Source organism: Pelobates fuscus, chromosome 3 (genome assembly GCF_036172605.1).
Source record: "Pelobates fuscus isolate aPelFus1 chromosome 3, aPelFus1.pri, whole genome shotgun sequence".
NCBI lineage: Eukaryota > Metazoa > Chordata > Amphibia > Anura > Pelobatidae > Pelobates > Pelobates fuscus.
In genome coordinates, this window is record NC_086319.1 from 180,202,258 (window position 1) to 180,346,436 (window position 144,179).

The 144,179-nt window shown below is 42.8% G+C and overlaps 1 protein-coding gene across 3 annotated transcripts; it reads right to left on the reverse strand.

The window, feature by feature from the left end:
- Positions 1-19,543: 19,543 nt before the first annotated feature.
- LOC134600973 (dihydrofolate reductase-like) lies at positions 19,544-89,774 on the reverse strand. Of its 3 annotated transcripts, none has more exons than XM_063445373.1 (7): positions 89,722-89,774; positions 66,628-66,730; positions 47,751-47,800; positions 29,710-29,815; positions 28,505-28,631; positions 24,360-24,475; positions 19,544-19,830 (listed from the first exon to the last, which is right to left on the reverse strand). In XM_063445373.1, exons 2-7 carry the CDS (start codon positions 66,720-66,722, stop codon positions 19,755-19,757), a joined length of 570 nt encoding a protein of 189 aa, XP_063301443.1. In that variant the 5' UTR covers positions 66,723-66,730; positions 89,722-89,774; the 3' UTR covers positions 19,544-19,754. The 3 variants fall into 3 exon arrangements, with proteins under 3 accessions (XP_063301443.1, XP_063301442.1, XP_063301441.1); XM_063445372.1 differs by having other exon boundaries at positions 89,662-89,728; XM_063445371.1 differs by lacking the exon at positions 89,722-89,774 and adding an exon at positions 68,310-68,387.
- Between the last annotated feature and the right edge of the window lie 54,405 nt (positions 89,775-144,179).

The following is a 144,179-nucleotide window of genomic DNA, read 5'->3' on the forward strand; positions in this document are numbered from 1 at the left end:
TAGAGAGTGTGTCACAGATGTGTGGTTAAGAAACATGGAGGGACTGGAGGAGAGAATGAGACATGTGGAGGGGCTGGCAGAGGGAGATGAGACAATGGAGGGGCAGGGAATGAGAGTGGCTGGCAGGGGGATCAAACATATGGGGGGGGGGGGGCAGTGCAGTTTTTGCACCAGGTGTTACAGTTACACCCCTGGTACTCACTTGTCTCTTCTGATACCTGTCACAGCTCTCACAGATGTGGTCGCCCCAGAAGTGCACAACAGGGGATTTGAACTTTGGACTATTTCTGCCTTAGTCCTGCTGTCTTGCCTCTGGGCCACACTTCAGCTTTTGTGTCTGCCTATGTTTATCCTGCCTTGTTTGCTGCACTAGGGGGCTGGACTTTACCTGTGGCTGCTCCCGTCTCTCTATGTCCACCTAAGGCAGATAGCTCATTAGCAAGGTTTTTAAACCTGCCTCTCCATGAGAACAGTGCCAGTTCTTTGATACTAATAATCATCAGTTGTTCCTGTTTTGTCTTCTGATACTTGTTCTCCAGCTTGACCCCGGCTCCTGACCTTGGCTTTCCTCCTTGTTTATCCTGACGTCTGCCATACTCTGACTTTGGCTTATCCTCGACGATCCTTCTGCTTGTGTCCTTGTCTGTACTGCGAATTGGGGCACCTTTAATGCACAGCCCCTGTGCACAGATTCAAAGTCCTGCTGGTTTCTAACCTTATCACCTTGGACTGTGTATATCTGCAAGGGTGAGCACAAATCTCTGCCTACTGGACTCCCACCACAGATAAGACCCTGACATCACCACGTACCTACCAGGACCCTGTTTCCACCTCCAGGTCTCCCCTGAGGGTCATGATCATAAGGGTGTGATGTTCTGTTGTGCCTGAGGTCCTTACTACCCCTGGTGGCTCATACAATTTTCACTGACAGTACTGACATAAATTAAATTTGTAATAGCAGCATGATCAAAGGGCATTGACATATACAACATATTTGCTAGTTGTATAATGAACAAGTTATTACATACCCTTATTGAGTGAGGGTATGGTTAGATAGAGGACTTAGTAAGTTTAGAGGAGGGTTATGGTTAATGAGTCCGTAACCCTCAGCACTGACTGCCTAGAGAGGACCATTAGTCCCAGGTCTGACAGGACAGTCCTGATTGGGGCAAGCGTCCTGCTGTGCACAAAATATACAGCTTGACTGTTTAATTAAATGCTCTTGTAGGTGTGCAGGACGATTGCAGGCAATTCTACACATGCAGCACCCTTTTGACAGTACTGTGTGCATAGGTGGCTCTGGTTAGTAGGCTGACAAGCCTGTGAGTCTACACATGTCACAAATGTACACGGTTGATTATGGGGTTATTCAACATTGTAAAAGGGGGCTAAGCTTGACGGCAATGCTAGATGGTCACACAGCAAGGGAGCTGCTCAGGGATTATCAGAAATTAACAGGAAATCTTTATATATCTTTGACTACTAGCCACACAAATCTACTGTGACAACGTCTGGATTTTTGGAGTTAGGCAGTGCTGGTTTTCCTTAAGATTGCAGTTTCGGACAGTGGGAGCCTATTGCGGCCTTGGAAAACTTGGTGAGGTAAGTGGCCAATCCCTTGTATCGTAATTGACCTACCTAGCTGTGACGTTATTTTTGAGTCTCCAGTCCCCCCATACCCCGGAGCAGTGGAGGTCCTCATTATGAAGGCTGCCGCTAAATTAAGTTACAGACTCTTCCATCACACAGATGCACAAGTTTGTACCTCACAATTGAAGGATATTTTGACTAAATACCACAGGCTGTGTAAGAGATTTTGGGGTCTGTTGCACCAGTGTGCACGGGGACCTCATGCCAAAAAAATGTACCATTTCCTACAACGCCTCTCAGCAGTTGTGCCTTTCTAGGCCGAAAGTCATTAGGGGATTATACCTGTCAACCTGACCATACCTGTGGCGGACAGATTTAACTTCACTCTCCAGGGAAAAAGACTTGGACATTTTTTATGGCATGGACAATTGTGTTTTGGTGAAGACTCCTTTTCAGGCCTAGGGCTGGTATGGTGCAGTCCTGGGGTTCCATTACTGATGTCACTGTGCGATATTACACTTTTCATAGCCTTACCCAACCTTTGCAGAGGATGAACGCATAGTTGAATTGCCTTCATGTGGCTTAAACATCTGTCTATATAATTCACTTTGTTTTGAGTTACATTTGTTTTATTTTCTTAATATTTATATGCTTCAGTCAATCAACTGTAATCTGCTATTACCTGGTGTAATGATATTTCTGCATACTTGCCTGTGTACATGCTTTATACCACTTTATAAAATCAAATTGTGGAAAAAAAGAACATGGTAAATGCACATTTGAAGTTGAAGATAACTACTAAAAGACCTAAAGATTCCATTGCTTCTCACTACGTTAACAGTGTTGTGTCAGTGAAAAATAACTATCAGTAGGGAAATAAGAGAACACATAATATGGTATATTAATGGGGGGGGAGGGGAAACTGATATATCTATATTAATTTATTTGTTTAAGAAACATCTTGATATGCTATGTATTTTAAAGGATTATGCAGTAAAGTACGCACAGGTTTATGGTAAACAGTTTGTATCAAAGTATATACAATGGGTTGATTGTATGCCAATGACATCCTTTCTGAGCAGCTTTAGCCATTCTGCAAATAGCACAATTAGGGACAATATTGCAAAGTCTCTGCTCAGTTATTTTGTGCCTTATAGCATTAGTTTAGTTGGCTTTCAGAATTAATAGTATAATTAGGGATTTGAAAAAGGTTTGGAGAATAGATTGAGTCATTCTTCCATATAATAACCTAAAGAAATTAAAAGTACTGGTTAGTTAAATTAAGGCTAAATAAATCTCATGAAATGCGTTGGTTCCAAATATTGAGCATGTTGTAGAATTACACTTTGAAATATATGGATGTGCAATCTATTACAATTAGAATTATGTCCTAAATGTACTCCTAAATGTGTAAAAAGGTTGACTGTGAGTGATGTTTAAATGAGAAATGAAAATTAGATGTGATGTTCAAGGTTAATTTATTTTTATTAGCAGATGAATATGGACAAAGCTAGCTAGAGAACAGCTATGGTAGGTTTTAAGGGGAAGGATACACACTCACAAAACATAAATAACGGTCTTATGAGAAACAGAGTGAACATCTTGTAGTGTTCCACCTTCAGTTGTGCTCTCTTTATATAATGGCTCTAATGTTGTGTAAAGAAATAAAGAGTCGCAGTGTGGAATCATTTCAATGTAAACACAGCAGCTCAGGAATTCAGAGCCTTACAGGAAGGAACGTCATTTTAATACATCAGTCCCCGCAGTATCAGGAGTTTTTAACCCCAAGGTGACCTCACAGGGAAAGCCACTGTAACAAATAAAATTGTTTAGATTCAATAGTTTTCCTTTATCTATGGTATTGATATTCAAACAAATGTATTAAATTGTACATTAAAATTGTATTACTAAAATGAATACAGTTTTTTTTTAGTATTGTTTCATTTAAAATAATATAATTTATAATAGGACTGTACTTGTTTTTATTTTATTTTTTACTATTGTAAATGTTTTTAGTATTTCAAAATCTTTTTTTTTTTTTTATGGGAATGGATTTATTAAAATCACACACGGGAAGCAGCATGATGGGGCTCCAGCTGAAGATAGGCAAGACCCCAATTCCAACGTTGTCCTTTTTTTCCACAATTCTAATCATAGGTTTTAGTGCAAGGTTTAAAAAAAAACAAAGGAGACTTTATTAGATGTAAGACACCATCACAGGGCCCAGGCTAGAACTTACAATAAATTATCACTTCGACGATTTAAAGATAATAGCCAACTTCTGCCCTGAATAAAGATCTGTCATTATTTAGATTTACTTCTTATAAAAGGCTAGCAGCGTGGTATCTGTGGTAAAACTGATTTCTGACAGGATATTGGCGTTAATGGGGCAGTCTGGCATATGGTAGGATGGTTCCGCCACACTCCTCACCTGTCTTTCAATAGCCTGGACTAGAGCGCTTCCTCCTCCATCAAAGCACACATCCTACTCTTTGAGATAATGTCACAATGAGCACAGTGACCCTAACCACACAAAGGAGGGGAAAGGGAGAAAAAGTTCATATAGTCAGAGGAAGAACAGTCCGTCTCTGGTCACACTGTGCTCTACTTCTGCTTCCAGATAATGATCATGCTCTTAGCATCACTGGAGGCCAGGAGGCTTTCATTACAGTTGAAGCTGACACCCAATACAGCCATTTGTTAACAATGGCTTTTGTTGTACGTTCCACATCAAAGAAGTAAACACATAAATCTTCACTCCCAGTCACGACACAGGCACCCTGTCTGAGGACATGAGTGGACAGAACATACTGTGTACTAGGTGAGCCGTTATTTACATTTTATTATACTTGCTAGTAGACCTGAGCACAGCCAGAAAATTTGACTTGACCAAACCATGTTTCCCAAAAACAGAACAATTTTTTAAAGACGCCCAAATTTCAGCCAAATATCAGTTTCTGCTTGTAAGAATTTCGATACAAGAAACCCAATTCGAAAACCAAATAGGACGAGAATTTAAGTCAGAATCAAGAAACATGAACCAAAATGAACATGCTCTGCAATTGTGCCTTTATGTTGGTTCTTGATTCAGGTACATTTGGGCTCAGTGTTCAGGAAATTAACTGATGACATAATGATTCCAAATTCAGAGGAATTGCAGTTCAGACCATAACAAATCTCCAAGTCTACTTGCTTAGCTTATTTCATAATGAATGATGTTTCGCATGGTACAACATTCTCAAAATGAAATTATGACCATTATAAAACACATGAAGGAGTGCGTCGGCTGCCCCTGTAAGCCAACGACCTGCATTTCATGGCTTAACTCAGGAGAGCTTATGGAGATTATAGTGGCGGTGGAGCGCAGCACCTGGCGGATCACAGGTAAGTAGTAAAACCGTTCAAAAATGGTTTGACTACTTACAATGGGGAAAGCAGTGCCAAGGCACACCTGGCACCATAACTACTACAAATATCTATTTTTGTTATGGTACTTGGAGGGTTCCCTTAAGTTTCCAAAGATAGCCATAACAAATAGAAGAAAGGTCCAGGCACTCCAAGGTACAAGCAAGGCAATTTTGCAAATGCAAAAAATGCAAGCGCACCTGGTCTGATCATGCAAAAAAACAAATGTAACTCAAATTGCTGAAACACTTCTGCAAAACCTTGGGTGCTGTCATTCATGTGGATATTACTTTGACATGTACCACTTACGTAAAGATTGTTTCAGACCATGTACATCCCTTCATAGCAATGGTGTTCTGTGTTGGCAATGGCCTCTTTCAGCAGGATAATGTTCTCTGCCTCACTGCAGAACTTGTTCAGGAATGGTTTGAGGAACATGACAAAGAGTTCAAGGTATTGCCTTGGTGTCCAAATTCCCTAGTTTGAGCATCTGTGGAATGTGCTGGAACAACAAATCCGATCCATGGAGGCCCAACCTCGCAACTTGCAGAACTTAATGGATTTACTGCTAATGTCTTAGTGCCATACATGTTCAAACATCTTGTGGAGTCCATGCCTCGACACGTGAGAACAGATTTGGCAGTACGAAGGGGACCTAATTGGGACCTAATTGATAAAGGGCAGGTTATTTTACTGGTGTGGTTAATCAGAGTACATACAAATTGCAGATATAGTGGAGATATATATGCATGTATACTGAAGACAATAGGATATACAAATACATATTGCAGGTAAATGGTTAAAATTCTTGTCTCTGTTCCATTTAGACTGCCACCTTGGGTGGGAGAAGGTTAAATACCTCTTTCCAGTGAAGAGTTGCATTACCTGATGCCATGCCTTCAAACAGACATCTGATAACTGTCTGCATAAAGCAAATAAGCAGTTTCACAACTATGAACACTGGGTAATTCTATGCAGCCTGGCCAGTATGCAGCTATGCACAATGGGTAATTCTATGCAGCCTGGCCAGTATGCAGCTATGCACAATGGGTAATTCTATGCAGCCTGGCCAGTATGCAGCAAGTCTTCCCCTCACCTCAATTGTTAACAGTTGCTACCTAGTGAATAGATATTGCATACTAAAATCACAGCGTGATGGCTTGTCTGAAGAATAGAATATATTATAGCTGCAGCATCATCCCTTATCTAACTGCCACCCATTGCTCTAAACTGTCCCGACGTGCGTTTTGCCGAATAATGGTTCTTCCAGGGGAAACAAGTCTAAGTTTAACGGTAGTTTAAATATCCCGCCCTCAGTTCCGATTGGATGTTGATTCCACCAACCAGACTGAAGGTCAAAGATTACATGAGTGATGTTTATTAAAGAGCACTATAGGGTCAGGAACACAAACATGTATTCCTGACCCTATCGGGTCAAAACCACCATCTAGCCACCCTGGTCCCCTCTTGCCTCCCTAAATATAGTAAAATCTTACTTGTATTCAAGTCTGGAGCTGCTAACTTTGTCCCTGTTTCCTTTTGACCTGCCCACTACCTGCTGACATCATCAGAAGTTGTAGCCTGATCCAATCACGGTGCTTTCCCATAGGATTGGCTGAGACTGACAAAGAGGCAGATCACGGGTAGAGCCAGCACAATTCAAAAACAGTCCTGGCCAATCAGCATCTCCTCATAAAGATGAATTGAATCAATGCATCTCTATGAAGAAAGTTCAGAGTGAGGATACACTGAATGTTTGGATGCATTTTAGGCAGACCCAGAAAGGATCTCTAACAGCTATCTGAGGAGTGGCCAGTGAAGTTATCACTAGGATGTAATATAAACACTGCATTTTCTCTGAAAAGACAGTGTTTACAGCAAAAAGCCTGAAGGTAATGATTCTACGCACCATAACAAATTCAATAAGCTGTAGTTGTTCTGGTGACTATAGTGTCCCTTTAACCCTTTGTGATAAGGGTAATATTTAAAATTGTAAAATTGTGTAATTAAATGAATTGCCAATCACTTAAAAGAAGGAAAGAAAAGGAGAAAGTAGGCTAGATAATCATACCCGGAGACAAAATGTATATCTATCTATCTATCAATCCCTTGGTGAATATCAGTGTAAAACAGGCACCATTAAATTAAACCAAAAAACATACAATAAAGTAGAAATCTAATACAGGATCTGTGTTAGAACAGAGCCACGAAAGAGCCACTAACAGCAAATGTTACTAAGTAGCTACATATACAGAACAATTACAACCGCCTCTAGCCAACTGTATGTGCTGAAACAGAATAACTGTTTGTTTGGTATATCTGTACAATCTTAGTGTCAGTGGTGAACCTACATCTCAAATGGGAAAAATATACACATGGCTTAAAACAGCCAATGTCAGAAATGTGTGATCCAGTTTAATGTATTAATGGGGAACAATTGTGTACTGATACTTGTTACAGCATCTTGAGGAATCCTTTAAGATGAATGTACTTATCGGTCTAGTTGTTGAAATCAACAAATTATTTTTTTTTTAAAAAAGTATATATTTATTTTGTTAGATGCTGCCTTCATGGAAAAACCACAGATATATTAAAGTTACTGAACATAAATATACTGAAAATAAACCAGCTGTTGTCGGACTAAATAGTCATACCCATACAGTGGCAAGGTATTGCAATGACAGAAAGACAATCTTTATACAATTCTAGTACAGTCCTCAATAAAACTAAAAGACAGACCCCATAATGTCTCATAGAATGACATCTTCAAAAATACTGGTGATAAGTCAGAGGGTAAAAAAGCCCCACTTAAACCGTTGTAAAGAAGGATGAATGAATAGAGTAAAATTAAACTCCTCATTTAGTCCTTTGGGATATAGGGTTCTAAACTGATAGGTCCAACGAGATTCAGCCTTAAGTAACGCTATTTTAATATCTGAAATTTGAGTACACCAGGTGTGGCTGCATGATTTAGTCGTACATGTCTAACCACTGGAGTGTCAATCTGTAAATTGGTTATTGAGTTGATATGGCGTAATTGCTGGTAGGTTTTGCCGATAGTGAACCGCACACGAATGTTATAAGGTAAATTACATTGGTGGAGCTGCAGTTGATAAAAGCATTAATGGTAACCTCCTTAGAGGTTTGTTTGCTCACAACCGATTTAGTTGGTAAAATTAGATCACAGGCTTTGCAGTGTCCAGACTTGTAGAGGCCTTTTGGAGGTTGAAGCCATGTGGGCGCTGTTTGTGATGGTTCCAAGTGGCTATGTGTTAGATGATCTGCAAGATTTCTTGCCCTTCTAAAAGTCATTGAAGGATGGCTGGAAATAGTGTTTTTTTTTTGTTTTTTTTAGAGACGATATATTGACGGATATAATACCGGATAGTTTCTACGGAAAGCCTGTTGGGCCATGTCTCAATGGTTATCATAAGTGCCTATAATAATAATAATACCTGGAGATATAGAGATATTTCTAGGCGGTCTTTGTAGACTTTCAGACCTATCTACTGCTTTGGTTCGCTAGTAGGCTCTTTTAAGAATCTTGTTTTAAAAATCCAAGACTTTTGAATCTGTTTCTTCTGTCTCATTAGAGATATCTTTGCCAGAAGCTGAAGGAAGCAGGGTGAAAGGTTAGAGTAGGAAACACTTGAGAGATTTGCCTTGACATGGCAGATGGACTAAAGTCTCTCATGGCCATTGGAGAAATGAAATAACCTCCATTTGTTTAAATATGCATGGGGATTTGGGAAGAGCGCAGGTAACTTTTTTTTCTTTGGTTTTTACTGTATGTATTGGGGCTGATGTGTACTATGGTCATTGCTGCTGCCCAGGAGTGATGGGAGTTTGAGGACTTGTTTTTTTGTGTTTATATGGTAGGTGCACCCGAAAATAAAGAGGTTGTCAGAAGGGTCTGTAGAATATTACTATGTTCCTATTTATATTCATAGTAGGCATGGATGTCTAGTGGGTTAAAAAGAACAGATGGTACTTTGCTATGCTGTACCATGAGAACTCTGGAATGTGGTAATTGGCTAGGGTTATATGTAAAAGGTCTGACATCATAAAGGTCATAACTATATAGAAAAGGGGACAAAGACCACAAGGTCTTGCTGTTGTTCGCTGCACGAGGTTGTTCTTCTTGTCTGGCTGTCTTACTATGTAGACTAACTCTCCTTTCAGGAGTCCAGCAATTGCTATCTGCTGTTGAACATCCATTATCCTGTAACATCCTTTGTTCTTTTATTATGTAACAGTAACTGTAAGAATAAACCCGAAGAAACCGTAAGTCAGATTGTGTGTTAGTATTTTTTGTTAATATAGATGTAAATTAAACAGGGCAAGCCTTTTGCCCAAGAAGATATTTACATAAAAAAATTATTTTAATCAACTGGAAAAACACACAGAAGAAACAAAGGTTTTACAGGGTCCCAGCAAGAAACCAATACTTGATTCTGCCACTAATAGTAATTAAGTTGAATGAGTCTTAACCAGTAGATTGGAGGTTAGGACAAACCCCAATACCTGATCAAAGTTAAATGATGCCTGTGCGGAAACCTAATATGAAATATGTAATTAGAAACTCAACTAGAGTTGCAATGTAGTATGTTATTGGTGGCACCCATGTGGTGGACCTAGTTTGTGGCATAGCTTAATTTGAAGTGTAAAAATAACAATTAGATGAGGGCTGTAAATATGTCCATATAACCAGTGGCGTACACACAATCCACGGGGCCCCGGTGCGAAACTGATCCATGGGCCCCTCCCCTCTCCCTTCTCCCCCCTTCCCTTCCCTCCCCTCCTCCGACAGACACACACACACACAGACAGACACATACACACATACAGACAAACACACACACACATATATACAGACACAAAAACATACACACAGACACATAAATACATAGAGACACACACACAGACAGACAGACATACACACACATACAAACAGACACATACAGACACACACAGACTGACAGACACATATACACATACATACACATACAGACAGACACACAGTCAGGCACACATACATACACACTAAAATGCACACAGACACATACACACAGACAGACAGACACATACATAAAGACATATACACAGACACACAAACGCATACATACAGGGACGTATCTTACACGAGGCAAGCAAGGCAAGCAAGGCAAAAAAAGCTTCCCCAAAACGCCCAGGCAGATCCCTTGCTTGCCTCGTGTCCTGGAAGGCTCAAGAACTGGCCGGCTGGCCACTTTTGAGCCCCCCTGAGGCTGGCAACAGGCAGCGAGGGAGCATACTCACCTGAGATCTTCCTGCTCAGCTCCCTCCGGGCCACTTAATGAAGCCGGGAGCCGGAATGTGATGTAAGACCAGCTCGCGGCATCACTAAACGGCGCGCGAGGGAGCTGAACAGGAAAATCAGAGCTCCCTCGCCGCATACTCTGCCTGCCCGTCTAGCAGCCCCACTGGGCCACAGGTAAGGAAGACTGGGTGACTGGGTGGATTTAAAATAAAATTAAAAAAATTATATTTTTGTGAGTGTTGGTGGTAATGGCTGTGTATGTGTCTGTGAGTAAATGTGCGTGTCTATGAGTGTGTGTATGTATGTGTGTGTCTGTAAGTGTGCATCTAAGTGAATGTGTGTGTGTGTCTGAGTGAATGTGTGTGTATGTGTTGGTCAGTGAGTGTGTGCGTCTGTCAGTGAGAGTGTGCGTCTGTCAGTGTGTGTCCGAGTAATAGTGTGTCTGTCTATCAGTGTGTCAAATCAGTGAGTGTGTGTGTTTGTTATTGTTTGTCAGTGTATATGAGAGTGTTTGTTTGTCTGTCAATGAGTGTGTTTCTGTCAGTCAAAGTGTGGCCTTGACTGGAAGGGGTGGGGAAAATTTAAATTAAGGGGGGGCAGCCACCGTCCTGCCTAGGGCAGCACAAATCCTAAATACACCACTACATGCATACAAACAAACACGCACACATATACAAAATGTTCAAGTCACCCTCCTGTTTCCTACCTTTTAGATGCAGGAGGGTGACTTTCCCTGGGGTCCAGTGATGGCTCAGGTTGATGGGAGCCAGAGTTCCCACTCTGACTCCCTCTCCTTCCTCCCGTGTGGCTTTCTGACAGCTGGGAGGAATGACCGGGGCAGTCACTTCCTCCCAGCAGTAATCTCATCACAGGGGGTCGTGCTATTAAAGCGCCGTAGCGCTGACCGGGCCCCTTGGAAATCCATACCCATCGGGTGGCCCTAACAGCATGGGCCACTCGATGGGCCCCTTGAACGTGCGGCCCTGATCGGTTTGCCTTGCGGGCTGGGGCCGCAAAACATGGCGGCTGGTACCCTTAAGTGACGGGCCTGGTCGCAGCTGCGACCCCTATATTTACGCCACTGCATATAACTATAGAACAGACATAATTATGACCAACATTATGTTAAAGTGCACTTAACCAGGCCTGTGAGGTAAGTAGTGATGTAAGTAGTGATGGACTGTGAAATACAATTATTAACAGGCAGCACCATAAATGTTAACCACATGTATAGGCCCAAGTGTGGGCCTGACATAAATGTAGACAGTCAGTAGCAACACCTAGCCATAAAATTATTAAACAATGTAGGCCCAATGAGTGCGTGAATACCTTGAGGTCAGACTTATAGAATACATATAGGTACTGAAGCTGAAAGATGCCTGGTGAACAGAAGTAACACTGATTTGTACTGATCTGTACAAAGCGGACAAGTATAACCAAGGCCGCATGGGCCGACAATAACAATCTCCAAATATGAAAAACAAAATATATTGTGGTGGAAGCTCGGTAGAAATTAAATTTAGTAGGCCGAGATTTCCACGTGGCATATGTGTATGTTGGTGTATCAGTTAGTCAGTTACACGTAGCTAAGATACAATCAACAGTGTACTGAGCAAGTGCAGGAATGCAGGAACTGAAAACACTTCCCCTCCTCCATTGTTCTGGGTGAGCCATGTGGTCTAACAGGTAAGGGAAGTTAGGCTTTGTTCAGCTGATTGGGTAAAGAGTATATGTTGGTAGAGTTAACTATAGGAGGAGCTATAGGTCTATATCATGCATTTACACAGTCAGTTCTGGGCTCAGGCTGTTTGTTGTGGTGACGCTAGTCCATCTGAGCCCCGGTCGGTGAATCGAATAAAGATTCCTGTGTCCACTTCTCTGTGCTTGGCTTCCGTCAGTTTCTCCGATATCATTTGGTGCAATTGGCCGGGAAGCTCATCGTTCAACGGTAGCTGAGAAGCAGAGGCGTGAGACGGTCTATCTTTACCTACGCTCCCTACGGCTGCACCCCTGAACTTCTGCGTGGACCTCCTTTCATCTCGGCGCCACTGGTCTGTTGTCCAGGAGATCATCGGCCTCTACGTAGTAAGTGCTGGGGTGCCCCCGTCGATGAGTGTGAACCCAGGTTCAGGAACGAGGAGGTAAGACGACCACTGTTTTAGACGGTGGACCCACTAGGGGTATTGGATACCGATTGTGCGGTAGGCCCATAAGGGGTTATTTGTGTATGGAATCTGCACCCTCCAGTAGAGGGAAGGAGCGAAGGCGCACCGCTTGTAATTAAACACCCTGTAGTCAGCCCGTTTAATTTTGGTTTGGAGTCAGGCTGGGTTCTGTGTAAATAGCCCAAGCCGGACACCGGTGTCTTGTCTAGACTAGCGTTCTAGGGTGTATATTACGTTCGCTAGGTCGGAGGGACCGGGAGACTAAGCGGCGTCTGTGTAAATTCGGTCCGCTAGATCTCAACCTATCTTGGCTAAGTGGGAAGGCGTGTAAATTTGGAACCCACTAGATTTTTGATAGAGTATATAGACTAAGAGGGTGCTGTTGTAAATTCCGCCGTCTAGTTCGCTATATGTGGTGCTTGAGCAGCGTGGCTAACCAAAACGGATGTAAATAGTTTTAGGTAGTCCATCGAGGTACTGGCCAATAGATTAGTTGGGAATTGTAAATGTGTTAAAGATTGTTGTAGTAGCGTGTATATCTTGCTAGATAGCGTGAGCTCTGCCGTCTAGCGAGAGTGTGAATAGTGTGTAACTGTATTATAGCGCACGGTACCATAACCATGTTTAATTACTGATACTGTAAATAACTACTAATAACTGTCGTCTATGTTGTATGTTTAACACCATAACCACTACTAATTGAACTGTGACTTTAAATTGTACTCTAACCAATGCTAACCGTACTATAACTACTGTTTGTAAAGACGATGTTACTGGGGTATGTTATAGACGGGTAATTCAGATATAGGGAATTATAGCGTGGGTGACTGTATAGTTTCGCCAAGAGGCACAGTAATAGTTATTTAGTGACTGGTGTAACAGCTGTGTGTGTACGGGAATTCCCTGAGGGTTTTGTTGTGTGCGTTTCGCTTAGTAACTGTACCACGTGGTGCTGTTGCCAAGGGGAACGGGTGTGACCGTTGGAAGTGTGTTTGTTTTGCTTCTGTTGGAGACGACGCTCCGTTGTTAAGTATGGGTGCGTCAGATTCAAAGATTAATAATCCCTTAGAATGTATGCTAAATAATTTTAAAAAGGGATATAATGTGTGTGATTTGGGGGTTAAATTGGCTCCAAATCACCTGACTACCTTATGTAATAGAGAATGGACTCTGTGGTAATCTGTCTTGATTTAAATCTAGTGCAGCGTGTACATGTGGCTGTATCTATTATACTTGAATTCTATGACCAGTTTCCATATTTTGACTGTTAAACGGTTTGTGTTACTAGATGGTTACCAAAACTGGTTTGTCCATCCCCAATGGAATCTGACCCATCTGACCATCCCTCAACTAAATTCTTTAGCAAGAACTGGTGCAGCTGGTATGTCCACCTGTGCTCTCAGATGCCTGTCCCCTTGCTTTAAGCCCTCCTATTTATGTGCCTACCTACCCCCCAACTGGTTCTTTGTACCCTGAGGCCCTTTTTGGTGGAAGGGTATTTTAGTGTTTTTTTATTATTGTTCAGTTTTATTATTAGCAGTCAAAATTGTGAGGAGAATTCTTAATAACAGTAACTGAGTCCACTGAATCAGAGAATTCTCAGCAATTACACAATACCATAACCATTGACTATACCATAACCACTGACAATACCATAATCACTGAAAACACCATAACCACTGATAATACCATAACCACTGAAAACACCATAACCACTGATAATACCATAACCACTGAAAACACCATAACCACTGATAATACCATAACCACTGAAAACACCATAACCACTGATAATACCATAACCACTGAAAACACCATAACCACTGACAATACCATAATCACTGAAAACACCATAACCACTGACATAACACTATAATTACTGAGCCTTGTGTGCCTTTAGTAACAGTAAATTAGTTTTGAAATACAACTGGATGAAATGGTCAATGGTATAGGACGCTGGAATACACTTTTACCATTTTTGGTTACTGGTCAGGCTCCTCCTAGCCCTGTCCAAAACATTTTGTTAACCGAGTTACTGACCAGTAAAATTAATTTATCCATTTCCACCTACCTCACCACTCCCCGACCGGAACCTATGACTAAACAACCCTATCTAAGTCCCACCCTAACCTGACAAATGACCGGTGCCCTCCAACTTTGACATTTACAAATGCCACTGCAGCTTACCCCTGGTCCACCACACATTGATATTAATGGTCAATTACAGTTGGCAGACCCTGTATTTGTTTATGTCCCTTTCACCATGACTGATCTGTTTAATTGGAAGACCCATAATTCCTTTACGAAAGCCGACGAGTCACCTAGTGCTTTCTATGAGAGATTGCTGGAGTCATATAGATTATATACTCCTTTTAATCCAGAGGCCCCTGAGAACTCTCGAATGAACAACTCAGCATTTGTCAGCCAGACCCAAGGTGATATCAAAAGAAAATTGCTAAAGTTAAAGGGATTTGTAGGAATGTCCATATCACAGTTAATGGAAATTGCAAGTCAGGTGTATATGAACAGGGAGATTGAAACAAAGCAGGAGGAAGAACGTAAAATGAGGATGAAGGCAGATATGCTAGCTGTAGCTATCATAAGTGTAGAGAAACAGGGAAGGGAGGTGAATAGAGGAGTTGAGAATAGGCTGAGTAAGGGAGGAAGTAGGAATCACTGTGCATATTGTAGAGAGGAAGGATATTGGAAAAGTGACTGCCCACAGAGGGAATATAAAGCAAGTTATAGATAAGACAAGACAGAAGGTTACGAGATGGTTACAGAGGTGGCTATAGAGAAAGTCTTGGAGGGAATGACAGTAGTAACAGAGGAGGTGTTCAGGGAAGTAGATACTATTCCCCTACCCAGAGATTAACGGATAGAGAAGATAGAGATTTTGTCGGTCTGGCTGACACTGTCATGGAAGACCATTGATACCGACTGGGCTCTATCCCCCTTTAGCCGAGTGCAGCCTATGGTCGATGTATCAATAGAGGGAAAGAGGAGCTCTTTCATGATTGACACTGGTGCTGAGTACTCTGTGGTAACTAACCTAGTTGCTCCTCCTTCAGGAAGACTATAACTATGATAGGAGCTACTGGGAAAAGCGCTGCTAGACCAATTCTCAGGAGTCATACTTGTATTCTAGGAGGCCATTTTGTTAAGCACCAGTTCCTATATATGCTGGAGTGTCCAGTTCAGCTTCTAGGACGAGATCTATCATCAAAGCTTCAAGCCCAGATAACTTTTAAACCCAACGGATCAACGTCTCTGAAGTTTAATAGATCACCAGGCATAATATCAGTATCGGTGCAAAGGGAAGAAGAATGGCACTTCTACTCTATAATAACAAATACAGACCCTAAGAGTGATGAATCCTTATTTGACATTTCAAGAATATGGACAGAGAATAATCCTCCAGGACTTGCTCGCAATATTCCACCAATACACATTGAATTAAAGCCTGGAGCGTATCCTGTTAGCCTTCGTTAGTACCATATATTATAGAGGGCTAAGGAAAATATACAAACCTATGTGGATAAGTGTGTAAAGTATGACATCCTAAAATTCTGTACCTCCCCTTGGAACACTCCATTATTACCTGTTCAGAAGCCGGGATCAGATGAGTATCATCCTGTACAAGATCTAAAAGCAGTTAATAATGCAGTAGTCAATATACAGGGAATGCAGAATTATTAGGCAAGTTGTATTTTTGAGGATTAATTTTATTATTGAACAACAACCATGTTCTCAATGAACCCAAAAAAACTCATTAATATCAAAGCTGAATATTTTTGGAAGTAGTTTTTAGTTTGTTTTAGTTATAGCTATTGTAGGGGTATATCTGTGAGTGCAGGTGACTATTACTGTGCATAATTATTAGGCAACTTGACAAAAAACCAAATATATACCCATTTCAATTTTTTATTTTTACCAGTGAAACCAATATAACATCTCAACATTCACAAATATACATTTCTGACATTCAAAAACATAACAAAAACAAATCAGTGACCAATATAGCCACCTTTCTTTGCAAGGACACTCAAAAGCCTGCCATCCATGGATTCTGTCAGTGTTTTGATCTGTTCACCATCAACATTGCGTGCAGCAGCAACCACAGCCTCCCAGACACTGTTCAGAGAGGTGTACTGTTTTCCCTCCTTGTAAATCTCACATTTGATGATGGACCACAGGGGGTTCAGATCAGAACAAGGAGGCCATGTCATTAGATTTTCTTCTTTTATACCCTTTCTTGCCAGCCACGCTGTGGAGTACTTGGACGCGTGTGATGGAGCATTGTCCTGCATGAAAATCATGTTTTTCTTGAAGGATGCAGACTTCTTCCTGTACCACTGCTTGAAGAAGGTGTCTTCCAGAAACTGGCAGTAGGACTGGGAGTTGAGCTTGACTCCATCCTCAACCCGAAAAGGCCCCACAAGCTCATCTTTGATGATACCAGCCCAAACCAGTACTCCACCTCGCTGGCGTCTGAGTCGGACTGGAGCTCTCTGCCCTTTACCAATCCAGCCACGGGCCCATCCATCTGGCCCATCAAGACTCACTCTCATTTCATCAGTCCATAAAACCTTAGAAAAATCAGTCTTGAGATATTTCTTGGCCCAGTCTTGTTCAGTGGTGGTCGTCTTTCAGCCTTTCTTACCTTGGCCATGTCTCTGAGTATTGCACACCTTGTGCTTTTGGGCACTCCAGTGATGTTGCAGCTCTGAAATATGGCCAAACTGGTGGCAAGTGGCATCTTGGCAGCTGCACGCTTGACTTTTCTCAGTTCATGGGCAGTTATTTTGCGCCTTGGTTTCTCCACACGCTTCTTGCGACCCTGTTGACTATTTTGAATGAAACGCTTGATTGTTCGATGATCACGCTTCAGAAGCTTTGCAATTTTAAGAGTGCTGCATCCGTCTGCAAGATATCTCACTATTTTTGACTTTTCTGAGCCTGTCAAGTCCTTCTTTTGACCCATTTTGCCAAAGGAAAGGAAGTTGCCTAATAATTATGCACACCTGATATAGGGTGTTGATGTCATTAGACCACACCCCTTCTCATTACAGAGATGCACATCACCTATTATGCTTAATTGGTAGTAGGCTTTCGAGCCTATACAGCTTGGAGTAAGACAACATGCATAAAGAGGATGATGTGGTCAAAATACTCATTTGCCTAATAATTCTGCACTCCCTTTACACCCAGTGGTACCCATCCCCTATAATCTGCTTGTTTTAATACCAGGTGGGGCAACCTACTATACCTTCCTAGACCTCAAAGATGCTTTCTTTTGTTTCTGGGTTACTGCTGAAAAATTATGTATGGGCATCTACCTTCCATACTCAGTAATTTAGGAGGAGATTTATGTCAGTTTGATGATGGAATTACTCGGCTGTAGGTGGCTGAGTTGAGTAAAACTATGATGAAGGTACAGAAATAGGTGCAAGATAAGTTACCTGTGAACATATATCCACCTGTTCATTCTTACCATCCAGGGGATCAAGTGTGGATAAAAGAATGGAACACTGTTCCAAGTGGAGAGGTCCCTATGTTGTTCTTTTATCTACCCCAACAGTTGTAAAGGTTGTAGAAGTGACTCCGTGGATTCATTACTCTAGGGTAAAAACCAGCGGCAGATTCCTGACAAGCTACCATAGATCCAGAGAATCCTTGCAAAATCCGGTTAAAGCGTGTGACCCAGTTGGATTAAAAGTGGGTTTTGCGAAGAGAATATTGTTAAAAGGGAACATCAACAAAGATCTACAAGTAGGTGTTTTGACGGCCACAATAAAGCCTGACCTCCTACCAACGTTAAGCCAGAGGAAAAACCTCTGTGAAGAAAAATGAGGATCAGGAAGGACTCCATTCCCTGCAGCCCTCACATCCTGGAAGCTGAGGTGCCATCGCACGGTCGAAGAGTCAGGACAAAGATGTCAGGAGTGATGTGTTTGATAATGTGTATATTTGTGTTTTTAATTATTCAGGAAGGTAGAGGTACCGACACACCAGGCTGTGAGGTTTGAGCTACGAAGAAGGCAGTTGTTTTTTACTAGAGTGAGGAAAAATGAATACTTGCGTGGGCCACACTAGGCCAAGACCAGCTTGTTTGGAGTTTAGGCAGTTTGTGTTGATGACATTTTTGAACCGGAAATAGATGGTTCTGTACTGAACCAGACAGTCTCAGCACAGAAGAAGGCCGGTTAACTCCTTCCAAACTTCTCATATATCTATACATACATATATACACACACCATTTTTAAATTTAAACTTTCAAGTATTTTTGTTGTTTTCTTTTTTGGAAGCAGGAGTTGGAGGATACTTTATAAACACTGTACGCTAGCCTTGGGATATTCAGATGATAAATCCACATACTTAGGAGAAAATAATTTAACAACTTGCGTTATTTGATTAAGTGAAACTGTCAGTTTACATTTTTATGCAAATTTTATTTGTCCTTATCGCTAAATAAGATTTGGCATATTTAACATGAACTCAGCAAGATAAGAGAGTATCACTGTTGTGTCTCTGAATACGACATTGCATTTATTTTTAGCTGATTTACATTTCCCACAATTTCTAATATTCAAAATTACATTTTCAACATTTCTATATGAGGGACATGCAATCATTCTCCCTTTCATGCATGCATAAAATAATTTAAACCCAAAAAAGTGGAAATAGGAAAAATGGAGATATGATCCAATTTTTTTTATTATATTCTTTGGGAACTATGTATGAAAATAGACACAAAGTGTTTTATTTCCTATGTTCTACAATATAATTCTCTGTCTTTTTAAATGTGGCGTTAATTTTATAGTATGCAATGATACAATATGAAAATGAAATATTGCAGTGAGAATATAATGCGATTTTTCCAGAAAAGACAATAATATGAACAGATGGATCACAAGCAATTTTACACATAGTATCATTAGTTGTACAAGTCCCATGTAAAATCACAAGAGATGAATCACCATGGAGTCAATGGGGCCTCATAACCTACACAGGATACAGTTTAAATGAATGAAGTGCCCAATGCACAAGCACAGAGAAAATATTAAACAATCAAAATGGCCGCTCATATAAATTGGTTCTTTATTTCCAAAGAAAGATTTTATAACATATCCATTAGTTATTTAAAAATAGAGTGTGTCCACTGGGACAGATACTAAATGAAATGTAAAAGTAAATCTGTGACAGTTCCTTCTTCATATATTGGATCCATATTTGCTCTTGTAACAGCTTGATAAATCTAGACCTTGATCCAAATAGTATTAAGATTTGATATTTTAAATTCTTTTATAAACCTGAAATATGTAAGTTAATCCTTTTTCTTCTTGAACTTCTGAAGGAACTCCAGGATACCTGCAAAGTTAAAAAAACAAAACACATCACTCATCATATTTATTTAGATATTGTAAAATACAAAATCCTTTGTACTTCTGTGTAAATATGTTGATAATCATGCAAAATTATCACACAACTCCCGAAATCTAGTAAATTCACTTACTTAACATAGCAACATGTTAGATATAAAAAAACAACAACACAACTCTCCTTTATCGTTGTTTTAGTAACTTTGATATATATATATGGGAATTGAACTCAGCAATGCAATATTCTGGTTTGTGTACACTAATATACAGTGTAAAGGGAATTTAGCAAACTTCAGGAAGTAAGCAGAAGTAGAAAAAAATAATAATTAAATTCAATATGTCAGGTCAGATTTATTCCATTCTCATTAATCATAACAACCAAACATATCCTCAGCCAAATTAAAATGGGTAAAGATCCAACATATAAACCTCACCTAGTAAGCATTCGAGATGGTTATTACTTATTGATCTGAACTGTTTACAAAATTAATGTGCTGCTGTAACACTCATAAAAAAATCACTGACGCTATAAAAACTGAACCTTAATTGGATTTTTTTTTCATAAAATGAGAAGTGTAACTGTAATGGGATAGAGCAAGAATAGTTTTGTCATGGTTTCAATAAAATGTTTGTTTAAAAAAACATTTTACAGGGTTATTCACTAAAATGTGAAATTCTCATTGATTTATTTTGAATTTTCACTATGGTGAATAACCCTGTTAGTTTTAAATTCAAGTTTACTGCTGTGTTAATGTATGAGTGTTGCCATCATGGGCTTTACTTCCTCGTAGCTTTGTATCATAATCAAAGAATATGGTTTGACTAATCTATTTGGGGTCATGTCAACAAGAGCAAAAACAGCAAATAATTACAGAACTATTCACTAAAGTGAGAATCGCCAGGACTTCAAAAAGAATTAGAAATTGTAGACCAAAATAGCCAAGCTGGAAGCATAGCTGGTTTGGCTATTCATCTTTTTTGCTCTTAAATTTGAAAATCACTTTAATTCACAACAATTCTCACTTTAGTACATTACCCTGTATCTGTTCACTGGTTTAAAAATTGTTCATCAAATGTTCAGATATAATAAGTAGCACCAAGGGTTGGAAGTAATTTCTATTTTCTAATGCATGATATGAAAAAATAAAAAATAAATAATATAAATATAATATATATATATATATATATATATATATATATATATATAAATATTATTATTTTTTTATATCATGCATTAGAAAAAATAAATTACTTCCAAGCCTTGGTGCTACTTATTATATCTGAACATTTGATGAACAATACATATATATATATACTCACTTTTTACCTTTCCAGCTTTATATTCAAAAGTATCTCACCCTGGTCTACAAAGCTTGAATTGTAAGGCATGTATTACAGACCACTGCCAGGGTTAATCTGTAGATTAGGCACATCTGTTAAAAGGAACACTATATGCACCAATACAACTTCAGCTTAATGATGCAATTTTGGTGTATATATCATGTCTCTGCAGTCTAACCGCTGTGTTATTTAGGTGTTTAATCTCTTAAGTTCATGCAGATCTAGGCACATCTCACTGTATGTGACTTACACAGCCTTCCTAAACATTTCCTGTAATGAGTCACCTAATGTTTACACTTCCTTTATTGCACATTCTGTTTAATTTAGAATTAACAGCTTAATGTAGTTGTTCTGGTGAATACAGTCAGTCCCTGCAGGAATTTTCAGGTAAACACTGCCTTTTCAGAGAAATATACATTGCCTCCTGAGGCAGTGCTGTACAGTGGGCAGCACCGCCGTTCAGTGTCTCCAAGCTTTGATTCAATACATCTCTATAAGGTGCTGATTGGCCAAACCTGCATTTGGCTTCGTCCCCATCTGGCCTTTTTGCCAATTCATCATATTCTGAGGATGTCAGCAGGGAGGCAGGGCGGGGCCAGTGCCCACGGACCTGCACGGCACTGGAAATAAGATACATTTTCCTACCTTTTAAGGGTGCTAAGGGAGGGGGCAAGCCACCTAAATTATGGTTTTAACACTATAGGGTCAGGAATACATGTTTGTGCTAACAATTTATTGAAAATGAAACCTTTTTTTTTTCATGCAGGCTGTGAGAGTCATAGCCAAGGGAGATGCGGAGAAGGCTGCATAAACAGAACAAAAGTGATTTAATTCATAAAATACAGAGAATTGAGCAATGAGACTGAAGGGGCATGATCTGTACTAAAGCTGCTCCATTAAACTAAAGTTATTTTGATGCCTATAGTATCCCTTTAAAAATCTGTTAAACCCTGCCTGCAGAAAATACAAATGTGATAGTTTCTAGCCCAAATTTATGCCAAAGCAACTGAACTAAAAAAAACAACAAAAAAACATCTGGGTTGGAGACCCAGGCTTTCTTTACCTAAAATGTGAATTCTGCAGTTTTTCCTGTTTAGCGAATAAATCCATATATTTTCCCCCCCTATCTCTAGACAGGGCCGAACTGGGAATGAAAAGCAGCCCTGGAAAAAAATGCTGTACCAGCCCCATAATGCATCGCACCAGCATAGTGTGCAGATATGAAAGCGGGGAAAAAACTGAAAACTGAAAACTATCATTCAAACATGAAAGAAAGCACTCATAGGGCTTCAAAATAAACAAAAGAGCAGATTTGTTGTAAGCAGACGTGCATTTGCATATAATCAATGTTTCAGTACAACTACCTTGACATATTAAGGAAAGTTTCATAATTGGACTAAAATAGTGAATGTATGACGTTATCTTGCTTCAAAATGCTTGCTTGTAAATATGACGTTATCTTGCTTATTTTGAAGTAACAAGAGTGGGCTCTTTGGCTGACAACTGGATGATCTCAGTCAACACCAATTTAATACCCATAGGAAAGCATTGGAGGCTATAGTCTGAGTGACTGTTTCTAGAGATGTTCCAAGGCAGCAATGTAAACACTGCCTTTTCTTTGAAAAGGTAGCATTTACAGTGCTCGACATACAGGGACAGGCTATAGACACCAAAACCGCTACATTAAACTTTAGAAGTACTGGTGACTATAGTGTCCCTTTAATACGAAGTCTTTCCCTCACTGGTCGACTCTAAATTACAGGGAGAGAAGGAGACACAAGTTTGTGTCTTTCTCCCCCAGCCCCGTTGTCTCTTTCTCCCGTTCCCCAGCCCTCCTGTTAGTCTCTTTCCCAGGCCACAGCATCTCTGTGTGTCTCTTTCCCCACAGCTACTGTGTGTCTCTTTCCCCACAGCTACTCTGTGTGTCTCTTTCCCCACAGCTACTCTGTGTGTCTCTTTCCCCACAGCTACTCTGTGTGTCTCTTTCCCCACAGCTACTCTGTGTGTCTCATTCTCCACTTCCCCAGCCCTTCTGTGAGTCTCTTTCCCAGGCCCCAGCATCTCTGTGTGTCACTTGCAGCTCAATGAGAAGTCTTTACAAGGCTATGCTCTGAGCAATTACTGCCTCTTGACTTTAGCTAAACTGAGCTAAACAACCAAGAAGTAACAGGGCCAGTTGTCTGATTGAGAGTCAGGTTATGTGGTCAATTTCTATTAAAATCTGCAATCTTTGTAATATGAAAAAGGAGTACACACTCTTTACTTCACTTCAGCAAGCTAAAATGATTTAGGGGTCTGGAGTGTCCCTTTAAGCTTTCTAGGATTGCCTGAGAAATAGGTTTATATCCAGGATACTATTTTTAGTCAATGGATATTAAGGGACAAAACCTAGAGTAATAGGAGACACAGTATAGAATATCTTGAAGGCAGGTAATTCTCTAAATTTAAGTTCCTGTTAACCCTAAACCCTTTTCGTACATCACTCCTAACCATAAGCACCCCACTAAGCCTTCTTAAAAGAACACTATATAGGGTCAGGAACACAAACATGTATTCCTGATCCTATAGTGCAAAACCCACCATTAAGGTGGTTTTCTCTTAGTCCCCCTTAAAAGTCAATAAAACTCACCTTATTTCCAGTGCCGCACGGGTCTGCCGGTGATGGCCCTGTCCCGTTGGTGACATCATCATAATTGCCAATTTTTAGCCAATCCAATGCTTTCCCCTGGGGAAAGCATTGAATTGGATAAAATCAGCAAGGGGCAGGGCCAAACACGGTTTTGGCCAATCAGCACCTCCTCATAGAGATGCATTGATTCAGCATGGAGACGCAATGAGCCAGGAAGCACCTCCCGTGGCCATCTGAGGAGTGGCCACTTGGAGGTGTCCTTCGGGGCAATGTAAACACTGCCTTTTCTCTGAAAAGACAGTGTTTCATGAAAAGACCTGCATATAATGATTATACTCACCAGACCAACTACATTAACTACATTAATACTATATTTAAACTTAATTTCCCTAAACTCACTGCTGTACTCTGCGTCACTAAAGCACATCACCCTACTTTTTTTCTGCAACGCTCTTTGCCCTATGAAACTGTACTAGAATTCAAATCAGCAAAATTACCTATTTTAGTGTTGACATTTATAGTTACACTTGTAGCTGTAAACAACTTACTTGTCCATCAATGAAAAAAACTCCTGGTTTATCTTAGGGAAAAATGTGTCACATTCAAAGTCAGCCTCAATCCTTGTTAAATAGATTTCATCACACCATGGATGCTTCATCATAGTCTGAAAAATGATATTGAAGTAACAATACTTTAGTTTAAACAAACAAATGTTCAATGATTACTATGTATAAAGCCTACATTTCTTTCTGATACTCATTCTAGGAGCAATATTGTTATTTATTGTCTATGGGCAAAATACTGATCAATACAAGGAACTTACATTTTAATATTATGGTTTTGCCATTATGGAGGAACAAAAACCATCTGGCCTATAAAAGGATGCCAAAGGGTGGACAATCCAACTGTACAAAATGTTGCCACAACTCCAGCTGAACAGTACCAAGGGTGCCTATAACCTCTTAACATAGAGTGGCAATTATGTGTCCAAACCTCCAGCACCAATAGTGGCCATAACACCCAGAGGTGTAGTGTATGTAGGTTTCCTAGCCTCTTGCATTGGTAAATACTCGTAACCTCTTAATGTACATACCAGATGTGTATTCACACAACCCCAATAAAAATGTTGATGAGTACAGACAGGGCCGGCGCTACCGTAAGGCGGCCCAGGCGGCCGCCTTAGGGCGCACCGGCCCTGGGGGCGCAAAATCAGGCTGACCGGAAGGAGGGAAGCGCACTGCGCTCCCCTCCAACCGACGACCTATTGTAGCGTGGCCGAGCGCCCGGTTCTGCGGGCGCGCGAGGGAGCACTCTCCCATGTGTGCTTCCTCTTCAGCTCCCTCGCGCGCTGCATACTGATACGCGGTGCGCGAGGGAGCTGAAGAGGAAGCACACATAGGAGAGTGCTCCCTCGCGCGTGTGCCCGCCTGCCAGCCTGCCTACCCGCCCGCCCAGGAGCCCAGCAGCACCACTGGACCCCAGGGAATCCCTTCAGCACTCCAACAAGGTAAGGAGGCTGGGGGATTAAATTAAAAAAACAAACGTGTTAGTGTGAGTGTTTTTTTTTTTTAATGTATATAAAATGTAATTTATTTAGGTACTGTGAGTTGGATTTATGTATATACTGAACATGGATTTATTTTGCATTAAATAGCAAAGAAACAACATAACAGAAAAGAAAAGTGTTAGTGTGAGTGTTAGTGTCTGCTAGTGAGTGTCAGTGTGTGTCTGTGAGTGTTAGTGTCTGCTAGTGAGTGTCAGTGTGTGTCTGTGAGTGTTAGTGTCTGCTAGTGAGTGTCAGTGAGTGTGTCTACTAGTGAGTGTGTCTGCTAGTGAGTGTCAGTGAGTGTGTCTACTAGTGAGTGTGTCTGCTAGTGAGTGTGTCTGCTAGTGAGTGTCAGTGAGTGTGTCTACTAGTGAGTGTGTCTGCTAGTGAGTGTCAGTGAGTGTGTCTACTAGTGAGTGTGTCTGCTAGTGAGTGTCAGTGAGTGTGTCTACTAGTGAGTGTGTCTGCTAGTGAGTGTCAGTGAGTGTGTCTGCTAGTGAATGCTAGTGAGTGCCAGTGAGTGTGTCTGCTAGTGAGTGTCAGTGTGTGTGTCTGCTAGTGTCAGTGAGTGTGTCTGCTAGTGTCAGTGAGTGTGTCTGCTAGTGTCGGTGAGTGTGTCTGCTAGTGTCGGTGAGTGTGTCTGCTAGTGTCGGTGAGTGTGTCTGCTAGTGTCGGTGAGTGTGTCTGCTAGTGTCGGTGAGTGTCTGCTAGTGAGTGTCAGTGTGTGTCTGTGAGTGTGTCTGCTAGTGAGTGTCAGTGAGTGTGTTACTGTGTGTCTCTTACTGAGTGTGTTTGTGTGTGTATTAGTGAGTCTGTTTGATGTCTGTTAGTGAGTGTGTGTTTGTCAGTGAGAGTGTATGTTTTGTAAGTGAGTGTGTATGTATGTCTGTCGCTGAGTGTGTCTGTCAGTAAATGTGTGTCTGTTAGCTGGTGTGTATGCATCTGTTCGTGAGAGTGTGTGTGTGTCTTCAGCACTTACCTTTCTCTAGCGCCGGACTCCCTTGGCGCTGGGGATCCCTCCGCCTCTCAGCTCCGAATGCTCTTGCCGTGCACGCATTCAAACCGCCCATAGGAAAGCATTACTCAATGCTTTCCTATGGACATTCAGTGTTTTAGAATAGAGGAAGATCCTCTAGCGACTGTCAGTGAGACAACCACTAGACGCTAGATTATCCCTCAGTGAAACATAGCAGTTTCTCTGAAACTTCTATGTTTTCAGCTGCAGGGTTAAAACTAGAGGGACCTGACACCCAGACCACTTCATTGAGCTGATGTGATCTGGGTGTCTGTAGTGGTCCTTTAAGTGTGTGTGCATCTGCATGCACTGGCGTACATACCGCGGTCGCAGGGGTCACAGCCCTGCAACCCCTGAGACCAGGTGCCCGCCGCCATGTGTTGCGGCCCCGGCCCGCGCAGAGTAAGCGTGAGAGGGGGGGGGGGTGTACGCCACTACACCTACCTTGGTGTCTGCCGCAGGCTGTGTGGAGGGGGCGAGGATATGAATGACATCATATCCCTGCTCCCTGTGTACCACACAGCGCGGCTGGCGCCCAGTGATGGGGCTGGGCTGCAGGACAGGACTCCAAGGAGCCAGACAGCATGCATCCAGGGGACAAGATTGAACTGATGTAAGTATGTAATTGTGTATGTCTCTGTATGTATGTATGTATGTATGTATGTCTTCTTTATGTATGTATGTATGTCTTCTTTATGTATGTATGTATGTATGTAGGTCTCTGTATGCCTGTATGTCTTTGTCTGTATGTTTCTGTATGCCTGTATGTCTCTGTATGTACAAATGTATGTGTCCGTATGCCTGTATGTCTCTGTATGTACAAATCTATGTGTCTGTATGCCTGTATGTCTTTGTACGTATGTGTCTGTATGCCTGTATGTCTCTGTATACCTGTATATATGTATGTGTCTGTATGACGGTATGTCTGTGTATGTGTCTGTATGCCTGGATGTCTCTGTATGTCTATGTATGTATGTATGTGTCTGTATGACGGTATGCCTCTGTATGTATGTCTTTATACGCCTGCATGTCTCTGTATGCATGTATGTCTCTGTCTGTGTCTGTATGTCTCTGTATGATTATTTCTGTGTTTGTATGAACCTTATTTTAAACGAGGGTAGGGGGGCACCAAAATGCATCTTCGCCTGTGTAACTAAAAATCCTAGCACCGGTCCGGAGTACAGAACCTTTAAGTATTCTAAATAAAACTGTTGTAATATTTGTTCATAGCCCATATGGTTCGTTCCTTGTTTATTATTTGTTCTTACTATGTGCATTCCATAACTATTTTTTGCCACCAAGGTATGTTGCTTGGTTAGGTTATTTGTTAGAGTATTCTAATCACATGGAAACCCAAGGGCAGAGGGAGAGACAGAAGAAGATAAGTGAAGAAGTGAATGATGAATTCCCCCAAACAAGTACTTACTTTGATTTAATCATACAGATTTCTAAAAATATAAAAATAATAATAAAATAGCACACTGAGAAAGGGGACACTGTTACTACAGTTTTTCATAAAAATAGATTTTATTTCAATGAAAGCTGGATATATTATCCATTAGGATTTCACTTAGAGTCCAACACAATTCATATACAATTCAAAGTAGAAACTATCTCTGTATCACTAAGGTATGCAATTGTATCTATACTGTCTGGAATGCTCCATTCATGTACCTATGTATAACATTTGTCAAATTGCCTTCACGTGTTTCTTTAATAAAGAATGAAAAAAAAAAAATCTAAATGTGCAATGTTTAGATATGCCATACAATTGTTTTCATATGTTGACTAATACACTGGCAATAGCTATTGTGGCATTGCCTAGTTTGTATTTTATCCTTGCACGAAAAATAAAGAATAAAAAAAAACAAAAAAACGTATAGTGATTCTGCTTCAGGCACATCAGTTCAGCAGTAGCTCAAGACTAGGACTATGAGAAACATTGTGGAACTGATGAGAGTAATTATAAGCAATTATAATAATGTAGGTAATTATATCTATCTTCCCCATCTTCCATTGTGCGCCACCATGTAAGGAGAGATGTATGAAACCTTTATGAAAAAAAGAATTTCCCTTCAAGTATTTTATAACTGAATATATCGGTCATCGGAATTTTATTGATATGTACTTACTCTGTAGGTCTCCACACCTCCTAAAATCCATATGGTTTCAACCTCGTCACATAGTGGTGGTGTTACTGCCATTTTTAGAACTTCTTCTTCATTCCGGCAGATATAATGTGCATGTTCTGGCAAATTGCTTAAATAGTATCATAGTAAGTAATTTAGTTTCAAATTAAGAATTAGAAATATGACAGCCTAATTAAGGCCTCAATTAAACCACCTTTCCAAATAATTAAATATTGTTAGAAAAACTTTCCAAATGATTTATCTACAGAAGTTTCCATTAAAGTCTATTAGACTTGTTGTAGATAAACAATTTGACCATTTTCTAACAGTATTGGATCATTTGGAAAGTTTATTAAATCGAAGCATACTTCAGTACTTCAGTATAATAATGCATCACATTAAAAGAGATGTGCAGCATAAACAGTCTTATTCACTAAACACTAGATTTTTTCTGAATGGACACAATCTGGTGAAATTAACCGAATTACGACCACATGGGCGATTCACGGATTTACTAAAGTCAAATGCGAGCAGGATTTAGCCTGTCTGACCGATTCTGTAACATTTGTTCAGAAGCATTGGGTAAATCACTAATATCTGCATCCAATCCAGTTTAACAGCAAGGAATTGGAGATTTATCAATGACTGCATAGCGGCTCAAAATAAACCAAATGCACCTGGCAGGATTTTTTGCAAGTGAATGATAATTTGAAGAATTATTTTTCCACCTGGCAGTACTAGCAGACAGTGGGCAAATCGTTTAAAAAAAACCTGGGTAACAAAAGTGTTCAATATGTGGCAGCTGGACAAATGCTTACTAGCCAGCCACCATATTACAAAAGTAATAAATAACAAAAAATACTACGAGGGTCATGATATCACCATATTACTGGAATGGAGGTTTTGCCACCCAGAGCCAGATATTTGTGTGTTTTTCTTACCAAAACAACAGTGAGAATGCTACGTCTGTTCATTCTGTCACAGAACTCTTCTCCTCTTCTACCGACAAATGTTAACAACAAATTGTTGCACTGTCTGCACATCTACACGCTGTGTTAATAAATATTTATGTTGCACACCCGTATATGTTTTTCATCATTATTGGTTAATAGTTCTTAGCTTTTAGTGGCTATGATAGTGAAATGTAACAAATGTCATATCCATTTTAAATTCATGACTAAGTACAAGTCCATTTACATATTGATTACCTTTCCTTTTTGCTCAGGAGTGCAATAACACAGTTTGGCAGAGGTAAGTACTTCTCATCAAATGTCCCAAATGATATCCGACCCAACATGAGTAAATTTTTCTTTCCTGCAAGCAAAATATATATGCATTAAGAGCTGAATAGTGCAGGAAACACATTACCTTTACAAAGGAAGGAAAGGTCTGCCCGTATTTTATAAAGCATAAAACGTACAAAGGAAAGGTTAAACGATATTAACATGTATAGTTTTGGCTATATATTTAAATACATAAAGGGAATCAACACAGTAAAAGAGGAGACTATATTTAACCCCTTAAGGACAGAGCTTCAGAAGCTTGACTTACGCTTAATGACACAAGCAATTTTTGCATTTTCTTGCTCTTTGCGTTCAACTGCAATTTGCATCTCTCTCATTTATTGCACCGACACATATTATATACTGTTTTTTTTTTAAATTCTTTATTTTGTTTGTGCATATGTTACATATGGTTTTGCACTGCCACAACAGCTGGTGCAACCAGGTTCGTATTCACATTTAATCACATGGCAGTTTTGGAGAACATTGCACTTTTTTTTAAAACATGAAAATAAACAGGATTGGGTCTTCAAGTTTCAGAGAAACAGAGGGAAACAATAGCTTGGCTAGTAGATAGGCTTTACCTAGTGGTCACAATGAGAGTAGCTGTCAGGCTAGGACAATACAACATGGAATTGAACTATTCATTTCTATCCTAGAGTATGACTACACATGGGTTGTAGTTAATATAGCCGTAAATGTGCCACACTAGGTGAGAGTAAACTAAACTGAAAATTAATAACGAGTTGTAGCAAGCTAGGTCCACATGTCTAAGCTGGAATATACGTTTGTCTTGAGTCAAAAAGGCTAGCTAGGCATGTGGGTGAAGGCATAGTAAAATGTCGCTAGACGTAGCAGTGTTACATGAGGAGCCACTGATCTGGTTTACCATCTTATTTCTACATTATGAAGGAGGTTAACTAAATGCTAAACATTTAAATGAAAGTTAAAGAAAATCATTGCTCATATTGTGGTGCTTAACGTGGACAGAGTCACCTCTCCGCTCAGTCCCAGCTTCTTGTTCAGCCTATTCCCTCAATGGGTAATGCACAGTCCTGTAACACCGAGGCAGGCTGTATGCGAGGTGTCCAGGGTTGTTGGTGCCGGGCTCGAGCTCCCATCCAGCTTGGGGTTCCCCTCAAGATCTTCAATTTGCGCGGTCTGCTTCTGCTCCCCCGCTTGGATTTGCGTGTCTGAGCTGTAGCTGTCTTGTGCGTGAGGGGCGCCTGTTGTTTGATTCTCCGCCAGGTTGAAGTTATTGCCGCTATTGCAGCCGAGGGTTGTGTCGGGCGACTGCGAGGTATGCATTTATTCTTTTGCGGAGGAGCAGCTGTGCCTCCCAGCGAGGTCTGTTTCCCGCCCGCCGCCATGTTAGGGCTCGATGCCTTGTCGCGGCTGCGAACTTTCGCTGGGTGTTTAGAGTTGGCTTGTGCGGTGAGTGGTCGCCTGGATCGTTCAGAGGTGGTTGGCATTTTCTATTTTCTAGCTTGCGCCAGAAATCTGTGAGAATGCGGTCTAGTCTGGACAGGATCTCATGTTTGGCTTCATGTTTGCTGGGGGCACCCGCAGCGGTCGCCATTTTGGGCATGTCGCTGGAGTTTCCAGGAGTTGATATGGCTTTGCCTTCAGCTTCCACCATCTCAGGGCATCCTCCGAGGGGTGGACCGGGATCACCCCCACCGGTCCGAGGGGGGGGAGTAACGGAGCTTCAGTTTGGTGCTGGTCGCCATCGAGCGGTCCCGGCTCGGGGGATCGGCCGCCTCCCCCCGTCCGGTGCACGACAGGCCGCATGGATAGAGCTGTGCCGCCGGTTGGCCTCTTACACCCTTTATCGCCCTGCAGTGGGTCCCTGGTGAGTCAGGGGTCGTATATGTCGCTTATTCCGTTCCCACTGAGGTTGGATGAGGGTTAAAACCACAGCTTTGGCTCGTGGAGGAGAGGAGCTCAAGCAAAGCACGTCTCTCCTCCATGACAGTCAGGCCCCGCCCCCCTATATACTGTTTTTTAAAGGACAGAAAGGGCTTTAATTTGATATAACATATATATATATATATATATATATATATATATATATATATATAAATGCTTACTTATTATAAAAAAAATACAGAAAAATGCAAAAAAAATGAAAAATATTGGTTTTTTTTTACAGTTTTTGCAATCATAATGTGTGCATAATTAGTGCAGGTTAAGGAAAGTAATTAAAAATAAATTCATTTATTTGTTCTGATTTACAGAATATATAATGTGTCTGGGATTTTAAGTTTTTTTTTGGTAGTTACAGGTCACAAAGCACAAGGAGTAAAATAAAATTTTAATGTGGAGCGATTTTAGAATTTGGTATGTTTGTCTTGTAAGCCTAATAGCCATAAAATAAAACAAAATTGCCACACAAAAGTATATATTTATATAAAGTAGACATCACAGGCTATTTACCTAAGGTTGTTTTGACACTTTCTACGTAGCCATTTTACCGCCAACCTCTGCTAAATATTGGAGTAAAATTGTGTTTTTGGGGGGTTTTCGCACACAAACGTATAACAAAGAACTTCTCATGTGTATTTTGTAAAGTTGGTGTGTGCTATTCCTGTACAACGTTTTATTATGTGTTCAGTTACTTCTGCTGAGTACAACGGTACCCCCATTGTATGTCTTTGGCACTATTTTGTGAAGCTACAGTGCCATATAGGAGACCTGTCCTTTTCAGTATTCACAGTAGAATTTTGAGAGACGGATTTAATGAGCCTATGCTTCCATTTGGGGTATTATAACAGTTTGACTGTTCAAAAAAAAACCACAAAGGCCTACCATTTGTAAAAGTAGACACTCCAGGGTATCTCATAAGGTGCATATTGTGCCTTAACATGCCCCCATTTTTTTACCATTACATGCCAAAGTATGTGGTAAAAAATAATTTTGTGCATTTTTTACATACGGATTGCATTTTTGCTGGGCATTTTGTATATTTCATATGTGCCACTAAGTTCAAACCCCCAAAATTATGCTCAGCTAAGTCTTCTGAGTAAAAGGACACCCCCATTGTATGTCTATGGCACTATTTCGTGAAGCTACAGTGCCATACAGGAGACCTGTCCTTTTCAGTATTCACAGTAGAATTTTGAGAGACGGATTTAATGAGCCTATGCTTCCATTTGGGGTATTATAACAGTTTGACTGTTCAAAAAAAACCCACAAAGGCCTACCATTTGTAACAGTAGACACTCCAGGGTATATCATAAGGTGCATATTGTGCCTTAGCATGCCCCCATTTTTTCACCAATATATGCCAAAGTATGTGGTAAAAAATAATTTTGTGCATTTTTTGACATACGGATTGCATTTTTGCTGGGCATTTTGTATATTTCATATGTGCCACTAAGTTCAAAACCTCCAAATTATGCTCAGCTACGTCTTCTGAGTAAAAAGACATCCCCAATGAATGTCTTTGGCACTATTTTGTGAAGCTACAGTGGCATATTGGAGACCAAGCCATATCAGTTTTTACATTTTGACGCTAGGCCTATGTGCAATTTCCAAGCATCTTCGTAAGTTTTAAATTCAAACTACCCCACAAAGGCCTACCATTTCTTAAAGTAGACACCCCAGGGTATTTCAAAAGGCATATTTTGAACCTTAGCGTGGGATCATTTTTCCGCTAGCTTGTACCAGGTGTAGTAGTCATAAGCGTTTTTTCTGCCTTTTTGACACACAAAGTGAGTTTGCACAGTATATTTTGCAAACCTTATGTGTGCTACGACTGTATAATACTTCATATGTTGCTCAGCTATGTCAGCTGAGTACAAAAATACCCCCGTATGTACCTTTGCCAGGTATATGTGGACATCAGAGGGGCACATTTGGGACATAGTCATTCCAGTTTTTTTCAAACTTTAAATTTTTACGCTGTGCCCATGTCCCATTTTAGAGTATTTTACCAGGCTATATAATTCAAACTACCCCACAAAGACATACCATTTCTTAAAGAAGACATCCCAGGGTATTTCAAAAGGCATATTTTGAACCTTAGCGTGGGATCATTTTTCCGCTAGCTTGTACCAGGTGTAGTGGTAATAAGCGTTTTTTCTGCCTTTTTGACACACAAAGTGAGTTTGCACAGTATATTTTGCAAACCTTATGTGTACCACCACTCTATAATACTTTATATGTTGCTCAGCTATGTCGGCTGAGTACAAAAATACCCCCGTATGTACCTTTGCCAGGTATATGTGGACATCGGAGGGGCACATTTGGGACACAGCCATTCCATTTTTTTTCAAACTTTAAATTTTTACGCTGTGCCCATGTCCCATTTTAGAGTATTTTACCAGGCTATATAATCCAAATACCCCATAAAGCCATACCATTTCTTAAAGAAGACATCCCAGGGTATTTCAAAAGGCATATTTTGAACCTTAGCGTGGGATCATTTTTCCGCTAGCTTGTACCAGGTGTAGTGGTAATGAGCGTTATTAAATTAATTTTTTAACTTTTTAAAACTTTTTTTACTTTTTAAAACTATTTTTTAAACTTTTGTTTTGCTTATTCATTTTTTTAAAGTTTACTTAACTTTCGTAAAACTTTTTTTTTACAGATTTAACATTTAAAACTAAGCTTTTTATTTTACCGTTAACCCCTAACTAGCAGTAAGCAGCACTAACAGTAAATTCCCCATTTTCCCATAACTCCCACCCACTCCAGCTAGCAAAATATTTAATTATACAATATTTAAATTAGTTAATTAAATAAATTTAACCCCTGAGGGTTAAAAAATAAATAAAAGTTAATCGTCAGGGGTTAAAAAAAAATTAGATCACAGTATAATACTGTGATCTGTATTTTGATCACTGTAGGCAGTGATAGACTGGCAGGGAAGGGGTTAATTTTTATTTGGACTGGGTAAAGGGTTTATTTTTTTTTATTTTTTACTTAAACGTTATTAAAACTTTTTTTTAACTTAATTTTTTAACTTTTTAAAGCTTATTTTAAAACTTTTTTTAACGTTAACCCCTAGTTAGCCTAACACTAAATCCCCCAATTCCCAACTAACTCAACCCTCCCCAGCTAGCTAAATTTATAATTTTAAAATATTAAAATTAATTAATAAAATAAATTTAACCCCTGAGGGTTAAAAAAAAAAAGAATTAACCCTCAGGGGTTAAAAAAAAAAAAAAATCAGATCATATTAAAATGTAATCCCTGCCAATTGATCACTGTAGTCAGTGATCAATTGGCAGGGAAGGGGTTAATTTTTTATTAATATGGGCAAAGGGGGGTGGGATTTTAATTTAACTTTTTTTTTTACACACCAGGGGGCAGGATCACTGAAGATCCGTCTCCCTGCACTTCACACTGAACCCGGAAGTGCAGGGAGGCGGAGGTGAGTATAGAGAGCACATGTGCCCGCTCAGACATGCTGTCAGAGCGGGCACATGTACTGGGGAAGCCCGATCCGGTGCTCCCGGTCTGCCTCTAATACAGAGGCAGACCGGAGCACCATTAACCCCACGATCGCCGCGATTGCGGCGATCTGGGGTTAATTTTACCGCGTGACGGACGAGGTCCGTCATCCGTCGTTAAGGGTATCCCCTGGATGACGGACCTCGTCCGTCACCCGTCCTGAAGGGGTTAAAAGAAGAAGAACTACCACAACAAGAGGACATAGTCTTAAATTAGAGAGGCAAAGGTTTAAAAATAATATCAGGAAGTATTACTTTACTGTGAGGGTAGTGGATGCATGGAATAGCCTTCCAGCTGAAGTGGTGAAGGAGTTTAAGCATGCGTGGGATAAGCATAAGGCAACCCTAACTATAAGATAAGGCCAGGGACTAATAAAAGTATTTAGAAAATTGGGCAGACTAGATGGGCCGAATGGTTCTTATCCGCCGTCACATTCTATGTTTCTATGAATGAATAGCATATACACTGTATCTAAGTATCTACATTTTACATGGGATATATACTGAATTTTAGTTAAATATTATGATTTTGCTTGCTTTTTGACTAAAAATGAGGCCATTCTCATTTATTACTTCTGCATATATCGTGAGTAAGAAAATGTAGGTATTTGGGAAAAATATGTTATTTTTCACATAAATGCACATTTTAGGATATGTTTGAGATAGTTATAAACACTAAGTTAAAAAAGTGCATGTTGCACTATTTACAACAACAATAGTTCTTTCAATGCTTAGTGGGTTTTTTACAGTACATAGTATTTTCTTCTCTCCAGCTGCACAAAGAGACACACTGTCAGAATATTCAACCATGGTTAAATTAGATCTCAAATTCTCAGAGTAGTGTTTGTATGTGAGAAACGCATTTTAACAACCAATTGTAGTCAGTGACAATAAGCCGAGTTATAGTAGTGGTGGTGTAAATCGGTTGTGGTGTGCACAAAACCGATGTTTAAGTAGGCCTATAAAAAGAGGGCCCACCAAAATTTAATGGCTTGATAAAGGGAGCGGTGGGTGGGCTGAACCAGGAAGTATCAAACCACAGGAAGAAGAGGCCTGTGTATTTATAGGTTGGGTAATCCTTCCCACAATTTGAGGCTGCACCTACGGCTCAGCCTTCCCATTTGTAGTCAGGGACAATTTAGTAGTTATAGTAGTTATAGTAGTGGTGGTGTAAATCGGTTGTGGTGTGCCCGAAACCGATGTTCAGGTAGGTCTGTAAAAGAGGGCAAAAAGTTTAACAGTTTAATACTTTAATATGTGGAGACATGATATACATTATACTTTAAATGCCTGCCTCAATTCCCTCTCCTGTTGATGGATGCTTATGGTGTATGCAGATGATTACCCTCATTCCAGTCATTGATTACGTGTACTGGGATATTTCGCTGCACTGCAGAAGCAGCGCCAACACTAAGAGAATGATCTTGAAATGTTGAAGGCTGTATCCAAGTAGTTTAATGGTGTTGTTAGATAATTTAAGATTAAGGTGGCAAAAGGATGTGAACGCCACTGTGGGGTCTATTGAGTATGAATTAACGATTTGATATGCTGAAGGGAACATACAATAGCTGTCCAGAACTCCAGTATATAACGGAAGGCATTGGTAGTGAGTGCTGCATACGCCAGGGGTCATAGGGGAGTCAATTCAAAGTAAGGCCCTGGAATGTTGGAGTTTAGAGAGAACATTTGGCAGCTATTGGATGTTCATGGTAAAATACGCTAAGCAGAGCGAGAAAAGGCATAGGCTGTTATGTTGTGACAGCTTGGTATGTGTTAATATCGCCATTGCTGCCAGTCTAGTCAATACCTGAATAATTATGTGAATGTTAGCAGGGAGGACCGAGCTAATACACATTCTGTGTGACTTGAGTTTGCCCCCTCTATCCAGACTATATGTGTGGCGGTCATGATGGTGTAGACTGCAAAGGGGACTGAAGTTATGATAACTAGGTTAGGTTCTGATTTACTGCTGGCCACTAGGTACATATGTTATGGACTTGGTAATCCTCAGAAATGGCTGCAAATGCAGTGTGGCAACAGTGTTTGACCAGAGAATAAGGGAATCATCAGATTGTAGGGAAATAATTAATGACTTTCTCGTTCCAGTGGGAGTTCGGCCATATGAACGAGTCTTTATAAGCAATGTGCGTCAAGTGTCACAGTGCAATTTTCAGTAGAAAAATGTGTGAGAGGTTGATTAGTAGGAGATGAAGTATCAACCCTGTGGTAAATGCACACAACAAGTTCAGAGAACCAAGTTCAGAGAGACCGGAGTTCCCAATGGGAGTAGGCATAATTTCCATGGAAGGGCACCAAATCTCTCCGATATGCTGGACCCCAGGCATAGGGGAGTGGAGGGGTAACTCCATCTTGATCGAGTCCAGTATACCAGTAAGAGACTGTGGAGGGGCCTACAGTTGAAACGAAAGCTGGTGCAACGCCTAGGAATGGAAACAAATCCATAAGAGGGAACAGCGCTGGTACCAAGTCAGGGGTTTAGCAGTTACCAATAATGAGGCTATACAGTCAAGCTTCCAATCTGTAGCTGGAATGGTATGTCTGCACATCTGCACTCAGCAGCAACTTAGGAAAGGTCCCAGATCCCAAGGAACTCAGGTTAGCTGTATGCTGGATAGTGCTGGGGGAAGATGTAGTGGTAGTACATGTGAGTGACAATGTTTCCTAGTTCTGATGTGTGAGACATACTATGATGAATTGTCAATGACTGTGTAGCCCTACATCAACTGGCAACTTGCTAAGTGCCGGATGGCGAAGAATTATCTGAACTAAGAGAAGGAGAGGCCCTGCTAGTGCCAAGTGGCTTGGACTGAACCAGGAAGTATCAGCCCAGAGGAAGGGGAGGCCTGTGTATGTATAGGCCGGGTAACCCTTCCCACAATTTCAGGCTCAGCCTTCTTATTTATCAAATAGGAGCTGCAAGCAAGGATTTGTCTTTTTTTCATAAACTCATTCATCCAGCGTTGGGTGAAAAAAATGATGATGTATACAGAATGTTCTGGCAGATGCACATTTGATAGGCTGTTACCAGTGGTGTATTTTGGCTTCGTGCTGCCCTAGGCACAACTAAACCTGGGCACCCCCCTAATATAAATTTGCCCCACCCCTTCCTGTCAAGGCTGCACCTCTTCCTGATTAAGAATCCACCCCTTCCTCTTTAGACTCCACCTTTTCCTACTCCTTTTAAAGGGATACTATAGTATAGTAGTGCCCCCCTTCCTCTTGCCCACCCCCCCCCACGACCCACTCGGTTAAAACCCCTTCAGTCGCTTACCCAAAGTCCCTTGGCGCTGGGTCAGGCTCCTCCTCCGTGCTTGCATTAGGCTTCCCCATAGGAAAGCATTGTATCAATTCTTTCCTATGTGGATTTAGCAGATGCAGGATGTCCTCATGCACAGTGTGAGGATGTCCAGCATCAGTTAGGCGACTTTTGGTCGCTTAACCACTCGGAAGTCCATCTGGTAGACTAGAGGTGGAGTTAACCCCTTAAGGTACTTATTGCAGTTTCTGAGAAACTGTAATAATTACACTTGCAGGGTTAAGGGGACTGGGACACTGCACCCAGACAAATTCAATGAGCTGAAGTGGTCTGGGTGCCTATAGTGTCCCTTTAAGCACACACTCTGACAGACACACACTGGCTGATACACAGTGACAGTCACACACACTAAATGACAAACACACAGACGTCACTGACAGACACAGACTCACTGATTTGACACACACACATTCACTAACTGACACACACAGGCAGATGCACACTCAGGGCTGGCCTTTGGCCTGTAATCGCCCTGTGCGAAGAATCTTCACGACGCCATACTCTGGCCATACTGCCTCCCGACCACACCCTCCCATTAATACTGCTCACCATTTAAAACCTCCTTTATTAGCCCACCACAAAAAATTATAAAAAAGCTGTATCAAAATACTGATTTTACATAAATGCAATATAATTATAGCTCTATATATGTGTCCCTCCCATTTGCAATTAAAATTAGAAAATAATAAAGATTTATTCACCTTTTTCTAGCACCTCACACAATGTCATGGAGAAGACATTGCCTACTGCGCCAATTTCCAAATTAATGCTTCTCACACAGGAGAAGCAAGTGTTGTGCATGCAGTTAAATGTTCCCATAGGAAAGCATTGAATCAACGCTTTCCAATGGGGCTCCTGCATCATGTGAGCGAGTCTTACTCAGTCAGTGCAGCGGAAGCACCTCGAGTGGCTCTTATAATGACAGCCATTAGAGGTGGACTTAACCTTAATTTAAACATTGTAGTTTCTCAAAAAAAGGGCCTCTGCACTCAAACCACTTCATTTAGATGAAGTGGTCTCGGTGACAATAGTGTTCCTTTAAGTAAAACGTCCTTTTTTAAAAAATAAATTTGTCATTAAAAAGGTAAGAAAAAAACTATATATAGCAAATGGTCTATTTAAGAAAAGTATGCACACCAACACATACTCTCGTTGACACACACAATCACACATAAACATAGAACCACTGTCAGATGCACTCAGTTACACCCACCATGACACATACAATCAATGACACACACACTGACATGTGCACTCACTGACACAAACACACAGGCACTCAATGACACACATACACTGAGCAAGCACTCACTAACACACACACACACACACACACATTCACTGCCACAAGCACTGGCACAATCATTCACTAACACACACTGGCAAAATCATTCACTCACACACACACACTCACTGCCACACACTGGCACAATCATTCACTAACACACATCAGTGGCGTAGCGTGGGTTGTCAGCACCTGGGGCAGGGCAAGTAATTTGCGCCCCCTAACCCGTGGATTTTTAGACACACACACACTAACAGACACACACACACACACACACTAACAGACACACACACACACACTAACAGACACACACACACACACACACTAACAGACACACACACACTAACAGACACATACACACACTAACAGACATACATACACACACTAACAGACACGCACACTAACAGACACACACTAACAGACACACACTAACAGACACACACTAACAGACATACATACACACACACACACACTAACAGACATACATACACACACACACTAACAGACATACACACACACACACACTAACAGACATACACACACACACACTCACATTTTTAACACATATATATTTTTTTAAATGTAACCCCCCCAGCATCCTTACCTTTGGAAATGCTGGGGGGGGGAGGGGGTTCTCTTCCTCCCTGGTGGTCCAGTGGCTGCTGGGCGGGCGGCACTGGCGGGCGGCACTGGCGGGCGGCAGGCTGGCGAGGGAGCACTTCCCCTGAGCTGTCTGCTCATCTCCCTCGCGCGTCGCAGAGTGAGGCTGGGAGCCGGAATATGACGTCATATTCCGGCTCCCAGCCTCACTCTGCGGCGCGCGAGGGAGCTGAGCAGACAGCTCAGAGGAAGTGCTCCCTTGCCGGCCGCCCACCAATGCCGCCCGCCCAGCCTAGCAGCCCGCCAGCATGTCTGTTAGCCGCAAGGCTAACAAGACATTTGCTTTGGGCATTTGGGGGCGGCTTTTTTTGCCGCCCCCTGGAAAATGCCGCCCAAGGCAAATGCCTTGTTTGCCTCGCGGCTAATACGCCCCTGGCGCCCCCCCAGATGTTGCGCCCGGTGCGGCCGGCCCCCCCTGCACCCCCCACGCTACGCCTCTGACACACATTGACACAAGAACTCACTGACACACACACTGAGCAAGCACTCACATACACACTGACTCAAACACTCAATGACACAAGCACTGACACACACACTGGCACAAATACTAACACACATTGACCTAAGAACTCACTGCCACAGGCATTCACTGTCACAAGCACTAACTGAAACACACACATACACACACACACTGGCACAGACCCTGGCATAAACACTGTCACACAGACACTGAGAGTTGCTCCTTATGACACATACAGACACTGACATACAACAGAAAAAACAGTATAGAGGTGGCGCTAAAGGGTCAAATAGGTGAATGGTGCAGCCAAAACCAAGTATATCACCACTATATATACTTAAATAAAATACTGTACAACCAAAAAGGTAAAAGCGCACACACACACCAAGAGGAGTGATTACCTGAAATATGACAAATAATAGGTATCTCCTCCTTATACACAATGAGTAGATTCACTTATAGAAATCCCTATACAGAAAATATAAACACAGAGAAGGACATAGTGCAACCTGTATATTATGTACAATAAAAAGGGAAATTCTGAGATGGAATCACTCACACTTAATGAGCCGTTTAAAAGTAGGCTCAGGACTTATGCAGCTTTCATGTCACTTAAATGGGACATACGCATTTCTTTAAATCTTCAGGCAGGTTCCCCTTGAGTCTCAATAGTCGTCAAGTTTGGAGTCAGGAGCCAGGAGCCAGGAGTATCAAGATAAGTGATTTATTAAAAAATAAAAGATAAGTAATAAAATGTGCAATATTGCTATTATTGTGTGTGCGCTTTTACCTTTTTGGTTGTACTGACATACAACAGATGCATATTTTCAATGTGTGGTTTACATAGACATTAGTTTGGCAGATCCTACAGGATTGTAATGGTTGGAGCATGGCAGAGATGGGGCACTAACAGACAGTTAACAGATACATCAGATCACAGAGTACTGACCTGCAGCAGCCAATAGCTCCATCCTCAGCCATGCTCCCAGACAGGATTAGCTGATCTGTAGGGTGTCACACAGCATCAGGTGAAGGAAGGCTGTGAGGTGCTCTGAGGGGAATCTACAGGCAGCACATAGGCCATGAAAGAGGCCAGTACTGTAAAATGCCAGCAAGTGGCTTGCAGCCAAGGACAGGAGGGAGGGGGGCTGGAGGTACATGCTTACTGGGTGTATAGGCACAGGGGATCTGATTGGAAAGTGAGTGTCTGCTCCCTTACTGACTCCTACCCTTACCTCTGCAGCCACTCACAGCCCCTTTTACACTGCATGTCTCTAATCAGGCGCTTGGAGTTCACCGAAGCCATGAATGTCATGATCTGTGTGCAGAGCCGGCGCTTCCTATAAGGCGAACAAGGCAGCCACCTAGAGCACCATATAGGAGGGGGCGTCCTGCACCCCCATTGCCGGCCCTAATGCTGCAGCCGCCTGAGCGCTCTATAGAGAGCCTCAGGCGGCTGCAGCACTGCCTCTCTCCTCACCTCCCCTTCCCTGTAGCGTGGCTGAGCTCCTCTCAGTGTGCACTTCCTGTCAGTCCAGCCGGGCAAAGGAAACAGAAACTCCTGTACCGTGGACCGGAGAGGAACTCTGCCACGCAACAGGGAAGGGGAGGTGAGGAGAACACGGGGGTGGAGGGTTCTAGGCGGGGGTAAGAAGAAGGGGGAGGGGGAGTAAGAAGAAGAGGGGGGAGGGGGAGTAAGAAGAAGAGGGGGAGGGGCGTAAGAAGAAGAGGGGGGGAGTAAGAAGAAGAGGGGGGGAGTAAGAAGAAGAGGGGAGGGGGAGAAAGAAGAAGAGGGGAGGGGGGAGTAAGAAGAAGAGGGGAGGGGGGAGTAAGAAGAAGGAGGGGAGGGGGAGTAAGAAGAAAACCGGGGGAGGGAGGAGTAAGAAGAAGGGGAGAGTAAGAAGAACACAGGGAGGGGGGTGAGGAGAAGGGGAGATGAGAACACGGGGAGGGTGAAGGTTAGAAGAACACAGGGAGAGGGGGTGAGGATAAAAGGAGGTGAGGAGAACACAGGGAGGGGAGGTGAGTAAGACACAGGGAGGGGGGAGTGAGAAGAACACGGGAGAGGGGGTGAGGAGAAGGGGAGGGTGAGAAGAACACATGGAGGGAGGGTGGGTGTGAGAAGAACACAGGGAGGGTGGGTGGGTGTGAGAAGAGACCACTGTGGGAGGGTAGGGGGAGAGCTCTAAGGGACAGAAGGGAGAGCTCTATAGGACAGGGGGCAGGACAGGGAGCTCTTTCACACCACGCGCACACACACACAATGCATCCCTATACATTCACAGAAACACACAATGCATGCCTACACACAGAAACACAACGTGCTTCCCTTACGCACAGAGAAACACACAATGCTTCCATTACACACACATACACAATGAAACCCTTACACACAAAGACAATGCATCCTTTGCACACATACAAAGAAACACACAATGCATCCATTACACACACATGCAGACACACACACTGCTTCTCTTACATATACACAGAAACACAATGCATTTCTTACACACACTCAATGCACACACTTACAGACACACACCTTGCATCCCTTATGCATACAAACACAGATTCACACAATGCATCCCTTACACACAACCAGAAACACACAATACATCCCTTATACACAAACACACACTGCTTCCACTACACACAAACACACTGCATCACCTACACAAACTGGTATCCCTATACACTACATTCCATAAGCACACACATTAGATCCTCTACAATAACACATAACACATCCCCTACACACTCCACTCCCTGTGAGCGAACTCATGGGTGGAACATATAGGTGGACTTATGGGTGGGCCTTATGGGCATACTCACCGTCAGGCCCTGGGGCCCAGATCTTGAGCTGTGCAAGGGGCCCAAAATAAAGGAGCTGCTTCACGTTCTCCCAGAACATTGAATTTTATGACCACAGTTACAAACAGCCTCCAGAGATCCTGTTCTACATCAGACCAGTGGAGTCAAACTGCAGCCAGAGCCCATCACCATCCTCATCTGGTTGTAAGTAGGTAGTATATTATTAGTGACACTAATCTCTAATTTACCTCACATTAAAGGGACACTATAGTCCCCAGAACCACTGCAGCTTAATGCAGTGGTTTTGGTGTCTATAGTCTGTCCCTGCAGGCTTTTTAATGTAAACACACACTGTGTGCAGCACTGGTGTTAGTTCATATGACAGATCATATGGGTGGGGCATTGTTATGTCACATGGGGGGCGGGGGCAAATTTTTGTTTTGCCTAGGGTGGCAAAAATCCTTGTACCGGCCCTGTCTGTGTGCTGCTTCTGCCTGGTTACTCTCCCATGGCTCTCCTCCAAAATAAACCTCATGAGTGCCACAGAGAGAGCAATGGAAGTCCTAGGGTCCAAACATGTGCGAGCTGTGTTGGCTGCCGGTGCCCCTGTTGCATGGCGCCCTGTGCAGCCGCATGGCTCGCACACCACAAAAGCCGGCCCTGTACACAATGGCAGTCACATACACACAGACATCACTGACAGGCAAAAACTCATTTATTTGACACACACACATTCACAGACACACACAAACACTGACAGACACTCAATGTCAGACACACTGATAGTCACACACACTCAATGACAAACAGACTCTTACTGATTTGACAAACACTCACATACACACACACATACACTCACATACACACATACACGCATATACACACACACACACACACACAAATTATTGCAATCATTATAATTAACATTTTCTACCCAGCCTCTCTACCTGGAGGGCTGGCGTGGATCTGTCCCCGGGGTCCAGTGGGGCTGCTGGGAGGCGTGCGTCTGTGTTTGAATCAGAGGCGGTGATGGAGCTGTGATCTCCCTGCTCCACTCTATCGTCCCTTGCGGGCCGTCTACTGATGCCATATTCCGGCTCCATCTGCATCAGCAAACGGCGCATCACAACTCCCACGCCACCTCTGATTCAAACACAGAGGCACACCTCCCAGCAGCCCCACTGGACAGATGAAACACCAAGGAAGCCCGTGTGGGCATTTTTTGCCGCCCCTAGTTAGTGCCGCCCAAGGCAAATGCCTAGTTTGCCTTGGGCTAAATACACCAGTGGCTGTTACAATAGTGTACTGTTTAGGTGGTGCACATTACCTAACAGATCATAAGACTTGAGAGCTGAGTGACATCTTAACACTCTACACATTTACAGGGACACTATAGGCACCCAGACCACTTCATCTCATTTAAGTGGTCTGGGTGCAGTGCCCCCGTCGTTTAACCCTACAATGTAAAACATTGCAGTTTCGGGGTTAAGGCCACCAAAATGCCTTCTTGTCCGTAACTACAGCGGCATCCTGCTCCCTGTCTTCATTCCCCATAGGAAAACAGAGATTACATGGTTTCCTATGGACAGGGCCGCCATCAGGGGGTGACCACCATGACGGCTGTCACTGGCTCGGCACGGGCCGGGCCCAATGTGTAGCGCCGGCGCTGTCGCCGGTGCAGTTGCAATGGGGCCCGCATGCTGATGGGGCCCATCAGGTGGTGCAAGCATTTAGGGCCAGCCAATGGGCCCTATATCTTCAGGGGCCCGGTCAGCGCTGCGGCCATGTAATTGTGCGACCGGGCGCCTTTAAAAAAAATTGCAGCCACACAGCAAGTAGCGCTAGGAGGAAGTGAGAGACAGTGTGGAGGTTGTGAAGAGGAAGAGCCCACACCAACTCCCATTAGCCCCAGTCACCCTCCTGCAACGAAAAGGTAAGAAACAGGGGGGTGGCTGAAAAATTAGCTGTGTGTGTATGTATGTCTGTCAGTATGTCTGTCAGTTTGTATGTCTGTTTGTATGTCTGTTTGTATGTCTGTTTGTATGTCTGTTTGTATGTCTGTTTGTATGTCTGTTTGTATGTGTGTGGCTGTATTGTATATCATTATGCATGTGTGTGTGTGTGTCTGTATGTATGTTAGTATGTGTCTGTGTGTCATTATGTATGTCTGTGTCTGTATATGTGTGTATGTCTGTTTCAGTATGTGTGTGTCATTATGTATGCCTATATGTGTGTATGTCTGTTTCAGTATGTGTGTCTGTTAGTATGTATGTGTGTGTGTGAGTAAGTGTGTATATTTGTGTGTGTGTGTATTTGTGTCCTTTTGTATCAGTGCGTGTGTTTGTGTATGTATTCCTGTGAGTGGGATTTGAAGGCAGGCCTGGGGGGGGGGGGGGGGGGGTTGGAGGTGAGACCCTGGGGGCCCAGACCCTGAGCTGTGTTAGGGGCCCCAAAATTTCTGATGGCGGCCTTGCCTATGGAGAAGCTTTAATGTGCACTAGGTCCCACCATGACATTGGTTGAGGAGGAGACCTAACCAGCCTAGCCTAGAATTAAGGTAAGTAAAAGAATAAAGTTGGTGGGGGTGGAGGACCTAGTAAGTTATAGCTAATAGTGTTGGAAATATAGGTTTGTATTCCTAACACTATAGTATTCCTTTAAGGGAGTTTCATTTTTCGTGCGTAATTTTTTTTCCTTAATTTTTAATATTCATTTTATATACAATTTTCACGTGTTGTGAGTAGTTACCATGCCAAATTGTCATTGCAATTGTTAATTGTACGTTTAATATTTGCCTAATTATTCAATTTCCCTATAAACTTTGAAGGGGAAAGAAGTACAGATATATTTTTATTTTAATGTATATCTGTTTCAGAAGGAGAAGGTGGAGGGATAAGGCAACTTAATTTTCTTATCACTGGCATTTAGTGTCCCCTCCCTATGCTTTGTAGTGGTATAGTCACTGTGAATGGTGGGGCTAGAGACCGTCATGCAAAATGTCTTTGTAGTAAGGAGTAACACATTGTGCCAGGTGATTGAGGACATCTTTGCCTGCACTTTAATTTGAATTCTCCATCACAAATGTAATTTAAATAAAAACAGTATAATGTAGATAAATTCATTCATTTACATTAATCTGTTTGTAGAAAACAAAAAAAAACGACAGTAGATGGCGCTATATGCACATTTTTAGATCACCAAACATTTCTGAGGTTCTCATTAAACTGAGATTGAGGAACTGTCAATCGAATTACAATTCTAGGCCATAATAGCTGTAAGATTGCCAATAGTTTCCATATTGGCTATTTTGGACTAAAATGTGCAATACCCTTGGCCAATTTTAGAAATTGCCCTTTAGAGAACAAAAACAAACAAAAAACCCTGAGGGTACTGGATTTGTTGGGCTTATTCATTAAATAGCCAACTATAAAACCAAAGATAAAGCACCCTAGCCCTTCACCAACATACTGCTTGGTTGTACTATAACATAAATTGAGCAGGAGGAATTCCAGAGGTTGAAGGGTGAGACAGAGACATGGATAGAGATTGATTGAAAGAAAGAGAGAGAGAAACGCACACACAAAAAATTAGATGGGAAAGAAAGATACTAAGAAGGGCTATAAACCCAAAACAAGGCGAAATGTGGAGATAAAGACAGACCAAAAAAAGAGAGAATGGTAAGATATATAAATATAAATGTCCAGACTCTGGCACTCAACCCCAAAAGTGTAGACAAATAAACTTTACCTAGCAGGGCATATAAACAAAGTAAAGACAGGAGCACTCTCTCGGTTTTTTCCAATTATATTAAAAAAATTATCACCACCTATACATCAACGTTTCGACCCTTTAGGGTTTTTATCAAGATGAAAGTTGAAAGTTTCAAAATTGGTAGCTGTTTTTCTGTTTCTTATCTATGACATTCTAGTGTAATTCTAGTGTAATACGTACCTGGCTGTGTGACTGAAGTTATCGTGTTGATGAAATACTTATATTCATTCCTGCATTGAAAATTTTGAAAACATTATTGATCATCATTTAACGTTGGGACTTATTCACTAAACCAAAAACTTTGGAGGATTGGCATTTTAGCCATGAAGTAAATAACCCATAGATTTTACCTACACATTACCACATATAACATCATAAACAGGAAACACAACCCATAAATGTAATGTATATGCTAAGACAGGGGTTCCCAACCCAGTCCTCAAGTATCCGCTACCAGTCCTGGATTTAGGAATTATCCTGTTATGTCTAAAGTGTTTTCTTTTTCTTTTTCTAAAAACACCTTAGGCACAACTGGGTAATCTGCAAATCCTGGACTGTTTGGGTGTACTTGAGGAGTGGGTTGGGAACCACTTTGCTAAGGCATTCCTGTCAGCATTCACAATGGTTCATAAAGAGGGCATGTCCACATTTCCTAGCAGCCAGGTCACCCAAATATATACCCTTGACATGGCTTAAACTCCAAATGACAACTAGTTTTTGGATGACCATTCTTTGGATGGGAATAATCTAATTTCTACACTTAAGTGACATTGAGAAATGCAGGGCTCCTTGTCCTAACATTACAAAATAGACTGCACTGTGAAACATGAGTCATGGAACATTTTGTGACATTGCTATAAAAATCTGGTTACATGAAATTCTATCAATGCATACTAAAATGCAGTTCATTCATGAACAGGAAATTCCCACACTTTATACACCAGCATCAATAACACAGATAATCATTTAATAAGTGTACTACATTATTTTTGGATGCAGTATACGTGAAACAGCAGAAAAAAAATCCAGTATTTCCTGATTATTGCATGCTCATTAGTAAATAAGTTAATTGTGGTATATTTACCATTACCAATATCAAATGTAATCCATTATACTAGACATGTTCAGGGCAGAATTAATTGCACCGGGCTTAACTACTTTGTCAGAGAAAAATAAATAAAGCTAGTAGGAATTAGGTCCGTGGAAAAACTTCAGGAAAAAAAAAATCAAAACGGCACGAAAATGGGCCATCAGTGAACTGCAAAATATATACAATATAACTATGTATATATTTTATCATAAACCAATAGGCACATTTTTCCAGCATCTAGTCCAGAGATTAAGTTAAAAAAAAAAGTGAACAAAAAAGAGGGAAAACATTTTCTCTCTCTCTTTCTCTTTTTTACAATTCGGTAGTCCAACAAAAAATTTGAGAAAAAAATGTCTTGGTACACGAACGATCCTCGGTACCGGTACAAATCATGCCAAAAACATGTCCAATTATAAAGCTATGTCTCACTTTAGACACATTTTAAATGCCAGAAGAACAGTTACCTATCCCCATCCAAACAGTAATATATCTTCTCCTTTCCACTTACACCATCAACTCTCATCATTATAGGTAAAGTGAAGTTACATTTTCTTTTCATTTACTGTACATTGTGTTTATATATTTTTTTTCTATATGATTGTATGCATGTAAGGTATCATTAAACGGTAAAATTTGTGTTAAAATGCTGTCATTTTGGGGATAAAGAACGGATTAATCATATTTACATTAATGTTGTTTCGGTTCTCAAACAAATCTGAACTCGTACATGCTTCTGGAACGGATTAAGTTCGAGTTCCGAGGTTCCACTGTATATGTATATTTTATTTACACAACTAAGCTATCAAGAGAACAATGTATCTTTATTACTTCATACAAGCCATTGAAGTTTGTTCAACTTAGTAGATATACCAACAAAAAAAGCATGCTTTTTCTCATTCAGAGAAACATACGTTCACATGTGGCTTTCCTTTTATTAAAGGATCACTATAGGGTCAGGAACACAAGCATGTATTCCTGACCCTATAGTCTTAAAACCAAATCTAGCCCCCCTGGGCCCCTCATGCCTCCATAAATATAACAAAATCTTACTGTATTCAAGCCTGAAACTGTAACTCTGCATGCTGTTTGACTCAGAAAAACAAACAGCCTATTGACATCATCAGAAGTGGTAGCCTGATCCAATCACAGTGCTTCCCCATAGGATTGGCTGAGACTGACCAGGAGGCAGATCAGGGGCAGAGCCAGCATGATTCAAACACAGCCCTGGCCAATCAGCATCTCCTCATAGAGATGAATTGAATCAATGAATCTCTATGAGGAAAGTTCAGTGTCTGCATGCAGAGGGAGGATACACTGAATGTTTGGATGCATTTTAGGCAGCCATGACCCAAGAAGGATCTCTAACAGCCATCTGAGGATAACCAGTGAAGTTATCACTAGGCTGTAATGTAAACACTGCATTTTCTCTGAAAAGACAGTGTTTACAGTAAAAAGCCTGAAGGTAATGATTCTACTCACCAGAACAAATTCAATAAGCTGTAGTTGTTCAGGTGACTATAGTGTCACTTTAGCCCCTTAACCCCTTAAGGACCAAACTTCTGGAATAAAAGGGAATTATGACGTGTCAGACATGTCATGTGTCCTTAAGGGGTTAAGGACACATGACATGTGTGACATGTCATGATTCCCTTTTATTACAGAAGTTTGGTCCTTAAGGGGTTACCGTATTTATTCGAGTATAACGCGCACACGTGTATAACGCGCACCCCTAATTTTCGATTAAAAATCGGTATAAAATTTTATACCGGTTTTAAATCTAAAATTAGGGTGCTTGTTATACTCGAATAAATATTCGAGTGGGTGCTCGATAATACCGACCGCCGGGCTCATTACAAGCCCGGCGGTCCTGGGGGGGTGGGCAGCAAGCGTTTACTCACCTCCGTGCAGCTCCTCCAGCTTCCCAGTGTACATCTCGCGAGACCCGCGGCCAGCTCTGACGACGTCACAGCGTCAGAGCTGGCCGCGGGTCTCGCGAGATTTACACTGGGAAGCTGGAGGAGCTGCACGGAGGTGAGTAAATGCTTGCTGCCCACCCCCCCAGGACCGCCGGGCTTGTAATGAGCCCGGCGGTCCTGGAAGGTATATTTATTCGAGTATAACGCGCACCCTTAATTTTAAATTAAAAATCGGTTTAAAAAAATGCACGTTATACTCGAATAAATACGGTAAATAGTAGAGCTCATGAAATTAAAGTTTTAATAATTTTTCTATAGTTGATTTATTGTTGGTTTTAACTTTGAAATACTGCAATTTGAAACAACTTAACCTCAAAGTTGACCTCCAGAAGCGATGTCCACTCCCCCCAAGATGGCACCTGGCTTCTAAAATTTCAGTTTCAACAAACGCTGAGTACTGCCAGGTAGGGATGCTGCTGATTGGCTGAAGGCCAATCAGTGACTCCCCATTGAAAAATTAAATGGCAGGGATATAAATGTACCTTTTTTAAGCCAGGATTGTGAATGGTAAGTCACTGGTTAGCTGAGAGCGTCAGCTGACCGCTCTCAGCCAATCAGTGCACCTCTGTCTGGTGGAACACCGAACTTCCTAAATCTGAAAAAACAGAAGCAGGATGAAGGGGGGGGGGGGGGGGAATAGTGCAGCTGCCAAGGGTTGAGCTACCTCATTAGGGGCTCGGTCGGGTGCTGCAGCCCTTTGGCAGACCGGTGTTCTATCAAAAAACCCTACCCCGTGAAAATTCCCTACCCTCGTCACTTCCGGTGACGCAGCCGCACCGGAAGTGACCCTCATCCAATGGAGGAGGAGGGTGTGCGCCGCCGCGCAAGCGCACACCAACTAGGTAGGGATTTTTCACGGGGTAGGGGAAATGAATGCAACAGTGCGCACGCGCGGCAAAGTACTCCCGTCGGAGGTACAGCGCGCGTGCGCACGAGTTGCAAGGGAGCGCTTCACAAACCGCGCATGCGCAGTATAGGGGTAGGGAAATTGATACCGGAGAAACTGACGGAAGCCAAGCACAGAGAGATGGACACAGGTTTCTTCAGGAAGGAAGAGATTCTTTATTGGATCACCGATCGGGACTCAGAGGGACTAGCGTCACCAAAATACAGCAAAGTCTGAGTACTGAATACATAGAGTACATTCCTTATATAGCACTGTAGCTCCTCCCACAATTAACTACACCCACACATACCCTTAACCTATTTAATAAATAGAGTCTAAACTCATCCATCCGGTCTAACCACGTGGCTCATCTGATACAAAGGAGAGGGACGCGTAATTCCAGTTCTTACATTCCTGCACCTGGTCAGTACAGTGATAACAGTATCTTAGCTACGTGTAATTAACTAACTGATACTACAAACACATATACATACATATGCCTTGTGGCAATCTTAGCCTGCTAAACTTGTATTTTACTGGAATTACATCACATTCCCCCCTTTGATGCCTCTGATATTTCACAATTACTTGAGGCATCACTTAACCTTGGTTTGCATATACCTCAGGTTACCATGAACCAGACCAGACTTATCTTATGATGTGAATCTTTTAACACTCATCTTCCTGCATTGGTTCTCCTTGATCTAGAGCCTTATACTTATATATCGCCATTATCTGTGCAGCAGCCTTCCTCTCTGCTATACTTCCTATCAGGCTTTGCACAGACCTAACTACTAAGGGTATAAGACACGGTAGGAGTAGACACAACAGTAAAATCAGTAGGACTCCACCTACCACTGCCTTAAGCCCTCCAAACCACTCATACCAGCTACCAAACCAACTACTTGGATTGTACCCTTTCCATACCTGAGTAGGCACATGCGCTAGTTTAACCATATGGCTAGTAAGCTCAGCTATTGCTTGCCCTTCGTCATCTATTTGAAGACAGCAATTGCTCAGGTTAAACTTCCCACATACACCTCCCTCTACTGCCAAAAGGTAATCCAAGGCTAATCTATTTTGGTACACTGCTGTCCTCATCCTGGTATTATGCTTCGCTAGAAGATTGAGTGCTTGTGAGGTCTCATTAGTAATAATCTCAACCACCGCCTGTAATCTTATAATACGGTTGAGCATATAAATTGGGGTTCTATAACCAAAGGTACCATCTTCTGCCCACGTGGCTGGCCCATAATAATCTATGATACGCTGGGGAGGCCATTCATTATCTTCCCAGGTGCCTATCTCTAGGGGTCCCCTTTTCTTCCTATGATTCACATCATACACTTTAACACCTAAAGTCTCACCTGTTTCAATCGGTAACAAGAAGAAGGATGGTTTGAGCATACCCAACACACATGCCCCTTCCCAGTCCTGTGGCAACTCCGAGTAGGCTTTCTTACCACAGATCCAGTACAAATTTGCTGGGGCTCTCCAGGTAGATGTGATGGATAAATCAAACCACACATCCTTTAAACTGGCATATCTAGCAAACGGGTTAGATGGTTCTGAGACATTTGAAGCCGACCACCAAGTTGTATTTTTAGTATCATCATCATAAGCTTTTTGCCCTAGACAAGTTAATTCTCCTACAGAAGTATTATACATTATTCCTTTCCTTGCTATGCAAACATAACCTATGATGGAGGTCTTTAATCTCCACTCAGATTTACCTCTAACACTCAAATGATAATCGGCTTGTGTAGATATTAGTTGGTCAACTGCCTCAGAACCGGACATTACCTCCTTTGCTTCCCAAGGCCATTGGTCTCCCATGTTAGTACCTCCACACACATAGCAGTTGGTAACATTAAGACTACCGGCAATACTTTCAGCTAGGTCAATGAACAGGTTTTTAGCGTTATGGGGGATCTTATTATCTATACTCATCTCTTCATAAAAGGAATGGTATACTTGAGTCTGGGAGGATACCGTATCAGTCTCTATTCCTATAAACAATAATGTCCCAGGATCTAAACCCGTCCCGTATATCTGAAACCCAAATAAATTTCCATACTTATCTAGGAACTTGTCGGGGTTATTAATAAGTATATGGACTGGGTTGCATTCCATAGACTTACAATAAGGGCCAGTCGGCAACTTAGTCACTATCATGTCTTTATCTACTGTCTGTCCCCAAGTCGCCCACCCCACACAAGACCAATATGGACAAAAGTTATAGTCTTTATTTGGGCATCTAGGACTCACATATTTATTTTTACTACTGGGACAAATATATTTATCATTAGACCCATACGTCCTCTCCCATCTAAGATCCCCACATACATTCCACGGTTTTCTACCACTTGATATCGCCTTACATGCATCAAATAGCAGAACACCCGAAGAATGTACGGATTCTAACACCGTCTTATTAATTAGGGTCCCCTGAGGATCTCCATTCCTGAGAGTCAACCAAATTGTACGAGGTTGATACTCTGGACTGAAGCACTTAGGTTCTCCTACTCCTAAATGGCACACACTATAGTCTATATTTAGGTATCTACATCTTGATACCTCTCCTTTACATTCGTATTGTGAATGCCAAATTAGGGTTTGGGAAATATGGTTACCTGTTCTCGTAGTCTTAATGCATACCTCACAGCTAGGAGTGTCGGTACCTCTACCTTCCTGAATATAAAAACACATATAAATAAACACAATCAAAAGCACATCTTTCGCCGTCATCCTCAGTCTTCGTCCGTGCGATGGAACCTCAGCTTCCAGGATGTGAGGGCTGCAGGGAATGGAGTTCTGCTCGTCTTCACAGGTGTCCCTTCGAGACTTTCCTGGCTTATACACTATGTGTTGGTAAGCGGACAGGCTTTATTATGGCCTTCTCACTCACACCTGTAACAATAAAATTTGTAATCCACAATAATTCCTCGTTACTCCGACTGAGTAGTGCGTTTCAACCGGATCTTGCAGGGATTCTCTGGATCTGCTGTAATTTGCCAAGAATCGACTGCTGCTGGTTTAACCCTGGAGTGATGTATCCACGGAGTTACTTCGGCTACTTTTATCGCTGTAGGGGTAGACAAAAGAACAACATAAGGACCTCTCCACTTGGGCCCTAACGGTACATTATTCCACTCTTTAATCCACACTTGGTCTCCTGGATGATAACTATGAACAGGGGGATAAATATTCACAGGTAATCTATCTTGTACCCATTTCTGTACCTCCTCCATAGTCTTACCCAACTCTACAACCTGCTGCCGGGTAATTCCTTCTCCCAACTGACTCAAGTCCCCCCTTAAGTTACCAAGTACGGGAGGTGGTCGCCCATACATGATTTCAAAAGGAGAGAGGCCCATCCTTCTGGTAGGGGTACTGCGGATTCGCAATAAAGCTATGGGTAAGAGAACGTTCCACTTAAGTTGGGTTTCCTGACACATTTTAGCCAACTGGTTCTTTATAGTTCTATTCATTCTCTCTACCTTACCAGAACTCTGGGGTCTATATGCAGTATGAAGCCTCCACTTTATACCAAGCATATGAGTCAGTTGTTGTAGGCACTGATGAACAAAAGCTGGACCATTGTCCGATCCTATAGAACAGGGTAGTCCATATCGGGGTATTATTTCTCGTAGCAGGAATCTTACAACTTCTCCTGCTTTCTCTGTACGAGTAGGACATGCTTCTACCCAGCCTGAATAGGTGCACACAATTACCAACAGGTAACGATGTCCACCCGATTTAGGCATTACTGTAAAGTCTATTTGTAGATCGGACATGGGGAGTCCCCCCATAAACTGGACTCCTGGTGGCTTTACTGGTCCTTGTCTTGCATTATTCTTAGCACACGTTACACATCTGCGTACAATGGCCTGAGTCAAGTTGGACAATCTTGGTATGTAGAAATGTTTCCTGAGAGATTCTTCAGTACTGTCTCTCCCAGAATGTGTCCCGTTGTGATAATTTTGGACAATTTCTACCGCTAGTGATGCTGGTATGACTATTCTTCCATCTTCTAGCTGATACCACTTGTTCTCCAAATACTTTCCCGGTTCAGTCTTTAACCACTCCTCTTCTTGAGCTGTATAAACTGGAGTCCATTGGGACAGTGGAGTTGGTATAAGAGCAGCTATATGCCCCACATACTCCTGTCTTCCTGATTCAGCAGCACGCTTAGCTGCACTATCTGCCATCCGATTTCCCTTGGTTACATCACCATCTCCTCTCAGATGCGCTCGACAATGTATGATACTGACTTCTTTCGGCTCCCACACTGCTTCCAATAGTTGTAGGATTTCAGCTGCGTACTTGATTTCTTTGCCTTCTGAATTCAGTAGTCCTCTTTCTTTATACAAAGCTCCGTGGGCATGAGTGGTTAAAAACGCATACTTAGAGTCCGTATAGATATTTACTCTTAAACCTTCAGCCAATTGTAACGCTCGTGTTAGTGCTATTAATTCTGCCTTTTGTGCTGATGTTCCTTTCGCCAGTGGCCGAGCTTCTATCACCTTGTCTATTGTTGTCACTGCATATCCTGCATAGCGGATCCCTTCTTTCACATAACTACTGCCGTCGGTGTAATATTGAACATCGGGGTTCTGGATGGGAAAATCACGAAGATCTGGTCTACTTGAAAATACTTCATCCATTACTTCCAAACAATCATGTTGACTTTCAGTAGGTTGCGGCAAAAGGGTAGCTGGATTTAAGGTGTTTACAGTCTCTAAATGCACTCTTGGGTTTTCACACAACATTGCTTGATACTTGGTCATACGGCTGTTACTAAACCAATGATTTCCTTTGTAATCCAACAACGTCTGTACTGCATGTGGGACTCGTACATAAAGTTCTTGACCCAGAGTGAGTTTATCGGCTTCAGCTACTAGCAGGGCGGCTGCAGCTACGGCTCTTAGACAAGGTGGAAGTCCGCTGGCCACTGCATCCAGTTGCTTAGACATGTAGGCAACAGGTCTTTGCCATGATCCCAAGTACTGTGTCAATACTCCCACAGCCATTCTTCTTTGCTCGTGTACATATAAGTAGAATGGTCGTGTGTGATCAGGTAGACCTAATGCTGGGGCACTCATCAAAGCCTTCTTCACATCTTCAAATGCCGTTTGCTGTTCTTGGGTCCATAAGAAGGGGTCGTGCTCTGTACCTTTGATGGCTGCGTACAGAGGTTTTGCCAGTATCGCATAGCTGGGAATCCATATCCTACAGAAGCCTGCTGCCCCCAAGAATTCTCGCACTTGTCTTCTATTCTTGGGTATTGGTATTTGGCAGACAGCTTCTTTTCTCTCTGGCCCCATAATCCTTTGACCTTCAGAGATATGGAATCCCAGATACTTGACAGTTGGCAAACACAACTGAGCCTTCTTCCTGGACACCTTGTATCCTGCCTTCCAGAGAATATGTAGTAGATCGTGCGTTGCTTGCTGACATTTTTCTTTTGTAACTGCTGCTATCAACAAGTCATCTACATATTGTAACAATACACATTCTCCTGGGATAGACTCGAAATCCAGTAGATCTTGACTTAGAGCTGAACCAAATAGGGTAGGTGAATTTTTAAACCCTTGGGGCAGTCTTGTCCAAGTCATTTGGCGTTTTGAGCCCGTTACAGCGTTCTCCCATTGGAAAGCGAAAATACATTGGCTTTCTGCGGCAATTCGGAGGCAAAAGAAGGCATCTTTGAGATCTAAGACTGTGAAGTAAGTAGCCCCGCCCGGAATTAAAGCAAGCAGGTTATATGGATTGGGTACAACTGGATGTATGCTAACAACCGCATCATTGACTGCTCTTAAGTCCTGTACAGGTCGATACTCATCTGTACCGGGCTTTTGAACAGGCAGCAATGGGGTGTTCCAGGGGGAAGTACAGAATTTTAGGATACCATACCGTATGAACTTATCCAGATAGGATTGGATGTTCTTCTTAGCCTTCTGCGGAATGTGATATTGTCTTAGGCTCACTGGATAAACCCCATGTTTCAGTTCAATTTTTATTGGTGGAATATTGCGGGCCAGTCCTGGTGGGTTGTTCTCTGCCCAAACTCCTGGTATGTTAAACAATGTCTCATCACTCCTAGGGTTTTGGCTAGTCAACACTGTATAAAGTCGCCACTCTTCTTCCTTTGGTACGGATAAAGTCATAATACCTGAAGGTCCATTAAACTTTAAGGATGTTGTTCCATTTGGTAGGAACGTAATCTGCGCTTGTAATTTTGATAGCATATCACGTCCCAGCAATTGGACTGGACATTCAGGCATATAAAGGAATTGGTGTTTTACTACGTGGCCTCCCAATGTACAGAGTCGACTTTTAAGAACCGGTTTTTCAGCACTTCTTCCAGTTGCTCCTATCACAGTAATAGTCCTTCCAGATGGAGGAGCAACTAGATTAGTCACCACTGAATGTTCAGCACCAGTGTCGATCATGAACGCACTCCTTTTTCCCCCTATTGATACATCGACCATAGGCTCCGCTCGACCAAGGGGGATGGAGCCCGGTCGGTATCAATAGTCCTCCATGACAGTGTCAGCCAATCCTACAAAGTCCCTACCTTCTCTATCGCGGGACCTTTGCGCTGCTGGAATATACCTGTCTTCCCTAACACTTCCTCTGTTCCCATTACTCCCTCTATAACCATTACTCCCTCCGGGGCCTCCTCTACCTCTCGCTCTGCCTCTAAAGTTTCCGTAACCTGACCTAGGTCTGTCTCTCTCAGACTGTTCTCTTTGTGGACACTCGTTCCTCCAATGCCCTTCTTCCTTGCAATACGCGCACTGATTCCTACTCAAAGGCTCCCTATTCCATCTACTATCGCCTCTATCTGGGCCCCGTTTATCTACGCCTGCGATTGCTACCGCTAGCATATCAGCCTTTCTACGCATCTTGCGCTCCTCCTCTTTCTTGCTTTCTGTTTCCCTATTCATATACACCTTATTTGCTACCTCCATTAGTTGGGTGATTGACATACCTGCAAACCCTTCTAGCTTTTGTAGCTTGCGCTTAATATCTCCGTAAGCTTGGCTGACAAAGGCGGAGTTCACCATTCGGGAATTGTCTGCGTCTTCCGGATTAAAGGGGGTATACAAGCGGTATGCCTCCAATAATCGGTCATAAAAGACACTGGGCGCTTCATCGCTTTTCTGGATCACCTCAACTGTCTTCGACATGTTAATGGCTTTCTTTCCTCCGGCTTTCATGCCAGCAATTATAGCGTCTCTATAGGCTCTGAGTTGAACCATATCAGCACCATTTACGTTCCAATCGGGATCGGTGTTGGGATAGTGTGTCGCGGCCCATGCTGCTGGATTAGCTTGGTTCAAAGCACGGGCTCTATCTTCTAATGCTTTAATGGCTGCTTGATTTATTCTTGTCCTTTCCTCATTGTTAAATAAAGTCATTAGTAACTGCTGGCAATCAGCCCATGTCGGATTATGCGTCTGTACTATTGAGGTGAACAGATCAGTCATGGCTTGTGGTTTCTCAGTATACGAGGAATTATGGGTCTTCCAGTTTAAAAGATCGGTTGTGGTAAATGGGACATATACGAAGACTGGGTCAGCGTGTGCCATTTGACCTGCGGCATCGATATAAGCTGACCCGGGATTCAGACGAAGAGGCATCTGATAGTGCTTTAATTGTTGGGCACCAGTCAACTGTCGGGTTTGGATGGGGCTACGTAGAGAGGCGTCAGTCATGGGTTCCGGTCGGGGAGAGATAGGGTATGGGGATGTGGGAGGTCGGTTTTGGGAAAAGGTCGTAAATAAAACACTTCGAGCCGAGCTAGATGAAGCTTGACCGGAAGTCTGAAGTGGCGCCAAATCAGGATATTCGTTTCTAATGGGGGTGGATTCTGGTTCCGGAAGGGGAGATTTAGTACGAGGGGGGGTGGATCCTGTACTGGAGGAGGAAGCGGAAGTGGATGAGGGTAATGAGGGGAGGGGTGCAGGACTTCCTGCGTTTGCGTCACTTCTTCTTAACGGAAAGTAAGGGGGCGGCAAAGGGATCTCGGACTCAGGGGGCGTGTCCAAAATGGGCCTAACACCAGTCCTAGTGGACGAGCAAGTCCTAGCTACCATGAGGCGACACTGCTCCTCGTGGCATGTCTGGAGCCATTTTGGCGAGTCATTTACGGCCTGTCTCCAACAGTCAATATAAGGAAACTGGCCGTAAAGTTCAGGCCTACCCGATACAGCCACGTGTAAGCGCTGTACCAGAGTTGGATCCAAACTGCCACGTGGCGGCCATGCCGCAACCAAAGTAGGCCACTCCCTAGTACACAAAGTGACCAAACGTACAGGAGACATCTTTACCCCAAAATCACAAACTTTGAATCCCTTTTTAAAATTCTTAACCATACATCCTAAGGGATCCGGAATCGTTGACTGCGACGCACCCATACTTAACAATGGAACGTCGTCGACAACGAATACTATACACGCGTACTATTCAACAGTCACACCCGTTTCCTCTGGCAACAGCACCACGTGGTACGGTTACCAAGTGAAACGTACACAATAACAATAAACACTCAGGGAATTCCCGTACACACACAGCTGTTACACCAGTCACTATATAATCAATATTATGCCCTTTGGCGTAACTATACAGTCACCCACGCTATAATTCTCTATATACGAATTACCCGTCTATAACACACCCCAGTAACATCGTCTTTTACAAATAGCGGTTACAGTACGGTTAGCATAGGTCAAAGCACAAGTTAAGGTCACAATACAATTATTAGTGGTTATGGTGTTAAACATGCAATGGACGACAATGATTAGTACTTATTATATAATGTCAGTAAATATACAGGGTTATGGTACCGTGCACTATAATACAGCAACACACTATTAACACTCTCGCTAGACGGCTGAGCTCGCGCTATCTAACAAGATATACACTTTACTAAAACAATCGTTAACACATTTACAATTCCCAACTAAACTATTGGCCAGTACCTTGAATGGACTACCTAAAACTATATACACCCGTTTTGGTTAGCCACACTGCCCAATCACCACATATATAGCGAGCTAGAGAACCGAATTTACACAGGCGCCTCTTAGTCGCACTATCAAAAGTCTAGTGGGTTCCAAATTTACACGCCTTCCCACTTAGCCCAGATAGGATGAGAACTAGCGAACCGAATTTACACAGGCGCCGCTTAGTCTCCCGGTCCCTCCGACCTAGCGAACGTAATATACACCCTAGAACGCTAGTCTAGACAAGACACCGGTGTCCGGCTAGGGCTATTTACACCTGGACCCCGCCTGACTAACCAAATCAAACGGTCTGACTAAAGAGCGTTCGATCGAGCGGTGCGCCTTCGCTCCTTCCCTCCGACAGAGGGGGCAGATACACAGATTCAAAACCCCTTTGGGCCTACCGCACAATCGGTATACCCCTAGTGGGTCCTGCCGTCTAAAACAGCAGTTGTCTTACCTCCTCGTTCCTGAACCTGAGTTCACACTCATCGACGGGGACACCCCAGCACTTCTCACGTAGAGGCCGATGATCTCCTGGACAACAGACCAGTGGCGCCGAGACGAAGGGAGGTCCACGCAGAAGTTCAGGGGTGCAGCCGTAGAGAACGTGGGCAAAGATAGACCGTCTCACGCCTCTGCCTCTCAGCTACCGTTGAACGATGAGCTTCCCGGCCAATGCACCAAATGATACCGGAGAAACTGACGGAAGCCAAGCACAGAGAGATGGACACAGGTTTCTTCAGGAAGGAAGAGATTCTTTATTGGATCACCGATCGGGACTCAGAGGGACTAGCGTCACCAAAATACAGCAAAGTCTGAGTACTGAATACATAGAGTACATTCCTTATATAGCACTGTAGCTCCTCCCACAATTAACTACACCCACACATACCCTTAACCTATTTAATAAATAGAGTCTAAACTCATCCATCCGGTCTAACCACGTGGCTCATCTGATACAAAGGAGAGGGACGCGTAATTCCAGTTCTTACATTCCTGCACCTGGTCAGTACAGTGATAACAGTATCTTAGCTACGTGTAATTAACTAACTGATACTACAAACACATATACATACATATGCCTTGTGGCAATCTTAGCCTGCTAAACTTGTATTTTACTGGAATTACATCACAAAATTTGATGGCTATTAGCCCTGTGAGATCTCCCTACCCCTATACTGCGCATGCGCGGACTCCATCAGATTAAAGCCTCTCCCTGCTCCCAACACTCTCAGCCATCCAAGATTGAGGGTGAATTATGGTGGGACGGTGGGTGTTTATGTGCATTATATTGGGGGGTCTGTGCAGACCCCCAATTCTGCACAGACCCCCCAATTCTGCGCAGACCCCCCCAATATAATGCACATAAACACCCACCGTCCCACCATAATTCACCCTCAATCTTGGATGGCTGAGAGTGTTGGGAGCAGGGAGAGGCTTTAATCCGACGATCAGAGTTCGCGCATGCGCAGTATAGGGGTAGGGAGATCTCACAGGGCTAATAGCCATCAAAATTCCCTACCCCTATACTGCGCACGCGCGAACTCTGATCGTTGGATTAAAGCCTCTCTCCCTTGCCACTAGTGCGCACGCGCGCTGTACCTCCGACGGGAGTACTTTGCCGCGCGTGCGCACTGTGGCGTTAATTTACCCTACCCCGTGAAAAATCCCTACCTAGCCTAGTTGTTTGCGCCTGCGCGGCGGCGCACACCCTCCTCCTCCATTGGATGAGGGTCACTTCCGGTGCGGCTGCGTCACCGGAAGTGACGAGGGTAGGGAATTTTCACGGGGTAGGGTTTTTTGATAGAACACCTGTTCCCTTTAAAGTTGCAGGGAGTGCTGGGAGGAAGTGACTGTTACTTCCTCCCAGCATAAAGACCGCGCGGGCTGAGAACACACAGGCTGCAGGCAGCTGGGAGAGAAGGAGGACAGCTCTGCAGCTTCATACTCCAGCTTCAGACTCCCATCTGGATCAGCCAGCACCAGGAAGTCACCTCCCTGCAACCAAAAGGTATTGAAGCGGGGGTACTTAACATTCTGGAAGCTGCAATTTGTGTAAGTGTCTGTGTGTATGTTTAGGTATGTGTGTATCTTTGAGTGTCAGTGTGCATCTGTGAGTGTCAGTGTGCATCTGTGAGTGTCAGTGTGCATCTGTGAGTGTCAGTGTGTATCTGTGAGTATCTGTGAGTGTCAGTGTGTATCTGTGAGTGTCAGTGTGTATCTGTGAGTGTCAGTGTGTATCTGTGCGTGTCAGTGTGTATCTGTGCGTGTCAGTGTGTATCTGTGCGTGTCAGTGTGTATCTGTGCGTGTCAGTGTGTATCTGTGCGTGTCAGTGTGTATCTGTGCGTGTCAGTGTGTATCTGTGCGTGTCAGTGTGTATCTGTGCGTGTCAGTGTGTATCTGTGCGTGTCAGTGTGTATCTGTGCGTGTCAGTGTGTGTCTGTGCGTGTCTGTGCGTGTCTGTGCGTGTCAGTGCGTGTCAGTGCGTGTCTGTGCGTGTCTGTGCGTGTCAGTGCGTGTCTGTGCGTGTCAGTGCGTGTCAGTGTGTGTCTGTGCGTGTCTGTGCGTGTCAGTGCGTGTCTGTGCGTGTCTGTGCGTGTCTGTGCGTGTCAGTGCGTGTCAGTGCGTGTCAGTGCGTGTCAGTGCGTGTCTGTGCGTGTCTGTGCGTGTCAGTGCGTGTCAGTGCGTGTCTGTGCGTGTCAGTGTGTGTCTGTGCGTGTCAGTGCGTGTCTGTGCGTGTCAGTGAGTGTCAGTGAGTGTCAGTGAGTGTCAGTGAGTGTCAGTGAGTGTCAGTGAGTGTCTGTGAGTGTCTGTGAGTGTCTGTGAGTGTCAGTGTGTATGTTTAGGGATGTGTACATCTGTGTGTGCCAGTGTGTATCTATGTGCAGGTATGTGTGTATTTGTGTATCTATGTGTAGGTGTGTGTAGGTTTGTATGTGTGTGTGCACCTGTGTAGGTATAGGCTTGTATCTGTGGGTGTGCCAGTGTATGTGTCTGAAGGTATGTTTGTATCTGTGTGTGTGTGTGTGTGTTATTGTGTTTCCATATAACTGTGTGTGGCCGCATATGTGTACAGCCTCCTATCCACTAAACAAGAGTCCCCTATTTCTCCGGTGCAGCCCTTTTCACCCCCATCTAGCCCACTTCAGTGCCCCTCCCGAGATTTGGTTCTGGATTCGCCCCTGCCCCGGAGCATCTCCTGGCACCATAACAACTTCATTTAGATGAAGTTGTTATGATGCCTGTTGAGTCCCTTTAATGTTTGTTGTATATTTCCCATTGAACTTACAGTCATCCTTATTGCACTTACTGCATTATGAAGCCTTACAAATGTCCCTATTTAGGAGGGACAGTTCCTATTTTGGGACCAAATTTGTCTGTCCCTCTTTTCTAGGAGCTTCATATTGTTGGTGTGCCTGAGTGTATAACAGAGCTCCTCCGCAAAAATGCTCACAGTAATTTGCTTTAAAACTACAATACACGTGTTTAGAGATCAGTTGGAGTATTTAACCCCTTAAGACCGGAGGGCGTACTATTACGTCCTTTTAAAAGCGGCTCTAAACGCCGCAGGGCGTAATAGTACGCCCTCCGGTTTTTAGTAACTTACCCGGTCGCCGGTGATCCCACGCCGGCGATCGCGGTTGGGGGGACTCCCAGGGAGCCCCCCTGCGGCACATCTTCCTCCTCCGGTCCCTCCCGGTCATGTGAGAGTGAGGTCCTTGCGAGGACCTCACAATCACATGGCCGGTATAGCTGGCTGCAGCAATGCCAGCAGGGGGACTAACTGTAATGACAGTTGGTCCCCCTGCTGGCTGAAATCAAATAAAATAAATGTTAAATGTGTAAAAAAATAATAATTTATACTTAGATTATATATATATATATATATATATATATATATATATATATATAATCTAAGTATATACATATACATACACACACACATACACCGTCTAGATGTATTTTAATATTAATATATATATATATATATAATTATATATATATATATATATATATTAATATCAAATTACACGTAGACTGATACTGATTAAATATATATATAATTATTGTTATATATATATATATTTATAAATATAAAAAAAAAATATGTAAATACGTAAAAAAAAAAAAAAAAAAAATAATTAAAAATAAAATATTAAAAAATATATAGATGTGTTTTATTTCGTTCTAACTGTATTGTGATATTAATATATATATATTTATATCAAAATACACGTAGAACGAAATAATATATATATCTATATACATAAATATATACGTATATATCACTATATATATATATATACCTATATATAAATAAAAATATAAAAAAAAAAAAAAATATATATATATATATATATATATATATATATATATATAAATTCTACACATATATTTATGTAATAATTTTACATAATTAGGTATCCTAATTAATTACAATTAGCGGGACCTGCCTGACCACCCATGCCGAAAGTATAGGGAATTTAATTTGCTAGCACTATATTTAACCCTATAACTTTCCAAGACACCATAAAACCTGTACATGGGGGGTACTGTTTTACTCGGGAGACTTCGCTGAACACAAATATTAGTGTTTCAAAACAGTAAAATGTATTACAATGATGATATCGCCAGTAAAAGTGAAGTTTTTTGCATTTTTCACGCACAAACAGCACTTACAGGGACGATATTATTGCTGCAATACTTTTTACTGTTTTGAAACACAAATATTTGTGTTCAGCGAAGTCTCCTGAGTACAACAGTACCCCTCATGTACAGGTTTTATGGTGTTTTAAAAAATTACAGCGTCAAATATAAGGCTTGTGTTTAATTTTTTTCACATTAAAATTCGCCAGATTGCTTACGTTGCCTTTATGACCCTATGGTAGCCCAAGAATGAAAATTACCCCTATGATGGCATACCATTTGCAATAGTAGACAACCAAAGGTATTGCAAATGGGGTATGTCCAGTCTTTTTTAGTAGCCACTTAGTCACAAACACTGGCCAAAATTGGCGTTTTTTGCATTTTTCACACACAAACAAATACGAACGCTAACTTTGGCCAGGGCTACTATACAGTCTCAAAGGCAACGTAACCAATCTGGTGAATTTCAATTTCAAATGTAACACGCTATATTTGACCCTGTAACTTCCCAAAACACCATAAAACCTGTACATAGGGGGTACTGTTTTACACGTGATACTTTGATGAATACAAATATGTGTATTTTATTGCAGTAAAAGCAAACAGTATTATGACATTGACAGTTAAAATGTCATGTAGAACGAAAAAAAACAAAAAAAATCTTATTTTCTCCCATTTTTTTCATATTAAATTATGTTTCATAGCTAAATATTTGATATTAAATGAAAGCCCTGTTTCCCCTGAATAAAATGATATATAATAAGGGGGGTGCATTTAATATGAAAGAGGCGAATTACGGTTGGACAGACATATAGCACAAATGCCAGGTTTTGTTTACGTTTTGTTTCGTTCACAACTTGTACATTTGGCTGCGGTGTTAAGGGGTTAAGATACATTGTTTTTTTACTGTCAATGCATGGCATTTACTGTATTTGCTTCATAATCATTAAAATAAAATGTTAAAAGGCACATATATTTTATAAGAGAAGCCGCATATAACTCTCTCCAGGCCAGGAAGTAATTCTGTTTCTTATTCACATCTAAGGAGTCTGGACTTCCTCCTATGACATTGTAGACAAAACTGACAGGGTTTTATGCACAATGCACCTCCTTACTTCATAATATATGCTATGGGTGTAAGATGTTATTCTGTGGGTGTCCCTGTAAAGTTGGGGATCACTGGAAATGTTTTAATAATGGTGTATCTGGATATTCTGTGCCAGAAGGTTTTTATACAGGTATATAGACCTGGCTATCACAGGAAATCCTTACCTGCAATGTCTGGTGAGGTGAGCCATTGCAGAACCTCTTGTGTGGGAGAGGAAGGCCTGCATTAGCGATCCCCCTTCTACTTCATCTTCTCCATCATACCTACCAACTTTGCGGCCGGTATAAAGGTATAAAGGGTGCATTGCAGCTAAGCTTTCCTACAGTACTTACGGTAAATTCCATGGTAAGTTTCCATTCACGCCAATGCCCAGGTTCTTGCATGCAGCAGCAATCAGCTTGATTGGCTTGGAGTGTGTATCACACATGCTGGTTACTGGCAGAGACAAAATGAGAAATACATAAATAAATGAGCCTAGAAGTCATGTCCAAAAGGCCAGTAACACATGATTTGGACCAAAAGGTTGTTACTCTTGTTATTGTCTTGTAAGTCTTGTTAATTCACTGTTTATGTGAGCACTTTAAGCATTAAAGGGACAATATAGTCACTCAAACTACTTCATCTCATTGAAGTGGTCTGGGTTGCACTGTCCCTGTCCCACTTAGTCCTACAATGTAAATCATTGCAGTTTTGAGAAACAGGACTAAGATTCCCTCTAGTGATTGTCAGTTAGACACCCTCTAGACTAGAGGCACTTCCTAACTCATGCTGGATGTCCCCACGCTCTGCATGAGGACATCCGGTGCCAGTAATATCCCCATAGAAAAGCAGTAAAGTAATGCTTTCCTATGGGTAGGACCTAATGTGCACACCGCACATTTGTTTGCCACACATGCACCAGTTGCACATTCGTATTACCCCTACCTCCACCTCCCCTTTAGATTATATGAGAGGAGGCGGAGCACTCATTCAGGATTGAGGGACATCGGTGCTTAAATCAGGTGAGTACATAAAGGTTTTTTAAAGGAGTGGGACCAGAAGGCACTATAGTGTTAGGAATACAGATTTGTATTCCTAACACTATAGAATCCCTTTAAAATAGGGTGATTCATGAAGGCCAACCAGGTGCCATTTGTAGGTTCAAACTGCTGAATTGTATTGCTTGCCTCTTTATTTAGAATAATATCTGTTTTGTCTTGATACATCTCCCTAAATACTAATTAAATAGCAGCTAAGTCTCTAGTGTAGGGGACAGAACAGCTGGTGAGCTCAGATTTCTATTGGCTGAAGTGATATAACAAACGTTTGCAACCAAAAAATATTCCTTGGCCATCTACAACATCCATACGAAGGGAGAACATTAAAACAGGTGAAAATTTGGTTTTCCACATTAAATGTTATTATCACTTTAGATTGATATCGCACAATCTACTTTGATAATGTCGGTAAGGGTATCCTACATCGGCTGCTTCTCACACTTATTTTTAAAGTGTTTCTAAATTTTAACAGCATAAAACAAATCTTGGGATTTTAAGAAAGCACCGTGTACTTTTCAGGATTAACAGCTTTTTTTTTTTTATTCTCATGCCTGTGTTATTGTCTGATTTTACCTAATAAGCTGCTTCTACATTCATTCAGTTTCTTGCCAAACTGGTATTGTGGCAATACCATAAAACGTGTGTTTTAACCAGGGAGAATGCAAAACACTTGAAAAGTAGTGTTCTTAAAAATTCAAAATCTTCCTAAAATAATGTTTGCTTCTATAAAAGTAAAAGTGTTACTTTTCCATTTTGATTTATCTTCATTTTATGGCATTTTGAACAGATTCATTTGCATGTATGAAGTTGTTACAAAGGAACATGTTATCTGTTGAAACAATGAGTACATTACATTGGTTCAAAAGAAATCAACAAATTACCACACATGTATTTCTAATGTGTTCGACTAGAGATGACGAAATGCCAATATGCTTAAAATGCCTTCAGAGAAACAAAATAAAATGTTAAATTCTTACCTTTCGTGGGAGCTTGTTTTCCTATAAATATGTTACACAAGGATTGCAACTAGACAATGAGCATGACTCAGCCCAAAAACTCTGAATGACCTGCAGATGTGTGTGACACAGAGTGTTGTGCAAATATAAAGGAAATGGCCAGGGGGTGGAGCACCATTTTCATCTGGGAGTTTTTATTTTATCTTTTCTGTTCTTTTTTTTTTTTTTTTTTTTTTTTTAAATGGCAGCTCAGTTCTGCTTGTTTGTAATTTCAAACAAAAAGTATAAAAGGGGAAGGCATGCTTGAATGGATTAATGTAGAGCGTATCTCTGATTTAGATCTAGTCAGAAGATACTATAGAATTGGATCAGCTGACTATGCTGCCAAACAAGAAAAAAAAAAGACGTGATCTCATTTTAGAAGGTGGATATACGAGTTGTCATGCATGAAATTACAATGTTACAGAAACGGTAATAAATAGATATACTGTAAAGACTAAATCATCAATGGGATTCAGAATTACTCAGGATATGCATATTACCTCTATGGACAAATGAGTATAATAACATTAAAGTATAATAAATATTGCAGTAAGTTGATAAGAATCACCAGTATTCAAACACTTCAAATTTTATTAGTTCTTTTACATTGTATTATGTCTTAGGGAATGAGTCCCATTCCCATATTTACATTTCTTAAAGAAAAAATATTTTTATTTACGTAGATAATGTATTTAAAAATACATACAAAAACTAACTAGACGTGGACAGATGAACTGCTCAGTTACAGAAGGCTCCAAAAGCATTCTACAAAGTCTGGGAGCCTTGGTTGGATGGAGAAAACTAGCATGAGCTCAGTTCACTTATGAAACACTGACCTATCCCAAATATTAAACTCTTTCTCGGGGCTATCCATCTCCCTAAGAGACCCCCTGTGTTCAACCCCATTGCTCCCTTACCTTCCTGCTCCGTTTATCTAGAGCAGAGACCCACATTTTCTCATTAGAGTACCCTATCACTTTATGCTTTCCTCTCCTCAATGTACAAAGTTATCCCTGCCTAATCCCCCCTCTCCCTGAAGATACTTCCCACAACCATACCCTTCATACTTTAAATGGAATTGGGAAAAGGGTGAACCCAAGTACTCGTTGAAATCATCGGTTTATGCTTAAAAGAGGAAATACCTAATTCACTCAAATAAGACCTCCACAAACTTTATCTCCTTTGAATGTTTATATGAATCAAGTTATTCACTATGTACTATGCAATACTCAATATAAATGCCCTTAGATGCAGGTATTACACACATACTGCTCATTCTGTTAGCGAAATAAGAAATAATAAAGAATAGGAATGTTGCGGAACCATGTATGACTATAATTTGAGTTGTATCATATATCTAAAGTACTTGACATTTTTGTTATGTTTTCTTTGATCTACCTGAAATTGTAAAAACATTTAAATAAAAATAAAATTATATATATATATATATATATATATATATATATATAGGGGCGGAGCTTGCTGCCGAGCGGACAAGACATGTACTGTGCTGGCTCTCACATTTGGCACTGATAAACTGATTAAATTCTAAACCTAACGGCAACTCTAAGTGCAGTTGTGCGTGGCCTTAGCAGAGGAAGTACCGGTGGTACCTCACAAGCAACTTTCTGACACAAACAACCTGACACAGAGATTTGAGGCCTACTCGTGACATAGCTGGGGAGAGGGGGCCTCTTTCCTCGCTCTTCAGTTGTCCATGGGACCCCCGAATACTGCCTATCCCCCCCTGTGGACCATTCTGGGTTTTCCCGGTCCCTACCGGTGAGCCCCCCAATTTACTCTTGTGGACTTTATAAAACATCCACAATGCTGGAGACTGCAGTCTACTAGGCAAGATGGCTGACTTCCAAGAGGGTGCTCGAACACAAGTTAGCCATCTCTGGGTGCAGAGACATGGATGCAAGCATTCAACAGAATCTGTGCCCGATTCTGGACCAAGATGACAAGCAGACAAGCAAATGCCTCACCAAGGGATCAGCACATCCAGATTGAGCCCAGGTCTGTTAGAAGCAAAGACTAGATGAAGTACCCGAAGTGCACCATACGCAGAGTCTTGAAAGGGAAGATGGTGACACTGGTCCTGCAGCCTACACATCAACGCCGCCAGGCTAACATGCCACCCAATGGCAACTTCACAGCACGGCACTCTGGTTGGGGCCACATCTATGCGCACAAGTCGCACCGTCAGAGGGTACCCGCTCAGAGAGGTCGGCCGCATGCCGAAGGGACCCAGAAACACTAAGCCGGGTTATGGTCCGTACCAGAGCCCTGGCAGAAAAACACATGAGTGCATTGGCACCCATGACTAGTGGGGCCCCCACACAAGGCTAAATGGCTATTTTGCATCTGCAGCCTCCCATCTCTCAGTATCAGCTAAGCAGCCCTCAGAAACGCTCACAAGACGCATGCAATGCTTGCGGTACCTACTTACTATGTTGACGCTCATGTCTTAACAGGCAATCCAGTGGTTATAATCTCTTGTCATTTATGTAGACCATTTTCTTTTCTTTTAAGTTTTTTAGCTATGCTTCTTTAGACTAACATGAACACATATACATACACATGCACATACATATACATACACACATATACTTTTTTTTATATATATATATATATATATATATTTCAGATAGGTACGTTAACATTGTATAGCTATTAAAACTATTACAAAGTGTGCATAACTTAAAGTTCTCTCTATCATCATTAATACAATATGTCTTCTATTCATTTCTCCAACGGAAGGAGAGAAGAAAAACAAAACAAAAAACAATGGGATTAACCTTTATTACCTCCTATATTTCCCGATTTCCTCCCACCCCCTCCCCATCCCTATCCTAATTATCACTATCATAACTCTAATAAACTCACTTATCTAATGTACCTTATCTTTATTTGTAGACAGAGAGAGAGCCCTTTAGTCTCTTTGATCAAACTACTGTCTTCAACTATTTTGTTAAGTTTTATGAGTTTTATCTATCCAGTTGTCCCAATATTTTATTTGCGTGTAGCGTTTTTTTAAGCTCACCATTTCTATTTTTTGCTTGCCAAATTACTTGTATTATCACTTCTCGTATAGATGGGGTTAGTACTTTTTTCCACTTCCATGCTATCCGTAATTTAGCTGCTGTGATGATATGTAAAATGAACATTGAATCCTTTATCTTCACTTGTGACTTATTTTAATTTCATAGAATTATTCCCGGCTCCATTGCCAGTTTATTTCCTGTCATAAGGTCAATTAGTGTAATTCTAACTTTCCAGTAAATATATGTAGGTTGGCAGTACCATCATATGTGTAATAGAGTACCCTTATCCAGGACCGCCATCAGGGGGTGACGGACTGCTCTCGCAGTCCCGGGCCCCACTTTCCCTCTCTGCACACATAGATAGCGAATATCACTATCTATGTGTGCAGCCGTGGGCCCCCGGCTCCCTGTTACTGCAGAGGGGGCCCAGCACACAGCTTCTTCACACGCAGTTCATTGCCTCCAATAACTCTCGCGAGACCCGCGGCCTTCTGAGCGTTGTCACGGGTTACCATGGGTCTCGCGAGAGTTATTGGAGGCAATGAACTACATGTGAAGAAGCTGTGTCCTGGGCCCTCTCTGCAGTAACAGGGAGCCGGGGGCCCCCCATGCCACCGGACCACCAGGGATGGAATCTCTCCCCTCCCTGGAGACAGGTAAGCAGAGAGGGGGGAATAACATTTAATTTAATATAAAATTAATTTGAAAATGCCCCTTTCTCCACCCCTCCCCCTCCGCAGATTGCACATTTACACACACACTACATCCACTCCACTGACACACACACTGCATCCACTACACTGACACACACTGCATACACTCCACTGACACACACACTGCATCCACTCCACTGACACACACACTGCATACACTACACTGACACACACTGCATACACTACACTGACACACACACACACTGCATACACTACACTGACACACACACTGCATACACTAGAACAACACACACACTGCATCCACTACACTGACACACACACTGCATACACTACACTGACACACACACTGTATACACTAGTACAACACACACACTGCATACACTACACTGACACACACACTGCATACACTAGTACAACACACACTCTGCATCCACTACACTGACCCACACACTGCATACACTACACTGACACACACTCTGCATACACTACACTGACACACACACTGCATACACTACACTGACACACACTGCATACACTAGTACAACACACACACTGCATACACTACACTGACACGCACACTGCATACACTAGTACAACACACACTGCATACACTACACTGACACATACACTGACACACACACACTGCATACACTACACTGACACACTCTGCATACACTAATACAATACACTACACTGACACACACTCTGCATACACTACACTGACACACTGCATTCATTACACTGACACACACATTGCATACCCTAGTACAACACACGCACACTGCATACACTAATACAACACACACTGCATACACTACCCTGACACACACTCTGCATACACTAGTACAACACACACTATACATTCACTACACACTAACACACTCTCTGCATTCACTACACTAACACACACACACACTCTGCATTAACTACACATTAACACACACTCTGCATTCACTGCACTAACACACACACTACATTCATTATACAGACACACACTCTGCATTCACTACACACTAACACACTCTGCATTCACTACATACTAACACACTCTGCATTCATTACACTAACACACATTCTGCATTCACTACACTAACAAACTCTGCATTCATTACACTAACACACTCACACACTCTGCATTCATTACACTAACACACACTCTGCATTCAGTACACAAACACACACTGCATTCACTACACTAACACACACTCTGCATTCATTACACTAACACACACACTGTATTCACTACACTAACACACACACACCCTGCATTCATTACACTAACACACACACTGTATTCACTACACTAACACACACTCTGCATTTACTATACTGACACACACTCTGCATTCACTACACTGACACACACACTCTGCATTAACTATACACACAGCATCCACTACACAAACATCCTGTATTCACAGTACACACACTACATCCACCACACATTGAAACACTCTGCATTCACTATACAGAGACACTGTGTCTAATACACACCCTACATCCACTACAGACACTGCATCCACTAAACACATTGCATCTAGTACATACAAACACTACATCCACTACACAAACACACACTACATCACTGTACACACACTACAGCCACTACTCAAACACACTCTGCGTTCACTATACACACTGCATCCGCTACACAAACACACACTCTGCATTCACTGCACAAACAGTATCTAATACACACAAACACTACATATATTACACAATTTAATTCACTTCCACTATACACACCACATTCAGTCCCGCATCATTGTCAGCGGACTAGGTAGGGCGTGGGTGGGCCCGGGGGAGAACAGATGGGGGGCCCCAGACCTTGTGCTTTGTCAGGGGCCCCAAAATTTACACCACCAACATCGCTCAGATGTATTTAGGTATATTTTATTTGAAAAATTCGGTGTTAAGAATCATCTATTCAAAATATTAAACTGCAAATCTGTCATATTTAAGCAGTGGACGTGTTTATATAATTTATCGAACATATCGAACACATATTGAACACATATACATACATGCACATGAACCCATATACACAAATATAAATGCCAGCCACATATATAAGCATACATGCCTTCAGGGCCGGCGCTTGCATTAGGCCTATTAGGCAGTGGCCTAGGGCGCTCTGAAAGAGGGTGGGGCCAGCAGGAGCTATAATATTCATCTGAACACTCCTTGGGTATATGCTGCCGTGTGCCCCTCCCACTGTGATAGCTGCCGGCAGGGCCCTCCCCTCACTGCTTCTACCCTCCTCCTGACAAGTAGGCTCTTTACAATGTTTTCAGATACCTTCTCTATTATGCCAGTAAAGCAGTAATCCTGCCCCCCATACCCGCTCACAAATCATTAACCACTCCCCTCTAGTAACAGATCCTGCCTTTCCCCGCCCCAAACATTTTATCCTCGCCCCCAGTCTGCCTCTGCCCCCTCCTCCTAAAACCCTATCTACACTCACCTTAGATCCTTAGCACAAGGGCAGAGCTTACAATCATGTTCTGCTCCCCCTGTCATGGTCCTACATAGAAACATAGAAACATAGAATGTGACGGCAGATAAGAACCATTCGGCCCATCTAGTCTGCCCAGTTTTCTAAATACTTTCATTAGTCCCTGGCATTATCTTATAGTAAGGATAGCCTTATGCCTATCCCACGCATGCTTAAACTCCTTTACTGTGTTAACCTCTACCACTTCAGCTGGAAGGCTATTCCATGCATCCACTACCCTCTCAGTAAAGTAATACTTCCTGATATTATTTTTAAACCTTTGTCCTTCTAATTTTAGACTATGTCCTCTGGTTGTGGTAGTTTTTCTTCTTTTAAATATAGTCTCCTCCTTTACTGTGTTGATTCCCTTTATGTATTTAAATGTTTCTATCATATCCCCCCTGTCTCGTCTTTCCACCAAGCTATACATGTTAAGATCCTTTAACCTTTCCTGGTAAGTTTTATCCTGCAATCCATGAACCAGTTTAGTAGCCCTTCTTTGAACTCTCTCTAAGGTATCAATATCCTTCTGAAGATATGGTCTCCAGTACTGTGTACAGTACTCCAAGTGAGGTCTCACCAGTGTTCTGTACAATGGCATGAGCACTTCCCTCTTTCTACTGCTAATACCTCTCCCTATACAACCAAGCATTCTGCTAGCATTTCCTGCTGCTCTATTACATTGTCTGCCTACCTTTAAGTCCTCAGAAATAATCACCCCTAAATCCCTTTCCTCAGATGTTGAGGTTAGGACTCTATCAAATATTCTGTACTCTGCCCTTGGGTTTTTACGTCCAAGATGCATTATCTTGCACTTATCCACATTAAATGTCAGTTGCCACAACTCTGACCATTTTTCTAGTTTACCTAAATCATTTGCCATTTGGCTTATCCCTCCTGGAACATCAACCCTGTTACATATCTTAGTATCATCCACAAAAAGACACACCTTACCATCAAGACCTTCTGCAATATCACTAATAAAAATATTAAAGAGAATGGGTCCAAGTACAGATCCCTGAGGTACCCCACTGGTGACAAGCCCAAGCTTCGAATATACTCCATTGACTACAACCCTCTGTTGCCTGTCACTCAGCCACTGCCTTACCCATTCAACAATATTGGAATCCAAACTCAAAGATTGCAGTTTATTGATAAGCCTTCTATGTGCAACAGTGTCAAAAGCCTTACTGAAATCTAGGTAAGCAATGTCTACTGCACCACCCTGATCTATAATTTTAGTTACCCAATCAAAAAAATCAATAAGATTAGTTTGGCATGATCTCCCTGAAGTAAACCCATGTTGTCTCTGATCTTGAAATCCATGTGTTTTTAGATGTTCAACAATCCTATCCTTTAACATGGTTTCCATCACTTTCCCCACTACTGAAGTAAGGCTTACTGGCCTATAGTTGCCCGACTCCTCCCTGTTACCTTTCTTGTGAATGGGCACAACATTCGCTAACTTCCAATCTTCTGGGACTACTCCTGTTAACAATGATTGGTTAAATAAATCTGTTAATGGTTTTGCTAGTACACCACTAAGCTCTTTTAAAAGCTTTGGGTGTATTCCATCAGGTCCCATTGACTTATTTGTCTTTACTTTTGACAGTTGAAATAGAACCTCTTCCTCTGTAAACTCACGTGTAATAAATGACTCATTTATCCTTTTTTTTAACAGAGGTCCCTTTCCTTCATTTTCCGCTGTAAATACCGAACAAAAATATTCATTGAGGCAGTCAGCTAGACCTTTATCCTCATCTACATACCTTCCTTCTTTTGTTTTTAATCTAACTAATCCTTGTTTTACTTTTCTTTTCTCATTTATGTATCTAAAAAAAGTTTTGTCCCTGGACCGCTTGAGGATCTGGTGGGCCTATTAACAGACTGCAACCATGTCAGCAGAAGAGGTACTACAGAGAGTGACTAGGCTGCAGCCTGCGCTCCTGAGCATGTGAGGGAGGGCAGCTGGGGGTGGGGAGGGTGGGGTTTTGTGTGTGCTTTATAGGCGATGTGTTTGCGTATTAGGCAGTGTGTGTTTATTAGACAGTTTCTGTGTGTGTGTGTGTATTAGACAGTGTGTTGGGATGAGGTAGTTTGTGTGTGAGTAAGAGGCAGTTGTCTGTGTATTTGAGGCAGTTGTCTGTGAGTATATGAATTAGGCAGTGTGTGTGTGTATGAGGCAGATTGTATGTGTTGGTGTATGTATGTATTTGGCAGTTTTTTTGTGTGTGCATTAGGCAGTTTGTGTGCATGTATTTATAATGCACTTTCTGTGTGTGTATTTGGCTGTATACCTGTGTGTATGTATGTATTAGGTAGTGCGTGTTTTTATATGTATAAGGCAGTTTGTTTGTTGGTGTGTGTATGTATAAGGAAGTTTGCCAAGATAGAGGAATACTCCACACACACAAAGTATTTTAGCTAGCTGAAGTGCTTTGTATGTCTAGAGTTTGTCATTTTTCAGTTTATAAAATGGATAATTTCAATAGAATTCAAACCCTTTATAACTGGGGGCAAAGACACCTCTCTCTCTGCCACACAGCTAGGAAGGATTTATTCCACTTCTTTTAGCTACACAATGCCTCCTTTTCAACATGATCCCAAGTGCCATCCCACGAGACACACAGCATTTAATCATATCCCAAGAACTACAAAAAATGCCAAACACTAGAAAACAAAGACAATTCCATCGCTACAAAGAACATTATCAATAGAAATTAGCCAATAGAAATTTTGTAGTAATGACGCATAGATTAAAGGGCACATCCCCCTAATTCACCTGGGTCTGTGACGACTACAGAGACACTAAATGGGAAATTACTATGTAATGTGCATGAAACTTTCAATAAAAAACTAAACATGAAAGAAAAAACAATTTATAACCTATGAACAGGTTAGAGCTGAAACCAATATAGTAACCCCTCAGTAAGCATTTTATAAGGAGAGGAAAACAACTAGCCACACTTAAAGGTCCACTATAGTCACCAGAACAACTACAGCTTAGTAGTGTAGTTGTTCTGGTGAGTAGAGCATGTCCCTGTAGGCTTTTTGCAGTAAACACTATCTTTTCATAGAAAAGCACTTACAGACTGCAATAAAGGTAAGATTTTACTATATTTAGTGGGGCAAATGGGGGAGGGGGGGAGTGTGTTTTACCCTTATGGGTTCAGGAATACATGCTTGTGTTTGTGTGGTTGGAGATATTCTGGAGAGTTTTACAGAAGCTTCAACTGTCTAAGAGTTGTGCTAAGAGTTTTTCTTTTCTACTGTTACAGTTAAGATTCATCTGTAGGAAAAGGTTACTGACTGCACAAGGTTTGATTTCCTGTTGGTAATTACAAGGCATTTGATTTGATTAGTTAGCTACTTGCTATTGATTGCTGTTTAATTAGCTATTGTGTGCAAATAAGCAGAGGCCTACCCAGGTGTTAAACATTCCTAATGGGTGGTGATTTTAGGAGTATATAAGGGTTGTTGTCATTAGCTTGGCTAATATAGCTTGGTTGCTTCATCTAAGTGTTGCAAATACAGGCAATTCCACTGTTTAAATGGAATTTAGAAAGATCTGCTGAGGAGCTATAGCACTGTTTGAACCCCAACACTGCTTTTTCTTCTTTCATTTTTTTTAACCCACCAACACTTGCTTGTTTGTGGTGATTTATTCTAGTAACAAACCTTTCTCTTTGGCTTACTAGGGATGTATTGTGGGGATACATCTTAAGTATGATGTTAGTGGGACAATTGCGTGTTTTATTTCTAGCTTTTGATTGTTGAGTTAGAAATAGAGAGATATGCTCACAAACCCCAGTAGTTGGACATACAGAAAGAGAGAATTCAGCATAGAGACATTCACATATACATTTACAAATGTGAGAACAGTTGGGAATTCAAAGTGAATTTTAAATCTAAAGCCAAAGTAGCCAAACTGAAAAAAGTACATACTTTTGCCACCTGCAAAATTACAGACCCATTGCCCTAATAAATGTTGACATGAAGATCTATTCTGCAATTATTGCGACTAGAATAAAAACCGTTATCGATAAACTGATCCATCGAGATCAAATTGGGTTTGTGCCAGGTCGTATGTCCTCCAATAATACTAGAAGAATAATAGACATATTGGATATCGCTAATAGATCCAATATTCCCCTCCTGACCCTGTCTCTAGACGCTGAGAAAGCGTTCGACAGGGTCGGGTGGGGATACCTCACGGAGACACTGACTGCGTTTGGTTTCCAGGGCAGAATTTGTAATGCAATTATGGCATTGTATTCCAACCCCTCTGCTAGGACAGTGGGCCCCAACATCTTAGCTGGATGGTTCCCACTCCGAAATGGTACCAGACAGGGATGCCCACTATCCCCACTTTTATATATTTTAACTCTGGAGCCTTTGGCTATCGCTATAAGGAATAATTATAATATTAAAGGATTCCCTATTGCGCACACCGAATTAAAAATATCTTTATATGCGGATGACGCATTGATATCATTGACCTCACCAGAATCATCTTTGCCTTTTCTTATGCAAGAAATAGAATCTTACAGTTTGATTTCCAATTTCAAGCTTAATATCTCGAAATCTACTGCCTTGTATACCAATCTATCACAGAATGCGGTTAAGAGATTATCGGATCTATATAATTTCATCTGGTCTAATAAGGAAATAGAATATCTTGGGATTACTATATCAGCAGAGATTGAGGATATAATGGAGATCAATATTCTTAGAATGATCAAAGAAATGAATTATAAATTACAAAAGTGGAAAAATTTGGAGACTACCTGGATCGGCAGAATTAACACTATAAACTCATATATATTGCCAAAGTGGTCCTACCTATTTTCCATGGTACCTATGAAAATTCCAAGGTCTTGGCTAAGTATGATTCAATCATATTTTTCCAAGTTTATATGGAAAAACAAAAAAAACAAGAATTAGTTCTAAAATCTTGTCTAAGAGAATAACGAATGGGGGCTTAAATTTTCCTAATATTATTACCACTTATTATGCAAATATGATAAGACATATATTCTGTCTTCAAGACCCACAATTTCTAGAGGAACCTTGGCATATTTTGGAGTCACAGGTTGTGATGCCCAATAAATTGGAACTCTTGATATGGAAGGAACTACTGGGTAAATTCCAATTTTTTACGCAGATTGAATCATATATACTCAGCCAATCGTTAAACACCTGGCAAGAAATCAAAAAATTGTTGGGTTATGTAAACAAGATACCAAAGACTTGTTCTATAGCGGTAATTGAGCAGAATGTAACTGACTTATCCTTGAATATTTGGTTTGAACACGGTATAGATACTATTTCTGATATTATGATTGACAATAGATTGATATCATTTCAACACATCGTAGATACCTATAAAATTCCATCTAGAGAAATCTTTACGTATTTAAGGATTAAACATTACTTACACTCCTCTATTATTGATAATAAATCTACAATTTCTAACCAATTGGAAAACATATTTTGTAATAGATCCAAGAAAAAAGTCACATCATTGGCGAATGTCCTGTTAAAAGAAATAGGTCAGATACCTTTAAAGATCATAGATTACTGGGAAAAAGAATTAGACATATCAATATCAGAAAAACAATGGTGCTCATCTATTTCTTACTTAACAAAATATATACATGGTATAAATTTGGTAGAATGCCATTTTAAATTAATATATAAATGGTACTATACTCCATCTAGACTATCAAAGATGTACCCACAATCACAGAATATATGTTGGAGGTGTGGGTCGTTCGTTGGGACATATATACATACCTGGTGGGAATGTCCGATTGTAAAGATATTATGGTCATGGACCTACGATGTTTTGTATGAGTTGTCTCATAAAAGATTGGAACAAAATCCAGCTGTAGCGATTTTACATTATAACTGGAATTTGGACACACAAAAAACTAAATGCATAGCATCTCATTGTTTTGTGGCTGCCAAAATTATAATCGCTAGAAACTGGAAATCATCTATTCCCTTCCAAAAAATACATCTTATTAACCAAATCAAATACCAACTCACGATGGAAAATAATCTTACCAATAACATATCGAGCTCAACTCTTAAAAAAGGTATTTACAAATTGTGGTTAAACAAAGTGATATCAATCTATCAATGAAAATGGGCAGCCCCCTATCACTTGTTAACTATAATAGTATTGTAATGATCTAAAGGTGGTGAAAAAACGGGCAATCCTTTTACATTTTTATAACCTAATGTCAAGCTATGAATGAAAATGGGCAACCCCCCACTATTTGTTAATTATAACAGTATAGTAATGATCTAAAGGTGGTGAAAAAACGGGTAATTCTATTACACTTTTATACCCTAATGTCAAGAGGAATGGGAACTGTGGGTCTGACCTACTAATATCTACTACTTCTATGTATAGAAACATTGATATAGTCCCGGACGATCATTAGTTGTCCCTCATCAAGATGTTTTATTAGATAGGACTATAATACTTAATTTGCCTAAAGGAACAACCAGAGATAGTTATCGTTATCAATGCAAAACAATTTAAGACTCAATGATGTCCACCCTAAACAATATGGCCTCCCCGTTTACTAAATCCCGGCCCATACTGAAGTAACAATATGCACAATTACTATGTACTTTTTTCTTCTTTACTCCTGACTGATGATTACTAGCTGGGAACGATCTATCTTTCAGTCTGAAAGTATGAATGAATGTGTGAAAGATGTATTAATTTTTTTAGTAAGTCAGTCAAAGTACGCTTTATGATGTATTTTTTTACGATATTCTTTATAACAGGACAATACATTTGTGATTTGAATATGATGTAAACTAAAACTAAAAACCACAAATGCTTTTGATACGTTTAACGAATATCATCTAATATACTGGCTGCCTGTACAAAACAAAATTATTAAATAAAGATGATTAAAACAAACAAAAAAAAAAACATGGCAACATTCCATTCTTTGTGTGTTATGAGTTTAACCCCTTAAGGACCAAACTTCTGGAATAAAAGGGAATCATGACATGTCACACATGTCATGTGTTTAAGCAGACTGTGATTGTCTATTGTTGTGACTTAGATGATGATCAGCTCACATTTTATGACCAATTTGTGCAGAAATCCATATCATTCCAAAGGGTTCACATACTTTTTCTTGCAACTGTATTTATATGCATGTTTTTTTTTTTTCTCTTATCTGTCTCTTGTGGATTCTTCCCTCATCTATATTCCTCTCCTCACGGACTCTCCCGACCTCCATACCTTCCCTCCTCTCGAGGGTTTTTTATCTCCCTTTTACCTTCTACCCGTCAGCATTTTTCCACCGTCGGACTGTTTGTCCTTTTTACCTTACTTCCCACATGTACTGAGGGTAACGCTCACCCTCCTCCCATCCGCTCTCCCTTGGGGCCCCTCAGCCGCCTATATGTTTTTTGCCACCTATATGTTTTTTGCCATATTTTGTGCCACCTATATGTATATATACATAACTGGGTGAGGCCCAGTACAAAGCCCAATATACCCTTCTAGGGGAGTCTGGTATTGCTGATACCACACACTTTGGATTAACATACTCACCCTGCTGGGGTGCTTAACTCTGTTATTCTATATATACTTATACCCTGCTGGGGTTCTACGGGTACTGCTGGTACCACCACTTATTGTGACCTATTCTACAGGCTGACCCCTAGCCCCACATACACCCTGTGCCAAGTATTTTGATTCATACCGGTCCTGCTCATAATCATTATGGAAACATCCCAGAGCCCTTCGGTTTTCCAGGCAATGATTACTGAAGCCATCTCCGCCTCTATGGAGAAAGCGCTTTCCAGGCTAATGACGGCATCAGCCGATCAAACCACAAAAACCACTAAAGCCCAACACCATGACTACGATTCTGAGGCGTCAGAGTCGCACGCTCAGTCTGACTCCCGGCCTAGCAAACACCACTGGAAGGGCGAAAAGGGGAACGATAACCCAGGCAAAGGTAAGGCTCCAGCCAAACGCCACAAGCCGGCCCCTCCTATCCCCGTCCCACGACATTATTACTCCTTGGATGAGGGGGAAGACCACACACGTTCCATGGCTGTGCTGGACGAGTGGCAGGCCGCGGATTCTGATTCGCAGAATGATGACTGGGGTTCAGACACCAGATCCCATACTGGTTTCTTACGAGGTACGTTCTTGGACGACATCCAACTGCCGGACGACCTCACACCCACCCAAGAAGCAGGGGAAGCCATACTGGACCCCACGGGGCAATGTCTCTTCGACCCTCGAAACATACGACATCCGCGCTCGGGGGACTGGACCCCACCCGAGCACCTCTCTAAATTTATGCATCTGTGGCTCTGCAAACCGCTGGACAAAACGATGCGCAACCGCCTACGCTCCGAATGCACTCGCCCTTCGCTCCCCGACCACGTGGCTCAGACTCCGGAATTCAACCAGGTCATGACCACCTTTATGTCTCGGTGTTGCCGAGAGTTCAGGACAAGCTGCTGGACTCCATTGGCCCACTTTCCCACATCATGTATTTGGCGGAAGATGCATTTGCAAGGGCTGACCAGTTTGATGCCAGCATGGGCACATGACATAAGAGAATGGGCACAAAGGTGCTTCTGTTTCGTTGGTAAAGTCAGCGTAGCCCTCTCCTCTGAGAGACATAAAGCAGCATTGCGCCGCATAGACGGTAAGCTGGAGGAATTGGGCACCAAGGAGTTAGGACCGCTGGCACAGGGCAAATTGTTCAGGGAAGCATTCCTCAAAGAACTGAACAAACATGTTAACATATTCACCTTAATAAGGCTCAGACTTCCATGAAATGAGTCTTCAGGGGCTACACCAGCCAGGGTGTTTTTGGACGGGCTGGCCGCCATAGGGGCCGTGCAGCCAGCCGCTTCTGGCAGTCAGGCTCCCGCTCTCAAAGACCTAAACCCTTCTACCTGGAAGTGGGCTACAGGCAACCCTTCTCCTACACCAGAGCAGCTGACTGGGGCAGAGGACCGCGTGGCCGTGGCATAGCATGCTTCCCCACAGCTAAGCATACCTTTGACTCAAATACCGCTTTACCCACATACTGCAGGTCGTATCGCTCTATTTTTTTCACACCTGGACAACCATTTCCATGGACACATGGATCATCCAGACGGTGCGAGGCTACATCATCGATTTCGTGGACCTTCCAAGCCAGACTGTCCATCCGCACGCATACAGTGCTCCACGGAGGACCGTCAGCTCATAGACGGCGAGCTACAAGGACTCCGGTCGAAAGGAGCAATCAAACCCACTCACGACCAAGGGGGTTTCTTCAGCAATATTTTTCTGGTAAAAAAGAAATCCGGGGATTTCAGACCCATCATAAATCTCAGAAGGTTCAATACATACATAACGTACAGATATTTTAAGATGGAAGGCATTCACCTTCTAAGAGACCTTCTAAGAGCACTGGTTCACAAGACTGGACCTCAAGGACGCATACTTGTCCGTACCCATCCACTTCTCCTGCCGACAATTTCTCAGGTTCCCGTGGCAGGTCACATGCCTTCCCTTCGGCCTCAGCTCAGCCCCATGGTGATTCACCAAGCTGCTGAAACCAGTAGTTGCACATCTACAAGTGCAAGGCATTCGGTGCATTATCCACCTGGACGACCTGCTTCTGTTTTGCTCCGACAGGTCCAGACTGACTCAACACACACGCCATACCACACAATTCCTGATGTCCCTAGGCTTCGTGGTGAACTACCAGAAGTCAGCAATTTTCCCAGCCCAGACGGTACAATTCTTGGGCTTCGAGACTCCAAGTCCAGCACACTACGACTTCCGACGTCAAAGATCGTTGCCATCAAAAAGGAACCATTCCACTCTGCAACCTGGCTCGGATAGTAGGCCTCTTATCTGCTTCCATCCAATCTTCCCGGGACCGCTCCACTACAGGGAGCAACGCGTGAAGACCAAACCATCCCGGTAACGGTGGAGATCAAGGAAGAACTCGGATGGTGGTTGGACAGTATGGAGGCATGGAACGGCCGGGTCATCTTCGGGAACACGCCTCTGGGGCTGGGGCGCGACGGGCGAAGGAAGGTCGACAGGAGGCGCCTGGACTTCTCAAGAAATTGACCTTCACATAAATTGTCTGGAACTCCTGGCGGGATCGTTCGCTATCCGCAGCCTAGCGAGGGACAGGACGAACTGCTGCATTCTCCTCCGGATGGACAAGGTCTCTGCAGTCCGCTACATCAACCGCTTGAGGGGAGCACGGTCCCGACTCCTCTCAGAGACTACGAAGGAGATTTTAGACTTCCGACTGCCACGCAAAATCTCCCTCATGGCGGAATATCTCCCGGGAGAAACGAACCTCACAGCGGACTTGTTCTCTCACCACTGGCAAGACAGCAGCAACTAGAGATTGGACCCACAGATCTTCCGTCTACTTTCAGACAGGAGAGGTCCCCTCCACCTGGATCTCTTTGCGTCACGCAACAACAGACAAAAAAACAATTACTTCAGCTGGCTCCCGGACCCGGAGAGCATGGCGGTGGACGCATTTCTCCAACCATGGCCAACCAAGGAGCGTTCGCCATGATAGCGAGGACTATCCAGTATTTGAAGACGCAACGCAGGTCTCTGCTCCTCGTCGCCCTCCTATGGCAGGGCCAACCCTGGCTCCCGGACCTCTTAGCATCTTAGCTACAGGGACTTCCTGCTCATACCGTCTTATCCAACGCTCCTCACAGATCCGAAAGGGAATCCTCATCCTCTCATCCTGGAAGACCGTCTCGCCTTGGTGAATTATCGCAAGCGGCTAGAGACCTCATATGGGACTCATGGGCACCAAGAACCAGGCGATGTTATCTATCAGCCTGGAATTCTTGGTGCGGTGAACGGAACATCGATTCCTTTACTGCACCTATACCGGACATACTGAATTTTCTTTCCTCTCTTTTTTCCGCGGGTCGTTCCTACCGGTCTCTCAACGTCGTGCTCTGCAATTTCAGCGGCCCGCGTTCCAATCATGGGGATTCCCGTAGGGAATCCCAAATACTCTTGATTATGGGACGTTGAAGTTGTCCTACAGTCTTTGAGAGACTGGCCGGATAACGGCAGACTCTCCCTCAGACAACTCTCAGCTAAAATGATGCTCCTGCTTTACCTAGTCTCGTATCGGACATGCGAGCATTCGACATTGACGCCTTTTCGGTCTCCCCAGAGTGTGTTACCTTTCGGGTATCGCGTTGTACGAAATCTGATTCTACGTCGGTCTTCTACCCCTTCTTTCCTACGGATCCACCTACTCTTCGTCAGTATGTGGAGGTCACAACTCCGCTACGGGTCTCCTCTTCAAGACAACTCTTGGTGTCGTACGTTAGTCCTCACGTACCCGTCTCGGCTACAACCCTCGCCAGATGGATAAGATGGATCCTAGCACTGGCGGGAGTGGACAAGGTCTTCGGAGCCCACTCCGTTCGCTGGGCGGCGGCTTCTTTGGCTTTCTCGGCAGGATATCCTACGTTCCGTGGACTGGTCGCGAGAATCTACCTTTCGGGCTTTCTACTTCCTCCTGAGCTCGGGGGCAGCCACATCTCTCCTGCTTCAGCGTTAAAAAAACGCTAACAAATTAGGAAGCTTCCTGTCATGTGGTAAAATTGAAGATTATGCTAGCGTTAGTGTATGTCAGGATTACTGTTTGATCCAGCACGTAGAACTGTATAGCACGGCTGACAAATAAGTAACGTATTACTGGTCCTTAGAATGGCCGGATTTAACGTACATAGAATAGTCAAAAATACTAGCCGAGGTCAGGGAACACAGAAAGGGACGCAGCGATGAGGAAAGCCAGGAGCCAGAATATAGAGAAGTCAATAATCAAAGCCAAAGTAAAAAAACAGGTAGAAACTAATAACAGGAACGCGCTCTCGGACAACCACAAGGGAAACCACGACAGGGCACTGAGCAGGATGAGAACTGGTCCTAAATGCCCCTTCTTTAGTTCTGATAGGCTGTAACCGGCCTTTGACCCCAAAGTCAGTTACCAGGTTTCATTTGCATAATTGCTGCTCAGCATTAAACCTTCTGTGGATTAGGTTGCTGCTCGGTGTGGACAGTAAATGTCATTAACCACATTTCTATAAGCGGATGAATATGTGACATTACCCCCCACCTGAAGAACGCCCACCGGGCGGGAAGGACCAGGCTTGAGAGGAAATTTGGCGTGAAAAGCGCGGATCTTACGGCCCGCATGCAGGTCAGGAGCCGAAACCCAAGAACGATCAGCAGGACCGTAACCTTTCCAAACAACCAAGTACTGTAAAGTGCCCAGAGAAAACCTAGAATCCACGATAGAAGATACCTCATACTCCTCCTGACCACCCACCACCACCGGAGGGGGAGGAACACAAGGGACAGTATATCTATTGCAGACAAGAGGTTTGAGTAAGGACACATGAAAAGTGTTGGGAATCCCTAAAGATGCAGGAAGAGCCAGAGAGTAAGACACTCGATTGATCCTACGAAGCACTCTATAGGGACCAAGGAATCTTGGGGCAAACTTCATGCTAGGGACCTTAAGCTTGATGTTGCGAGATGACAACCAAACCCGGTCCCCCACTTGGTACACCGGGTTGGTACTCCTACGCTTATCAGCAAAATGTTTGAAGCGTTCAGCAGCAGCCCCTAGAGCAGTTTGAACCTTAACCCAGGTATCAGTTATGGGTGCCCAAGGCTCACTGATGCACATGGGGAGCGAAAGCTGCTGTAGCTCAATTTGCTGAAAAACTTAATACTTGTGTCAGAACACAGAGTGCATCGCAGTTTGCTGCGTATATGTCTGTGTTGCCACAGAGGGCCCATGACGACCCCAGTCAACTGCCAAAAGTGCCTTCAATGGGATGATGTTAGTGTCAGAAGTGGACCATGGAGCAATGGAAGAAGTTTGCCTGGTCTGATGATCAAGTTTTCATTTAGATCAGGTGGATGGCCAGGTTTATGCTCTGAGCAATGTTCTGCTGGGAAAACTTGGGTACTGGCATTCATGTGGATGTTACTTTAACATGTACAACCTGTCAGTTTTCCAATCCATACTACATAACACTTACCTAGAGATGCACCATACCACAAAGCAAAAATAGCTCAGGAATGGTTTGAGGATCATATTCAGAGGTCTTGTGGAATCCATGCCTTCACGCAAAGGTTTTGTTAGCACGAGTGAGGATTACATAATGCTGTTCTGTCCAGCAAACAGAAATGTAAGTATAAGAGTTGCTCCATAGCAGCACATAGAGCGCTATGTCTTAAAACAGAGCTCTTCTCACTCCCTCCAAAGGGTTCTAATGCCCTCAGGTTAGCTAAAAAAAAAAAAAAAAAAAAAAAAGTTGCCTTATCCTTTTTGGTCATTAAGACTGTGTTGCTATGCCCTTTTGGAAATAGGTAGTCTAAAAACAATTTCTTCAAAGATACTGCAAGTGTAATGACATCTGGACATCTGTCTCTTGACACAATCCCACCGTCAAAGAACTAGAGTTGTGAAGTTATTTATTTTTTAAAAGCATTCTCACGACACATCGCAAACTGTGTTAATTTCTATTTTACAGTACTTCATAGGAAACCCAATTCCTGAAAACTAGAAGGAATCACGCATACTGAATAATAAGCCTCAGCTGAGGGCTAGTTCTAATATAACCATCCCGTTCCTGTGTCACTGTTTTATTGTCTCATTTACTGTAAATTCCCCCCTTCATAATATTGTAAAGCGCTTCAGAATAGTAAAATCAAGCATATTACTGGGCCTTTGAGTGGCTGGACTTAACACAATATAGAGAAGCTAGATACAAGTTAGGGAAATAGAGAGCAACATAAACACATAGACACACCAAAGGTCAAGGACACTAGAATGGAGAATGGTCAGATAAGCCATTAAATATAAATAAGTAATTGCACTCTCAAATAACCACAAAGGGAAAACCACGACAGGGCACTTTACTTCAATGCATGTGTACACTCCTGTCCCCATAACAGCTTAAATTACATTGCATAAAACAATACAGTAGATTAAGTTTTATTACTCTTAAAATTCATATTCACGCTCATCAATAAGGGGGACAATAAGCATTTTTTTCAAGTTTTCTTTGGTGGGACTTAAAAAAAGCTGGCAAGCCATCCCATTTCCCCCCAGGTGCTGGAGCCACAATTTCCTATGGTTTTTAGTGAATTGCTGCTTACATCTGTGGAGCCATCCAAAGAGGAAGAAAATCTCCCTGGCCATCTGACCGCGAGAGAGGTGTTTCTTCCCCCTAAGTATAAAAGTGCAGATTTTTTTTTTTTTTGTGAAATCAGCACTTTTATAAACTGTCATGACAGACTCCAGACATTTAGAGCACTTAAGCAAGCTGAAATAACAGAATGAGGGGACACACCTGTCGTGCTGCTACCTGATGTGAAGGGGGATGACACCCCTCTTCTTAACTTTTAAAATATATATTTTTTTGCATAACTTATTACTGCGCAATGAGTGTCAGAAACAGGCAGAACTTATCCTGAACGTGAAGTCCTTCTTATCCTATAATGCAGAATAAATAATGGTTCAAGCATTCCGGGATTACCGAAATAGCAGCTTTATTGGTCTTTATAATAGTCATCCTATAAACTTATTTCTTTCAAATGAATAGAACTGCTTTATAAACTGAGAGCAGCCTATTGTGAGCCAAAATGTGTGTAGAGGTAGTCAGAGGCATCAGCTGTGTATGGGGAAAAGAGAGAGAAACATTGTTCCTGTTTTCAAGTTGGACAAAACTGAATTTGGTATAGAAAGCCCAAAAATGAAAATTGCGGCTGCTTAAAAAAAAGATAATAGGGCCTGCCTTATAGATACATTAGATTTTTATTATGATGCATAGGCTGACTATATTTGAGGACACAGATACTTTAAACCTGATTATTGACAATACATAAAATCACACTTACCCCGAGCTAAAACAATTCTGCATTTATCCTGTTCATTTTTAAATACACATTGGAGGTGCTAGTCTACAGGAAATGCATTCCATCTCCTTTGTGTCCAATGCACAAATTAAAAGGAACCTTTGACTCCTCACAATAGAATCTCACTTACCTCCGACAACTTACTGTTAGATCATTACCGAACTTATTTTTCCTACAGAAGCTCCCTTACCTCATGCTGCCTGTTACTTCCTGGTCACAAAAGTAAACTTTGCTCTGAGAGCAGCTGGGAGCTGTGTGATAAAACACACACACGGTGGGTAGGATGAGAAATAGAAAATAACAGGGACATTTTATTATTTATTTTGTTAAATATCTATCAACAAGCTAAACGTGCAATTTATTCCTGCTGTCCAGCACATGGAAGTCACTGACTGACTAAACAAAGAACTAATTTGTTGGCAGAGGAAAACTAATAAATCGTATGCTGCTTTTCAGTTTTTTATGTGCTTCCCGAATGCATGGTGATTTAATATGTAATATTAAAGGAACACCATAGTGTTAGCAACTCTATAGTGTCCCTCGCCACTCCCTCCTACCATTGCATTTAACGGATTAAAACCCCTTTGAAACACTCATATTATTCCAGTGCCGAAGTCCCTTGGCCTGGCTTCATCTACGGCTCCTCCGAAGTCAGCATAGAGTCAGTACTTTCCAAAGCATGCGGGTCTCCAGTGCCATTTCACTGAATTAAACTCTGTGTAGACAGCTACTAGAGGCAGTCTTAACCTTTAATATAAACATTGCAGCTTTTCTGATTGCAAGGTTAAGGGGACACGTACACTGCACCAGGCCCGGACTGGCCATCGGGCACACCGGGCAAATGCCCGGTGGGCCGCGAAGACCGTGGGGCCGAGGCCGGCAGGGGAGATCACAGGATCTCCCCTGCCAGCCCCTGCAGGGCCAGCGCTACCCGAGCGCCAGCCCTGCATAGTGCCTCCATGGGCCGGTGGGGAGATCAAAGATCTCCCTCACCGGCCCAGAGACACTCGGGTGCGGCCGCCGGCTGGGGAGTGTGGGAGGGAGGGAGGCAGGAGAGAGGACCGGCGGAGCTCTAGCCAGCAGCTCCGCCGGGTCCTCTCGCGAGGTCTGAGCGTTGCCGCGGTAACCGCGGCAACGCTCAGATCTCGCGAGAGTGAACTCTAGCCTGCAGGGGGCTAGAGTTCACTCTCACCACAGGACCACCAGGGAAGAATGGCAGCACGGCACCCCTCCTCCCCCCAGGCAGAATGGACCCCCCCTCCTCCCCCCAGGCAGAATGGACCTCTCAGGATAAAGGTAAGAAGGGGGGGGGGGAGGGGGGATATAACTTTTTTTTTTTTTCTTAATACAAAAATATATTTAAATAAAATATACATTCACACTCACACACACACAGCACCCCCAAACACACACAGCACCCCCAGACACACACAGCACCCCCAGACACACACAGCACCCCCAGACACACACAGCACCCCCAAACACACACAGCACCCACACACAAACAGCACCCACACACACACAGCACCCACACACACACAGCACCCAAACACACACAGCACCCAAACACACACAGCACCCCCAGACACACACAGCACCCCCAGACACACACAGCACCCCCAGACACACGCAGCACCCCCAGACACACGCAGCACCCCCAGACACACACAGCACCCCCAGACACACACAGCACCCCCAGACACACAAAGCACCCAGACACACAAAGCACCCAGACACACATAGCACCCAAACATACACAGCACCCAAACATACACAGCACCCTCAGACACACACAGCACCCAAACATACACAGCACCCAAACATACACAGCACCCCCAGACACACACAGCACCCAAACACAAACAGCACCCACAGACACACACAGCACCCACAGACACACACAGCACCCAAACACACACAGCACCCAAACACACACAGCACCCAAACACACACAGCACCCAAACACACACAGCACCCCCAGACACACACAGCACCCTCAGACACACACAGCACCCTCAGACACACACAGCACCCTCAGACACACACAGCACCCACAGACACACACAGCACCCACAGACACACACAGCACCCACAGACACACACAGCACCCACAGACACACACAGCACCCAAATACACACAGCACCCAAACACACACAGCCCCCACAAACACACACAGCCCCCACAGACACACACAGCCCCCAAATACACACAGCCCCCAAATACACACAGCCCCCAAATACACACAGCCCCCACAAACACACACAGCCCCCACAAACACACACAGCCCCCACAAACACACACAGCCCCCACAAACACACACAGCCCCCACAAACACACACAGCCCCCAAACACACACAGCACCCCCAGACACACACAGCACCCAAACACACACAGCACCCAAACACACACAGCACCCCCAGGGTTCTGTGTGTGTGTTTGGGTGCTGTGTGTGTCAGAGGGTGCTGTGTGTGTCAGAGGGTGCTGTGTGTGTCTGAGGGTGCTGTGTGTGTCTGAGGGTGTTTTTATGTGCCGTCACATTCTAGGTTTCTAATTTTCTTTGTCTGTTAACTCACTGAGGGTTATTTTATATATTATATATTATATATATATAATATATAAAATAACCCTCAGTGAGTTAACCCCTTCAGGACGGAGTCAATAGTGCATGTTCTGATCAAAACAAAATGTAAACAAAAACTGGAATTTGCGCTATATGTCTGTTCAACCGTAGTTCCCCTCTTTCATATTATATGCACCCACACTTATTATATATCATTTTGTTCAGGAGAAACAGGGCTTTAATCTATCATTAACTATTCATATATGGAACATAATTTATTATGAATAAAATAAAAAAAAAAGGTGAGAAAATAAGATTTTTTTTTAAATTTGTATTTCCGTCTGCCATTTTAGCTGTGAATGTCATAATACTGTTAGGTTTTTTTTTTTTTTTTTTTAATTCTTTATTTTATCCGTGCATAGATTAAACAAACCGGTTTACACTGCCACAACAACTGGTGTAAACTGATCTTTAGACATAGTGTAACAACAGTTTGGCATTTAAGAAGAACATTGCACATTTTTGTTAATGTAGAGAAGAAACAAGAAGACATAGTAATACTTAGTAAAACTCAGATTGGCATAAGGAAAATATAGCTTGATTTTAGCAGTTTAAGTTAGCATCCCTATATCACAGGTAAGATATGTGAGAAGATGACATTTCAAGTTGCTCCTAAATAGTAACATGGGCATGACAGTAGTGCTGCGCTATTAGGGACATACAAGAAACCATGTAAAGCACATTACTCATTGCCTAGAGAATCAACTTTTTCTGGCAGATAGGCGCTATCCATTCTCCGGTGGAGATTATACGTAGGAGAAAATATGAAAAATGCAAATAATACAAATAATAAAATACGAAAAGCGAGACGCCTAGCTCAAGCAGCGTGTGTAGTTTGAAGCTATGTTAGGCATAGAGACGTATGAGTGTGAGTGTATTGCAACATGTCTATCTTATGAGTTTCAAGCAGGGGATAACATTTTATATGACTATGCAGGCTATGTTGAGTGTGTCTGTGTGGTCGTCCAGAGCACAGAGCTTTGGTCCCTTGTGTGTCAGTCCTGGAGGGGGGACTCTGCGTGTCCGTGTGAAAAACATGTGGGATCCTCGTCTATGGTTCCAGGGACACGGGATTGCAAACTCTTGACTGTCCCGGTCATCCGATTCCCTTTGGTTGTAAGCAGCTGGAGCCCTCCTGTGTGCCTCTCACTCTCAGTGCCGCCATGGTACTGGTGTGAGTGAGGTTGTCCCTCCAGCCCCAGGCTGTTGCGTAGGCCGGCATTTCTGTGCCACTAACCCGGTGATTGCGAGAATCCGGGTGTCTTCCTCGTGTGGAGGTGCCGGAGGGTCTGATGGTCTGCATCCGCTTGCTGTGCGTGCGCCTCCGTTTGTGTGGGTAATGCCTCTGGGTCTGAGCCCTCATGGCCTTCAGCCCGTGAGGGCCCTGGTAGTTAGGAGTAGGAGTGTGATTTGGCGTTGTGCCCGAGGGTAGCTCCTTCGCTCCACATTGTTGGCAGTCCAGCACACTCTTTGCCGGGAGAGCCTGGTGTCCCGTTTGCTCCGCCTGAGCCCGCTTTCGTAGTTTTTCCCAGAAACACATAAATATTTGTTCCAGGCGGTGCAGGGAATCAGTGGAGGTTCCAAGATGGGGCCCTTGGCTTGGAGGCAGGCTCGGTTTGTCGGGTATGTAAGCGGCCGCCATCTTGAGAGCGCCACGAGGGAGAAGCGTTTCAAGTTTGTTTCTCAGCGTATAGGACTGGGGCTAGGCAGATAGCTCCGGACGTCTAGCGTGGACCGGGATAACCCCCACCGGTCCGGGGGGGGGGGGGGTAGGAGGTAGTAGTGCTTGAGAGTCTGTTTTTGGGGCCGCGAGCGGGAAGAGCGGCCGTCTCCTCCCGCCTCAAGCCTCAGCAGGCCTCAGTGGCTGGATCGGGTCCCCCGGCTGTCGATCTGTGAACATGTGGTATTGGGTTGTTCGCCCGGGTGTCCCCTGCTTGTTTAAAGCTAACCTGGAGAGGGTCGTGCCGAGTTTCTTGGGTTTTTCCCCAAAAAAGTCGATTTGGATCAGGAGCTGGGACTCGGCACGTCTGCTCAGCCTGGCTGCTCGGCTCCGCCCCCCAATACTGTTAGGTTTTACTGCAAAAAAATGCGCATATTTGTAATCAGCGATGTCTCACGAGTACAACAGTACCCCCCATTAACAGGTTTTATGGTGTTTTGGAAAGTTACAGGGTCAAATATAGAACGTTCCATTTTCAAATTGAAATTTTCCAGATTAGTAATGTTACCTTTGAGACGGTGTGGTAGCCCAGGAAAGAGAATTACCCCCATAATGGCATACCATTTGAAAAATTAGACAAGCCAAGGTATTGAAAGTGGGGTATGTTTAGTCTTTTTTAGTAGCCACTTAGTCACAAACACTGGCCAAAATTAGCGTTCATATTTGTTTTTGTGAGAAAAAAGCAAAAAACTAATATTTGGCCAGTGTTTGTGACTAAGTGGCTACTAAGAAAGACTGGACATACCCCACTTGCAATACCTCGGGTTGTCTACTTTTGCAAATGGTATGCCATCATGGGGGTAATTCTCATTCCTGGGCTACCATACGCTCTCAAAGGCAACATAACCAATCTGGCAAATTTCAATGTGAAAAAAATGAAATGCAAGCCTTATATGTGACTCTCTAACTTTCCAAAACACCATAAAACCTGTACATGGGGGGTACTGTTATTCTCGGGAGACTTCACTAAACACAAATATTAGTGTTTTAAAACCGTAAAACATATTACAACAATAATATAGACCATAAAAGTGCCGTTCGCTTGTAAAAAATGCGAAAAACGTCACTTTTACTTAAAATATCATTGTTGTAATACAATTTACCAGTTTGAAACACTAATATTTGAGTTCAGTGAAGTCTCCCGAGTAAAACAGTACCCCCTATGTACAGGTTTTATGGTGTCTTGGAGAGTTACAGGGTCAAATATAGTGCCTGCGAATTAAATTCTCTGCACTTTCTCCCTGTGTTGTCAGGCATGTCAATCAAATTTTAATTAATCAAATCACATAATTACGTTAAAAGATTATTTAAATATACACGTAGAATTTTAATATATATGCATTTATAGGTATTTAAATTCTACGTGTATACTAATGTAATCTTTTCTGTAATTATATGTATTTATCTATATATATATATTTGCGGTTATTTGTATTTTATACAACGATAGATATATATAGAATGTCATTCTAAGTGTATTTTGTTACCGATATATATATATTAATAACAAAATACAGTTAGAATGAAATTACATATGCATATATAATTTATATAAAATTTTGTTTCAATATTTTATTTATTTATTTTATTATTTTATTTATTTATTATTTTAATTATACGTATTTATATATAATATATATATGTACATCTATTATATATATAATATATATACATATTATATATATGTAACGTCATTCTAAGTGTATTTTAATATTAATTTATATACTTATATTAATATTAAAATACACGTTGCATGACGTTACATATATATAATATGTATATATATTATATATATAATATATATACATATTATATATATATTAAAATATATTTAATTTATTTTTAAACATGTTTATTTTATTTTTTTTACACCTCCTACCAGCAGGGGGACTGTCTGATATTTCAAACAGTCCCCCTGCTGGCAGATCCATAGCCAGCTATAGGGGGCCATGTGATCGCTCTTTGAGAGCGATCACATGGCCCCCGGGGGCCTCATTTGCCGGAGGGGGGCTGCCTGGGCTCTCAGGCAGCCCCCCAGAAGAGGATCGCGGCGGAGGTGAGTAGTTGCTGGCTCCTGGGGGCTTAAACCGTTACGGCGTTCCATGCCGCCGCAACGGCTTTAAATCCCATTTAAAGCGCGACGGCATGGAACGCCGTAACGGCGTTAAGGGGTTAACAGACAAAGAAAATTACACAATAGTGGATGTTTTAAAATCTCACAAACCCCCAAACGATTATATTCAAGTTACCAGTTTTATGCAGCTTTTCTCTCTGCTACCATTTACAGATTATATTTTTATTAGTGTTGCGGTCTTTATCACTCATTCTAATTTGCCTACCTAAATAAAGGGGGGGGGGGGGGGGGGAATAATATGTCTTGTATTGTTTTTTTGTTGCATACAGGCTGTTTAAAGGCTCTTCTGTGTATTTATTTATTATGCGATGTGTACAAGTTGAACAGTTGTTTAACCCCTTAAGGACAGAGCTTCAGAAGCTTGTCTTTCACTTAATGACAACGGCATTTTTTGCATTTTTTGCTATTTGCGTTCAACTGCAATTTGCATTTTATATAAAGTAGACACCACAGGCTATTTACCTAAGGTTGTTTTGACACTTTCTACGTAGCCATTTTACCGCCAACCTCTGCTAAATATTGGAGTAAAATTGTGTTTTTTGGGGGTTTTCGCACACAAACTTATAACAAAGAACTTCTCATGTGTATTTTGTAAAGTTGGTGTGTGCTATTCCTGTACAAAGTTTTATTATGTGTTCAGTTACTTCTGCTGAGTACAACGGTACCCCCATTGTATGTCTTTGGCACTATTTCGTGAAGCTACAGTGCCATATAGGAGACCTGTCCTTTTCAGTATTCACAGTAGAATTTTGAGAGACGGATTTAATGAGCCTATGCTTCCATTTGGGGTATTATAGTAGTTTGACTGTTCAAAAAAACCCCACAAAGGCCTACCATTTGTAAAAGTAGACACTCCAGGGTATCTCATAAGGTGCATATTGTGCCTTAACATGCCCCCATTTTTTTACCATTACATGCCAAAGTATGTGGTAAAAATAATTTTGTGCATATTTTACATACGGATTGCATTTTTGCTGGGCATTTTGTATATTTCATGTGTGCCACTAAGTTCAAACCCCCCAAATTATGCTCAGCTAAGTCTTCTGAGTAAAGGGACACCCCCATTGTATGTCTATGGCACTATTTTGTGAAGCTACAGTGCCATATAGGAGACCAAGCCATATCAGTTTTGACCGAACTTTGAATTTTGACGCCGGGCCTATGTGCAATTTCCAAGCATCTTTGCAGGTTTTAAATTCAAACTACCCCACAAAGGCCTACCATTTCTTAAAGTAGACACCCCAGGGTATTTCAAAAGGCATATTTTGAACCTTAGCGTGGGATCATTTTTCCGCTAGCGTGTACCAGGTGTAGTGGTTATAAGCGTTTTTTTTCTGCCTTTTTGACACACAAAGTGAGTTTGCACAGTATATTTTGCAAACCATATGTGTACTACCACTGTATAATACTTCATATTTTGCTCAGCTATGTCTGCTGAGTAAAAAAATACCCCCGTATGTACCTTTGCCAGGTATATGTGGACATCGGAGGGGCACATTTGGGACACAGCCATTCCATTTGTTTTCACATTTTTAATTTTTACGCTGTGCCCATGTCCCATTTTAGAGTATTTTACCAGGCTATATAATCCAAATACCCCATAAAGCCATACCATTTCTTAAAGAAGACATCCCAGGGTATTTCAAAAGGCATATTTTGAACCTTAGCGTGGGATCATTTTTCCGCTAGCTTGTACCAGGTGTAGTGGTAATAAGCGTTTTTTCTGCCTTTTTGACACACAAAGTGAGTTTGCACAGTATATTTTGCTAACCTTATGTGTACTACCACTGTATAATACTTCATATGTTGCTCAGCTATGTCTGCTGAGTACAAAAATACCCCCGTATGTACCTTTGCCAGGTATATGTGGACATCGGAGGGGCACATTTGGGACACAGCCATTCCATTTTTTTTCAAACTTTAAATTTTTACGCTGTGCCCATGTCCCATTTTAGAGTATTTTACCAGGCTATATAAATCAAATACCCCATAAAGCCATACCATTTCTTAAAGAAGACATCCCAGGGTATTTCAAAAGGCATATTTTGAACCTTAGCGAGGGATCATTTTTCCGCTAGCTTGTACCAGGTGTAGTGGTAATGAGCGTTATTAAATGTATTTTTTTACTTTTTAAAACTTTTTTTACTTTTTAAAACTATTTTTTAAACTTTTGTTTTGATTATTCATTTTTTTAAAGTTTCCTAAACTTTCGTAAAACTTTTTTTTACAGATTTAACATTTTTCTAAGCTTTTTTTTTTACGTTAACCCCTAACTAGCAGTAAGCAGCACTAACAGTAAATTCCCCATTTTCCCATAACTCCCACCCACCCCAGCTAGCAAAATATTTAATTATACAATATTTAAATTAGTTAATTAAATAAATTTAACCCCTGAGGGTTAAAAAATAAATAAAAGTTAATCGTCAGGGGTTAAAAAAAAATTAGATCACAGTATAATACTGTGATCTGTATTTTGATCACTGTAGGCAGTGATCGACTGGCAGGGAAGGGGTTAATTTTTATTTGGACTGGGTAAAGGGTTTATTTTTTTAAATTTTTTACTTAAATGTTATTAAAACTTTTTTTTAACTTAATTTTTTAACTTTTTAAAGCGTATTTTTAAACTTTTTTTAACGTTAACCCCTAGTTAGCGTAATACTAAATCCCCCAATTCCCCACTAACTTCCACCCTCCCCAGCTAGCTAAATTTATAATTTTAAAATATTTAAATTAATTAATAAAATAAATTGAACCCCTGAGGGTTAAAAAAAAAAAAGAATTAACCCTCAGGGGTTAAAAAAAAAATCAGATCTTAGTAAAATGTAATCCCTGCCAATTGATCACTGTAGTCAGTGATCAATTGGCAGGGAAGGGGTTAATTTTTTATTAAAATGGGTAAAGGGGGGTGGGATTTTAATTTTACTATGTTTTCTTTCCACCAGGGGGCAGGATCACTGAAGATCCGTCTCCCTGCACTTCACACAGAACCAGGAAGTGCAGGGAGGCGGAGGTGAGTATACACAGCACATGTGCCCGCTCTGGCATGCTGTCAGAGCGGGCACATGTACTCTGACAGCCCGATCCGGTGCTCCCGGTCTGCCTCTAATGCAGAGGCAGACCGGAGCACCATTAACCCCGCGATCGCCGCGATTGCGGCGATCTGGGGTTAATTTTAACGGGTGACGGACGAGGTCCGTCACTCGTCATTAACGCATTCCCCTGAGTGACGGACCTCGTCCGTCACTCGTCGTTAAGGGGTTAATAAAAAATAAAAACACACACAGCACCCAAACACACACAGCACCCTGGGGGTGCTGTGTGTGTCAGAGGGTGCTGTGTGTGTCTGAGGGTGCTGTGTGTGTCTGAGGGTGTTTTTATGTGCCGTCACATTCTAGGTTTCTAATTTTCTTTGTCTGTTAACTCACTGAGGGTTATTTTATATATTATATATATATATATATATAATATATAAAATAACCCTCAGTGAGTTAACAGACAAAGAAAATTAGAAACCTAGAATGTGACGGCACATAAAAACACCCTCACATACAGCACCCCTCTTACATACACACACTGCGCCCCTCACACATACAATACGTCTAAATATATATATATATATATATATATATATATACATACACACACACACACACACACACACACACACACACACACTACACACAACAGCACCCCTCACACTGCACCACTACACACATTACGCTCCAGATACACGCTAGATCCCTTACCCTATATGCACTCTTAAGCCTCTACACACACACACACACACACACACACACACACACTCTCCTATACACACTGGGTCCTTTACACACTAGATCTCCTACACACACACACTACATTCCTTGTCAGCAAACACATACAACATTCTCTAAACACACCCTCTCTACAACCCCTACACACACTACGTCACCTATACACACACACTACAGCCCGTATGCACACACTCGCTACATCCCCTATAACACTATGCCCCCTATATACACACTCTCTACAGCCCCTAGCCACACATATTACACCACAAACACAAATTAAATTTACCTATTTACACAATACCACACCACACTCTACACACACGCAATCCCACAAGCACGCTCTAAACATATGCACCATACACTTTCCTGGCCCTTTTGTCCTCTGGTATCCCACTTGTGGAGACACCAGAGACAATTTAAAAGCAAACACAGCGCAAGCATGTTATTAAATTTGCTTGCGCTGCGCAGAACAAATTCAGGGCCTTTTTCTAATGCCAGAGCTCTTCAGCGGGGCTCTGCGCATTGAACCAACATGCTCACTTTGAGAGGGGGCGTGCTTGTCATTAGTGATGACAAAACACACCCTCGATGGCCCCGCCCCCTTAGGGGGCCGCTCTGATTGAAAAAATGCCCGGGCCTAATTTTTTTCCCAGTCCGGCCCTGCACTGCACCTAAAGTGAACTTGGTGTCTATAGTGTCCCCTTTAAACAAAAGGAGAATTAGTAAACCCTGATTGTGGAGGAAGCTATATTGTAACTGAACGCGTGCCTGGTGCAAGTTTGTTTAACTACAAAGTTGAAGGTTCATTTTAAACAAACGGAATAAGAACACATAAAAATAGCTGATGGGTAGCTATATACAAACCATAGGTGTTTTAATTGAGAGTCCAGTCCTGGCTCTACCCTTTTGAGTGGGCACCACAATTATATTTATCAAATTTGTAATTATATTGTACTTGAACACTGTTTTTTTTTTTATGTTTGTGTTTTTTGAGATTGCATTATCACATATTCTTATATGAAGATACTTTCCACGAATTGCAAATATTGTTTTGGTGTTTTTGGTAGAAAGACATTTTTCTCTTTTGATGTATAGGGATTTTGGTTAGTGTTGCTTTACTGTTTAATTTTTGGATTTTATTATTTTTACACTAGTACATATTTTTTATTTAGATTTACAATTTGTGACTGTGACGGAACACCTGATCACCAAGCCGGGATAAAGGACCCGACCTTACACCTCCTCCATAAGGACTACATCACTATGGACTAACCCTCCATACCATGTCCCACTACCTAGCAAAATTTCTGTTTACCCAGAACCATCTATCGTCTGCCGGGAAGGGTGCAGAGACATGGTGCAACTGACCGGGAATGACTTGAAATCATGCTGGAACTCTAAACCAGATAGCAAGAGTACTGTGGTCCACTAAAACTTTGATCAGAGCGCTTTCAGTCCCAGCACATTTAATCAGATTGCCTTTTGGAGGGTTAGCAGAGGAGGTGGACAGGCATTGAATGACACCTGGGACTTGATGGAGCTCCTTGTATTCACAGAAAGTGCCATGTTTTAAGGTGACTGGGAAACTCTACCAACCACTCTGGAACTCTGCGACGGATCTGAAGCTAGCTGTGCCTTGCTGAACTTTTGACTTCCATATAATGTGGGCTAGCCATGTCCGATCCCAGTGCTTTTTGGACAGAATGAGCGCTCCAGAGAGAATTTTCCGGGGAAATATGGCCAGTGCTTCACTATATTATATGTATTTTATAGGCCACTACTCCATACTAATTCTTCTTGACCTCTCAGCGGCCTTTGACACTGTTGATCATGCTCTCCTTCTTCAAACTCTTCAATCGCTTGGTCTCTGTGACTCTGTCCTCTCGTGGTTTTCCTCTTATCTCTCCCAACGCTCATTCAGTGTCTCCTTTTCTAATGATACCTCCTCCCCTCGCCCTGTCTCGGTTGGAGTCCCCCAAGGCTCCGTCCTTGGTCCTCTTCTATTTTCTCTTTATACTGCCTCTCTTGGCAAACTTATTACCTCTTTTGGATTCCACTACCACCTGTACGCTGATGACACCCAGCTATATCTCTCCTCCCCGGACCTCTCCCCTGCCGTCCTGCAACGTGTCACTGCTTGCCTTTCTTCCATCTCTGACTGGATGCCCTCCTGCTTTCTGAAACTCAATCTCTCAAAATCTGAGCTCCTTGTCTTTCCTCCTCCTAATACTGACCCTCCTCTTTCGCTCTCCCTTCAAGTTTGTGGTACCAACATCAGTCCATCCTTGCAAGCGCGCTGTCTTGGCGTCATACTTGACTCTGGTCTCACCTTTGAGCCTCACATCCAGCATGTTGCCAAATCCTGTAGATTCCATCTTAAAAACATAGCCCGCATCCGCCCCTTTCTTGCACCAGATACTACCAAGGAGCTTGTCCATGCTCTAGTAATTTCCCGCATGGATTACTGTAACCCTCTCCTGGTTGGTCTTCCCAAAAGCCGTACTGCACCCCTACAGTCCGTAATGAACGCTGCTGCTAGACTGATTTTCCTATCTAGTCGTTTCTCTCACACCTCACCCCTCTGCCAGTCCTTACATTGGCTTCCTGTATGCTATAGGAGTCAATTCAAGGTACTAACTCACACCTATAAAGCACTGAACAACTCTAGCCCCTCTTATATCTCCTCACAGATCCATAGGTATGTCCCTTCTCGGTCTCTCCGCTCTGCCCGTGACCACCTCCTGTCCGTTGTCCACACTCGTACGGCCAACTCGCGCTTGCAGGACTTCTCGCGGGCGGCTCCCTTCCTATGGAATAGCCTGCCTACCGCCATCAGACTCTCCCCTAGTCTTGCATCTTTTAAGAAGTGCCTTAAAACCCATCTCTTTAGGAAAGCTTATGGCCTCCAAGACTAACCAATACCTCACATACCTGTCTCTTGCCCTCTCCTAAAGGGCAGTCCACCTTATTTGATTGCAAATTCCTGTCCTAATGTGTTTTACACCCCACCTCCTATAGAATGTAAGCTCGATCGAGCAGGGTCCTCTTCAACCTATTGTTCCTGTAAGTTTATTTGTAATTGTCCTATTAATAGTTAAATCCCCTCTCATAATATTGTAAAGCGCTACGGAATCTGTTGGCGCTATATAAATTGCAATAATAATAATAATATTTTCAGGGTTTTTGTGTGTTCTGCTTTCTGTATCCGGGAGATAATAAGTTTAACCGACAGCTATCTCCCAGACACAGAGATGCTTGGACGGGCTTGTGCTGCATTGAATAGAAGCCTCATGCTGGGGGTCTGTGTATAAGTTTGTTGTGCTTTAACCTAATAAAACAGTTCTTCTTCACCCTTCACTAAGTCAAGACTAGTGTTTGGGTGAGACAGCGGTATCCTGTGCAGGAGGGTATAATCACTCTGGAGCTATTCACAACTTGGAAGGGACAACCTAGGTGGTAGTAACCCATCTTATCAAGGGTATACTTCCACAGTGACAAACCAGTTAAGGAACACCTTAACCAGCATAAACACTATATCTGTGCTATAGTGGTTATGGAACAAGGAGTACCTTTTCACACTGCATGACTTTACTTATGCAAAGCTAGCAGAAGTTCCTAGCTTGCAGAAAAGAAAAAGGCAAAGGGTTGGGCATATTATTTTATAAAGGGGCTTATGAAATTATTTTTGGGTTCAAGCACCTGATATTTTCCTCTTACATTACAGGCCTATAATCACTAGTTGACCATGCAACACTGACAATTGTGAGCAGCTCCTATAGATTAAGGATGCTATGATCCACCTTCAGTATGGCCTTCTCAATGCACGTTCAGTAAGAGCAGTGACAATAGAGTTGGAGGGTAGATGTACAGCTGTTCCTGTTCACACACTACTAGACGAACAAGTAAAGTGCTTTTATGTAATAATAGACATGTGCATGGAGAATATTTTTGGTGTTGTCAGTAATTCGGTCAAAGAGGTTTTTTTTTCTCAGTTTGATCATTTTCAGTCACATTTTTTCGGCCAAAAGTTGGTTAAAATTTTAGTGAAGCTAACTAATTTCAATCAATCATTAATCTCTAGTGGAAAGGAATTATTACAGATGGGATTAATGAAAAGTGAAGTTAAATAAATAAATGAAATAAAGTTTAAAAAAAATACGTTAAAAAAAATACCAGCAGACTGGTCACTCAAATAGCAGATGTTATTTAATGTAGATAAATGGAAAGTTATGAAACTCGGGGTAAAGAATGAACAGGCAACTTGAACTCTAAATGGTAGTGGGTTATGGAAAACAACACGAGAATGACTTGGGAATTGTTATAGACAACAAACTAGGCAACAATGTGCAATGATAATCAGCAGAAGCTAATGTGACAAGCGCTCCTTCCTACGAACGTTTGCCAAGAACTCCTGTAGGAGTGTGAAAACTGGCATCCTGCCCACCGACTATGGTCCAGGTTGGAGACCCCGTTCGGGAGTTACCCTATACAGGCGCCATTAGCAGCTTTCCCTCGGTGCCTGGGGTTTGGCACTTTCCCTTCATTTGAATGGAACCAAACTCTAGCTTCCTGGCAGCCGTTTGCATGAAGAAACCCACAAATGATCCTCAGCGATATTTAGCCGCAACCGCTATAGAACTAATTTCGGCATGAGGACTTCATGAGTCCCTCAGCGGTACTTACCCGCAAATGTTATGGAACTGTTTTCGGCATGAGTTGACCGTGCGGTTTTGAACCACTTTGCAACCCCCCAGGAGAGAGCTTTTTTGAGGGAAGGTGCCTGAGACTAAAGGGAACAAATGCTACCTGACAGCTAGGTGGAGCACCCCGTATTGCGGCCACAGGAGCTCCCGAAAGTTGACCTGCAAAAGCACCAAACTCCCTGGAACTATTTTGGGCATGGGACCACTTGCGCGGCTGGTGAGAACTTTAACATAGTGGCGTTTCTCCTACACTGCACGGGTTTGAGCTCTATTTAGAGAACTTGGGGGCTCAGATCAGGGTTATTTTGGGATATATGTTGTGTGGGATTACTGTATATTTTTGTGATATTTTGGGGTATTTTTATGTTTTTGAGTTTGCCTTTCTCTTCCTGGGAGATAATTAGCTTACCAGTCATTAACTCAATTATCTCCCAGGCACAGAGATCTTTGGGAGGGGCTTCCATTTTATTGTGCTGAGGGTTGCTGAGGGTTATGTATATAAGCAGGCGACTTGGCCATAATAAAGCAATTCATTTTTATCTATAAAAACAATCTATCCTATCTATCCTGTGTTCCTGTGCTTCCCTGTATCCTGTGGCCTCTCCTGAGTTCCCTGTATCAAGAGGCTCTACTGTTAAATTCAGTTATCTGTGTTTGTATTTTATTTAACTGTCTTCCTTGTAAATATCAATAAACCTATATTTTGCCTATATTTGTGTATGTATATTGGTTTCTTTGCATTACACCCTATAGAGTGGGTGAAGAAGAATGAGTTGGATTCCCAACAAGGGGAAACAACTTCATGTGTGTCCAGGGGCGACCAGACCAGGGGGTAACCCTTACACAAATGTATGAAAATAGAGAAGTAGACCTGGTGGGTCAGAAAAAATTGGGCGCCCCCTAGTGGAAATCCATGCATATATACAGAGGATAAAACATAACCTTTAATGAATGCTGTATAAAAAGGTATCATGTACCTACAATAGGATCGCAAAAAAGCGAAAAAAGAAACTAAAAATGAAAAAATGGGAGGATATAATCAAGAGAACATGTTGGATGGGGTAAAGTATCCTAAAATTGGTACCCTGAAGGATACTTAGTTGTCCCCCCAACGTGTATAATCTCTCTCAAGTACACTGGTATCTCGATGCAATTGCAATGTAGAGAACCCTCCAGTCAGCACCCATAAATTGAAACCAAAAAACCGGAATCAAAGAGGGTGAACAAAGTAGCAAAAAACTAGCATACTTGGGAGGGAACTGTAGCAACAGAAAATAACAAAACGAGGTCAGTATACCATGTAATTAAAACACTGTCCGGGATATATACAGTGTGTCTGAAACAGCGATCTGGTTACTGGAGCATAGCCTCAGGGGGCCAGGGGAATAGAACTGTTGGAGAGAGAGCAAACTGTGATAAACAGAATCCCCCACCCATAACCATTCGTCCCTTCCCTCCTTTTGCCTCTAATGTGACTAGCTCAAATTCCAGATATCTAGTATAACTTGTTGAATCACCTAGGTTGCTAACTAATCATTGTTGAGAACAGTGTCACCGGATACCCTCCCTGCCTGCCTGACACGTGTTTCGGCGCCACTATCTGCGCCTTCTTCGGAGGCTAACCAAAAGGTATGTGAGCTTCGGGGGCTTCTTAAATAACCCTTAACCCTGAATGTAATCTGTGGGCGTGTACTGTGTGTCCGCGCCAAAATGGCCGGATTCAGACAAGCCCCTCCCCTACACGACGTGCTGGATTGGGATTGGGTTATGCTAATAGGGTGACCGAGACCTGATTAACTCCTCAAGTGCCAGTACCGTGTTGTTGAAAAGATTGGTCCGTGATATGTAAAATCGTTGGACATAAAGGTAGTACATAAGTGTGGGTAAACTCAGGATTCAGCACAGCTATGTGTGAAATAGCTGATATTAGTGCAAGCAATCATCCCGGTGTATCAGCGTTAAGAGAGGGGAAGGCAAGTGTAGCTCAAGTGGAAAACTGTACGGCCCGATCTGTTAATAGCTAATACGAGCAAAAGTGTTAGCATTAGAACAAGGGCAATGGTAGCTCAGATGGAACATCCACTGAACTATATCGCCAAGCCTGTCCTCAAGTCTGAGAGGGCTGATTATGGTCTATTGAGTTCCAGTTTATACATGTCCCTCTCTGCAGCTACAATGAGGGATAGATCCACACATATAGGGGAGTGCTTGTCATATATAGGTGTATGTGTACAGGGTTTAACTGAACCCCCGATGCTGAAAAAAAGAGAACATACCAAATAAAAATAACAAAAGTATATACAGTCATAATAAAGAATGAGAAGAATGTATGTACATATATGGTATAATCATATGCTGATTATCTTGGTGTGGTTATTTTTCAATGAAGGGAGTGAATGTGAACCCCTCATTTAGACCATTGGGGGCCAAAGTTTTGAACCTATAGATCCAAAAACACTCTCTTTTAAGCAAGATGTGATCCAGATCACCTCCTCTATGACCTACAGTCACCTTTTCAATACCTGCGAACCTCACACCTTTGGGGTCTCCAGAGTGTTGGTTTCTTATGTGTCTTGCCACAGGTGTATCCCTCAGATTTCTCACGGAGTGTATATGCTCCATGATACGTCTTTTGAAGGGGCGGATTGTTTTACCCACATACCTGAGACCACATGTACAAATCAAGAGATACACTATACCTTTGGTGCAGCAATTGAAAAATTGCTTAACACTACAGGCTACTTGATCGCACGAATCCTTGAGATGTTTGGAGTCTTTGCAGATGTAGCTACATGCCACACATTTGCCACATTTATATGTACCCTGTATAGAAAGCCAGTTGAAGCCAGCTTTTCTAGAGGATAAATGGCTGGGCACTAATGTCTCTTTTAGGTTTTTCCCTCGCCTTGCTGTAAGGGATACATAAGGGGTGACTGCTCCTTTAAAGTGGGGGTCTTGTGATATGAGTGGCCAGAACCTCCCTAGTATCTTTTTTGCCTGATCCCAGCCTGAATCGAAATTCGCAATACAACGGATCGGCGTTTGCTCATTGGGAGTCGATTTGTCTTGGAGGAGGTCCATTCTATCGCTGTGTAGGGCCCTCTGGTATGCCTGCTTCAGGCAGCGATTAGGATAGCCTCTCTCCTTAAACCTGAGTCTAAGGAGTTTGGCCTGAGTGGTGAATTCCTCCAAGTTTGAACAATTCCTCCTAAGCCGGAGATATTGTCCCACGGGAATGCCTCTCTTTAATGTGGTCGGGTGATGACTTTCCCACCTCAGCATAGTGTTAGTAGATGTGGGTTTCCTAAATAAAGTTGTTTCAATTGTCTGTTTAGAGGTAGTGCTGAACGATCAGTCAAGGAAATTTAGAGAAGAGCCCCCTATCTCCATTGTGAACTTCAAATTGAGGTCATTGGAGTTCAGGCTCTCCACAAACAGCATGAAATAGTCCCTTGTGCCAGTCCAGACCACTAGGACGTCATCTATGTATCTCTTCCACATAAAGATGAACTTGGTGTATTCACTGTTAGTATCACTAAAGACCACATTCTCCTCCCACCATCCCAGGTGCAGGTTAGCATATGATCGGGCACAAGACGTACCCATAGCTGTTCCCTGCACCTGGTGATAGTATTGACCATCAAACAGAAAGAAGTTATGGGTCAAGACAAATTGCAGCAAGTCTAGTACAAAGGAAGTGTGACATTGATGTCTAGAGCCACGAGTCTCCAAATAATGCTTAGTGTGTCTTAGTCCAAGAGAGTGTGGAATGGAAGAGTACAAAGCCTCTACATCCAGACTACACAGGATGGCATCCTTAGGAAGGGTAGTGGAGGCTAGGCATTTGAGAGTATCTTTGGTGTCCCTAAGATAGGAAGGTAGTTTCTCTACAATAGGGGCAAAGGATCTTATCTATATAGATACTTGCTTTACATGTTAGATTGTTAGATCCGGACACAATGGGTCTACCTGTCAGGTTCTCATACTGTTTGTGAACCTTCGGTAGGCAGTAAAATGTCGACACAGTAGGACATTTTACATAGATAAATGAGTGTTCATCCTTCCCCAGAACCCCTTCATCAAAGGCCTTATCCAAGAGGTTTTTCAGGAGTGATAGGAATTTAGCTGAGGGGTCTGTGGATAGTTTTTTGTAGGTGGTACTATCTTTAAGTATGTTTTGAGTCATTTGTATATACTGTATTTTATTTTGTACCACAATATTCCCCCCCCCTTGTCTGCTGGCTTGATGATAATATCGTCATCTCCCTGTAGCTCACTGAGGGCCTGCCATTCAGTCCTTGAAAGGTTACTGTGTGGTCGGGGTTGAAGGGAGTCCATCCTAAGATCTTGTATCATCTTACAGGTGGAGTCCACGAACATGTCAATGTTCTTGTAATCTTTGATGTTAGGGGTAAACCTGCTTTTGGTTCGTAAATCGGTGTAGGGGAGCATCTCCGGGCCATCATTCTCATCTAGTAGGGACACTAGATCGTTCAGGCACTGGTATTCCCTCATACTAAAACCCAGATCTTTAGCTCGTTTTTCTCTCTCAATAAGAGAGAATTTGTGAAGGGCCAATCGTCGCCCAAAGAGGTGAATATCTTTTATCCATTCAAATTTATTGAATGTAGGGACAGGGACAAAGGATAACCCTCTTGCAAGAACCTGGATCTGGGATTCAGTGAGTGCCTTATCAGAGAGATTGATGACTTTGTTACTAGAGTTTAATACCGTTTGCGTGCCCTCCCCCTGTACTGCACTCCTAAAAGAATGGGAGGAAGCAGCTAATTTATGCTCCCGTACTTTTATGAACATCATCTGTAAGTTTGAGAGTCAAAGATTGGAACAGATTAACACCAATGTTAAAGAGGCAGTTGAGGCTGTACAAAATCATAAGGATGATCCATCCTTTGACTCACAAGAACTGAAACTTCAGCATAATTTGAATAAATATAAGGATACCATCAAAAATCGAAAACATAAAAAATTCATTAGGGACAACTTGGACTATAAAAATGGGAGGGTGTACAGGAAGTTCAATAGAAAAGTTATACGTACAGACTCAGACCAATACTCGACATCGGAGTACGAGACCTCCGACACGGATACTGATAGTTCAAATACAAGTTCAGTACCCCCCAACACTACCCAAACGAGAGGCATTTTGAAAAAAGGGGTGGCTTTTTTAGGCCAAAACCCCCGAGAGGGGGAACCCCAATCACAATACAGGCAAACACGTTACAGGGGGAGGGCACGCAAACGGTATTAAACTCTAGTAACAAAGTCATCAATCTCTCTGATAAGGCACTCACTGAATCCCAGATCCAGGTTCTTGCAAGAGGGTTATCCTTTGTCCCTGTCCCTACATTCAATAAATTTGAATGGATAAAAGATATTCACCTCTTTGGGCGACGATTGGCCCTTCACAAATTCTTTCTTATTGAGAGAGAAAAACGAGCTAAAGATCTGGGTTTTAGTATGAGGGAATACCAGTGCCTGAACGATCTAGTGTCCCTACTAGATGATAATGATGGCCCGGAGATGCTCCCCTACACCGATTTACGAACCAAAAGCAGGTTTACCCCTAACATCAAAGATTACAAGAACATTGACATGTTCGTGGACTCCACCTGTAAGATGATACAAGATCTTAGGATGGACTCCCTTCAACCCCGACCACACAGTAACCTTTCAAGGACTGAATGGCAGGCCCTCAGTGAGCTACAGGGAGATGACGATATTATCATCAAGCCAGCAGACAAGGGGGGGAATATTGTTGTACAAAATAAAATACAGTATATACAAATGACTCAAAACATACTTAAAGATAGTACCACCTACAAAAAACTATCCACAGACCCCTCAGCTAAATTCCTATCACTCCTGAAAAACCTCTTGGATAAGGCCTTTGATGAAGGGGTTCTGGGGAAGGATGAACACTCATTTATCTATGTAAAATGTCCTACTGTGTCGACATTTTACTGCCTACCGAAGGTTCACAAACAGTATGAGAACCTGACAGGTAGACCCATTGTGTCCGGATCTAACAATCTAACATGTAAAGCAAGTATCTATATAGATAGGATCCTTCGCCCCTTTGTAGAGAAACTACCTTCCTATCTTAGGGACACCAAAGATACTCTCAAATGCCTAGCCTCCACTACCCTTCCTAAGGATGCCATCCTGTGTAGTCTGGACGTAGAGGCTTTGTACTCTTCCATTCCACACTCTCTTGGACTAAGACACACTAAGCATTATTTGGAGACTCGTGGCTCTAGACATCAATGTCACACTTCCTTTGTACTAGACTTGCTGCAATTTGTCTTGACCCATAACTTCTTTCTGTTTGATGGTCAATACTATCACCAGGTGCAGGGAACAGCTATGGGTACGTCTTGTGCCCCATCATATGCTAACCTGCACCTGGGATGGTGGGAGGAGAATGTGGTCTTTAGTGATACTAACAGTGAATACACCAAGTTCATCTTTATGTGTAAGAGATACATAGATGACGTCCTAGTGGTCTGGACTGGCACAAGGGGCTATTTCATGCTGTTTGTGGAGAGCCTGAACTCCAATGACCTCAATTTGAAGTTCACAATGGAGATAGGGGGCTCTTCTCTAAATTTCCTTGACTGCACGTTCAGCACTACCTCTAAACAGACAATTGAAACAACTTTATTTAGGAAACCCACATCTACTAACACTATGCTGAGGTGGGAAAGTCATCACCCGACCACATTAAAGAGAGGCATTCCCGTGGGACAATATCTCCGGCTTAGGAGGAATTGTTCAAACTTGGAGGAATTCACCACTCAGGCTAAACTCCTTAGACTCAGGTTTAAGGAGAGAGGCTATCCTAATCGCTGCCTGAAGCAGGCATACCAGAGGGCCCTACACAGCGATAGAATGGACCTCCTCCAAGACAAATCGACTCCCAATGAGCAAACGCCGATCCGTTGTATTGCGAATTTCGATTCAGGCTGGGATCAGGCAAAAAAGATACTAGGGAGGTTCTGGCCACTCATATCACAAGACCCCCACTTTAAAGGAGCAGTCACCCCTTATGTATCCCTTACAGCAAGGCGAGGGAAAAACCTAAAAGAGACATTAGTGCCCAGCCATTTATCCTCTAGAAAAGCTGGCTTCAACTGGCTTTCTATACAGGGTACATATAAATGTGGCAAATGTGTGGCATGTAGCTACATCTGCAAAGACTCCAAACATCTCAAGGATTCGTGCGATCAAGTAGCCTGTAGTGTTAAGCAATTTTTCAATTGCTGCACCAAAGGTATAGTGTATCTCTTGATTTGTACATGTGGTCTCAGGTATGTGGGTAAAACAATCCGCCCCTTCAAAAGACGTATCATGGAGCATATACACTCCGTGAGAAATCTGAGGGATACACCTGTGGCAAGACACTTAAGAAACCAACACTCTGGAGACCCCAAAGGTGTGAGGTTCGCAGGTATTGAAAAGGTGACTGTAGATCATAGAGGAGGTGATCTGGATCACATCTTGCTTAAAAGAGAGTGTTTTTGGATCTATAGGTTCAAAACTTTGGCCCCCAATGGTCTAAATGAGGGGTTCACATTCACTCCCTTCATTGAAAAATAACCACACCAAGATAATCAGCATATGATTATACCATATATGTACATACATTCTTCTCATTCTTTATTATGACTGTATATACTTTTGTTATTTTTATTTGGTATGTTCTCTTTTTTTCAGCATCGGGGGTTCAGTTAAACCCTGTACACATACACCTATATATGACAAGCACTCCCCTATATGTGTGGATCTATCCCTCATTGTAGCTGCAGAGAGAGACATGTATAAACTGGAACTCAATAGACCATAATCAGCCCTCTCAGACTTGAGGACAGGCTTGGCGATATAGTTCAGTGGATGTTCCATCTGAGCTACCATTGCCCTTGTTCTAATGCTAACACTTTTGCTCGTATTAGCTATTAACAGATCGGGCCGTACAGTTTTCCACTTGAGCTACACTTGCCTTCCTCTCTCTTAACGCTGATACACCAGGATGATTGCTTGCACTAATATCAGCTATTTCACACATAGCTGTGCTGAATCCTGAGTTTACCCACACTTATGTACTACCTTTATGTCCAACGATTTTACATATCACGGACCAATCTTTTCAACAACACGGTACTGGCACTTGAGGAGTTAATCAGGTCTCGGTCACCCTATTAGCATAACCCAATCCCAATCCAGCACGTCGTGTAGGGGAGGGGCTTGTCTGAATCCGGCCATTTTGGCGCGGACACACAGTACACGCCCACAGATTACATTCAGGGTTAAGGGTTATTTAAGGAGCCCCCGAAGCTCACATACCTTTTGGTTAGCCTCCGAAGAAGGCGCAGATAGTGGCGCCGACACACGTGTCAGGCAGGCAGGGAGGGTATCCGGTGACACTGTTCTCGACAATGATTAGTTAGCAACCTAGGTGATTCAACAAGTTATACTAGATATCTGGAATTTGAGCTAGTCGCATTAGAGGCAAAAGGAGGGAAGGGACGAATTGTTATGGGTGGGGGATTCTGTTTATCAAAGTTTGCTCTCTCTCCAACAGTTCTATTCCCCTGGCCCCCTGAGGTTATGCTCCAGTAACCAGATCGCTGTTTCAGACACACTGTATATATCCCGGACAGTGTTTTAATTACATGGTATACTGACCTCGTTTTGTTATTGTTGCTACAGTTCCCTCCCAAGTATGCTAGTTTTTTGCTACTTTGTTCACCCTCTTTGATTCCGGTTTTTTGGTTTCAATTTATGGGTGCTGACTGGAGGGTTCTCTACATTGCAATTGCATCGAGATACCAGTGTACTTGAGAGAGATTATACACGTTGGGGGGACAACTAAGTATCCTTCAGGGCACCAATTTTAGGATACTTTACCCCATCCAACACGTTCTCTTGATTATATCCTCCCATTTTTTCATTTTTAGTTTCTTTTTTCGCTTTTTTGCGATCCTATTGTAGGTACATGATACCTTTTTATACAGCATTCATTAAAGGTTATGTTTTATCCTCTGTATATATGCATGGATTTCCACTAGGGGGCGCCCAATTTTTTCTGACCCACCAGGTTTACTTCTCTATTTACACCCTATAGAGCAGTGCTCCTCAACCCTCTCCTCGAGGCACAAATAACAGTCCAGAATTGAGGCATTACCCGGGTGTGTCTAAGGTGTTTTAAAAAAAATGTATTTATTTTTTTAAAACCTAAAAACACCTTAGACTTTAAGGTGCTTTCTTTTTTTCTTTTGGCAGACTGGCAGAAATAGTGTTAATTCAGAGTCAGAACAGCAGCAGCAGCCTTTGGATTTAAGTCTGGGGTAGCAGTTGAAGGTCCCAACAAACATGGTAAGAAAATGCTGCAGTGCTTTACAGGGCAAACCCCGGGAGACGTATCCTACAACTACCCAACAACCCATAGATGGGAATAATATTCACTCAGAAAAGCAGCATCCTTCAGATGTGAGCCCACAGACAGAGGTGGCAGACTGGCAGAAACAAATTTTATTCTGTCACAGCAGCAGCAGTCTTTAGACGTGAACCCAAGGTGCGAAGTGGCACACTGGGAAAAGGATTTTAACCCCTTAAGGACACATGACGTGCGTGACATGTCCTGATTCCCTTTTATTCCAGACGTTTGGTCCTTAAGGGGTTAAATCAGTCAGAACAGCGGCATAAGCAGTCTTTGGACGTGAACCCAGGGAGAGTCGTAGCAGACTGACAGAAAAGCAAGTCACTTTATTAGGTCCCTGTGTAAGAAATTGATATGCCAAACTGCAATATTGTATCTCACTTTCTGTGTATGTGACTGGTTTCACAAGTTGGGGTCATTTCCTTGATAACAGTGTGATAAGGATCAAAGCTTTCAGTTGCATTTTACAACATCCAGCTAAAACAAAAGCTTACATCCCTCCAGTATTCCATGAATGTTATCAGAAGACCAAAGTAATTAACATCTAGGTGTAGGCATGGAAGTGTGTGTTTTCCCAAGCTGTCTAACCTACCCAGAAACCAACCCGAACTGGTCACTTCTTTCAGAACATTACAGTATAGCTGGAGGGAAGAGATCAAAGGGAAATACTTGTGTAAAGACAGAACTCTCTGGAAAAAGAGGGTGGGATAAACCACTTTTGGGAGGGAAAAGAGATTCTGGGACTTGTAGGTTATTACTCCAAGAATCAGTCTTTAAAAGGACAACATCCAAGGAAGACTCTTTCTCTCTCTCTTGGTCTCTTTTGGAGAGGACAGCACAGCAAGCACAGGTGGCTGTCCCAGATTACTACCAAGATGAAGGCACAAGGGGAAGACCTCAATTGAAATGCTTAAAGGGTCACTCCAGGCACCCAGACCACTTCTGCTCATTGGAGTGGTCTGGGTGCCAACTCCCACTACTCTTAACCCTGCAAGTGTAATTATTGCAGTTTTTCATAAACTGCAATAATTACCTTGCAGGGTTAACTCCACCTCTAGTGGCTGTCTACTAGACAACCACTAGAGGTCACTTCCTAGTCCATAGCACAGGAAACCTGTGCTAGAGCATCGCTGGACGTCCTCACGCTGTGTGAGGACCTCCAGCGTCGCTCAAAACCCCATAGGAAAGCATTGAAATTATTTTTCAATGCTTTCCTATGGGGAGACGTAATAAGGTCTCCTCGGCCGGTGGGCGGGATCAGTCTCGCCCACCGGCCGACGCAATGGACAGGAGGAGCGTCGCGGAGGAGGAGACAGCGACGAGGGACATCGCCGCTGCCTCAGGTAAGTGACTGAAGGGGTTTTCACCCCTTCAGTAACCGGGGATTGGGGGGTGGGAGGGAGAGGGACCCTCCAGTGCCAGGAAAACGGATTGTTTCCCTTTAAGTATTGCCTTTTTTAATGCATCTTTTGATGTACTGAATATAATGTATAATGTGTAATGTGTATATCCTTTTAAAATCTAACAGTATCCTTAAATTAATATTTACAATACATTTTATTATACACTTGTGTTTGTGTCTTATTTTGTCACACATTCCCTAAAAGAATATCCTTGTAAGAGGGTCATAATTTCTTACACCTGGAACAATGGCAACAAAATAATGAAGCACTGCAGCCCTATCCTACTATCACCAAAACAATCCCTAAAGGGGGATTATATTCACTTAGAACAGCAGCAGCCATTGGACGTGAGTCCAGGGAGAGAGGTATTAGACTGGAAAAAAGGGGAGTCACTTGAATATTAGGTTTCTGCAGTGCTTCAACAAGGGGCTTACTATTATCTCACATATATATTATTCTTATTATTATAGCCAAATTTACCACCTTAACTCCTCCCACAGTTTTTACACTACATAGACAGTAATATACTGAAACGTGCGGATTGTTCCTGATGTGTGTGCTATTACTTTGTGGAACGTTTCGGCAAATGGTTCACGAAATATCGTCGGTTTTGTGGCGAAATTGGTCCCATAGGAATGAATGGCGGAATGTTCAAAAATAGAGTGGGAGCTGACAAACGCTAGAGTGTGAGCTGAAAAATCAGGACATGATTTCTAAACTGCAACCACTCCCTCATTTTCAAGCCCACCTACACAAATCATATTTTAAAATGTTCAGCTATCTCTGCTGCCACTAAAAATGTCCACGGCTAAGCCATAGTCCTGATAGTTTTCACAATATGACCATTTGTTTGCAACTCACGCCTCCATTGACATTCATTGAAACTCCACTCTAGCCACCTCAAATTTGAAGGGCAAATTCTAATCTGTGACTGTGCCTTTATTTCTAATATTTCAGAGACTTACTGAGAGACTTAATGCATCAAAAAAGGATTTATAGTTTTTAAACTACGACCGTTTGAAGATGGCAACCGCCAGTGAAGTGAACAATTTGGAGCAGTTTGTTTTTAACCACTCTTCTCTGCCCTTGCTGTAGAGTGAGTTGCCATAGGAACCCAGGTGTGTGAGCAGCCAGCAGAGTGTTCCGGAACACAGAGGCTGCTAGATGAAACACATTCTCTAAACTGCTGTCATTCCTACAGTTTTGATAACACAAAAGTGAGCACTATCACATTTAATAAATATATTTCCATGTTAGTCAATTCGTTATACCTGTAACAAGAAAGCAGTAACATACAATGTTACAACAATACAGCTAATCAATGTTTCAGAAAGTTACTCTGCCCAGTCCAACCTTTCCTTTGTGCTGGATGTGGCCAAAAGGGCCCCTTTATCCACATGTGGTGGGAGTGTCCAGAGGTGCAAACTTATTGGAAGCGGATTGCGGTGTTACTCCGCAACATTTTCGATAGAGAGGTCACAATAGACCCATGGGTGTTTCTGTTGGCACGATCTGTGGAAGACTGGATGAAGGCAGAGCAACGCCTTCTACATAGGGTGAACCTGGCTGCTAGAAGAGCTCTGGCACAGGTTTGGCTACAGAGGGAGACACCAACTATTTTTGTGGTAATATAAAAAATTAAAGATACATTCCTTATGGATAAATTAACAGCACATGTACGAGGGACAATGAAGAAGTTTGAAAAGATTTGGGGCCCTGGATGGCTAGCACAGAGTGTGAATAATCGATAGGTAGATTGGGCTCAGTCCCCCATGTGTACCGCCCATTATACTTCCTGTAAAGATCAGCAGCTGCATACATGCCATCTCCTGACTGGGGACTTTAGGGATCCCCCTAGGAGATACCAACGACTTAGAATGCCCCAGATCACGATTTAACAGGACGCCACGGTATATCCACCTCTCACAGGCGATGCTCAGGGATTCGAACCCCCCGTATACTCCCACATACCCCTCAATTCCTCTAATCCCTTTTTGTGCCCTCTCCGTTAACTGAGGGACTTCTTGCTTTATCTCTATTCTTACTTTCATCTTTTCTTTTTTTTATAATTCTTTATTTTTATTGATGCATTGAGAATGTTGCAATCTTGCATTTAACATGTGGATACACTGTTCACCGTAATTTGTTTTGCCTTTTCGATAACAAAAGTGTTACAAGTTTAAGTTTACAGAGGGTACAGGGTTTGGAGCGTGTCCAACTTGTTTTCGACTGTGCATCAGTTTCGTTTTGTAACGGGTGGGGGTGAACTGGGTAGTATCATCATGGGGTCCGTCAGTTGAGGGGGAGTGGTGAGGTAAGTTCTGTTTCTGTGGTCTCCTGGTGTTGTGTGAGTTTGTCTAGTCAATCTGGTTTTGGGCTGCTCATTCTAGGTTTTCTTTGGGTCTGTGGAAGGGTCGTTGGTCGTCTAGTCTACAGACGTAGTCTGTCGGGTTGTGTCCTCGTATGGGTCCTTTGTATGTGGTTTCGAGGTCGGCGTTACATTGTGCATAGAGGCTGCAGGCCATGGGGCGTGCGGCAGTGGCATTAGGGGGTTTTTGGTGTGTGGGTGGGGGTGAAGAGGGGGGCTAGGGAAGGATCATGGGTAGTGCGGAGGGGAGGCGGGGAAGATAAAAAAGAAAAGAAAAAAAGAGAGGGGGGGGAGGTTCCCCAGTTAGGGGTTAGTGGTGGGCGACGTTCCTGTTGTGGTTCGGTGTGTTTAGTGTTGTGTAGGTGTGACTCGGGCCTATTATGTAGGTATTGGGATTTCGTAGAACCATGGGTCCCATATTTTGTGGAATTGAGTAGTCGTGTTGTGTTCCATCGCGGACATTTCGTCCATTTTTATTGCATCTGATATTTTCCCCTTGATGACCTCCATGGTCGGTGTGTCTGGGCTGCCCCATTTTTCTGCTATTGCCCGTCTGGTCGCTAGGGCTATCCTGGTTACCAGCTTGTTTTGTGCTCTGGGTATATCTGCGTGTGGTTTTGATAATAGCCATATCCATGGGTTGAGTGGAATGTCTGTGTGTAGGATGCCAGAGACCAGTGCTGTTGCCATATTAGTGTTATGGGGGTACACTCCCACCATAGGTGGAAGTAGGCCCCTTGTGGCCGCAACCTTTCCAGCATGTGTCTGTGTCTAATCTGCCCATCTGTTTGAGTCTTAAAGGGGTGAGGTACCATCTCATTAGCGTTTTATAGGCCTGTTCTTTGTGGGTGACGCATATGGATATTGTGGCTGTGGCCTCCCAAATGTCAACCCAGTCTGATGGATCCTCTGCCGGGCCTAGGTCCCTCTCCCAAGCCGACACGTATGATAGGGCGCCTTCTTTTATGTTTTGAATTATGTGGGAATAGAGTGTAGAGATTTGGCCCCTCTGTATTGGTGCTTGCATGCATTGTTTCTCGAAGGAGGTTAGTGCTGTGTTGCTTACTTGTTTGATTGCTGGTGTGTCGAGAAAACTTCTGATCTGGATATATCTGAAGTAGTCATATGTTCTGAGGGGTGTTGTTTGTGGCAGGTCCGTGAATGGTATCAATTGGTTATCATTGAAGAAGTGGTGTATGCGTGTGAGGTTGTTATCTTCATATCGTATGAAGTCTCTAGGTGTCATTCCTGGTGGGAATTGTGTGTTACGAAGCAGTGGGGTTAGTGGGGATAGTGGTTTCGTAAGGCCGCTTTTGTGCACTATCTTATCCCAAACTTTTATGGTGTTAGTTAGTGCTGGGGTTGTCCTAGGCATGGGTGGTCTGGCCTCTTTTGGTAACCAGATGTATAGGGAGGGGAGGTCCCTCCCAAACATGTTGTGTTCGAGGTCTACCCATCTTTTGACCCCGTATGGGGCGTGCAGATTTTGGGCTTGTGCGACTTGTGCTGCCTGATAGTATTAGGTGAGGTGTGGTAGGCCCAGTCCTCCTGCTCTGTTGGGAACGTACAGAGTTTGCCTCTTTATCCGTGTGCGCCTGTTGGACCAGATAAACTTGTCTATCGTGGTCTGTAGCCTTTTAAAGTCCGGTCCTGAAATGGGGATTGGCAGTGCTTGGAATAGGTATAAGAGTCTGGGCAGGATATTCATTTTGACCGAGGCCAGCGTGCCCAGCCAGGATATCAGCATGTTCTGCCAGGTTAGTATGTCGTGTGTAGTTCAGTGTGTAGCATTGTGATAAGTCTGCAGGTAAGTTAACTCCTAGGTATTGTATTTGGGTGGCGTCTAGCTTAAAGGGGTTCGTTTGTTGTAACGTCTCTAGGGTAGGGGGGGTCTATGTGTAGGGGCAATGCTTCTGTCTTATCGATGTTGAGTTGTACCCTGATATGTGGGCTAGTCTTCTAGGGCCAGTAGGAGCGGAGGTAGGGAATTGGTTGGTTCCGTGATTGTGATGAGTAGATCGTCCACGTACGCTGCTGTTTTGTATTCTTCCTCCCTTATTGTAAGGCCTTTTATTGCTGGGTTGCATCTTAGGTTTTGTAGGAGCAGGATAGGGCGAATAGGATTGGGGATAGGGGACATCCTTGGCGCGTGCCATTGTGGATTGTAAATGCCGGCGGTTGTGTTAGTGGCAGTAAGAGGTTAGCCTGTGGTGTGGCGTACAGTGTTTGCAGTGCACCTATGAAGCCCGCGGGAAAGCCGAATTTTTCGAGTGTGGCGAACAGGTAGGGCCAGAGCAGTCTGTCAAAAGCCTTTTCGGCGTCTAGGGAGAGTATTAGGGTTGGGATGCGTCTTGTGTGTGTGTGCCAAATCAGGTTGTATGTTCTCCGTGTGTTGGCGCTTGCCTGTCTTGTAGGGATGAATCCCACTTGGTCTGGGTGGATGAGTCGGGGTAGGTGGGGGCAGAGTCGGTCTGCTAGGAGTTTGGTGAATAATTTTATGTCCACGTTCAGGAGGGAGATGGGCCGGTAATGTCCTGGATATAAGTGGGTTTTGTTGGGTTTGGGGAGGAGACAAACGGTGGCCTGTAGCATTTCCTTTGGTAGGGGGTTTCCTTGAAGTATGGCGTTGTATAAGTTGCATAAGTGGGGGGCTAGTGTGGAGGCGAATGTTTTGTAGTATAGGCCGGTAAAACCATCCGGGCCCGGGCTTTTGTTCGGTTTTAGTGATTTCATTGTGCCCGCAAGTTCTTCTGGTGTTACTTGTTCGATTAGCCGTTGTGACGCTTCTTCCGTTAGGGAGGGCAGTGGGGTCTGGGTCAGGTAGTGATTTACAAGTGCGTTATTTGCCAGAGAATTCCGGCGTGTCTCGGTGTCATGGTCGTACAGGTTCGAGAACTAGTTTTGGAACACCTATGCTATTTTGTCGGGGTCTTCCGGGTACTGATCCGTTCGGCGTGTTTATTTTGTCTATCAGTTTTTGGGTCGTTCGCTGTCTGAGCTTTCGCGCTAGAAGGGTGTCGGCTTTGTTAGCCTGTATAAGTTGCATAAGTGGGGGGCTAGTGTGGAGGTGAATGTTTTGTAGTATAGGCCGGTAAAACCATCCGGGCCCGGGCTTTTGTTCGGTTTTAGTGATTTCATTGTGCCTGCAAGTTCTTCTGGTGTTACTGGTACGATTAGCCGTTGTGCCGCTTCTTCCGTTAGGGAGGGCAGTGGGGTCTGGGTCAAGGTAGTGGTTTACAAGTGCGTTATTTGCCAGAAGATTCCGGCGTGTCTCGGTGTCATGGTCGTACAGGTTCGAGAAGTAGTTTTGGAACACCTGTGCTATTTTGTCGGGGTCTTCCGTGACTGATCCGTTCGGCGTGTTTATTTTGTCTATCAGTTTTTGGGTCGTTTGCTGTCTGAGCTTTCGCGCTAGAAGGGTGTCGGCTTTGTTAGCCTTATCGTAGAAGAGTTGTTTTGACCACAACAGGGCTTTGGTAGAGTCTTTCGCCATGTATTCTTTGATGTCTGCCTGGCATTTTTTTGTGACATTAGTCCCTCTGAGTCCCGGTCAGTGAATCGAATAAAGATCTCTTCCTTCCTGAAGAAACCTGTGTCCATCTCTCTGTGCTTGGCTTCCGTCAGTTTCTCCGGTATCATTTGGTGCATTGGCCGGGAATCTCATCATTCAACGGTAGCTGAGAGCAGAGACGTGAGACGGTCTATCTTTGCCCACGCTCCCTACGGCTGCACCCCTGAACTTTTGCGTGGACCTCCCTTCGTCTCGGCGCCACTGGTCTGTTGTCCAGGAGATCATCGGCCTCTACGTAGTAAGTGCTGGGGTGCCCCTGTCGATGAGTGTGAACTCAGGTTCAGGAACGAAGAGGTAAGACGACTACTGTTTTAGACGGTGGACCCACTAGGGGTATTGGATACCGATTGTGCGGTAGGCCCATAAGGGGTTTGTATTGTGTATGGAATTGGCCCCCTCAGTAGAGGGAAGGAGCGAAGGCGCACCGCTCGTAATTAAACGCCCTGTAGTCAGCCCGTTTAATCTTGGTTTGGAGTCAGGCTGGGTCCTGTGTAAATAGCCCAAGCCGGACACCGGTGTCTTGTCTAGACTAGCGTATCTAGGGTGTATATTTAATTCGCTAGGTCGGAGGGACTGGGAGACTAAGCGGAGTCTGTTGTATATTCTGTCCGCTAGATCTCAACCTATCTTGGCTAAGTGGGAAGGCGTGTAAATTTGGAACCCACTAGACTATTGATAGAGTAGATAGACTAAGAGGGTTCTGTGTAAATTCCGCCCTCTAGTTCGCTATATGTGGTGCTTGGGCAGCGACGGCTAACCAAAACAGATGTAAATTGTTTTAGGTAGTCCCTCGAGGTACTGGCCAATAGATTAGTTGGGAAACTGTAAATGTGTTAAACATTATTGTAGTAGAGTGTATATCTTGCTAGATAGCATGAGCTCTGCCGTCTAGCGAGAGTGTGAATAGTGTGTAACTGTATCATAGCGCACGGTACCATAACCATGTATTATAATTACTGATACTGTAAATAACCACTAATAACTGTCATTTATGTTGTATGTTTAACATCATAACCACTACTAACTGAACTGTGACTTTAAAATTGTACTTTAACCAATGCTAACCGTACTATAACTACTGTTTGTAAAGACGATGTTACTAGGGTGTGTTATAGACGGTAATTTAAATCTGGAGAATTATAACGTGGGTGATTGTATAGTTTCGCCAAAAGGTACAGTAATAGTTATTTAGTGACTGGTGTAACAGCTGTGTGTGTACGGGAATTCCCTGTATGTTTTGTTTTGTGCATTTGGCCTAGTAACTGTACCACGTGGTACTGTTGCCAAGGGGAACGAGTGTGACTGTTGGAAGTGTGTTTGTTTTGCTTCTGTTGGAGACGACGCTCCGTTGCAAAGATCATTGATCCCTTAGAATGTATGTTAAAGAACTTTAAAAAGGGATGCTATGTACATGAAGCCAGTGTATCATTGCATTACAATGGGAAAATGCTGTAACAGGCTCGAAACGCCAGATGACTTGGACAAGATTTTCCCAAGGGTTTAAAAATTCACCTACCCTATTTGGATCAGCATTAAGTCAGGTGTTACTAGACTTCAAGTCCATCCCAGGAGAATGTGTACTACTACAATACGTAGATGATTTGTTGATAGCGGCAGTTACAAAAGAGATATGTCAGCAAGCAACATATGATTTACTGCACATTCTTTGGAAGGCAGGATACAAGGTGTCCAGGAAAAAAGCTCAGTTGTGTCAGCCAACTGTCAAGTATCTGGGATTCCATATCTATGAAGGTCAAAGGATAATGGGGCCAGAGAGAAAAGAAGCTGTATGCCAAATACCAACACCCAAGAATAGAAGACAAGTGCAAGAGTTCTTGGGGGCAGCAGGCTTCTGCAGGATATGGATTCCCAGTTATGTGATATTGGCGAAACCCCTTTATGCAGCTATAAAAGGCACAGAACACGATCCCTTCCTGTGGACCATCGAACAGTAGAAGGCATTTGAGGATGTTAAGAAGGCATTAATGAGCGCCACAGCATTAGGTCTACCTGATCATACACGTCCATTCTACTTATATGTACACGAGCAAAGAAGGATGGCTGTGGGAGTACTGACACAGTACTTGGGGTCATGGCAACGACCTGTTGCATATATGTCTAAACAACTGGATGCAGTGGCCAGTGGTCTTCCACCTTGTCTAAGAGCCGTAGCTGCCGCCGCCCTTCTGGTAGCTGAAGCTGACAAGCTCACTCTGGGTCAGGAACTCTACGTGCGAGTCCCGCACGCAGTACAGACGTTGCTAGACTATAAAGGCAATCATTGGTTTAGCAATAGCCGTATGACTAAGTATCAAGCCATGTTATGTGAGAACCCGAGAGTGCATCTTGAGACTGTCAATACCTTGAATCCCGCTACCCTTTTGCCACAACCTACTGAGAGTCAACATGATTGCCTGGAGGTGATGGATGAAGTGTTTTCAAGCAGACCGGACCTTCGTGATTTTCCCATCCAGAACCCCGATGTCCAGTACTATACAGATGGCAGCAGTTACGTGAAAGAAGGGATTCGTTACGCAGGGTACGCAGTGACAACCATAGACAAGGTGATAGAAGCTCGGCCATTGGCAAAAGGAACATCGGCACAGAAGGCAGAATTAATCGCACTCACACGAGCGTTACAATTGGCTGAAGGATTGAGGGTAAACATCTATACAGACTCAAAGTATGCGTTTTTAACCACTCATGCCCATGGAGCCTTGTATAAAGAAAGAGGACTACTGAACTCCGAGGGTAAAGAAATCAAGTACGCAGCTGAGATATTACAACTATTGGAAGCCGTATGGGAGCCGAAGGAAGTTGGTATCATACATTGTCGAGCGCACCTGAAAGGTGATGGTGATGTGGTGAAAGGAAATCGGATGGCAGATAATGCAGCCAAGCGTGCCGCTGAATCGGGACAACAGGAATATGTGGAGTGTATAGCTGCTCTCATACCGACCCCTCTGTCTCAGTGGACTCCAGTTTATACAGCTCAAGAAGAAGAGTGGTAAAAGACTGAAGCAGGAAAATACTTGGAGAATAATTGGTATCAGTTAGAAGATGGAAGGACAGTTATTCCAGCATCGCTAGCTGTAGAAATTGTCCAGAACTATCACAATGGGACACATTCCGGGAGAGATAGTATGGAAGAATCTCTTAGGAAGCATTTCTACATACCAAGATTGTCCAACTTGACTCAAGCCATTGTACGAAGATGTGTGTTATGTGCCAAAAACAATGCGAGGCAAGGTCCAGTGAGACCACCGGGAGTCCAGTACATGGGAGGGCTCCCTGTGTCCGATCTTCAAATAGACTATACCCCTGACATGTACACCAAATTCTTCGGCTGATGGGCCTGGTATTGTCATCTTGGTTGGCGAGCTTGGGCTTCCAAACCCTCCTCACCTCTGGCAGGAAGTGATAATGATGAACCTTTCTTCTTCCCCTGCAACAGAACACCCTTGTGATGTGTGCAGAGATTATTGGCCAGACCTGTGCTTTGCAAATGTCCCCAAACCCTTCCCCTGCTAACCTCTTTGCCACACAGCCTGTTTTTTATTTTCCCACAATATAAATATGCTCCCCCTCTTTTTCCCTGCGCTGTCAACCTGCATCTGTTTGATATGACATGGGGGATCTACTTCTGCTCTGCTCTTGCTCCATTGAAGTACCACTGCTGTTTCTAATTAAAGTGATTGTAGTTGTACTAGTATTGCTAACGGGTTTGACACTGGTGGTCAAAATACAAGTACTACTACTACCATCCGTCTATTTTAGTTTTTCGAAGATGGAGTCGTCACTATAAACTCCCACTGGTCCTTCTCTTTTTCATCTGGATTGTAATCTAATTTCTCTTCATGCTCCAAAACTGTTACAATTTTTTCAAACACTTTTTCAGAGAAGGGTAAAGAGGTTACATCTACACTCATTGGTGACACCGGTGCTGACTGACCCTCCTCTAAATCTCTCATACGGGTACTTGCTGCTGTTACTACCTTTTATTCCCTGAATATGTGTAGTGGTAGTAGTGGTGCCACTTAACAATATAGGTTTGCTGGTGGCTTTGGGGGCACTGATGGTTCTGGCTACATTGCCCCTCGTACTTGAAATTGTGAGGGTGCTGCTGCTACTTTAACTTGCATCAGAAAACAGTCTACATTTTGCAGGATCTGACTACTTCTTCTGTTTACTAACTGAATGCACTGACACAGCCACTCTGATACTTTTCCCCTGCCTTCGAACTTTTGAATATAATACGTTCATAGTCTCCCTCACAGCCTTTTAGCTGGCTGCAGTCTTGTGGTGGTGCTACTGCTATTTGTTTTATTAACCTTCTTACTTAGATTGGCGGAACTGGAAATGCTTAACACACAAAACAACTTGCTTAAACATAAACACAAAGAAGTGGAATATATATTCTGCACACTAATTTTTTCGAGGATAAAAACACAACTTTTTTTCAATATATATATATAGATATATATACACACACACCAAATAAGTTGTGGTTTGTTGAGCTCATCTGCATCTGCAAATCCAGAATCCTTTGCAGTAGTGAGAGCACTGTTAAAGTGAGATTTCTCACCTTCTTTTTATTTTACAAAAAACGAGACGGGATATCTGCTACTATATGTTTCCATGCTCTACTTCTCGATACACGGACGCAGTAGCAATTAAGGATCGCTATTGTTAAACTATCACCAGCTGTGCCTTTGCTGAGGTTATGGAAAGGATTATTGAGAATGTGATTGTACAAATGTTTGATTGTACGCAATATTCTTTACTTTGTTTGCATTATCTTTGTTCTTCTGTCTTGGGATATATAAAGAATATTAAAAAAAATAAAAAGTGAGATTTCTGTGGTAAAAGCAAGTCTAATGGCTTGCCTGGTGTGTGTATTTGTGTTTAACATTGCATTAACTATCCACTTATTTCAGGTGGAAGGGGTTTTCATCCACACTTTTTTCCCCACCACTTATTTGGTATGTACTTAAGAAGTAACACCTAGCCTCCATAGCAAGCCAGTAACCTATCTCATGCTGATGAGTTGAAATAACAACAAAATAGCTGTCCATGAGGGGTTCCCTGGCATTGTACATCTTCCTGAGTTGTTTCAAAGCTGTTATATGCAGCAGACACATACTCCAAGGAATCCATGTATAAATTGGAATTTTATTAAGACACGGAGGCTCCTATTATGCTGCACTCTTTCTTTATTTCCCTCAGCAGCAAATAAAAATAACATTAAATCAGTATAAAAGAAACCAGTAAATAACATGAGAGGCATATCTTCCTAGCAACAGGAACAGCCAATCATCATTCTCTTCATAGCATAATAGGCGGTGTCCAGTATACTACTTCCTCTTTCTTTGCTGCTGTGGGATATTTTACTTTTATTAATATCATTACTGTGGTTAATATATGTTAAGACCTGCAGTGGTTATGGTACTGCAGTCTTCTATTCCTTTCCCAACAGCTGAGCATAAGTGATTAGAGCTGCAGCAGGGAGTAGAGGAATAGTGTAGATGAATGCCGCTTCCAAGTCGATTCTCCCCAGCAAATAGAATATTCCCCAAACATGAGCCTAGACTTCATGAAGGGTGTAACAGGAATGATCTATATTGAAAACATACTGGCTTTTATGAGAAATCCTCCTGCAAGAGGACCTCCCACAGCAAACAAAGACATTAACCAATCATTATACAGTTTTGCAGTAATACACGCCTTCCCTATGCCTGGGAGATAAGTTAAGGAATAAATCAATTATCTCCAGGCAGAGGGCACACAATTTCCCCAAAAGTTAGAACACCCCTTTCCCCACAAGGTATCCCCACAAATTTCCCCAAATTTCACCCAGATCGGTTCAGGGGTTCTTAAAAAGTGTGGAAGTTATGTTTTACCGACCACACACGAGGCTCCTGCCCAAAACAGTTCCACGAATTCAGCGTGTGCAGTCAGTCAATTAAGAAAAAGGCAAAAAACAAACAAAATATATCAAAACGGTATAAGGGATAAAGTGCAAAGAAAGTGCAGGACAGCCACTCCCAATAAGGGATCACTCCCAATCACCAAAAACGTTATACAAATATGTAGACAGTATAGTACAAAGACATATACCAGTGGGGGGCGCCACAATCACAAATCGTGCGTATATTTACCATATATATTGCATGGTGATCATATAAAAAGAGGAATAAAAAACATAAATAGTGAAGTATTTAATGACATAAAATATCTAAAACAACAGTAAAAATATACACTCACAAAGAAGGTGGCACAAAGAGACTTATGTCTAGTTGTGCAAAAACACTTGTCAACCTCTCATGGGTTTAAAAATCCCTGGCAATATAGTTCCAATGTCGATGCCTCTTGAAGTAATCAGCCAGGCAAGGAGATGATGGAGTCTTTTAGGGAGGTGTTGACAGGTATCTCTGCTCGACGCGTTTCGTCCCAAGGACTTTTTCGAGAGCTGTGTGTCCTCAGCTGTTCCGGCTTTTTAAACTTTCATTTTCGCGCGGCTTATTCCGTGCGCGCATGCGCATCGCGGCAAAAGTGGCAAAGCACATTACTGCGCATGCGCGCACGTTCAGCCTGATACGCAGAAAAACTTTATTGTTAATTTGTGCCCGAGGACAGTAGACATTGCCAGACCACTTGGTTTGGCAATCTCCTACGGGCAAACATAATACAATATTCAAAATTCGTTACAGTGTGGAGTGAATGGAATCTTAAGGAAATACATCCACATTAATAAATTAACAATATCCATTAACTTTATTTGTAAGACAATATATTTAAAAACAATATATTTAAAAGTAATTATTATGTTATAAAAGTCATCATATTTAAACATCATCATATCTAAAATGCAGGGAGTATAAAAAAACATCTATTAAGAGACATATAAATACACACAAATCTAAAATGTAAATTTCAGGACCATAATATGTGCTATTATATTAATCCAATTTGGATGTAGAGGGGAAATGCAAATTAATTATAAATTAATTATAAAAATAGAGATTCCCTAAATGGGGAATGAAGGATGTTGGCCTTTGACTGAACTGATGCTCAAAGTTTGTCAGTTAAACCAGCAACTAATGTTGGTACTTATTGTACAGTAAGAACAATATTATTATGGAACTCTTATTAAAAATAAATAAATATATACATATATATATAATTTCATTGGTACTTTCTACTGAAAGTACTCATATTGTTATTTAGGACTCCAGGCAGCTGAAAGGCTGCGTCCTTATTGGTAGGTGTACCCAAACAAGGAGAGAGCTAAGTTATTGGTTCAAGGTTTTGCGGAAGGTTTTAAGATTCCAAGGTTTTATGGTCCAGGTTGTTCAGTTGTTAATAATTTAAAATCAGTTTTGCAGGATGTTGAATCTGTTAGCAAATTTACAGTCCTCCTTGCACTAATTTCGCCTTTCTACTTTAGGTTTAATAAAAAAAAATAAAAAAAAAGGAGAAACAGGGTCATTCAGGCTAATTCTCCATTTATTGCCCCTCTGGTGCATCATTAAATGACGAATTTGACAAGGATACATGCTCAGTGTCCTACGCATAATGTGATGATGCACTCAGATAGAGAAGAGAATTTGGACCGGGCGCACTGTTGGCTGAAGGTGGATATGGAGTCAGCCTATGGGCTATTAACGGTGCATCCAGAGGGTTTCAATTCATTAGGATTTTCAGTTTTATTTTAATGAAAGTTTGCCAATGGGTCGTTCCATTTCCTGTTTTTACTTTGAAGCTGTTCTGCATTCTTAGAATAAGTTGTTAATGTGGAGACCGGTTTATATTCTATTGTACAATATCGGGATAACTTTGTTTATTGGTCCTAGTTCTGTTTCTGAATATGTTAGGTTGTTAGAGTTTTTCTGTAGTTTAGACAAAAAAGACATTGCGGCCAGTGACAAGTCTTCAATTTTAGAGAACAATTGTTTCAGTGCTTTTGAAGGTAAACGGATGACGGAAGCAACAGTGAAGCAGTTCAGTCAATGATTAGGCCTATTAGCATTTGCAAGTCGTATTATGCCTATAGAAAATTTTGTAGGCGAGTTGTGCTGGCTTGTGTTAAAAGAAAATCTGTTCACTGCTGTGTAAGGATTTCTGCAGAAATTAAGAAAGACTCGAAAGTGTGAGGGCATTTTCTGCAGCAGTGCAATGGTTGATTATTATTGCAAACTTAATTTTTCAGGATAAGGAAGATTTAGAATTATTTGTAGATGCTGCGGGGTCAGTTGGATTTGGCATATTTAGAACTAGAAATGGGCCTTTGCTCAGTGATCAGATAGATGGGTAGAGCAGGGGTTGACCAGGAATGTAACCCCCTTTTGGAATTGTTACCAATTGTAGCAGCAAGTTTGGTATGAGAAAAAGAACTGCAGAATAAACTAATATTGTTCCACTGTGACAATAAACATAATATTTGGTGGAAGGCTGTGCATATTCCAGGTATTGAGAATAAGACAGCTGATGCTATCTTCGTTGCCAGCTCCACGCTTTCAGTAGCTTAGTGCCGGATGCAGAAGAAAAGAGCATGGAATTGCCGAAAGGCTCTTGGCAAGTCATAGGGGAAGAGCCGGGCAATTTCACATGAAAGCACTTGTACAGGGCAAGTGGAGTGCTTATGTGTCAGCATGGAATGAAGGGTATAAATTACATACAAATTGATCCAGTGGGTTGAAATATAGAAGCTGCATTCTCTTTTGTGGTTCAGTGTATTAGCAGGGGTATAGCAAAAAAATAAAATTTTTTTTTGTAATTTCCAGGCGTTTAGCTGGTAACAAATTTGAGGTTTTGGGTAGACCAGTAGTGGTGCATTTGTAAATAAACAGTTGTTAAAAGGTTATTTTAAAAACGCTTCGTATGGCTGACGATAGTCGGCCCATAATATATTTGGCCCATAATATATTCAGTGTTGGGAGAGCTGCTTGAAGTTTTGAAACACTGTTTGCCATTCGCAATTCAAAGTAAATTTGTTTTCAGCAGCACTTTATTTAGCCTTTTGCAGCACTTAGGATCAGTGAGTTGGTTTCTTGCAGTAGATTTGGACTATCAGATTTCGGTTTAAGAATGTGTTGAGCAGGGACGCAAAGGTAGATGTTGGTTGCAATCTTAAAACCGATCAATTTGAAAAGGCAGACGGTTTCATTTGTCAGGTATCGAAAAAAGGAGTTTGCCCAGTGGAGACACTGCGTGCATATTTAAGCTGTCCGCCCTGTGGAACAGGGTCTGCTGCTAGTGGCAAATCTCAGGCTCTACTCTAACATGTTCTCAACTTTCAGAAGATTTTGCAGTGATGTTTTGAAAGACTTGGTTACAAAGGCAAATTTACTATTCATTCCTTCAGAATTGGGGTAGCATCTGAAGCAACAAAGTTAGGTTTTGGAGCAGAGGCTATAAAAGGAATTGGGGACAGGATTCAAATTGTTTTAAGTTATATGTGCGGAATGACATGATGTAATGTTTGTTTTCATCCTTTAACTCTGTTATTATTATTATTTCCTCAGGTACCGTAACAAATGTTTGGGTTATGGATCATTCTTTTGTAAAGCAGACCAGGTAAGGGCAGGAGCAGGAATTTATGGACCGAATTTGGACTTCAATCGAGATGGCGTCACAATATATAGAAAAGGTGTAGGTGGTCTACAATTTCACCAGTTAATGGAACTCATATTAAAGTGTTGGTCTTGGCCTGCTCCAGCTGTTTTAACATTTCATATGGTGGTAATGATATAGGTGTGGTTAAACCCGGTAAAGATAAAGAAAAATGTTTGTTTGGTATTGAAAAAATTATTTCCTTACACCATTCTAGTTTGGTCAGAGGTGGTCCAGTGCTGGTGATGGTTAAGTGAACCAAGAGTTAAAAGCGCTGAGAAGAGTGAGTGGTAAGTCAAGATTTGCCATGATTGGGAGGTTTTTTTCACACAGACATTGCAAATGAGATCAGAATGAACAGGGCCTTTTTAATGAAGGCCAGGTTCATTTGTGCTATATCGGTCCGGATATTTTAATCTGGATCTAAAACATGATGGAAAAAAGGGCCTTGGCTGTGGGAGGCCTCAGCTGGGATAGTCCTACTCCAGCTGAGGCGGTGAGGCAAAAGTCATCCTCAGGTTCAAGTTCTGAGGAAGGATATGTGTTAAATGGTTGTATTTATAAGGCGGTCAGGTTAACTATGACTGACTGGCATTAAGTGATGGTGAAAGTAAAAGTTGAAGTTAAGTGAAGTGAAAAGTTTTGAAGTTAAGTGAAAAGTTTACCTGAATATGTTACCATTATCAAGTTACTGGTGGTATGCCCCATTTTCAAGCTTTAATAAACACCACGGCCAAGCCCATTGAAATAAAATGAACAATGTCTGTGTTTATTGTGTGGTCTAAGTTATTTATGCGAATTATTGCCTACCAGACATAATGTATCTGCAAGAGAAAATGCAGTGCTCAGCTAGACACAGGGCCACAACTAAAAGCACTAGCACTAGCAGACAACCATGCTCTACCTCTAGGTGACTGACTGTCTGTGTCTGACACACTACACTACATCTTGGTGCCTTCCCTTTTATAACTACAAAAATATGTTGGAGAATAAGATTGACTCTCTCTATCAGACTAGTCTGTGCTATCACCAGTTCCAGAAACTAGCTAGTTAGTTAAAAGACTGCTCATAGTAAATCTCCCTTGTTATATCCTTATATTGACCTCGGATTGTATTTGACTTAATGCATCTCTGGTATCCTGACCCGGCTTGTTATTCCATTAATCCGTACTTCTATTTGCCTGACTTTGGCTATTCCTGACTCTGTCTTGATCTGTATTAATGTTAAAAGGGCACTATAGTCACCAGAACAACTACAGCTTATTGAATTTGTTATAGTGAGGAAAGTTCAGTGTCTGCATTCAAAGGCAGGAGACACTGAATGTTTGGATGCATTTTAGGCAGCCATGACCCAGGAAGGATCTCTAACAGCTATCTGAGGAGTGGCCAGTGAAGTTATCACTAGGCTGTAATGTAAACACTGCATTTTCTCTGAAAAGACAGTGTTTACAGCAAAAAGACTGAAGGTAATGATTCTACTCACTAGAACAAATTAAATAAGCTGTAGTTGTTCTGGTGACTATAGTGTCCGTTTACGTATGTGGATAAATGAAGGTTTAATTAGAGTAAGTCTGTGACAGATATCAGTAATAGCATCTTGAATAATGGGAATTGACAATAGTAGATATTGGGACTAAGGGTAAGAATCCTATGAACATTCAGTAAAAGACCTTTAGTATAGAAACTAAATATAAATCTTACTGGGGACCAATTAAGCTAAGGGTAAAGTGACCTGAGCAGGATATGGATATGGGAGCCAAGAACTGGGCATAAGAGGCTAATCAGCTATACAATTCAAGATATGTAAGGACCTCCAGACTTTAAGTTAAAGGGACACCTTAAGCATTGTGACCACTATATTTTATTGAAGTGGTTATAGTGCCTGGAGTACACTTGCTCTGTCCTTCTGTCCAGTGTCAAACCATTTTTGAATGGTTTAATGCTAAACGAGTGTCCCAAGCAGTGGTGCTGCCTGTGGGTTTTGACGAAGGACCAAGGACATGGTATGTTCTCAAACTTTTTTACAGTATTTTATCATAGTGTGCAGGCAGTGAACATGCCACCACAAACAGCATGGCAAGATGGGACATAAGGGAAGTCCAATCCAAACTCTTAAATGGCAGGAGTTGATAAATGTGATCGATAATGCAAAATAATTCTAGCTTTTAGGCACACTGGCAGTTCACATTATAATGCTGCAATCTTGTAATTTTTTGAAGTAGCTAAACATGTAATTATACTTTGTGGTGAAAGTGACCTCGCCACTGGTTTTTGGAGGGGTCTGTTTGCCAGCCTCCTACCCTGTGCCTATGGCCGCTGTGATAAAACTTGGTTTAAATCACTGTTTGTGCCTTTTTGGATTTTTATGACCACAGTTCGAACTTTCGAAGTGGCACTTCAAACTCCTGAACATTCGAAGTGGCCGCCATTCGACATTTGAACACGTGGTGGTGGCCATCTTGTTCGCATGGACCAAAACCGCAAATAGACTTCAGGCGGACTTAGCCGCGAATACCCTGGAACTATTTTCGGCTTGAAAACCTTGCGGTTCCCGGTCGGTCCTCTAGCGGCACTTAGCCGCAATTCTATGGAACTGTTTTGGGCATGGGACCATGCCTGCACCTGGGCAAAACTATGACTTCAATTTCTGAACCCCTGATCTGATCTGGGTGATTTTTGGATATGTTGTTCACCTAGATCAGGGATATGTAACATTTATGGGGATATGTTGTGTTTTGGGATACTTATGGGACTTTATAATGTTTTTTTTGCCTGGAGATAATTAAATTAATGCATTATCTGCCTTAATTATCTCACAGGCAGAGGGGAGGGATTGTGTATATTGTATGGGAGTGTCTCACTGTATAACTCTGTTTTTATTGGTTTGTTAACTTGTGTCAATGTGCCCAACAAGGGAAACTTACATAAAGGCCAGTGTGGCACGATTAACATTGAGTTCTCATCTCAAGCCAGTGCTTACCCTCAACATAGAGTCTCATCTCATGTGTGGGGGAAATGGCTGTATCTACCCTGGGGATTGCTATATCTCTATACTCCTTTGGGATTATAATCACTAAGCTCTTTTAAGAGCTGTTCCAGCTACACTCTCTGGAGTTTGTGACAGCTGTAGGGGAGCCAGCTTCCCACAGCCTGCAAAAAAGTATATGACGGACCGCCTGGCACCCCAACCGGGTGCCTCCGTCAGTCGATGCTCCTAGTGCCCCCCGAGGACTCCAAGCACTCCACCAGACACCATAAGCACTGCAGTCCCCACGTCCAGCCTTACAGCTTGGCTGGGAACTCGCCGTCCTCCACCCACCATGGACCCAAGACCAGGATCCAGCTTGAACCTCTCCTACTCCAGAGAGTATAGCAGGAACAGCTCTTATAAGAGCTAGTGATTAAAATTCCAGGGAGTATAATGAATATAGCAATCCCCAGAGTGAATATAGCTGTCCCCTCCACACATGAGACAAGGCTCTATGTTGAGGGTGAAGAGGAACTCCTTTATTGGCAGCCAAAAACTTGCCTTATATGCAGGTCCCCATGCAAGGGGCACTCTCCCCTGGACCTGAGAGTAGGCTACAGTAAAAACATACACAGGATTACATTGGCTCTCAGGTCCAGGACACTCCCATACAAAAAATCCCTCCCCTGTGCTTGAGTACAAAACATATAATGAAATGATCTCTCAGTACAAGAAACATGCAATACAACACATGAAAACCCCACAGAAGTAATATCCCCTTATAGCCCCGATCTGGGGGACCAACATATTAAAAAAAATCACCCAGATCGGTATAGGATTTCGGGATTTAATGGAAGTCAGAATTTTGACCGACCGTACACACGGTCCTATGCCCAAAACAGTTCCAGGGAATTAGGGCCAACGGTCCCTTTTGTTATGTACAAAAGTACATAAATCACATACGTTTTTAAAGGGCCCATAGTCTTGACAGGAGGCTGGCTAGTAGGCCCCTCCAAAAACATGTTGCCGAGGCATTTCTGCCACAGGGGGGTTAATCCAAATTTTGGTGTGCAGGGTGTGTTTCAATTTTAGCATACTTTTGTGGGTGACAATAAGTGGTTTGAAATTCTAGTAGCATGCAATTTAAGCTATATTGTGGAGGAAGTTTGGAATCACACTTGTGTTTGGACACATGCTGACTGCATTTGCTCAGCCTTTAGTCAATCAACATCAGACAAGCCTTGGTTGGTTGAAGTCTTTAAGTGCTATTGCAGTGAATGATTGTTTTTCTAGGTGAAGGTAAGCCATGTTATGACTAAGTTATTTACTACATGTAAAAGCAACACTCTTTTCAGCAATCAAATGATGCAAAATTACTGACTGATATACTGAATTTTTCTTTCCCTGGCAAATGATAAAATGGCATGCCCACCATAGTGTTTTCATGAAGCACATGGCCTTTCCTTCTACAAAAGAAACACGTTAAATAAATAAAGTACATCCTGCAGAAACACCTACCACTCTCAGGCCTCACTCAAACTCAGTGAAGACCTGCATTTTACATCCCGGAGAAACACCTACCACTCTCAGGCCTCACTTCACACTCAAACTCAGTGAAGATCCGCGTTTTACATCCTGCAGAAACACCTACCACTCTCAGGTACTGACTGAATCTTGGAAGACACTCCACCTCATCTATTCTTGGATTGCTACAATATTATCATGTGTTACCATTTATAGCTGTAGTTTGCCACTGTAATTTTCTGTGCATACGGTTTGTTTTATTGTCATTCATGTTTCTGACCAATATTTCATGTACACAGTTGTTAATATTTTGGGTGTTAGAATTTGGTTACTAAACTTTAGGCATGTGCATGGGGAAAGTTTTCGGTTCGCTTCGGCATTCCGAAATTCAGAATTTTCGCAATTCGGGACTTCGGCAATTCGGCACTTCAACACTTCGGAACTTCGGCACTTCAGCACTTTGGAACTTCGGCAGTTCGACACTTCAGAAATTCGGAACTTCGGAACATCGGCACTTCGGAACTTCGGCACTGCGACACTTCGGAACTTCGGAATTTCGGAACTTCGGAATTTCGGCACTTCGAGACTTCTATTGCAGCCGCTTAGTAGATAACTCCCTAATTCCCATGGTATTAGGGCGTTATCTACCAAAAGGCTGAAAGACCTAAATTGGTCTTTCAGACAAATTAACTAATACTAAGTAAAAATGACTTAATATTAGTAAATTTTGCCCCTACTCGCTATACCGCGAGTAGGGGCATGTCTAGTAAACAGTGAGCAGTGCTGTTTTAAAAAAAATAAAAATAGCTGTCAGTCTCTTCATTTATCTGTCAGTGCACTCTGATTGGATGGCTTAAACCCACCAATCAGAGTGCTCTGAGCCTAATTGCAGGGCGGGGCAAGGTTTCATAAGCCTTCCCCCGTCCTGCAGAGCTCAGTCGGCGCGGAGCCCTCCATGGGTGAAGAGGGATTATTTTTTTTTTGCGCTCGTTTTTTTTTTTTTTTTTTTTTTAATTGCGTCGGTTATTATGTTTTTTTATTTGGCCTTTTTTGGGGTTGAAAAAAAAAGATTTTAGAAGAAAGAAAACATCGAATGGTAAGTTATTTATTATTTTTTTTTACAGGTTCTTAGTTAAAGGTCCCCCCCTCATTATTTTTAGGGTGAGGGGGTTAGGTAGGGGGATAATTTTTTTTCAGGGGGGGGGGTGACTAGCGGATTGGGGACCCCTAGTCACCTGGGGGGGAGGGGGACATTTTTTTTAGGGCCCCCACCCGCTGCTCAGGGGTGGGGGCCGGGGGGAGGACAATAGGTCCTCCCCCCTATTGGTATTTAGGGCCCCCACCCGCCGCTCAGGGGTGGGGGCCAGGGGGGAGGACATTAGGTCCCCCCCTTTATTAATATTTAGGGCCCCCACCCACCGTTTAGGGGTGGGGGCCAGGGGGAGGACATTAGGTCCCCCCTTATTAGTATTTAGGGCCCCCACCCACTGCTCAGGGGTGGGGGCCAGGGGGAGGACATTAGGCACCCCCCTTATTTTACTGTAGGGCCACCACCCACCATTTAGGGGTGGGGGCCAGGGGGAGGACATTAGGTCCCCCCTTTTTAGTATTTAGGGACCCCACCCCCGCTCAGGGGTGGGGGCCAGGGGGGAGGACATTAGGTCCCCCCTTATTAGTATTTAGGGCCCCCACCCACCGTTTAGGGGTGGGGGCCAGGGGGAGGACATTAGGTCCCCCCTTATTTTACTGTAGGGCCCCCACCCACCACTCAGGGGTGGGGGCCAGGGGGAGGACATTAGGTCCCCCCCTTATTTTACTGTAGGGCCCCCACCCACCGCTCAGGGGTGGGGGCCAGAGGGAGGACATTATTAGGCCCCCCTTATTAGTATTTAGGGCCCCCACCCACCATTTAGGGGTTGGGGCCAGGGGGAGGACATTACCCCCCTTATTTTACTGTAGGGCCCCCACCCACCGCTCAGGGGTGGGGGCCAGGGGGGAGGACATTAGGTCCCCCCCTTATTTTACTGTAGGGCCCCCACCCACCGCTCAGGGGTGGGGGCCAGGGGGGAGGACATTAGGTCCCCCCCTTATTAGTATTTAGCGCCCCCACCCACTGCTCAGGGGTGGGGGCCAGGGGGAGGACATTAGGTCCCCCCCTTATTTTACTGCAGGGCCCTCACCCACCGCTCAGGGGTGGGGGCCAGGGGGGACATTAGGTCCCCCCCTTATTAGTATTTAGGGCCCAAGGGGGCTTGTTTTCACCTTTCGGGACCCTTGGTGTTGTACGTGGCTGGGTGGAGGAAGAGACCTTCAATGACATCAGTGAGGACAAGGACATGGCTAGCTTGGTATCCAATCTTGTGCAAATGGGGAGTTTGCGGTTGTGCAAATGGACTGTTTGCGGTTGTTTGCGGTGCGTTTAAAGGTGGAGTTTGGTCTGTCACTGTGAAGCGGGCGTAACCCTTACACTACCTGATCAATACAACATCATACCTGATGTTTTAAAGCACGTTATTCCAAACAATTTAGGAATGTTAGGTCATTTATGCCCTTTATGGATTAAAACCAGACTCTGCATCAACTATGTAATTTTCCATGGGAGTTTTGCCATGGATCCCCCTCCGGCATGCCACAGTCCAGGTGTTAGTCCCCTTGAAACAACTTTTCCATCACTATTGTGGCCAGAAAGAGTCCCTGTGGGTTTTAAAATCCGCCTGCCTATTGAAGTCTATGGCGGTTCGCCCGGTTCGCCCGTTCGCGAACATTTGCGGAAATTCGCATTCACCATTCGCGAACTGAAAATGTTATGTTCGCGACATCACTACTTACAGGTGAATCCTGGCTATGTTTGTATACTTTTTATTTAAAATTGTATACAATGTAACATTCTTCTTCTTTCACTGGGTAGGTATATTATTACTTAGGCAATACTGTGCTTCGGAACTTCAGCACTTCGGCACTTCGACACTTCGGAAATTCGGTAATTTCTGAACTTCTGGACCTCAGCAATTCGGAACTTCGGCAATTCGGGGATTCGGAAGTACCCGAATGTCCGAATTGCCCGAAATTCGTCCGAATACATATTCGGACCGAAACTAATTGCACATGTCTACTAAACTTTCCAATTGTATTCAACACATGGCTAATCTACCTCCTCCCCTCCCCCTTTGCTATCCTCCTCCCACCTGTAAATACCTTCATAAAACTGTTCAATCTCCTCTGTTCTTCAGGCCTCACTTCACACTCAAACTCAGTGAAGATCTGCATTTTTTCTCACCACTATTGGACCATTTAATTTACCTATTTGTGATATATCAATTGTATATGACAAAAATGGTATTTCTGCAATTTTGTCTGATACATTGCAAGATAAATGATGCCATATTATCTCTCGTGTGTATTCTCCTCCACTATGTTTCTGTAAAGTTAGAGTTAGAGTTAATACATTTGTATAAAACACGTTTTTCTAACTTTTTCCTTAACTTAAATTTTCAGTTGAGTTAAAAATATTAATAAACATGAAACCCAGTCAAGGATTTATTGAACACTTTTAATGCAGTCTTCATGGCGCTTACTTCCTCTAAAACGAAAAGGGATAAAAGGTTAACGTGGGTAGCCATGTAATCAAGAAGCCCACATTAAAGAAGAATCGTGTGCTGTGAGTGACTAAACAGATTTACATTAAATGAGTAGATTGGCAGTAAAATGTAGTACTGCGTAACAAATATGCCATGAATCCAGTCTTCAGATGTGAGTGTTTGAAGTCTGACAAAAGGAAAAAAAAGTATCAATCATATCACATATTGTGTAGACAATCATATACTGTAGACCAAATGAGAAATAGAACGGCTGTCTCCATGTAACTCCAAAACATCTAAAGAAAGTGAACGTCTGTTAGCTGTTGTTCATTTTCATAGATTTTAAATGCACTTTCAGAGGCATAACCAAATAAAACATTCAAGCATCAATGGTTATTGTTTTTCAAGAATTATCTTTGCTTCCTAAATTTGAAGTGCTATTTTATGCTTAATATTACCGTATTTGTATTGTGATCAGGGGCGGACTGAGAACCCTCAGGGCCCCCGGGCAAAATAAATTAAGGGCCCCCTTACAGGCCCCACCTATACTCCGCAGCAAGCGCCACCCATGTCCCGCCTCCATGCACCGCCTCCAGCCACACCCTACACAATCTTTAGACACAAGGAACAAAAGTGCAATAATCCCTTCAAGGCCCCAGTAGAGACTACAATTGAGGGCTAATGGGCCATGGAGGGGGGTCTTTCTAGCAGAGGCTATCTCAGTGTCCTTTAGAGAGTGTGTCAGAAAGAATCCCCTTCAGGCCCTATTAGAGACTACAATGGAGTCTAATAGGCTTGGAAGGGGGTCTTTCTAACAGAGGCCATCTCAGTGTCCCTGATGGAAACAGTCGCCTCCAGGCTCAAGTAGAGACTACAATTGAGGGCTAATGGGCCATGGAGGGGGGGAGCATTCTAGCAGAGAGTGTCCTTTAGAGAGTGTGTTATAAAGAATTTCCTCCAGGTCCCATTAGAGACTACAATGGAGTCTAATGGGGCCTGGAGGGGGGTCTCCAACACTCTGATTCCTATTCACAATATAGCAACACAACATAGCTCGCTGATACCTAGGCCAAGTTGGCTCCTCTTACCTTAATTACTGTTGCTGGCTGGCAGTCTGTGGGCTTGCTGGAAGGCTGTGGGCTTACTGGCTGCGGCTGGCAGGCTGTGGGCTTGCTGGCTACTGCCGGCAGGCTGTGGGCTTGCTGGCTGCGACTGGCAGGCTGTGGGCTTGCTGGCTGCGGCTGGCAGGCTGTGGCTTGCTGGCTGTGGCTTGCTGGCTGGCAGGCTGTGGCTTGCTGGCTTCGGTTGGCAGGCTGTGGGCTTGCTGGCTGTAAGCCTAACTGGTGGCCTGTGGGCTGGCTGGCTACTGGCCAGCCTGTGGGCTGGCTGGCTGGCCGGCCTGTGGGCTCACTGGCTTGCTGGCTACTGGGGCACTTGTAGATTATTTAAAGAAATAATCCATGCACAATAACCACTACTGCTCTGTGTAGTCGTTATGGTGGCAGGAGGGCCGGGCCCCCCTCCCAGAGTAAGTAGTCAAACCGTTTAAGAACAGTTTGACAACTTACCTGGGGTCTGCTGGGATATGAGGCTGTAGTAGGGTATAGGAGCAGTGGTGCAATGTGTAAGGGGTGCAGTGTGTGTGAAAGGTTCAGTGTGTGTGAGTGGGTGTAGTGTGTGAATGTGTAGGGTGTGTGGGGCAATGTGTGTATGAGGGGGCTGTGTATGTGTGTGGCAATGTTAGTATGGGGGGCTGTGTGTGTATGGGTGGGCAGTGTATGTGTGTGAGGCAATGTGTGTAAATGTGTATGGTGTGTGTGTGGGCAGTGTGTGTGTGTGTATGGTGTGTGGGGGCAGTGTGTTTATGGGGCTAGAGTTCACTCTCACCACTGCGACCACCAGGAATCCCTGGTGGTCACAGTGTTGAGAGTGAACGCTAGCCCGTAGCTCCAGGGCTAGAGTTTACTCTCGCAAGAGCCGTAACGTTGCCATGGTAACCGCGGCAACGATCTGTGCTCGCGCAAGAAGGACCCAGAGGAGCTGCAGGCTGAGCTTCCGGGTCCTCTCTTCCTCCCTCCCCTGCCGGCGGCCCGCACGGTGCCTGCAGACAGGGGAGGGGGCAATTGCCCTCCACTTACTCCCCCCTCCCCCTCTTCTTACCCCCCCTCCCCCTCTTCTTACCCCCTTCTTACTCCCACCCTCTCCTTACTCACTCTCTTCTTACCCCCCTTCTTACTCCCCCCTCCCCCTCTTCTTACTCCCACCTCTTCTAACTCCTCCCTCTTCTTACTCCCCCTCCCCCTCTTCTTACCCCCTCTTCTTACCCCGCTCCCCACTCTTCTTACTCCCCCTTCCTCTTTTTACTCCCCCCTCCCCCTCTTCTTACTCCCCCCTCCCTCTCTTCTTACTCCCCCTCCCTCTCTTCTTACTCTTCTCTCCCCCTCTTCTTACCCCCTTCTTACTCCCCCCCCTCTTCTTACCCCCCTTCCCCACTCTTCTTACTCCCCCTCCCTCTCTTTTTACCCCCCTGCCTCTCTTTTTACCCCCCCGCCTCTCTTCTTACCCCCCTCCCTCTCTTCTTACCCCTCCCTCTCTCTTCTTACCCCCCTCCCTCTCTATTTTCACCCCCTCTCTCTTTTTACCCCCTCTTTCTCTTTTTACCCCCTCCCTCTTTACCCCCCTCCCTCTCTCTTTTTACCCCCTCCCTCTTTACCCCCTCCCTCTCTCTTTTTACCCCTCCCTCTTTACCCCCTTCCCTCTTTACCCCCTTCCCACTCTCTTTTTACCCCCCTCCCACTCTCTTTTTAACCCCCCCTCTCACTCTCTTTTTAACCCCCCTCCCACTCTCTTTTTAACCCCCCCTCCCACTCTCTTATTAACCCCCCTCCCACTCTCTTTTTAACACCCCCTCCCACTCTCTTTTTAACACCCCCTCCCACTCTCTTTTTAACCCCCCCTCCCACTCTCTTTTTAACCCCCCACCCCTCTCTCTTTTTAACCCCCCCTCCCACTCTCTTTTTAACCCCCACCCCTCTCTCTTTTTAACCCCCCCTCCCACTCTCTTTTTAAACCCCCCTCCCACTCTCTTTTTAACACCCCGCTCCCACTCTCCCACTCTCTTTTTAACCCCCCCCTCCCACTCTCTTTTTAACACCCCCCTCCCACTCTCCCACTCTCTTTTTAACACCCCCCCTCCCACTCTCTTTTTACCCCCTCCCCTGTAGCGTGGCCGAGCTGCTGTGCGGTCCGCGGTGCCCGGCCGGAGTGATAGGAAGGTGCACACTGAGTGTGCACCTTCCTGTCAGTCCGGCCGGGTACAGGAAACAGAAACTCCTGTTCCGCGGGGAACAGAAGTTTCTGTTTCCTGTACCCGGCCGGACTGACAGGAAGGTGCACACTGAGCACCTTCCTATCACTCCGGCCGGGCACCGCGGACCGCACAGCTACAGGGGAGGGGAGGGGAGAAGCTGCAGCCGCCTGAGGCTCTTAAGAGAGCACTCAGGCGGCTGCAGCATTTAAAGGGGCGGCCGGGCCCCCTGATGGCGGGCCTCCCTCCCGGCTGGGCCCTCGGACCATGTCCGAAGTGCCCGACCGGTCAGTCCGCCCCTGATTGTGATTTGTTCATTATATTGTGATTTATTAGGAAATATGTATAACTGTGAAATAAGTCATTTGAATCTTAAAAGACCACAATAGGCACCCAGACCACTTCAACTAAATGAAGTGGTCTGGGTGCCAGGTCCCTCTAGTTTTATCCCTGCTGCTGAAAACATAGCAGTTTCAAAGAAAGTGCTATGTTTACACTGAGGGTTAATCCAGCCTCTAGTGGCTGTCTCACTGACAGCCACTAGAGGCTGTTTCCGCGATTCTCACTGTGAAAATCACAGTGAGAAGACGCTGGACGTCCATAGGAAAGCATTGAGTAATGCTTTCCTATGGGCGGTTTGAATGCGCGCGCAGCTCTTGCCGCACATGAGCATTCGGATCTGACGTCGGCTGGGGGTGGAGAGTTCCCCAGCACAGAGGGAGCCTGGCAATGGAGAAAGGTAAGTGGCTGAAGGGGTTTTAACCACTTCAGCCCAGTGAAAGGGGGGCCCTGAGGGTGGGGGGGGATCTAATGACCCTATAGTGCCAGGAAAACAAGTTTGTTTTCCTGGACCTATAGTGGTCCTTTAAGAAAGTGAACCTAATGTTAAGCATCAGAGTTCAATAATTAAAATTAGCTTTAAATTAGCTAGAATAAACGAGAATGTTATGCTGTAAGAAAAAATATCTTGATTTCACTTTGTTCTACTTTCCCACTTCATTATGATAGTTTTAGAAATCTAGAAATCTAGAAAAACAGTTGGGTTCAATTATAGGAATGATTTGTTCACAGGTGCCACAGTGGAGTCACAGTTAACACAAAAAATTGTCCATTTATATATACATTAAAAAAAAAGCAAACGTATATACATTTGTATACAAATTTGTGTGCATGCATTCATGTTAGCAATGTTTTCAATTTGTTCAGAAATGTATACGTGCAGTTTGAGAACGTGTTTCTTTATTTCTGTGTAAATGCAAGTGGATTTTTTGTTTGTTGTAAATAGATTGCAAGATTCAATTATTTACTTAGGAAAGCAGTATTCACCTGTAGAGATGTCCCGAACGGTTCTCTGGCGAATAGTTCCTGGCGAACATAGCTTGTTCGCGTTCGCCACGGATGGCAAACATATGCGATATTCGGTCCGCCCCCTATTCGTCATCATTAAGTAAACTTTGACCCTGTACTTCACAGTCAGCAGACACATTCCAGCCAATCAGCAGCAGACCCTCCCACCTCCTGGACAGCATCCATTTTAGATTAATTCGGAAGCTGCATTCTTTTTTTTTATTATTCCTTTTTTTTAGACAGAAGTGTGTTATATTTGAGCGTGCTAGGCTGAACGTGCGTAAATCATGGCTAGTTGCACTGAGGGTATGAGTATATAGCAGTACATTGTTGTGAAAGATGGCTGTAATGTTAAGGGTGTAGCTTGCACGTTATCAACTGTGTATTTATATCAGCAGCTCCACCACTAGTTATAAATCAAGTGTGAGTCGCCCCATGAGACTAGTGAATAACATAATACATGAACGGTTAAGGCATGTAAGGAACTACGACAATAAACTCTTTAGGAGGTGAAATAATGACATGTTTAAACGCTTGCTACTTTACGATTAGTTAATGTGCA

What these genes read in the sequence shown, in the direction of transcription:
- LOC134600973 (XM_063445373.1), bottom strand. Translation starts at nt 66,722, where the DNA reads ATGTGTGATACACACTCCAAGCCAATCAAGCTGATTGCTGCTGCATGC. An exon ending in AACTTCAGTCACACAGCCAG is followed by an intron (nt 29,816 to 47,750) that starts GTACGTATTACA and finishes TTTTGCTTGCAG; the next exon opens with GAAAGAAAAATTTACTCATG. An exon ending in CTCCTGAGCAAAAAGGAAAG is followed by an intron (nt 28,632 to 29,709) that starts GTAATCAATATG and finishes ATACTATTTAAG; the next exon opens with CAATTTGCCAGAACATGCAC.